The 144179-nt window shown below is 48.3% G+C and overlaps 3 protein-coding genes across 7 annotated transcripts; all 3 read right to left on the bottom strand.

Moving 5' to 3' along the window:
- Window positions 1–2400: 2400 nt before the first annotated feature.
- On the bottom strand, window positions 2401–10273 carry LOC144151209 (uncharacterized). Its single transcript, XM_077682307.1, has 7 exons — window positions 9997–10273; window positions 9768–9868; window positions 9098–9256; window positions 8815–9024; window positions 8488–8755; window positions 3053–3212; window positions 2401–2488 (listed from the first exon to the last, which is right to left on the bottom strand). Exons 1-7 carry the CDS (start codon window positions 10271–10273, stop codon window positions 2401–2403), a joined length of 1263 nt encoding a protein of 420 aa, XP_077538433.1.
- A 13034-nt stretch (window positions 10274–23307) lies between these two features.
- Window positions 23308–107518, bottom strand: LOC144180060 (serine/threonine-protein phosphatase 2B catalytic subunit 2-like). Of its 5 annotated transcripts, none has more exons than XM_077708477.1 (13): window positions 107309–107517; window positions 105952–106155; window positions 79524–79648; window positions 79136–79393; window positions 78765–78904; window positions 78096–78173; window positions 64922–65016; window positions 48081–48206; window positions 47783–47860; window positions 46987–47019; window positions 41279–41354; window positions 32310–32407; window positions 23308–26030 (listed from the first exon to the last, which is right to left on the bottom strand). In XM_077708477.1, exons 1-13 carry the CDS (start codon window positions 107355–107357, stop codon window positions 25864–25866), a joined length of 1527 nt encoding a protein of 508 aa, XP_077564603.1. In that variant the 5' UTR covers window positions 107358–107517; the 3' UTR covers window positions 23308–25863. The 5 variants fall into 5 exon arrangements, with proteins under 5 accessions (XP_077564603.1, XP_077564597.1, XP_077564607.1 ...); XM_077708471.1 differs by having other exon boundaries at window positions 41279–41363; XM_077708481.1 differs by lacking the exon at window positions 46987–47019 and having other exon boundaries at window positions 41279–41363.
- Window positions 56360–60682, bottom strand: LOC144180051 (uncharacterized). Its single transcript, XM_077708461.1, has one exon. It carries the CDS (start codon window positions 60382–60384, stop codon window positions 58456–58458), a length of 1929 nt encoding a protein of 642 aa, XP_077564587.1. The 5' UTR covers window positions 60385–60682; the 3' UTR covers window positions 56360–58455.
- Window positions 107519–144179: the final 36661 nt, after the last annotated feature.

Genomic DNA, 144179 nt, shown 5'->3' on the forward strand with positions numbered 1-144179 from the left:
CAGCAACATGCCAGGGCAGTTCAGAAGCGGGTACGGGAGTCAGAGACCGCCGAATGGAGACTGGCTATGGGCGAAAAAAGCACCCTGCAGTTGTACCGCGACAACAAGACGGCGATATGCAGGGAGGCTATGTTCCACGACAGCACGGACGGCGGGTTGCTCTTCGAGGCCCGAGCGGGCGCGCTGCGGACATTAACGTATCGGCGCCGCTACGAGTCATCCCCTGACGTTCAAGCCGCGAGGTGCAGAGTGTGTGGTGAAGCAGAGGAGTCAATTGAACACATCGTGCTTCTATGTGACTCGCTGCAGCCGAAGCACCCAGATGGCGTGAGTCTGCCAGAGGCGCTGGGGTTCGTCGCTGCAGGTGCCGCCGCCGGTCGCAACGCTGCGCTGCAGGTGACAAAGGAAAGGCTCCAGCGGTGGTTTAAGGAGACCCGCCGGCGAGACTGACATGGCGTCGGGAATGTGAGTGGTGTGCCGTTGACTGCGCTGGTTCAAGGAGACCCGTCGGCGAGACTACCTTCGAGAGTGTGCGTGTTGTGCCGTTGACTGTCGTGCAGTCGTGTTGAGTGATGGGTAGCTACAGCGTACTGGCTGCTCGTGCGCCCTTCGACTTTTGTGGTTTTCGATTTAATAGTTATTGAGAAGTGTGCGTTTGTATAGGGTTATGTAACACATGCATGTGTGTAGGTATGTATATATATATATATATATATGTATCACTATGCGCATGGACATTTTATCTATGTTGTTCCTTTACTCTCCTTATGTACCTTGTTTTATGTTGTGTTCTGTGTTCTATTTTGAGTGCTGGTACGCTTGATGTATGCATTAGGCTAGGGCATTTCATGTCCGCCCGTTCCAAAGGGAGAAGCCCCATAATCATCATCATCATCATCGGTAAGAACGGCGTCTGCTGCGCCGCAGCGCGCATGCGATCCTGGCCGCGCCGCTGCCGCGTTTAGGAGCCCGCAATTTTTTCCCACGCGCTTAAAGCCGCCTAATGTTCAACCTATGTGCTATTTCACAGTTATGGTCACCGGCCATTATACTGAGCTTGCTTCTCAGCACTATATGAGGAGGAACTGCGTATTTTTGCATCAATCTTTGCGAACCAAGCGGAGTATAACGCTTCTGGGCGGTTGAGGCCTTCACTTCAAACAAAAAACTTAAGTTTCGTAAGGTGCACCTGTATTCCACGCGATATTACAGGGTCCCGTTAGAGAAAGTAGTGGGCACTGGTCTCGGTAGTGAGGCTTCGAGGTGTGAACTATTGTAATCCTCGGTTTAGCATACAGGGCGCATAATGCGAATTCTACCTATCGATCCGTGTATTTTACAAGCAAAATGCTGCAACCACTACTAAGAAAGTAAAACAAGATCGTGGTAACCATTTTATTTGCAAAGTTTACAAAATATTTATACGTTTGCAAAATATTTACACATACAACTGAAGCAACTATATTTACTTGCACTCTTTTAACTCTCAAGATATTTACAAAACAAAGCTACTTTACAAAACACAGGGCTTTAGCCTCTTGCCTTTCTTTGCATTTTCTTCTTGGTTGAGGCCCTTCAGTAAGAAATGAATTCTTGTTATGCAAAAAAATCGCGTGACTGATTTTTTCAACGATACTGCGTGCTCTGGGCAGCCGATATGAGGCACATCATGCATGTTAGACAGAATTCCAGATACTACATTGGCATGTAGCCGCGTCGTGGCGAAAGCATGAGTCAGCCTATCCTCCAGAGTTTGGATCAGAGAGTAGAGCGATGATGAGGGGTACAGCAGTCCTTCCATGTCCCACTCCTTGCATGCCTCTGCCGGCACATCCTCTGGAACACTCTCTTTGGGCACCAGGCAGGCATCCAGGCACACCTTACAGCCTGTCGGAATGCGCTTCCTTGCCACGTAGCCCGCAATGTAATACACTAGTCGGGCGTCACTGTGCATCGAGGTGTAGTCAGCATGGTCTAGGGCCACTTCTGCTGCTCCAATGGGTGCTGCAGCGTCGTCACTGGTCTAATCTCTGTCGTCATTTTCATGCATGAGCTGCTCAACAGACAGCAGGGACTCCAGTAACCCGGGCGACACATTGCCACCTTTGGGGCTCTTTGCCAGACTGTAAAAGCTGATGCACCTGCACATAATAAAGAAGTCAGTACAATACCAAGGTTACTATGGCCGCACTTCATACCTGACTATGATGATGAACTGAGCAGGGGTTGGGTGATCATTTGCTCCACTTGCTTGGCGTACTATGCCAAAGGAGCGCTCAAGGCAGTCTGTGCTCAAGTGGGCGTTCATTAGATACCGAAACCCTACTTTTGCAGTTAGGTATTTGAGAAGGTCCTTTGTAGCATGAATGCTCACTCGCAGGCCTTCCGAAGTGCTCTTGCTCAGGAAACCAAGGCCTTTTGCATGGGCCTCCCAATCATTGAGAAAGAGCAGCATCTCATCCAGTGCAGCTTTTTTAGCATTTCCACATCTGAAACGACCAAACAACATTTAAAATGTGCTTGCCTAAATAAAAACAAATTACATACCTCAATGCTTCTGCTGGATGTCATCGCCTCAATTAATCGTGCCATCATGCCAATGAAATGTTTGGTAGGCTCAAGGTTTTTGTACTCCGCCTCAATCTGATCCTTGTACAAGCCCATGGCGTTGAAAACTTGAGGGCTGAAAATGTGGAACGCCAAATTCACACGCATTTTCGCAAACCCATTAGGGTATATATGGGCCCGCGTCAGCTTTGGTGCCACTTTCAGAGTGATAGCCTTGCTGTCAACTTTCCAAGTTGTGGCAACATGATCCCATTGAGCCTGCAAAAATACCAATTTCATCCGTAAGCTGTGTGCCTCCCGTCTTATGTACTGGAATGAAAAGATTTATTATTGAAAACTTACCCGACCAATGTGCGTCTCGAAACCACGTTTCATCATCATGTTACGCACGCATTTTACCAGGTGCGGAAAATCAGAGAGGAAGTGCAGGAACCTTTTGCTGTCGAATAAGTGGACCACCTTGCACCTAACGTCTTAAGAAGTTCCATGTACTCCCATGCTGTGCCACATTGTCCGGTTCCATGGTGCGCCGTCAGTGCAGATGTAATCAACATAAAGTCCAGCTTTCTCACACAAAAGTGTAGCCTCCAAAATAATCTTGGTCAGTATCCTGGCTTTTACGTTCCCATTGGAAGCAAAGACACCTGAAAGGAGGGATGAGGGCATGTTAACTCACTCCTCCCAGGCAGCACAGGACTGTTCGGCCTAAAACAGGCCGGTATTGTTTGGCCGGTGATTTTCTGTCCGGCCGTTTTCGGGCAGCCATGTTCGGCCCATGTCCAAATGCGGGCCTTTTGGCCGTATACGACCGTACTCCCATGGCTGTCCAACGGCCAGTGTCCGTCGGCCAGTCAACCGGCTTACGGTCATACGGCCAGATTCCAGCCGTAGGGCTCCGGCCATTCCTAAGCCACCCGTGTACGGCCGAAGTACGGCCGCCGGAGGACAGCCGAGATGCGGTCGTCGGACTCTAGCCGGACTAAAGCTACCGGAAATACGGCCGTGCTACGGGCATTGGAGTTCAGCCACAGTACGTTAACTGTACTGAGGCCGGTCACTGCATGTCGTGCAAGCAGATGACTCATTCGCGCAGTGCAGAAGCAGCACAAACCCAGCATTTTGGGTCCAATGCAGCCACATCAAAGTGAGCTCGCGCGCAACCACCAGCCGTCAAGCTTTCAGCGCAGCTTTGCTTAATTACCAGCCTCAGTTGACAGCAAAATTCATTTATTAAACAGTGCTCACAAATTGTCGTTCTTTAATTGCTGTGCCTCTTTTACTTCCGAACACAGAAAATAATCAGTTCTTTGTAGAGCTTGAATAGATGTATTGTCCAGGACCTGATATCCTCTGTGGGGCGGCTTACCTGTAATAAACGGGGAAAGAGGAGGGGAGGAGGGGGGGAGGCGGCGGAGGGCGCATACTTTAGTGGGTTGAATTTCAGAGGGATAAATTGCGCCGCTTTTAGCCAATTTCTTTTAGGGCAATATTCCGGAACACTTTCATGCTATGACTACATAAACTATTTTTATAACAGTTCCTTGACCAATTTTGATGTATATAAAACCGGCGTGAATGCCTTTACGAAGTGTTTTGGTTCTCCACAAAACACTCAGGAGCATTTAATATAACTCCTTCACAAAAAAGTATGTCCAGTTTTTGCCCATTTTTTCTTGCAAAGACATTTTCTACTCGATCAACTTTTCTGATGATCTTGCGCAGGGCTGATCCTAAGAAGGAGCGAACAGGTACTTTCATTTTCAATCTATTTTAATGTTGTTTTCATGAGTCCACACCACCTAATAGTCCAAAAGAACTTAATTTTCTTCTAATGTCATACTACGTTCAAAAAATTCTAGACGCGTTGCGAATGACGCCCTGCTTCAGGTGGCTGCTGTTGTATCCCTCTGTGTTCACGCATGGAAATGCGTAAAATTACAGTTACATAATTTGTTTCAAACCAATAACATAGCAATGGTAGCATGCATACTGCAACGAATAGGGCAATAAATATTTTATTGGTCAAGGTTGAATGCGTAGGGTTCTCAACCCGTCGGAGGCAAACTTGCGACTCTGGAAGTTTGTTTGTTTATTTATTTATTTATTTATTTATTTATTTATTTATTTATTTATTTTTATTCATTTATATATTCATTGTTTTATTTATTTATTTATTTATTTATTTATTTGATGCCTGCTTGCCTTTGCATGCATTACAGAAGGGAGATACATAACACTAAGCATTAAAGGAGCCATGAAGAGGAAACACAAGTTTGGTTCATTCAAAAGATTGTCTCGTTAGAATCATACTGACACCACTTTTAACGTAAACTTCGCTCAAATAAGCTACATAATTAGGAAAAACGGGAATGGTCATGCGACCCACCAGCTCATTTCCCGCAACAGAACCTATGATGTCACATGAGCTAAGCTCTGCGATTGGCGGATGCTGGCAGAAGCAGACGCAAATTAGGTAGAGCTTACAAACTAGACGAACGAGCGATTTGCGCCTAAATTTAGGGCACATTCTTTACAAAGCAATAAGAATGATGGGACAAACAGTGGAAGTTACGAAAGCACATGTAAACATAGAAGTACTGATGCGTTCTGCTGTTCGTACTGCGCACAGCATGCTTGGTTTAGCTGCACAGCACTACGGGGCTTGGGGTTGTCTCAGACGACACTGGCCGATTGACGCAAGCAACGGTGTCTTACGTAACCCCATTTGTCGAGCGAGCACTGTTTCAGGGAACGAATATTTTCTCCCAGAACAAAAACAAGCCAGGTTTAAATGCGGGCAAAAACAAACCAAACGCTTGCCACGGTATGGTGGCGCCATCTAGGTTACGGAACGTAAAGAAACGCGGGAACAAACCAACACCGCTGTACAGGATGGAGACAACCTTTGAACGGTCCCGTGCCGCCGCAATTGGGCCAACGGGCTCAACGCGTTATTCTTTTCGTTTCCCACGAGACCTAGCAACGCGAGACAGACAATATGATTCAAACTTCTTCAGTAAACCGCGTTGCGGCGATAATTTTAGCGCGGTTTTGACACAATGACTTGCTTCGGCGGCGAGCGAGCAACCGAAAATGGCGGCGCCAGCGTATACGTGTCTCTACCCTGTAAGGCGGATGCGTGAATGAAGTTACTCTAGGCTGCAGAGCGGTCGGTTCCTGTGATGTCATTTGGGACCACGAAAACGCACGATTGAGCGGGAAAATCAAAATTTTAATCTAAATTGTTGAATTTCTCAGTGAATAAAGCAGCGTTTGTATCCAGACAAGAGCTGGGGGCACTATAAAACACGAAATCTTTCGAATAAAACCAACTTGCATTTTCTCTTCATGGCTCCTTTAAATATGAGACAAAATAACAAAATAATTCTACAAAGCGCGCTGAAAATCGTCAATATAAACAGTTAATGCAATCATACGTGGAAGATAATTACACTGCAGTATTGATGTAAAATAAAATGAATCGCGCAAGGCGTCACCTTTAAAGGAAAGTTAATAATTTGCTTTAAGCTAGCGGTCCCACTTTGCGATATGTAGAATGGTGCTTGGACATACTTCTCCCCTTCTACTCCAGTTTTCGAATGATAGATATTACGAAAAAAGTTCAACCTGTGGTTTCGTCTGTGATCTTTCACGTCCTGCCATTTCAGTTTACTGTTACTTTCTCTCATGCTAAGTTGAGCGTGCCAATTACCTAATACGAATCGCACTGACATATTCTGTATGTTTTCGAGCGTATCAACCAGCTCTTTGGTGTAGGGATCCACGAAAACACATGCGTACTCCAAGATTGAGCGCACATGAGTGAAATACGGTTGTTCTTTTCAGTTAGATGGAGGTTCACTGAAATTTCGTCTCAGAAAGCCAAAAACATATGCAGCCGTAACTTTTATGGTGTGAACCTGCCTATTTAACCTCTAACCACTCCCTAAATAAACTCCTAGGTATTTATATTCCTCGGCCGTTGTCACAGCAGCATAATTTACGGTATACGTATTCAATTGGAATGAAGGTTTTCTTGTAAAGGTGCCGTTAACACACTGTTTAAAATCCAAAAACTTTTCTGAATCAGCACACCAGGATGTTATTAAATTCGAATAAAGCTGTGCAGGTATACGTAATCACGTTCATTCGCTATAGTCCGGTAAAATACACAGTACTTTTGAACAAAGCCATAGGGCCAATAGTAATAACAATGCAAAAACCGATTCATTCAGTTCATAGGATGAAATGTACTACGCAGAAGGTGATATGGAACACCATCATTTGCTTTTTTGGAGTCCAAGAATATACAGTCAACCACTTTAAGCTTATCTATTGCAAGAGCGAAATCGTGCGTGAACTCAACAATCTGCGTTGAGCAAGAAAATCCTGACAAAATCCGTGTTTGCTAGGATGCTGGCGATTATGTTTAACCAAATGAGTCATACTCCAAGAGTAGCTAAGCTCACCTTCAAACATAGAAACTAAATTAACAGCTAGGCTTCGTCAGTGACAAGGATCTGTGTTATCGCAAATTTAAAATAATTTTTTTTTCTAAATAGGCAGTCGTAAAATCCCATGAAGTAACATAGTGCAGGGCATGAAGTTGATCCTTCCAATGCACGAGCGAGTCTCTTCTACGTTTATCACCAACAACATAGTGCAACATCGCTTGTCGCAGTTTAATTGTAAGCAGAATAACTTGCGCTTTTGCTCGCACTTGCCTTTCATTGGTGGGGAGTCTTTAACATGGTGGCGTTTTAGCTCCTGCGTGGTGGCCGCTTGCTCGACGCCCTTGAAGGCCAGTTATTTTGGTGAACCGTCTCCATCTCGGATCGGACATCTCTGCCGGGTCGATGTCTCCAATGCTCTCCATTTCTTGAGGGGGCGAATAGCCTCGAGCTGATGCGTCGACGAAGCCGGCGGCAGAGGCGTGGTAGCGGCGATGACTGGCGAGGCTTAGCTCACCCGTCGGTGTGGCACAGTCTTTTTGTGGCAATAAATGACATTTCGATGGCCTAAAGGTTCCCTGCTAATGTCCAGTGAGTCCTTGCACCTTGCCCGTTCACCGAGAACACTCATTACTGTTTGACAAACGATGTTCGTTCATTTAAAACGTAGAATCACGGAGCGGATGAAAAACGCGTCCCCGTCGTTCGGCTCTCTAACGGCTTTTTCTCCCCCCAGGAAAAAAAAACGGTCAGTCTCCTTCCAAACACGTATGTGCATGAATTCTCGGCGCCCAGGCGCGTGCCGTTGTTCGGCTGTATGCCGTTTGCCGAAAAAATGACGTATAACCAGATACCTTACGTAGGCCGGTCTCCTCTTGAACACTGGTTGCCAAATATTCTGTGGCCATTCGCTTGCCGTAATTCGGCCGAGGACGGCTAACCGAATGAAAAACGTATATTCTGGGGCCGTACGTCGGCCGGTATCCTTCATAACACTGGTTGCCCGAAGAAAACGAATATTCTACCGCCGGACGCGCGGTTCACCGTTGAAACAACGAATGCACGGCAGCCGCGCTCCGGCCGGTCTCCTTTCGAACACCAACTGCCGCAAGAATACGCATATTCTGTGGCCGGTCGCTTGCCGTGCTTCGGCCGATTACCGCTTCCCGAAGAAAAAACGGATGCCCTAAGGCCGTACTTCGGCCGCTCTCCTTCTCAACATCGGCAGCCGTAAGAGAACTGAATAACCGGCAGCCGGTTAGCTGCCGTTGTGCGTCCGGACACGGGCGGACGGAAAAATACCGAAGCGCTGTTTGCCGAATCTTGGCCGTTCAACGCATGATCAGTGGCTGCCAGAACCTGGTTGCTGGCCGGACATGCCAGAAAGCGGCCATAGACGGGCCGGTCTTGGGGCACACTTTCTGTGCCGCCTGGGCTGCTATTTAAAAGAGGTTAGGGATTTGGTTACCTATAATCTGAGTCCATTTCTCCACGAATGGCTGAAACATGACTACTAAGCCATGATCTGCTTTAGTGTGTCTGTCACTTTCTTCAGTAAAACCACCAAGGTTCACGAAGCCTTCGATTTCCGTGGACGATTTTAGGTCAAGGTGTTTCGACAGCTTCATTTCGTCTATGACTAGACCGCCATGCCTACTCATCTCGTCCATTTCTCCGGCCGTCTGCTTGACGCAATCAAGAAGCTTATGGTTGAAGCCATATGATGCCTTGAAGTTCTGTAAATACAAGATCCAGTTTACCTGTTTTGTCAACAACTGGAAAACTTGACACGCACCTTTGTGTATTTTTGTAGGCATATGCGACTTGGGAGTGCAAGAATCTTGTGGTGCCGCAAATGCTCGTACAAGCGAGGGCTCTTCATTCTCAGAATGATACATTCCAAGAGCCATTCTTTGTCATACCTGTACCCACGCAGAGATCGTCGTTTAGACGCTTCAAAGCAGGCCCGCACGGCAATTTGCTGTTTTTTCGGAAGTAGTTTGATCTAAAAACAAAACAAGCGGTTAAAAGCACATTGAAAACTTCCCAAATAAACAAACAAAAATGAATACAACTACCTTTTCCTCCAATACTGTACTCCTTATTTGAGAATTCTTTTCTTGCAAAAGCTGGATTTCGTCCTGCAGAGTATGCAGTTTCCTGTTTTTGCGGCGTAAGGTGCGTACAGCCCGTCTTAAACGTTGCCCAGCGGTATTCACAACAGGTAGGGTTGCCACCTTTCCCCGAAAAAAAAAACCGGCCCGTCGGGGGGGGCGTGGTATATAGCTTGTTTAATTTGTGTTGAAAAAGAATCACCATGTTTTTGACATGCAGGGCCATTTACTGTAGTGTCTTCTTAGCGAGGAATAAACATAACCTTTGTACTGAAAGTGATTCAGAGCTTGGTTATTGCTTTGTATGTGCGTCACTGAAAAGTAACTACAATTGCTGACCGCAGCGGTAGCATTTCGTTGTTTTGTTCCTCCCTTAGGTCCCCCGCCATCTCAGGCAGCGCGCTCGCCCGCGTATTTTCTCTGCTCGCATGTCTTTGTGCAGCTTCTCGACACATATTTATCGTCTTAGTTGTTGAATTGACGCTTATAAAACGCCAAAACGGACATAATCACGGCACGAGGGCCACAAAACCGGCCAATGACGGCCGGTTTTAAGTATGGACCGGCAACCGGCCCGCTGTTCAAAAAACCGGTCGGACCGGTCCAAAACTGGGCAGGTGGCAACCCTAACAACAGGGCGTCGTATTTTGTTTCGTAGCCGTAGCAACCGGCTTAAGAGAACCTTCCGCATTTGTTTGCATTGCATGCATCGTGGGGACATTTGCAAGGAAGAACCTGCAAAAAGGGAAAGCACGCTAACTAGTCATGACGGTGATGCGGCAGCACTCAAGTAACTGGGAGTATGTAGATTTCCATTAGAACCATTGCATTTTCAATGTTTCATATAGCAAAGAATGGCTTACCTTGGGACACAGATCCGTTGCAAGCACTGGAGTGTAAATGCTGTCCGGACACTTTCGTGCCATCAAACTGGTTTAGCTGCTTAAACTCGCTGCTCCCCCCGATCCCAGAGCAGACACAAAGGCTGTCTGCATATGCCAAGAGGTCTTGAGCATCCTCCTGTAATGGGACGTCTCGCTGACAGTGAAGGAGGCCCGCCAGAAATATTTTACATGTGGGAGTGCTTCTTTCTCGTTCGATTTCGTAAACGACGATCTTGTGGAAGTGAACTGGTGGCATCGCATCACCCACTAATTCCGCAGTCTGGTACGAGACAGCGTTCTTGTTCTTAAATGTCTGAACTGACCACAGTTCTGATGGACGCCTAAGATCGCAGATAAAATGCCTGGTGGGAGCATCAACTGCCGTCTCCTGTTCATGAATTTGGGTTTCCATTTCTGCCGACTGGCATGCTTCAGGTCACTCTTGCGGCTCTTCTTGGTTCTAGGAGAGTCATGTGAAAAATCTGGCCGCCTTTTCCTTTCTTTAGGCAGGGTCTTTGAAATGTATTTCGGAAGGTTCGGAAATATCGTAGGTAGCGCCTCGTCTTTCAGTCGATGAACACTGCGTGGTATGTGAACTTGCGTGCCGTTCACAGTGTGCGTGAAATCCCGGACGATAAACCTGCAGGAGGTACAAGCCAATGCTTTAAATAGAAGAAAAAAAAATTCCTGGGATCTGCATCGCACTTCAATAACTCGCGCAATGCATTTTTTTTCCTATAGTAACAACATACAAATGCCTACAGACAGGGTACCGAGGACTAGTTACGTACCTTGCGTCAAAATGTCTTACACAGACGGCAGACTTTTCCTCCAGAGGCTTGTCAGCCCTGGGAATGGCATGAGCCCACTTTGAGAACTGTTCTGGGCAAGCCGGTGCGCGGAACAGGGATACTTTCTCAACACCCTTCGTGTAGCCCACGTCGCATCCCGGTACGAAACACCACCTTTGTGTCTTTTTCTTCGCAGTTGATGGCATGGCTGCCATCATGCCACACGTGTAGCTCACAAGTATCACAAATAATGTCCACCAGCGCCAAGATCACGGTTTCTCAATGCACACGTGCGATATGAACCGCGAACCCGTCGACTTGCCGCCGGCCGCCTCGTCTTACCGCGCCTTAGGGAGCCTACATGTGCCGCGCCTGTAGGCTCGACGAAGGCGCGGCGCATGTAGGCTCCCTACCGCGCCTGTCACCGAGGCGCCCAAAGCTCCCCTAGCGGCAGGCCCGCGAAATGGGGCCCCCGGCGGGCAAGGGCGCTGCTCCGCGCATTTCACACCTTCTCATTCTAGCCACCTTAGCCGAATGTTTACGTCTTGTGTCCCTATGTTCTCCGCCCGTGGTTCGAATGGCAGGCTTGACGCATCGTTACGTCCTTATCTCCCTGTACAGCGGCTGCTTCGCGGCGCTTTTTTCTTGTTGGGAGGTGTGCTTGTAATTATTTAGATTGGGTATTTTTTGAACTTGCTATTGCACGTCTTGGTAAGCCTAACGAATTGTTTTCTGCACGCTGCTTCGCCCCGCTTTTTACATGCTCCTAGAACTGGCGTGTTGTCGTTTAATATTTTGTAAGCTTCGCGTTGTCTTGCAGTTCGCGTGCTATCGGCTTTACGCGCCTGCATTCGTTGTCTACTTGTGCCTCGCTTCTTACATGCCAAGCCTTGTGTTCTAATTATGGAGTGGTGGCTCAATTATAAAACGTGGGGATCAGTATTTTCCATCTCGTCGCGCCGTGGCTAACGAGGTAGCTGTCTTTGATGACATGCCAACGCTAGCGACGTAGTGTCAGCGTGTGCACGAATCGAGTGTCGTCAGGTAGCGCACGGAACCATCGAACGCAATCCGACCTCGCATGTAGCTTCTGCAATTTTTCCCCCGGGGCAGTAGTACTATCGCCGAGAAATGTATCCTGACTATACTGCAGAAACGATCTGTGCACGCGACGCTGCAGAATCCGTGCAGGGAGCGCAGCTTCACTTCCGTGGGTGGAGCCCAACTGCCCGTCCAAAGATATCTACTCAAGATACCACTGAAACCATTCGCTGACTGGCTGGCTTCTTGTGCAAGGAGGCTCAAGCTCCAACTGTGCAAGCATGGGAGAAGTGCAGCCGATAAGATCGCTGTGTGAGCCAAGTTTGGAACTTCTGCTAATAGTCCTTTAAAAGTATGGTGTGCATAAGGTTAACAAGTGACAGTTCAGTTATTGTTCATCTATGCTCAGATTTGTTGAGTACCATTGTGCTTTCAACTTAATGAAATGATAGGCAAGGCTTAAAACTACTGCTTGGCTTTTATTTCCCTTTCCTTTGCTCCAGTACCTTTCGCCTCCTCTAACCTGGTTAGGCAACAAAACTTCCTCCTGCATCTGCTTTGAGTATGTATTTTGATAGGCTCGTTCCTTTCTTAGTCTTGTGTTTGGCTTGGTTGGAATTGAACATAACCAGCCACAATACTTTCATTCACTCTCAGCAGGATAGGCTAATGATGATGAGAGCTTATCTCGGAGGCTTGCAGTCTATGCACAAATTCCAAGTGGCTGTGACATCTATATGCCCATCCCAAGCACTCTGCGGAGTTCAACTTATTGCTTTTTAACTCCGCACTGTGTAAACTGTTTTGGAAAATTGCTCAAGTGAATTTACTTAGTGGTAAGGGGCATTATAAAATGGCCCACATTTCGTTCACAATGATGCAAGTCTCGTCAGAAGCCAGCTGCTAGAAAACACATTCACGGGTTGTGTGTTGTGTGCCCATTAGCTGTTTCTTTTTCTTCCACAAAACGGGCACTTAGACAATCCTTTAAGCCAACAGGCTTAAAAAATAGTTTATCAAGTACAACTTCGGGGTAATGGTTGGTGTCGAGCGTGACATTGCATGCCCACTCCCGAGAGTACTTCTTAAGACTTTGTGCAAGAACTGGAGCCAAGGCCACGTGCGTGGATGTGAATGTATGTCGGTGTTTGTGAAAGTTGCAGTACAGCTGGAAGGTGTATGGATCATGGGTGGCTTTAACAATAAAATGACTGCTGAACGTACTTTTGCTCTGGTATCAATGAGCAGCATGTGAGCATTGATAAGTGCTTCACTGTTGACATTTTTGTGACACAAAAGCAGGCCATGTTAAGGCCCCCTGGCAAATATTCATGAAAAACACTAGACCAAAAAGCTGCCAACACATGGAAACCATGTTGGTCACGGCACCTTTCCAGTACTTCAGTACCGTTTATCACCGCTGTGTTTTTTCCCCCCAACAAGTAAACTATCCCAGCGTTGCACCTCAAGCCAGAAATCAAACACTTGCTTGTCAATGACAAGTGATCTGCCAAACTTCCGTGTCTATGCAAAAAGTGAGTAGCTCTACTTTCTGTGCACTGTTTGTGCTGTGAAGCTCCGTTTCTAAACAAAATGCCAGGGTTCTTCTGGAAGATGCACAGCATTAAAACCTCAACAAAAAAAGGAATAAGCAAGCGATACTCTCTTGCACTACACTAGAGTCCTGCGGGAAAGCCAAACCAGCAAGTGATCTTTTTTTACAAAGCGGTGCAGACGAGCCAAGAAAAAGATTCCTTTTTGCGGACACCAAAGCTACGCTGGAAAGCCAAAATGTGTGGTGTCTGTTACTGTAGATTAGCTGCAAGACAAGCATGTTCACGCAAAGATTTATGAACCAGGCTGGCGGGGTAACAAAGTCATTGAATGAGGTTACAACAAAATGTGTTATGAAAAATGATATAATACTGTTTGCTATAAATAGCAATTAAAAATATAAAATGGTTTTGACACTAATGAAGTGGCCTGTTGGAAATCATTGGCAAAACCTAAAGAGCAACATTTCATACAGCTGCAAATGTGAAATAGCAAAGCGTGGTTGGGGCCTGAATTCAGCAGGCATGCTCCAGCTGAGAATGTATTATTGCAGAGCAAAATAATTATAATGGCCTAGGGTAAAGGTGAGCTTAGTTGAGTTACCACCAAGGTATTTGGTAGAGAGAATAGTTACAAAAATAAAGAAGCAACATGGGAAGCTTTATTTTCCCTGATTTAAGTTTATCAGCACTGAGCTTCATGTTCTGCATGTCCCATTGAAGAATGTCACACCTGCATGCACTCGGCACATCACATTTTACGGTAAACACAGTTTACTTCGAACATAGGTAAATAAGAGAATATTGCATAAGCAGTTCATTTATACGTGAAATAGAAACAGCAGGGTTTTTAAAACGAAGCCCGTAAGTGTGCTGAATGAAAGGGACCAATGATGAGTTTATGTTGTTACTAATAACAAATTTCAATGACCTTGTCTGAAACAAACCTTTCTATGGAGGGACTGTGTGTAATCATAAGATTTTCTTTTATAAAAGGTTGTAAATGCCCTGTAAATGTATGTCAAAAGGTATTTTAACGCCCTAGTCGTGGCCTGTGAGTCATCGGCGCTTTTTTCTGGTGTTTAGATGATCAAGGGCTGTTGTACGGGATCCACATTCTCTTCTCACTTTGGTCACCATCTTTCTTAGTCACTGCATTCATGTGCTTGGTCAGGGAGCTAGCAAGCGAGGACAACAGTCGGCACCAACTATCAGCCGAGTTCCTTCAGGCTGGGACAATTTCTGGAGAGGCTAAACAATGTTTTTAAAATCCCTAACTGAGAGCTTTCACTTTTTGTTTTGTTAAAGAACATTTAGGCAACCCTTCAAGAACTGTCCGAAATAACAAAAATGACTATTGTGCCCGTTAAATAGTTAATCTACGCACAGTGAACGATGGCATAAAATCTATCAATGCGAACCTACCCTTTGAACCTGCTTAATATTTAGCAGAGACTCACTCCATTTATTAGCTGTTTTATGGCACTGTGTGGGTGGGCTACTGGTTTCCACCTATGGAGCGTGTGGGCCACGCTAGTTTCCAGTCGTCCTGTCAAATGCTTTTGGAGACTAGCACTACCCTGCAGTGTACGAGCCATGGATTCCTTGGGTTGGCCATGTGAAATTCTAGTGAATCGTTATAAGCCACCAAAGAAAGTGAGCATTTGTTTATCGACCACTGTATTGTGGCCACGAAAAGTTTCGTTCATTAAAAAGACTAACAAATGACATCAATTTTATTGCAAACTTCAAACAAATAACTGGTATCACTTTCCAGCTATTTCTCCCTGCCATCAGAGCATCTTGTTTGTGCGACTAACAGATACCGACCTATTCCACTGCAAAGAAACATAACTGGGCGATTGTAGTGGGGCCTCTAGTTCCGTTTGATCATATCACTTGAGTGTTTACGTACAGTTAACATACTGATGACTGTGTTTATAATGCATGCACATACAGGGTGTCCCAGCTATCATGCACCAAGATTTAAAAAAAGAGCGATGGAGTTACTCGAAGAAAACCTAGTGCATAATGTTTGCGGTACTGTGGAGAAGTGGACAGTATTTTTTTCGTTAATTAGAGTTAATTAAGTAATTGTAATTAATTATCTAACTCAGTAATTATAGCCCTGATCCCAAAAGTGTCAATGAGGCACTTGTAGGTACCCACAAGGGGAATCTAACTGCGGTATTTTCAGCGAAGAACTATTTGCGTACTCATTTATTCTGGCTGATAAAGAAAACCCGCGAAATATGAAAAATACCACGTGACGACGCTCCCGCGCGTATCGTAAAGCAGCGCCCCCAAATAAGCTGATTGAAAACAACTACTTCGCCTGTCACCCGCCCGAAGAGACAGCGTATCACCTTGATAATGGCATGCATGGAAGGAGCAGCAACAGCAAGATTCGCGGGGCGCGTGTGCAGATAAGGCACAAACGCGGTCGCGATTTCTTCTTTCTTTCTTTTGTTTATTTCGTTATGGCTAACTCAGAGGCAGCCTGTTTGAGGGCATTGCTTTACGAAGCGCGCTCACGCGCGCGGGAGCATCGTCACGTGGTATTTTTCATATTTCGCGGGTTTTCTTTATCAGCCAGAATAAATGAGTACGCAAATAGTTCTTCACTGAAAATACCGCAGTTAGATTCGCCTCGTGGGTACCTACAAGTGCCTCATTGACACTTTGGGGATCAGGACAGTAATTACCGAGTTAGATAATTAATTACAATTATTTAATTAACTCTAATTAACGAAAAAAATACTGTCCACTTCTCCACAGCACCGCAAACATTATGCACTAGGTTTTCTACGAGTAACTCCATCGCTCTTTTTTTAAATCTTGGTGCATGATAGCTGGGACACCCTGTATAATATCAATGTAGTTTGAAATTGGGATCTTTTTCACCATTTATTTTTGTTAAATTCGCCCCATGACAGCCTTGACGTTTGCCTATCAATTACATTTGCAGCATGCTCGCTGCTTATACCTGTTTACACAAACAATCCGTAGATGCTTTCACGTGCCAGGCACATCTTAAGATTAGATTCTTTTTGACGTTGCTTATTGAGCCTGTGCAGAACCCATAGGTTTTCATATGCTGGAGTGCATGCAGGTGTATTAGACATGATGGCCGGCCAAGCGTACACCCTTCCTATTACCGTCTGTACAGCCTCTTCTCTGACCCTATTGTCTGGGTGTAATGAATTAACTTCATTTGCATGAGGGACTCAGTCAAGTCTGGCCAACATAGCGTACACCACGGTACAGTGAGACGTGAAAGTTATACCAGTGCAGTGGCTATGAGATGAAGCGTCTGGCTAGTCTACCTTTTGAAGGTCGCAGGTCCTAAACTGTCGTAGAATCATGTATTTTACTACGAAATCTTTGGTTTCTACTAGGAAACCTTTTTAAGCGCTGAATATCACGCAATTATGATGGTTGTGGCGCATGCTCACAAGACTTTTCTGCTCATAAAACGTATCGTGGGTGTAAAACAAATTTTAAGCTACAATTTCGCCCACTAGAAAATAAGAACTTCCCGATTTTCGGAAGTTTTCCTTGCTAATATTTCAGAAGAGGAGATCTACTGTAGTGGTACGTACGTGGTACATGTGTGGGGACACCAAAGATTACCTTTCCTATTCTTGGCGCAATTGTCTGTAATTGTAATGCGCACATGTGCCTAGTAAAAAACAGTTGCCGCCACTACCCTTCGTCCTCGGCACTGTACACTCCGATTATCTTTTGGCGCTGCCAAGTTGTCTTCATTTCGAGAACACACACCGCGATTTCAGCATTCTGAACTCGCCGTGGTGCAAACTGTTGATAGCAGATGCCGCCGCGCCGACATGCGTCGGAAGGTTCACAGAATTACGCTCGGACGGTGTCTTTTCTGTGTGGCACGTAGCTTGTTCGAACGGGGCCAGTCGGCTGTGCGATGTCGTCTCACGTACGCTGAAACAGTACGCAGGTACCATCGGCGTACACCAAGCATAACCAAGCGGTCACGGGTCAACATTACTCGAGAGCGGCTATTTTGCTGCGGTCTGGAAAGGCTGGCTGGGTCCCCACGCAATACATAATCGCAAGCAACTTCCTCACGTTTTCAGATAGTGCTTCTAACAATATGAACTTCGGTTTATCTACGTTGTCGGCCCGAGAAAATCGGAGCTTCGTCACGCTTTCGGATACGCGACTCCATGTACGCGATACGGCAGCTGGCAGCAGCAGCAGCATCGCCGCGGCTGCTCCCGCAAGAACAAAAATTGTTTGTTAAGCCTCGCCGCTGTGCGAGCGACCACAGCTGGATGTTCGCCTTCCTCCATCGTGCACGGCTCTGCGCCGCACGTGGCTTCCTGGCATGGATGCTTCCTGGGGCCCTATTAGAGTGAACTAGAATATTCTAGTTCACTGTAGCCCTATCATAGAGAAGTAAAAAATTCTTTCTCTATGGCCCTATTCTCGACTGCACAAATTGCCGGCAATTCTGGCAATTTGCCGGAAGTCTTTTCTGATTGGCTTTCAGTTTTGGTCACGTGCTTCCGGTTTACAAAGCGGTTGTGTGTGGTGTCGTCATTTGGACGTTTCATGACGTTTACGGGCACCAGTTCTAAAGTTTGCCTTATTTCTCTTTACTGTAAGCGCATAATTCTTGGCCGGCAATGAAAAACTAGACCAAATGCACAGGACATGACAACGTAAGCCTGTCTTTGCTATTCAACAACAATACTGCTTGTAATACACACCCTCTCTGTGATTGGCTGAGAAGGCGTGACGTAATTTAAACAGTTGGCGCGAACGTTACGTCACACATCGGCAACTTCAGCCTGCGTAAAAATGACGTAATGTTACGTAACAGCTTGAAAATGGCGGCTGTTTTTGTCGCAAAATACAAGCAAAATAGGGCAAAAACTTGCCCCGGCTTTCGGCGCCGCGAAATGTCCGCCAATTTGCAGCAGGCGCAGTTTCGCATGACGCGCGGTTTGAATCATGTTGTCTATAAAGAAATAATATTTTCGACTGTTTCCAAGTCAGCAATCACGGAGGATACAAATCACGTGCCGTAGTTTGCTTTTATGTTTGGCAATAAAATAAAAATTATTTGTTTGGCGTAATCGCAACATAAGAGGGCAGTACGAGCCTCTCCACGACAAAGAGAACCCAACCACGGCCGCTGGATGAAAGGCGCACTGACGTGCGGCCTGCCGCGTGCCTCCAAAGCGGCGTGAGTGCGCCTAGAGCCAAAGACTGCCACCGCGGCGCCACCGTTCCGGGACTGGTTGCGGCGAGCGCGGCCCGCTGGACGCCGGCTTTCGGGCCGCTTATTTCGAAGTGTGGGCTTATCATCGGTGTTCCACGCTCCACATAAGGCATTTACCAACACTAATGTTACGCCTGTTAAAAGACAAACACGATTAGCGGTGGCCGAGCTTCATTTGGTCAAGATACAAGTTAAATTCCGTTCGCAGCAGCAGCATTACGCGTTGATAGTGTGCCTTCTGTCTCGCATAGCTGTCTCGTTGTGTCTTACATCTCCCGGCATGCTCTTTGTGACCTCACGCCCGGCAGAGATTTACGTTTTTCTGCAAGCTGCGACTGCAGAGAGTATATTAAAATTACGGACAAACAGAAGCAATGTTTTTGTGACGGCGCTTGTTATTTATGAGTGCCAACACTTCTCAATGTTTAAGACATAACCAACTTTTTTGTAGGTTTTTCCTCGTGCACTAAATAAAACACCACAATTCGTTTAATCTCACGGTACACATGAATTGATTACACGTTGTTTAGTTATGAAGTAATACTACTATCACGCTATGTCGGCCTTTTTTTATTTTGACAATATATATATATACAGTTGAATGAAAAGCGATTCCAGTTTCTACCTGATATTTTTACTTGTTCCCTGTAGCCCCGAAAAACAACTAGGAGAGCATATGGAATATCCGGGTCGACAAAAAATAAGAAAAAAATTGGCGAGCTCGGCAAGCTAAATTTTTGCCCGGACACAAAAGAAAAAACGAAATTGTACAGAAATTCCGAAAATTGCCTAATAATGCGTAAGCATTAAAACACCGCTTTTCCATTTCACATTTTCTTCCTTTCTTTGCTATTTTAAACCAACAGTCTACATCTTGAATATCATAATTATTAACAGTTCTAACTGCGTGAATTACGCATTTTTTGTGCAGATACAGGGCATTACACATCTTGCATTACGTAGAGATTATGCTTGGGTACTCAAAAAAGAAAGCTGACGTGATAACGTATGTAAAACTTTTCCTACGCCACGAAAATTATTTCGAATTGAAGCGCAGTATGTTCACAGAGCAAAACTACCGCAACGTCTTTAGAGCGCGCTAATTTGACAACATACTGGTGCTGCTCCAGGAGCCCGGCCGTTAAATTCAGGGATAAATGCATATGGGTTTGAATCGGTGATGAAATAACGGAGGAACTGTACCTAGCGCTAGTTCTCATCGCAAAGTTTGAAAAATGCTTAGCAGCTAGGAGAGGGGACCGTACGCACTGTCTCTTGAACACAGCACGGTGCATTTATTTTTCTTTCTATACAACCTCTGTAATCAAGTTTTCAGTAGCGCGTTTAAAGGCATTGTCGTGCCTGCGAAAATGAAACAACCCACATCTCTATGCGCGGCAAGACATGATCGAGCCAGTATAAAAGTATCAAAAGACACGCATAGCAAAATGTCTAGTCTTTTCAAATCCTTTTTGAACCATCCTATCGCGTGCCCTCGTTTTGCGAGGTGCGCATTCCGCCCGGCCAACATGTTTTTGCAAAGAAGTGTCTTTAAGGCAAGCTTTAATCCGTCGCCGGCAAATATTCATCGCTCTCCCGTGTGTCGACACCGCGTTTCCCGAGAAAAGGTGACATTTTTGAAATTTCGGACGAATAAAGTCCCGCCAAATACCTGCCGCTTGAACTGTAACTGATCAACTTGCGGCTTTAAACTGTGCAACGCGGTTTACGTGCTGTGTGTGAGACTTTTTCAGACAAAGCTAACCGGTGATCATCCTTTTGTTGAAATTATCTTTTTTTAACAATGTTGTCGGATAAGGGGCATCTTTTTAGATTTGTTAGATTGCAAATGTATTGCCTATATCTCATTGAAGAATTATTTTAACTTCTGGCTGCTTCAGTCACGGCCGGGCGGTTGGATCGAGCGACAGAGTGGCAGACATACATACAGGGTGTTGCGACGATAACTGGAACACTTTAAAAAATTTTCCTGAGCGATCCGCCGCTCTGTTCGCGCTCAAACTTCACACAAAGGTCGCATTTTGTGGTCTATTTTGTTTGACACCGGGAACAACAACGGTACTTACCTGTTTATTCTGAAAATAAATAAAAACGATTTTCGCCTATGGGAAAATGGGCGCTGATTTGGACGTGCGAGCCAGCGCAAGTTGATGTTGGAACGGCGGAACCACCTGCAGAGTGAAACGCATGTTTGGGATTCACGTACGGAGCCAAATGGTGCAGCAGACGATCAGAAAATGCACCTAGAAATGAGCTAACAGACGATCAGAAAACCCGGTTTTCGGGTTCGCACGTCCAAATCGCCGCCATTTTCCCGTAGGCGAAAATCGTTTTTATTTATTTTCAGAATAAACAGGCAACTACCGTTATTGTTCCCGGTGTCAAACAAAATAGACCACAAAATGCGACCTTTGCGTGAAGTTTGAGCGTGAACAGAGCGGCGGATCGCTCAGGAAAAATTTTTAGTGTTCCAGTTATCGTCGCAACACACTGTACATACGGACAGACAGTTTTTGCGGTTGAGTAGTCCAGGACTGGCAACATCTTTAAAACCCGTGCGCCGGCTGTCTCTCAGCCGGCGCAAGCGTTCGCCTACGGGGACCGCCCCGCTCCGTCCCGAAACCAGTCCCCGAACGCTAGCGCCACGAGGGAGTCAAGCGGCGGCAAACGTAAACACCGCCACTCACGCCCTCGCCCGTTGAAATCCGGGCGACGCGGCAGGCCGCACCTTGCGTGCGCTCTCATCCAGCGGCCGTGACCCAACGCATGGCATTTGTCCATACACCTCCAAGTAACCTGCTGGGTCACATGATCGAACTCAAGAGAAAAATAACAAAGAAAAGTGACTCTTGTTTATTACAGCGCTGATCGAAGTCGAGCTTGACGAATGAACGAATCGGAGACATCGGCGCGCTCCGCGGTTATCAGGGGTAGCGCTTTGCTACTCTTATGTCATAAAAGCGATGGTCGCCGCCGTCTTTTAATGCACTTTATAAGCGACCCTGAATTCCGGTGACCGCCGTCCGTCCACATAGCAACAGCTGCGGGTGCGCGCGCTCCTCGTCTTCCTTGGCAACGGGGGGAGATGGGCGCGCGCTGCCTGGCCGCTGACATGGCACATATCCACGTGGGGGATTGGCCCGTAATCGGGCGTGAGAAGGTCTAATGCACCCGTTAAAAGGAGTACTGACACGAAATTTCAAAGCTGAGATCCGCTCTAGCAATCAAGTACAACGACAACACAAATAGGTGTCTGTGCATGGCACACACCCACGTGGGGGATTGGCCAGGAATTGGGCGTGAGAAGGGCTAATGCACCCGCTTAAAGGAGTACTGACACGAAATTTCAAAGCTGAGATCCGCTCTAGCAATTAAGTACAACGACAACACAAATAGGTGTCTGTGAATAAATGCATTTTTCTTTCGTTGTAGTTGTGTGTGTGTGATCTCTTTCGCGAACATTACCGAACCGCGCAAATTCAACTCCTGCATTCGCACTTTCACATTCTTCCCCTCCGGGAAATTTTTTCTGTGATCACGCCATAAACTTGTAACATACCAGCAGACGATAGCGTGGCGGCGTGGGAAGGTGATAATGCAACAAAGCTTGCATTGAAGCAGAGAGCCCAACTATGTTACTAAAAGCGATTGAAATAAATAGATACGGTAAAAAATTGTGTAATGTTCTTTAGCTCGACATCCGCCTTTCGCTCACTTTTGGATCAACGTTACTCGATCGCCTTGTGGTGTTGACGCCAATTTTGACCTGCAGAAATGTGTTTTTCTTGTCAGCCTCACCTACCGTCTTAATTTTTATAGTACATGCCAAGTGTTTTTATGTCTGTCTTGTGCAATATTTGATACCTTGATTGCGATCTTTACGAGTGAATCGTCAAATTACACTGCATGTCGTCATAGCTATAGGTGCAGCACGTCACTGATTGCTTACGTCGTGCTTGCGCAAAAAAACATGGCGAAGTTGCCGGCAATTTGTGCAGTCGAGAATAGGGCCCCTGGCCTTCCTTGGTGGTGCACGCTTATCGCTGCGGCGGCGGCCTCCTCGCCTTCCTCCGCCAGGTGGCGACACGGGTTCCGCACAAGCCAACGTTCCCTCCTCACCTCTCTCTCGCCAGAAAGGTTGCAAGTTGGGCAGTTGGAAAGACATACTGATGATCATGGGGCTTAACGCGCCAACGCTTCACAGGCGATGAGGCACGCCGTAATGGACGGTTCCGAATTTTGGCCACCAGGGGATCTATAACGGGCGCCAAAATCTAGAACACACGGGCATTTTTGCTTTCCCCTCCATCAGAAAAGTGGCCCCAGAAAAGATCATTGGATGAAACCAGCACGAACCTAAACAGACAAAATAAGTGAAACACAAGTTGTATCAATACGAGTTTTGAGAGCATGAATTATCATTAAGTGCTTGTAACCACCAGACGGGCTCACCCCTATACGCACCCCCAACCTGTCTTCTTGAGAGGCTGCTCTGTCCAGCACTGCCTGGCAAGACCAACAACGGCTGATCGAACGGGCCTGCCGGATACGTCAACCATTGGAGTCCTGGACTACTCACCCAAACATCGAGGCTGCTCTTCCACCACCACCACCAGCACACAACTCATAGTTCCAGCTTTTATTCAACACAAATCAGCCTTTTTTTCACAACAGATACAATTTTCTTGTGTGTGTGTGTACAACTATTGCACAACAGATGGGTTATTTAACGCCCGCATAAATGCGCCTCTGTCTTCCACAGTTCCACCGAAAACAACGAGGCCACTTCTTAGGGAATTAAAAGGAGAAAAAAACCTATAGAGAGAGATGTTACAGTAGAAGAGCAAATTCTCAAAAAGGCGCGCTTTTCTTGCGTCAGCAGAGAGTGTACCAAACACGTGCCAGGCCCCTCCTCCCCTCCGTGACGCCCTGGTGACAACACAGACACGGACTACCAGCACACTCGCACTGCACCCTCTCCCCCCCAGGTCAGGTGGGAGGGAGGGTGCTTTGGCCTGCACGCTGACACAGCGGCTTCCCCAGGGTTAGTTTAGGAGCGGCAGAAAACAAAAACCCTTGCACGCAGCAGTCCCGTGGTGAACTGTGTATGCTGTTACAGCCATGTTTACGAAAAACTTTCCCTTTCAGCATAACCAGTCTTCACACCAACACCTAGTGTCCCTGGAAGCAGCCAATTACAACAGCTCACGGGCCAAGACAGGGAGCCCAAGGGTGCTTTTGTGAGGGCGCCTGAAGTGACTGGCTCGGCAGCTAGGATGGCCACACATTCCATCACCTGTGCTTGCCTACACAAGTGTCTGCGATATCCACTTCAAGATGGCTAATATAAACACACAGTGTGAAGCAGTAACAGCATGCGCCAAATAGTTTGCCTTACAAGCATGCCGACGCACAAAAATCTCACTACAACTAAGTCGAGAAAATGCTCCCACTTGCCTGGGACGCCATATCTCCAGATTTTCCACACAAAATCCTACCATGTTGAAAGGTGCAGGAATTTTCAACACTTTTGCACAGCTTGCACTAATACAGCCACCACCTGCAGCCTTCAGTTGACACCACTTAAATCTGCTGCCTGCACAGTGTGACAAATGTGCAGACTGTACTCAGTTGGTGGGCTCACTGCCCACCACTCGTGCGACAGCCACCTTGCAACTTTTAGCACGCAGTTATTTGTGAGTCCCACCAGAGCCCAACGGCTGCTACCTAAGATGTCGTGGTCATGTACCCCGCTGAACTTCCAAAAACTGTCTCAAATTGTCAGTCCCACGGGCACAACAATACCGGCTGCAAGCCGACTCGGGGCCACCACAAGCCAGGCACACCATGTTGGCAACCCGCCGGCCTGTGGGACAACTGTTTGGCAGGGATGCGACGGGGGCTTCAAAGGGGGGACCTCGGCAGCACACCAGCGGAGGGGAGTCGAGACGTGGCAGAGACAAGCCGGGGCTCCCCAGGCCCTTGCAGTGCGACGTCGGAAGAAACGAGACGGCCACAACAGAAACACCAACAAAAGCCACATCGTCAGTCCTTTCGAGGATGAGGAAGGGGGGCGAGAAAAACAAAGCATTTGCACGTGCAGTATGTATAATATGTATATGAATATTATATGTAATTATATATATATATATATATATATTAGTTCCTCTTTCATAAAATTGCCACCAGCCATTGGGAATGGACGCGCGTGAGAAGTCAAACAGGGTGGCGGTGAGGGCGCTTTATATATATATACATATACACATATTCATATATATATATACACGCACATATATATATTTATATATGTATATATACACATATATATAGACACATATACAGGGATGTGTGAAACAAACAAACTGCATGCTGAAGAATGCGAGAAATACAACGAAGAAAACAATCGCGTTGAGAGAGAACACTGAAGGGCAATTTCCCGCATGAAAATTGCATTGTCGCCAACTGGCAGGCGGCCTGCTGCTTCCGTTATGTACACTCGTGTATGTATAGTAGTAATAGCAAGAGTCGTCCCCGAATATCGCCCAGCGCTTGGGGGCTGCCGGCACCCACTGGCGCTGCAGCAGCCCTCCCTGGCCGTCGGAGCAGCCGGCGGCAGCGTGCGCGAGTCGCGAGAGAAGGGCCGGCGCTCCGACGATGCCAGTCCCGCCTCACTAGTCGTCCCTCCCCTTTAAGAACTGGCGATCCCATCGCGCGCGTGCACACACACACACACATACACACACGCGCGCAGTTTGCAAGCTGAACACGGAGGGGCGGTAACAGCGAGGGGGAGGAGGCACTAGCCTGTCTCGCACACACGGTAGGAGAGGGGGGAATCATCGGGGGTGCAGTGCAGCGCGCTGTCTCCCAACGTTCCACGCGCGCGCTGCCAGTGTGTGATGCAGCCAGACAGAATGCTAACTCAAACAATCGACCGGAACAACAATGAAGGGTTCGCCCCCCCCCAGCAGGATTTGGACATGAGTGCCTTGCGGAGAGCCGTGGGGACAGGGAAACCTCTCGGGGAGGGCAGAAACCAAACAGCAGCCGCCGCCACAACTCGCCGGCTGGCAATAACTTAGCGGGAGGAGAGTGCGCACAGAAGAGGTGGCGGGGGAGGGGGCAGGCCAGGAGGAGGAGAAGGCATGTCCCCACGGCGGGAGGCGGGGGGGCCCCCGCTTCAGGAGCCAGCTGAGTTGCTGCCGCCGTGCTCCTCCTGCGGCGAGGAGGGCCCTCCGTGCGGCAGGGGCGCATCCTTGCGCGGAGGCATGCGCTCGTTGATCTTGTCCAGCCCCTTGGCCTCCTCGAAGCTGGTGATCTTGTGGTGCGGCGAGAAGCCCGCCAGTGCTGCAAGGGAGGAGGGGGATAACACCCGGAGGTGGCGTTACACACGCTAGTGCAGCCACTACAAACACACAAGTGATGTGGGTCAAAGCTGGCTAGACCTCTGGTGCTTGCAAGCTTCCTCGCCAACAGCCCAACCTCCGCACTAGCCCACTGCAGCATAAACAGGGGATTGGCCAAAAACCTACATATGGCCATCCCAACCACGATGGCATCTCTCCACTTCAAGAGCCTCCCCCACCAACCCTCACATGAGGAAGGATGTGCAGATTCAAAGCAAATCCACATTACTACATTAACTCTTTCGCTACCGCCGAAAAATTGACTAATTTTAGGGGTCCAAGAAAACATTTTTTTTCCTGCTAAAAAATTGGTTAGGCACTAATTGCAGGAACACTAAATGCAGATCATTTAACGGCCTTTCCAATAACACCAGTTTTTTGAAGGTTTTTATATATCATAAATGTAAAAAAAAATATCAAAATCAAAATTTTTGTCAAGTTGTCGAAAAAAATGATAAAAAAGGAGTTGTGCATATCAAACCACCGGTAGTAGAAGAAAATTAGAATATACATTTTGTAGGGAAACATTTCAAAAACACGCCCTAGAAAAAATGTCGACTTGCGCGGAATAGTTTGTCAGATATAAAAAAAAATGTTAGCATGCACGGTGCTCGTGTCATGCGGTGAGGCCCAACCTCCAATTCAAAATGAGCAATTTTGGGTGGTTTCCTGGAATAAATATGGCGGTTTGTCATTATCAGAGGCACCAATTTGCCCCCACATAACGCAAGAACATCTTGTCAATGGCTGAATTTGCATTTACAGCGAGCACAATATTTGGGACAAGCACGCGATGCGGAAAAAAACATGCATGAAGTTGGAAACGGAACGCCGTGGCTGATGCTTGTTGTCATTCACGGTTAGTTATCTCTCAAAACATAAAGCTGAGCTTTATTATCATCTTCTTACTCACAATTGTAGCCTTGCTCGCAAAAATGAGGTACGATGAGCTAGAATCGTGCCCTGCGATCTTTGGCCGAGTAGCAGTTGCGCGATGAAAAAGATCAGCACAACGAGCCTTCTCTATTGCAGCGCCACCTTACAGTTTTCAAATGAAACAGTAAAAAAACTTATCGGAGACTCCGTCCGAATAGACAGTTCAACTAAGCAGCAAAATTAGACACCCGGATATACCCTCGCATTGAAACGAAACTGGAAGGCGAACAGCTGGCAGTGTAAGGCCGGTTTGAAGCGCTGCCCTCGGCAGAACAGATATCTGGCGACTGGGTGTGATCTTTTGACTTGCATCTGAAGTTCTTATCGCAGAAATCAGGTTAGGGTGGGGGGAAATCGGGAGCAGCGAGCTTTGTTCGAGGATCAGTCGCGGACGCTCCAGGCGCCATGGCAGGTAGCCTTGAAGTTGGGTAACTGCGTAGTAGCACTAAATATGAATTTCGCGATGCAGAAACGAAACCGAAACTGTCGTAAACTGTTCGCGAATGGTCCTGGGGTAAGTAGAACTACCACAGAACTTAGAACAACGTGCGCAAAGGCAATAAAAGTGCCTAAAATCATAAAGTAGCTTAGCAACCAGGCACTGCTTGACATTTTCAGCCGATTTCTGGGATTATTACTGTCAGAGTGCGAACCTGACGATTGAAAATCGTTTGCTGGTTCACCATTCACGCCCTGATAGCAAAAAACAAACGCTGGTGCAGAGTAATTACGAGTGGCACGCATTCTTCGCTGGTAGCAGTGACGCGCGATGACCACGCCCCTTTTCCACACCCAGGTGATTCAAACGCGTGTCAAAAATCCCGTTTTCGTTGCAAAAATGAAAACAAAACTGAACAAAACTGATTTTGAAAGGCCGTTTTCTGATCTAACTCCAAACAGCTTTACTTGTTCGAGCAACGCCTGGAACGCTATGAAATCGCGCTTCCCAAAGTATCGATCAAATTGATCGATTTTGATAGGCGCGGTTGCAAAAGAGTTAAAATGTAATCTCTGTTTTGAAACACTCTTCGTAAAGTGGGGGAGAATTCTTAAAGGGGCCCTAAATAGGCTGTCAAATGTTACGATTTTGCGTGCGCAGTCACTGGAGTACTATCCAAGGAACGTCATCCCGCAAAAATTGTTTAAATTCGTAAAGTATTAGCCGAGTTATCGCTCATTAAAAGGGGCCGCCCATAAGGCCTGGGGCTCTCCTCCTCTAGTAGCTCCTCCGAAGCACTGTGGAAGCCGCGACGTCATCAACCCGGCGCAAGACCACCGAGAGAAACAGGGCAATCCATCACCCTCCTTGATGTACGTGCAGTCATTGGCTACGCCAAGCCCTGCGCGCGCTTTTTTTTTTTTTTAGCACTCGACGCGCATGCTCCGCCCACCAGATTCCGGTTGCACGGTGAGCGCTGTCGCTGTGGTTCACGTTCGCGGCGCCGCACTGGGCAGTGTCTCGTGCGTCATAGAGGCGCGTCAGAGGCGGAAAGAACTGCGTCAGAGCGCGCAAGTGTGGCGGCAAGGTATGGTTGGTGAGCCAGGAGAGAAAGTGAAATCTTTTTTTCGTGTTTGTGCGGCCCCTGCTTTACGCAGAGGTGTAATATTTGGTACACGTTGTCGTGAAGGGGTACTCTAGCGATTGCGCGATTGAAATGGCGACCTTCGGAAGCCTATTTAGGGCCCCTTTAAAAAATACATATACATAGAGGTCCATTCGAGGCGCTGTACCCGAAAGGATTATTTGCACCATCTGTGTTTAGAGCGTAGCTTCGACGTTGTTTCAGTTATGAGGTGGTAACGAACGGCGCCCTAAGGGAGCGCCGCGGCGACGACTAAGGCGGAGCTCCGCACGCAGCACTTGGACGACGCTGGGCACTGCCCGTGATCACGAGGCGCACACTCAAGTGCACTCACGCGGGCTGAATAAATCAGTTAAAGCCCAAACGCTGTCGCAGCTGATTCTCTGCGGCGGTCGCGACAAGGGCAAGAGCATGCGCATCCTGTAATGACAACTCCTGCCAAAGAGTTTCATTTCATTGCTTCCCAGCAAGTCATGATCGCAGGAAAGTGTGGTTTGCTGCACCGGCCTTCTGAATGAACCTGTTGCCTAGTGTCCTTAGCGCTCTTTACCATTTACCGTGTTAAATGAAACAAGAGTAGCCGTTTGCCGCTGAAAACGAAAGGATTGCAGTCTGCGGTTTCTGCATTCAGGCTTACCGGCTCTGCCAAGTAGCGACATCTGGCGAATTTGTCTCAAAGCAAATGACACAAAAGTTTGTTGCCCACAACTGTTCACTTACGCTTGAAATAGCTTGAGTCTTGGACCTTTTAGATTGAACTCTCATAATACAATAATTTTCTTTTAAAAGAGCCGTATACTTCTGCTGTAGAGCTTAAAAAATAGAAAACATGACGTTGACGCCGCCATCTAGAGGGGAACAATTAGGACCAAGTATTGCATTAACCAGAATTCACGCCACCGCTAAATATTTCGATATAAAATGAGTAAGATATATTGTAATGATTCCGCAGTTACCTATATTACCTTGCCCAACACGATTTTAAAAGCATAAAAGAGCTATACTAGTCCATAAAGGCATCTGAACCATTGGAAGCGGGGGAGGCTGGAGTAGGGGCGGAGATTTTGCTCGCTCATTCTGAAAAAAAATTGTCATTTATCGTGCTCCTCATCATTTAGCAAGAATGTAGTAAACAACATCAACTAAGATTGCTTGCATGAAGCGCAGAGCGCAGCGCATTTGCTGTGCCGTAAAGTTCCGGAAGAACGCCCACCCAAATTTAAGTACAGTGATATCAAGTGAAAAATACTAGATGGGCGAACTTTCGGGTCAAGCGCGGAAAGGACAAATAAGTGACTGCATCTACACATGAAGACATGATTCGGGTTTGTTTTGTTCACTCATCGGCGCTAAAGCCATGGATTTTGCGGGGTGGGCGCGTCTTTCACCAAATAGAATATTTCACCCGTAAAAGGTGGTGGGCGATGTTTCGGGGGAGGGCGTTCACTCGGAACTTTCCGGTAATCTAATCAAGACGCGAGCGTACATTTCGCCGGCGCAGGGGACTCGCTACTACAGTCGCTAGAAATTCTAGCCTCTGTGTCATTATGTAGCGACGGTAAAAATAAGTTACCGTTCACGGAAACTCTCGCGCATGCAAGGTCGACTTTCGCAATCACCAGTATCTCCTGCTCAAAGTCCGTAAGGACTGAAAAGGTAGCTTAAAATAAAAAAAGGGCGTCGTCGTCTCATGTGCGACCCACTCGCTGAAGTAACCATGGTAACGACGACGCTGTAAACCAACGACCGCCGCCGTCAAAAATCGCGGAGATTCCGGCGGCCAACCATGAAATGAGTGCTTCGCCTCGGACGAGGTCGGACTATGTCGTCATCGCAAGCCGCCGAGCCAACAAATAGTTCTGTCTTGTCGGGGTAATAACTTTTGTTAGCATGAGCGAATATGCTTACTATTTTTGGACTTGTTTCTACAAGAACTATAGAGGAGTTTTCTTACACAAACAAAAACATTTTGAAATCCATCTCAGGGCCCCTTTAAAGATTCGAATATGAACACCGCATCGGAATGGCGCAATCGGATGGACGGCAGCTTCATAATGCAAGGCAAGGTTCCATTTTGACCACGGGAAGCGCTTATTTTATGAAGTGCTTGTTTTTTTGGAACACCATCCCGAGCCTCAAGCTTTGCTTGAAAAGGTTGGCAGACAACCAGGCATGATGGGATGCAATTTGAGCACAGCTGCAGGCGACCGACTTTCATGGGAATTGACTGCCACAATGTCAGGGGCCCCGCCAGTGCTCTGCGATTCTCCGCCAAATGCCACGCACAGAGCTCGCAAACTGATTTACAATGTCAGTCAACAATCGCAGCTATGCTGCCGCCCCCGTGCACACACTAACAAACAGCCGGCTCCAGCTGCTTCAAATTCAAGAGCTATGAGACACCACTGCTGACCTGGGGCAGTATTCTCGAATTTTGTCCCTTTTGCGTCGCTTTCAAAAGTGTCCCTTTTGGCGAGCCCTGATTGGCTAAAAGCAAACAACCGGAAGTGACGTAACACAAGCGCAACAAACCTACTGTTAACGCCCACTGCTTAACCGGAAGTACGTCACTATGAAAGGGACTCAAAAGGGACGTTTTCAAAAGGGACAGTTACGAGAATGCCGCCCCAGAGGTCTGCAGACGTGGTCCACTTGGGTTCGAACTCGCACGACTAGTATGGCTGCATGAGTTTGGGCCCGAGTGAGCCCGCGTGAGGCCGACTCGCAAGTCTGGGTGGAGCCCAAAGCCCAGTGACGCTAAGCCTGGGCCTCAGTGAACTTAAGCTGGTGCAAATCTCGTCATGGGATAGTTCCAAAAAGTGGACACTTGCGGGGCTGGTTGGCACATAACTTTGGCTGCAAGCAGACGAGAGGGAAGAGGAGGAGAAAAGTGTGTGCCAGCTCCTCTTCCCATCTCGTCCTTATCTCGCCGTAAGCGCACAAGAAATAGTACAGTGGGGCTGGTGGATGCCAATTTGTTTAGGTTTCTACTGCAACACTATAGTGCAAAGGCTGCAGCCTCAAAGACTACGCCCGCATGCTCGCTTCTCGTCTGTTTGGCTTGTGCTTGCGTCAACTCTGAGGCAGCTGTGGAGAGCGGTTGTTCAGTGTGCTCAGTCTGCTGCCCAGTTGCGGTGATAATGGCCATCGAAGGAGGCTTATCTGGTTGCTGACGGTCAGTGCGGAAAAGGCCGAGAGCGACTGCTCGCTCACTGGTTGTTTCTGCTCAAAACGGAGCGCTTGTACCCTACACAGCAAGCCTCCTCGCCAGGGTTGTTTGTAGCTCAATGGTGAAGCACACTTACTGGAGCTCTATCTTTGCTGGTTCCCGCGAGCTTGTTTAGGAACAAGGCTGCAGCAAATGAATGTTGCGGCATCACAAGTTTAAAAGGAAGTTTTAGATAAGTGGGCATTACAGTTCACCCAAGCCTTTTGCAAATTCAGCACCGGTTTTTCTTTTTTTACCTTCCATAACAAACTTCTCGCTGGTTCTAGGTATGTGTCCGAGAAAGCATTTCACAACAGCTAATGTGGTTTCATTTTTTTGATAAACGAATTGTTCGGGGCATTACAACAAGAAACGAGTTTTTAGAAATTACCTTGGCACAACGGCTGGCCTGATTGTGCTTAAAAGCGTTGCACATTTTCCGGTCTGGTGAACATGCAGCTGACAGACGTGCACCACCACCACCAGCACTCACCGTTGCGCAGGGATGTCTTGCCCCCGGAGAGGGCTCCCAACGGCAGGGTCCCAGTGGGAGTGAGTCCTTTAAGCTGAAGAACGCTTTCGCTTTCTTCCCTGCACGTGGGGAGGGAGGGAGGGCAAGAGGTCAGCGGCACAGGCAACGCAGCACCTCACTAGCACAGAAGACGTGGCAGCGAAGGCAAGAAGCGAGGCAGGGGACTGCTTCCCTCTGCAAGACCCATGCACATACCTACCAGGATAGCATCAGAGAGAGAGAATTTGGTAGCAACAGAATAGAATAGTTCATTGTTTACACATATTTTTATTTAGTTACAACAAGGCAGGAACTGGACTGTTTTGTCCAAAAACAGTCCAAACTACTATCACGCTACATCATTGCTCACTTGCTAAACCTTCGATGTGGCTGATACCATACCACCCTTTCCTCCAAAAGCCTGGGAATACTGCCAAGCGCAATGCAACAGATCAGGAACTGAACGGTTTTGTACAAACTAGCAACAAGCTACACCACTGGTGACTTAATAAATCTTCAATGTGGCTGACATGACCCTTTCAGGAAGTCCTTGGAAACTGTCGAGTGCGAGAATGTTCGCTTCTCCGACCCTTCGCCAAAAGAATGTGACCGAGGGTTGTCAGACATGGATGCCCGGAACTTTGTGCAATTTCTCTTTACTATGCTGAAATGCCTCTTGCATGCAGTGTTGCTGGGCGGTATAGGCTACAGAAAGGTCACTGGAGGGCACTGCAGTCTCCTGTCTGCAGGCATATGCACGAGGCGACGGGCTCCGGTGCAAGCTTTTTGTCGCTGTGCGCATGCTGCCTTTCTCCCGACTTATGAAACCATACGCGTTAGTAAATGTCCAGCAAGTTCAGTTTAAACGTAGACAAGCTCCAGAGTTCATTTTTGCTGGTGCTTGTCTTGTCTGCTAGAGACGAGACGTCTGCTGCACGCCGCTCAGCCGGCCGGGTGCCTTGGCAATTTCACGGGGTGAAACTAGTTGGGCGGTCATCGGCTGCTGCCTTTTCGTCCTTCAATTTTTCACAATGCATTTTTATCTTGTTTGTTCATGTCTTCGTGCTTTGGACATACGGATTTTGTGGTCTTGTAAGAGACTACAATTTGCACAAGTAATCCCACAATGTTTACAAATCACTTCGGTGTACCTTTAAAAAGAATTTCTGTTCTGTTCTGTCCCTGCAGCCGCAGTGCCAGGGCGTCTGTAACACTGCCCCAGTGGCAAGAGAGGTGAATAGGGAGCCAGCAGAGAGATAAGTGCGCCAACTCAACGATGCAGCAGGGGGAGCAACAGATGGAACAGATGACGCCGCACAAGGGAGCAGGCAAAGAAGAGGGACAAAACGAGGCTAAGACGAGAGAGATGCGAAGACGACCACCCGGGGAGCTCGAAGCCAGGTTCTGTCCAGACGGTGCGTGGCACACTGGCGGTGCTGGAGACCTGTGGCAGAGCCCCGACCAGGGCTCTCCGGATGCCTCGCTGTCTTCGGCCCCCGGCACCCGGCCTCGGCGTCCTGGGACCAAGGCTAAACCATTTAGGTCGCGACCACCACCGTGGGGGGGCATTTGTCATGCACCTTGGCGTAATTTGCGTATAACTGGCTACGTTCTTCGCGCCCCTGTCGAACAAAGGCGTTTGGATCCACCTACTGCGCACAGAAGAGACCCTTGCGTTGTGGATCCAGACACAAAAGAAACCCGTGGACGATGAAAACAAGCAAGTCGGCAAGCAGGGGCACAGTGGGGCCTGCCACGGGATGCAGCACAGAGGCCTTGGAGGGCATTTGGTTTGAACTCTTTCTCGGGGCGGGAGGGTTTGGCACTGCATGCGTGCTCGCAAGCGATTGTGGCAAGCACGCTAGGAACAGCATGCTTGGACACAATCCGCAGCATGGGTGCCCTCTACATTCAATCAACAAGTTGGAAGCACTGATTAGGAGACTTCCTGCGTACTGACTGCACACAAAACCCATATGATCCATGTTTCGACTTTGAGGGTCAGAGGATCGACTGCTTGACTTGTGTACACTGATCTATAGCTGGGATGCGATCGAGGCCTCTCGTCCAAGATCACCAGAGAAATAAAATCGTGGCACAATGGGAACGACCTTGCCAGGCAGCAATCAAGTCAGTGCACCACCTCCGAAGCCAAAGGAGGCAAAACAAATGAAACAAAATGTGAAAACCATCCCGTTCTCCGACACAAAAGGGCACTTGAGTGTGTAGTGGAAGGTCAGACAGTCAACCAGCATTTTCGCAAAGTGCTCAACACTTTCCTACCAAATCTATAATAGTTTATCGACACTTTCGTTCAAATTTTGACATTTTCCCACACAAATTTGGCACTTTCTGAGTGCACTCTGAGAGCTGACACAATCTACTGAGTAGTAAAGACCTTTACATCCTCTTTGCTTTTGTTTTTTTGCACGACAATGATTTTTTAAAACGCTGCCAGAGCCATGTGACAGGCGCTCTGAAGATACAGCAATGGTGTCGACATGACGTGCAACCGCGCCATGGGAACGCCACATTTCTAGCGATTTAGATGAGCCTGCACGCAAACTTTAGCATCATAACAGCAGCACTGATTCCTTGATTGATTGATTGTAGAGTTTAACGCGCCGACGCAACGCAGGCGATGAGGCGCGCCGTAGTGGAGGGCTCCGGATTAATTTTGACCACCTGGGGATCTTTAACGTGCGCCGAAATCTCGTACACACGGGCGTCTTTGCTTTTCGCCTCCATCAGAAAAGCGGCCGCCACAGCCGGGAATCGAACCCGCGACCTCGTGCTCAGCAGTGCAACGCCTTAGCCACTGAGCCACCACGGCGGGTAAAGCTGTCGGAAGTGCAGAGCAATGATTCACCATAGTGGGCCATGGCACCGTTATCCACTCACTGCTACCACCCACCAAGCTCGCCTCCCTGCCTCACTCTCGATTAATTGAACAGAAGTTTGTCCAATGCAACTCAAATTTCCCACCAAAATATGCAATATTTTTTGTGACAGGGAAAAAATTTATTTGCTAGACTGCCCAAAATGCTGCTTTTCCCATGGTCAGGAAAGTGTTAAGGGGCTACGTAACACAGTTAAAAGAAAAGAAAAAAAAACACCCCCATCACAAGAATACCCCTGCAAGGAAAGCAATGGACATTCAGCAGCTTCCCAGAGAAAACTGGATGACAGCAGCTCTCAAATCCATTGCATGCAGACATTACCCGGAACAACGGAAGGAAGTGCAGAAGAAGAAAAGAGACCAGTGTTCTGGAACTCCTGTCAAACGTGGAAAAAGTGGAACATTGCTGGTGAGGGGGGGGGGGGGGGGGGGGGGGCACTGCAAGGGCTCATTGCCCTATACTATTCATCGGCCCTCTATACATGTCCATTCGAGAGAGAGAGAGAGAGAGAGAGAGAGAGAAATGACATTTATTGAAAGAGCTCCCCCGCAAGACGAATTGCTTTGCAGAGGATGGCCTCCAATGTCACCGCCAATAATCTCAGGCAAAACTCGAGAATGAAGTCCGCAACCCTATTCCAAACCCTAGCGAGGGTGGCACAAGAGCAACTTGGACACCTGGTTGCGCCCGCATCCCGTGCTTTTGTCGGATTCCCCAAGCGGGCTGCTGCAACCACATACACCCTGCATGCAGCACTCTGCTTCCGGCAGAGTGTGGACACAGTGCAAAGCACAAAACAAGAACTGGAGAACGCTACCTGTATTCCGGTTTGTACTGCATAACTTGAAAGTGTGAAAACTGTGCAAACTTTAAAACAGGACATTCAGCTTATTCTTGGTCTCCTTAGTCTCCCTTCTACATGGGCAAAAAAATGCCAGATCGAATAGAAACCTTTCTACTCGAGAAAACGGTGGTAAAACTTTTGCTTGCCATTCCTGTGCGATAATACAGGAACATCCACAGCACTGTCACTGCTGCTACTCTGACATTGCAAATTCAATACATGTAAAGCCATGTGCACCTAAATTTCATTCACCCTACAGTTCGATCAATCCAATCTCTGTGAAGCTATCAGCAATTTCTATTAATCTGCCACGAAACCCAACTCGCTTCGAAAATTTTTCCCCCTTTTATTCGTTCACAGGCAAAATTCAGTGCGAATACGCAGCCGTTAGTGTTTATGGATTTACAAGATGAGGCATTAGTCTTGATTTTGCAGAACCCTGATGCTGGTTCTCCCAAACTGGTGGTATACGAAATTACGCCAGCCAGAGCACCAAGGGTCAACAGTCACACGCCACCTCTTCCGGACTTGTGCCACCCGAGAAACAGCTTTCGAGCTCGACTGTACTGCATTATAATTACCTCTGTGTGTCACTGGTGAAAAACAGCTGTAGCACATAGTGTGTGTGCCTCCGTACTCATGTCGGAGGCATGACCGAGAACAGTGAAAATGACACAGATGCAAGGAAGGGAAGGAATAACACCAACATACGTACCATCGCAACAAGGAACAACAAAAGCAGAAGCATTATGTGCCGCCTAGTAAATCAGTGATGTGATTGGGTCGAGTCATTTTGGAGCAGCTTTTGGAGCAGCCAAAAGTAGGTTTTGGAGCAGCCAAAAGTAGGTTTTGGAGCAGCAAAATCAGCTTTTGGAGCAGCCAGAACGAGCATTAGGATTTGAGAAATATTGCTAGAAGGGGGGCAAAACAACCGAGAGGAGCCCCAAAAGCAGCACCCTGGGCACACAGAAATGTTTAAACAAGTAAAATGCCTTCGGTGCAGACGAGTTTCTGCCGCACAGATGTCTTTTAGCAGTGACTATGAAATGCGTCAAGACAAGCACCGAAAGAGATCGTGCGAGTGTGTACATGCATGCACTGCATGAGCCAACAGATGATAAGAGAACTTGAAGTTTTATTTTAAAAATGACTGTCAGGGTGGCATTCCAATCGGTAGGCTACAGAACGTTTCGTAAAACCATAATGAATGGAACACAGTGACACGCGACAGAATGTAGTGAGTGCATTTTATGCAAAAGCTTCTAGTGTCCAGCCTAAATGTCTTTCTCTCCCGGTTCCCAAGATGAAATAGCATGCTACATGTTCTCTCCGACTTCTACACTCGCTTTCCAATTTGCAGGGGACTAGGTTTGCAACAACGGCAACTCTGCTTTTTTGAGCGATAAGACTGTCTTCATGAAGCACCCACCCAGCTTGTGAAAGAGGGTCACCTATGATGATCATTGAGTAGGTGGACCAACGGCTAACTTATTTAAAACGAAGACAAAAAGTGAAAACGTCGACCACATTCTTCACGAAGAGTAGCTTTGCAAAGAAAGTTTTATCATAAAATGCTTTCCTGAAGCGGTCCTGTAGCGTTCCTCCTAAACGACATGTTGAGTCAGGCAAGATCACTTTCTTCGAAGCTCAAAACTGTTACCGGCTTACAGTCAATCCCAAATTAGGCTATCTTGAACTTTCGCCCCTTTCCCGCTAGCTACCCTTGCAATGCCCTCTCCATCTCGACCCCTCGGAGTTAGTCACGTGAACTCCTGCCAAGCTTTCATCATCATCATCACCAGTATATCTGCGCCCACTGCAGGGCAAAGGCACCTCCCATTAATCTCCAATTATCCCGGTCCTGTGCTCACTTGCCAAGCTTTATTGCAAAGCAGATAGTAAAGCGTGAACCGCATGGCGCGTTTTTACACGCAATTCGTGCGCCTCGGCGTTGCGAGCACGATATTTTCACGCCCGCATCGACGATATCGCGCCTGCGGCACCTTCTACCTCAGTAAGAAACTAACGCGCGATGCGCGCGAGCTTGCCGACTTGCCCCAATGGGGAGGGGCGCGCCTCATGGTGGAAGTTTCGAAGCGCTCGAGACAGCCAGCTGGCTCAGACAGATGTTTAGGTTTACTACCATGGCAGATATTGCACGGGCGCTTTCACTAGCGGCGCGCATGATGGTTTATAGTACCGTTTTCGCCCCCATAATAAGCTCCTTTACCGCACAAGCAACTTCGTGTGTACCTTGAGCAGCATTTTAGAGAGCTGTTAGACGCAGTCACTCGAGATCCCCACGCCACTTCGCGGCCGAAGCCGCCGCCATGTTGCCACTGCCGGCCGCGCCGCGCGCAGCGTACATACGGGTGTTCTGCGTCAGCGTCAGCGCGCCTGTGGCGTGCGCGGCGCGTTTTCGCAAGCAGAAAACACTCCAAGATTCCCTCCTCTTCAACGCTCGTGGCATAAAGAGCACGCCACATTAAGGAAGCTCGGCGAAACGAAGCTTCGGCGCAAGATTGGCGCAGATTGCTTGAAATCAGAGTCCCTGTAGCAGGATTTACCTCTCGGCGCAGTTAGGCGCAATTGGCGCAGCTATCACATCACTGGCAGTTGGAAAGGCAATCTCTTTAGCCAATAAAGGTATTGATAGCGTGTCAACACATCTGTGATAACACTTTGCGATTGCGTGCACATCAATAATCTCACACTAGGGGTGTGCAAATATTCGAAATTTCAAATACAAATCGAATATTTCACTTATTCGAAGCGTATTCGATTTGAATAATGCACATTCAAAAATTCTAGAATATTCGGCCCCGTCTAAACATTCTGGAAAAGTCGAGCAAGTAATTTGCGACATGAATATTCCTTAGCATATATATCCGTAATTATTTCTAACACACTTAATTTTTTCCCAGTAAAATACACCACAATATTGCATGGTTGTTAGAACAGAGTACCAGCCGAAACAGCGCTAGACCTTGCTTATTGTTATCGACGTAACAGCGCCACCACCGAAGCACGTTTGTGCGAACGAAGCGAAAAAAGGCGCCAACAAATGCCACCGGTGTATCTTTTCTTGCTGAACGCAGGCACCCATGTATTGCAAATTCTTACACACTACAGCAATGCCAAGGTGCACCCACCCATGCATGTACGCATGCCTTAACAAAAAAAAATTAGTGCCCATCCACTCTGAAGAAGGATGACCTGCAAAGCTTGGACGCAGTCCACAGAGTGGACAAACCAAAACACATTTGTAATTTGCGATTGCGCATTTTTCCTCGCCAATTAGCTGAATAAAACATCGAAAGACCCAAGCTTTATTCTAGCAAACATGGAGCTGTCTGTTTCCCTTCTGCGTAGTAGGCATCTTACTGTTTGTATAACACACCAACCCAATCTGCTAGACCACCGAGGACACTGGACAGGTCTTATTGGGTCGTTTAACATCCCCATTGAAACCTGCCAGTACAACGGATATGTCATCAATAAGGCCATGAAACTATTTAACGTGCTGAGAGGCTGGGTTTGTATACAGGTCTCAGTGTAGCAGGTCATCCAGGGCTGTATACCATTTTAATTCCGGCCTTAGTTAACTTGCATCGCCCGAATGATTGTGGGGTTTAATGCGCCGACACATAACACGCGATGAGGCGTGCCGTAGTGGAGAGCTCCGGATTAATTTTGACAACCTGGGAATCTTTAACGTGCGCCGAAATCTCGTACACACGGGCGTTTTTGCTTTTCGCCTCCTTGAGAAAAGCGGCTGCCGCGGCTGGGAACAAAACCCGCGACCTGATGCTCAGAAGCACAATGCCTCAGCCACTGAGCCACTGCAGCGAGTAACTCGCATCATTTAGGTGGCAATTCAAAGGCTAGTCAAAAACTGAAAACGCCAAACGTCCGCCCTCCCTAAGCGAATACTTACCCGTGCCTGTCGCAATTGTACCACGCATAGTCTTGCCTCTATGCCGCAGCTAAGCTACGCGACAGTACCCGACAAAAAAGTATGCATAGTTTGCTCGCATTTTAACTGGTGGAAATGAAGAGCAGAAGAATGTAGGCGTGTTGCCGATGGAGAAAAAGTCGGCCAGGAAGCATCATGGAAGGCCTGCACAGCCTCCTCATTGACGGGGTGGTCCTAGTGGCCGCTTTTGTCCCCATATGAAACTTCACTTGGGGTTTTGCGACCAGAAAAGCATTGAAGGACTGAAAAAAGCATTGAAAATACTGGTGCTTAACTGTAGTTCTGATGAATGCCAAGAGCACATTACAGTCACGTGCTCTCAGGCATTTGTTCAAACTAAGGCCAGTCTGTCGAATGAATGCTTTGCAACAGGATAGAGGTATTGAATAAACAAGCCTTTCATACGTGGCACAAAAGGCTTGCGGTGCTTTTTTGTGCACGTGGGCTTGCTGGTAGAGACTGACGAGCAGCCTAGTTCACAGGTGCAGAAAACACAACCTTGACACATTGGACAGCCCAGCCGCTGCTTGAACGATCGCCTTACAGGGCGAGGCTGTAATGTGCCCAAAGCCATAAGCGGGCAATCTCAGCACTTGTTGTCAGAACTGCGGTTGCGCACCACAATTTGAGATGAAAGGGTTTAGCTAACAGCGGCCACCAGCTCACGTGCGAGATGACTGAAGCGCACGCAATCGGAGAGCTTAACCACAATTGTGTCAGTGTGCCGGCAATACTTGTACCGGCTAAACAGATTGCCTTCGCAAATGCTTGCTTCTGTTCCTTTTCGCGATGGTACGTACGCCAGTTATGCACAAGCTTTCAGCAGTGGGCAGTGCCATGTCGTGTGTGCTGCTTCCCATCCTCTGTCAGGCCTCACCAACTAGCCCCAGCTTCCACGCCAGTATCACCTCATAAAATACTGCCTCCAATAATCAGCTTATTTTGGTGTGCATCAAACGGCGTTTTTTTTTTTTTTTTTTCTTCCTCAATACCTTGCCACAGGCAGCCTGAAAGAGATGGAAGTACTCCACAACAAAGGTTGGGTTCTCACTTGGCGTGCTCCAGAAATGCCCGACCACGGATTGCTCTCGCCCGCTTGTAAACTACGCAAAACTGAAAGCTAGGCTGCCTTCTGCAACACCGGCACCGCAGGGTTGAAAACGGTTCTGCTGCCACCAATTTCCCCTGAGCAGGGAGGCCCGAACACAAGGGGGGGCTGGGCCCAACTCACCTCAGCACAGAGAAGACGCGGGCCATCTTGCCAATAGCTCGGATTTTATTTCTAATAACTTCCTTTCGAGCGCTCGCTGCACCACCTGTGCCAGGGGGAAGGAGAAAGGGCGGCCGTCAGGGAAGCCCAGCCGCTGAGCCACGCAGAAGCAGACACCACATGCCGCCTAGCACCACGACGACACAGCACTACGCCCGCCAGGGAGGAACCAGCTCTGTGCACCCCGCCCCAGAGGCAGATCGGCCCCGAAGCGGCCAGTCAGACGCATGGCTCCAGCACGAGCGGCGGCACAGCTGGTTCCTCACGGGCAGGCAATGCACAGGCACGGTAAGCAGAGTGGCAGCACGCTTGTTCGCACCCAGCCTGCACTGCCGAGGATGCAGCCACAACTATGCCCGTCTTTACCTGTGGCTTGCACTCTTCCCACAGAGTTAACGATACGCCCTTCCCCAGCACTGCAACGGCTTTTTCTTTCACGCGGGTGCAATTTCTAAACAGTCAGACTAATACGGCTGCTCACAAGCGCTGAAAACCTCGCCATTCAACCGCACCCAATCCGAAACTCAGCAGAGTTGCGGGAGGCAGGAACTAGACCGGAACATTGGCGGCAGCTACCTGGTTAGTTTACCTTTTACCATTGGCCAGGCTCGGCTGTTTCAGCAACGGCACAAATGTTTTGCCTACTACGTAAACAGAGTGCATCATTTGGGTGCGATTTGATACCGCCCGCGCAACAAAGACTGGCACTGCCCGAGAAAAGTTAATGGCTTCGCACTGCAGCCGACTGTGCCAACACCCATTTATGGCCCACATGTCCACGGAGAAAATGGCTCGCCCCATGGCTCCAACAAGTTCTAGAGCAAGAGACCTCCTTTGAAGCGCCCAACTGATACAAGCAGGAGTTAAAGCACGAGCCTCGGGTAATCTCGCAGCTGACTATCACTGTGCCATGTGTCCGCTGGCAACTTGACGCCGCTCAGATGTCATTTGCAGTTAGCACCCACCGCAGGGATCTTGAGAAATGTCAAAAATTCTGCCTAGCCCCTACCCCCACAACCCCTGCATAGCAAATGGGTAGAGCAGCCTCCCAGCGGGGCGAAGCAAGCTGCCACTCGGGCCGTCGTCATGCCCCCGTGAGGACAGAGCCGGGCCTTAGTGCGCGCACACACGCAACTACACAGGGACGACACGAGACGGACACACAGCGAGACGAAGCGAAATGGTTGTGCACTTACGTGTCATGGTTATTGGGGGTTATCGCGCAATGGAGGGGGAGGGCAAAACATAAGATGAAAAGAAAAAACAAACACAAAAACCAGCGTCAGAAGAAACGAAAACCCGGCATGTTGTGAGAACGGCACACGCACAGCAAACAAAACCAGACAACTCAGAGCAGAAACAAGCTGTGCTGCTGACCGAGAGCCGCTCGTGGGAGGAAGCGGCCAGAGGGGTGCCCACCACAAGACCCCCCCTAGAAACTTGCACTTGCTCTCCAGCCCCGTGCCCATCCCCCCCTCCCCCCAGAGCAGTTGCAATCACACTGCTTCCATTTCCCTCATTTAGGTGCGCACAGCCGGCTTCCTTCAATGCAATGCTAGTAGCGTCTGCCAAGCAACGCTGTACAACAGACAGGTCAGAATAAACCCCGGGTGCACTTAAAAGGCACACCACCATACCCTGTTTTGTACCTTTTAAATGGCCTCAGAGTTCCGTGCTCGGCCACTGCCAAACCTTCCTTCAAAATGCCGTGTAATGAAAACAGCACTGATTGCTCAAACAGCACGCAGTGAATGCTGCCTGTATGAGGCTCTTTCAAGTCTGCATCCTGGTTATGTAATCACGCCTGCTTTGTGCGCTTCTGCTGCAACCGAATGCACTGACGGCTGTTCCGCTTGTGAAGATAAATCAAGCTTCGCAATAGAGAATAAACATAGAGAATAGAGAATAAATAGAGAGAAGGCCCAAATAAACATTGCCATTCATGTACCACAATAGATTCCCTACACTCCTCTCTTAACCCTTTGCCACACACTTACACACTCCTGCGCAAAAACAGCTCAAGTATACAGAAGTGGTTTTTGAAAATTGCAATCTGAAATTCCGAAAAATGTGACCCTCAAAAGGTCAAGCCTGCTAAACAGCTTCAGCCCTAAACTTTACACATCACCACCAACAGCAGCCTCTCTGATGCGTGGAATCCCATCCCAATGGAAGGCTTCTGCAAGAGGGGCAGAATCTCACAAATTTTGCACAATTCCCTGGTTTCTCAGCCCTGGATGTTGAACTAGCAGAGCCTTTGGTGCACACTTCTCACACCACTTCCCCCACGTGGCCTCTACTCTGCACCACAAGGCTGCGGTTGCCAAGAGTGCCCCTTACGTTCTGGTCAGTAGTGCAGAAAAAAAAAGGCTGCCCCAGCAAAAAAGAAGAACCCTGCAGTTTCAAAAGGCAGAAAAGGTTCTCCCCAATCACGCTTCAGCTGGCCGCAGAGGCACACCTTACGTTAAGCTTAGCTTGAGCACTCTCACAGTATTAAGGCACTGTACATCACAGCGGTAAGGCAATCAAAGAACACAGCTGTGTGAATCGTTTGCACAGCACCTCTAGACAGCACGTGTAAACTGGAGAAGCTGTGAGGGGGCTGTTGTGCAACATTTCCACAGCCGAACTTTGCCATGCGCATGCAAGAAACTGAATTACTTCCCTTACAGCCTGCTTTGGCATGCCTGATAGCCCAGACGTAGCCTCGACATGCAACAGCCCAATTCGACTTTGGATCGATGCGATTGCAGTGGTAGCAGACATCACCCCTCCAACATGTGCATTTTCTATAGGAGTTATACAGTTGCCATTTCAAACGCAACAGTTGCCACTGTAATGCCATTTTAGCTCTTTGAAAAGCGCGAGCGTGGTCTCGTTGCCCGCGTGCCCCACAGAGCCCCACAACACTTACCAGAAGTTGAGCGACACAGGATTGCACTGAAAAACTGCATGCACACATTCCGCCGACTAGATAAGCTCAACCCAGTCCCCGTCAGGTGCAGGCAAAGTGGAGCACCACCCGAGGCACACATGGGAGGCGGCTGCCCCAAGGGGGGACCCCCTCGTGCATTCGTGCATGCAGAGTTCCCCTCCCACCAGCAGTTACCAGCCACGGCGGTTTCATTTACAGGAGGGACAGCCTTGCACAGGGAAGTGCTGCTTCACTGCGGGGAGGCCGACTGCGACTACTAGCGCGCCCCTCGACTAGTTGGAAAGCCCCGAGCCAAAAACTGCATCCCTGCACGACCCACAGCCATGGGCATCGGCAGGACTTGGTCGCGAGGTGGGCAAACCCATTGTGTTGAGGGGAAGGAGTGGGGCCAATTGGCAAGCGCCCCTTCTGCACCCCCCTGCCGACGCCCATGCCCGAGCCATGGCCGGCAACATGCGAGTGCCGGCTGGACCTCTGGCCTGGCTCCCCCCTTCCCCTTGCCCAGCTGGCCCCGTCCAGAGTGGCGAGCAGAGAGCAGCAGAGACCAAGGGCCGCTGAAGTGGAAGCCAAGACAAGCAATGCCTGCAGCAGCAGAGGAAGAGCATGCCATATGCACAGCAGGGGCTGTGGCGCGATTGCAACGGTCCAAGCACCTCCAGCTGCCCAGCGAGCCCTTGCTCCGGTGTCGCTGGCCACAGGGGGCCGCCTTCAAGCGCAGGGCCAGGCTCCAAAGGGCCCTCGGTGCAGTACTACTATAGTCTAGTCCACTTATAACAATATCGATGTGCCAAGGAAATTCCATCGTTATAACCGATAATTGTTATGGGTTGCAAAATAAGATGACGGAACAGAGCTCAGAACACTTTATCTGCATGCAAGCAAGTTCATACTACTACTTATTTTCAGAAAAGAAGTCGCAGTCGGTCAGCTTGGTTTGCTGCACGCGAAGCTGGCACCAATTTTTTTCAAGAGTATATGTACACGCTTCACCTAGCTAAGCTTCGTTTTGAGTACCCGAGGACTGTTCATGCGTTGGGCCTCCTGCGAAGACACCACCTGAGTAGGCTGCACCACGGAGTTTCATACAATATTAACTCGAGGGGAAACAGGCACTAGTGTCAACGCAAATGCCGAGACGGCGCTTACACTTTGATAGGTGATAGGTAGTTCTGGAACCAGATTTCGTAGGATCGAAATAGGCCTAAGGCTGCGCAAATTGTTTTTTTTATCGACAAAAAGTCTTATTGCACGGTTCGTTGTTTACAAATTACATGGCAAACAAGAAAGTTAGTGACCAAAAACAGGTTTTGTGTGAAATAAAACGGTGCATTTAAATAAAAAGCAGATGCGGAGTTGAGGAGGTTTGGGGAGTAGGTTTGCCATTTGCCACCAACTACAGCGGGACGCGGACTTCTCCAAAAACTGCTTGTAAAAGTTTTGACACTTACAGTTTTTAATATTAAGGAAAGTTTCCTGCTCCAGAAAAAAAGAAACAAGACTACTTTTTGGAGAAGTTATTCTAGCCTGAATTAGTAACATTTATCAAGCGGTGTTCCTATCAGCTGCCGGTACTGCTGGTCTACGCTGTAGAAGCCGGGATTCGCACGAGAGGTGCGGCTGTTCCAAGCAATTTGCAACTGTCATCAGCTTTGAAAATACATTGCTCTGCCGAACGAGCAGCACTGCAACTCGTATTTCGCAGACAACTTCGCCGCACACAGCGCCGTCATTTGTGCTTTCATGCTCGCTGTGCTGGCAACGAATTGATAACCCACCCAATTTGCAACTGTGGTTGTAAAACATTCCACTCAGGGCGGCGTCAGTGCGCGCGCGGCATGCAGTTAAAGGAGAAACGTATTTTTGAATGCTTCTTCCAACACCCTGCGTAGGAAAGCAAATGCATTCATGCAAGTCCAAAACGAAAACGAAACTGCCTGCACGATTCAATCCATAGTAACTTTCACAAGCCATCAAGCGCCAATCTGAATCCAATACCCGTCACACCCATTGCGGCGGACGATCGCAGCGCCAGATTCCTCTCTAGTTGTCTAGTTGTTATTGTATGAAACTCTATGGGCTGCACAACTGGATCGTTGAAGTCATCACTGTCACCGCAGACCGCGCAACAATCACGCCTTCAGTAAGGCATTGGGACGTTTCAAAAACATAAGCCCTGACGTCCCTTCCGCGGAAAAACAGAGGCTTGAAGAGGCACCCAGTCAAATTCAAATTGGTGCGCACGTGTCACAAACCAACGCGTGAGCGGCACCAGGAGGGTGGTTCAGAAGAAAATCTGCTCTTCTCCTTCCTCGCTTGCTTGTAAGCGTGCAGTTGACTCATTTTCTAAGGGGTGGAAGGGATGCGACGGACATCACGGCGGCTGGAATTTTTGGTGCACGCAGTAACCGGATTCAACCGTTATAGCGATATCGCGGCACTGGAGCATTGTAATAGGCGGTTTATTTTATTATGGGAAGCATACAAAAGTGTACGGTGCAATATATCGACTATATTACTATAAACGGTATCATTATAAGTGGACTCGACTGCACGACCAGCCGTGTTTCACACACAACCGGCACCTCCATCTGAGCAAAGCTCTACTAGTGCGCCACTTCTGAAGCCATGCTCAGCTGCACTCTTTTGCCCCTAACAAGGTGCTTAGAAAACGGTTCCCAATCGCACGACAGAACAGGAAGGGGGCCACATTCCGAGGCACAAAGGGTTTACTCACTATCCTCCTGAGATTCGGTTCCTGAGGACAGACCTAGGGACAGTGAATAGGCGGCTAGAGGTAGAATGCACACCGACATCTTAGCAGCACAGACCCACGCCACCACACAGCGGGAGAAGAACAGAGCACAGAGAGAGAGAGAGGGAGCACGCACCCCGGTGGTGGGTTGAGCCACACAAGCCAGGCTCAAATTAAGATTCTGACCTGTGCACCTCCCACCACTCGGGTGCCTCAAGAATGCTAGCAGGCTGGAGAAGAGACACCGCCACAGGCCACCACCCACGCAAGTCTCAAAAAGCCCCACATGGCGCAACAGTCGAGGAAAAAGCAAGCCCATCTACTTCCAGGGATACAAGTATTGCAGGAAAAGAGGCGAAAATCGTAAGCAACTACCTCGCTGCCTCGCTTTTCCGGTAGGCTCCGGCAACAAGTAACGTCATGCATTCTTAGACACACGGAAAGATCTTCTTTGAGGGTCTCTGAAATAACAAGCCACTGTCCTAGGCTTAGATTTCTCAAGTGTAGCGCGGCACTGCATACAGAAAGTACTAATGGAAATGTGTGCTTTGAATAAAAACCTTAAAGAGAGAAGCCACCAATGCAGTTGTTTCCTTCGGTTTTCTGCAAGGGCGGTCGTACTTTTTTATTGGAGCAACATTGCAAAACTCGCTCTCGAGGGTGAAGAATGCTAATGCAGGCTCAAAAGCCATCATCAGAGCACCGCCATAGTTCTTTCTTTTTCGCCAAATCGAAAGCCATTGGGCGAGACAGCAGTGAAGGGGGACACAGTGCCTACCTTCGAACGTGTCGTCCCCTTCCGTCATGAGCTCATCGTCTGAGCAGATGTTCAGGACGTTGACCAACATTTCCGTCACTGTCAAATAGGGGAGAAAATCAGCCGATGTCAATTCCGCACGCACGAAAAGCCATGCAGCCACAAACAGGGCTCTGTGCCCACAAGTGGTGGGGCACCCGGTGCGCAGCCGAGCCTCGCTGCTGGCAAACAGCGGCCGTGGGCACAACTGTGCCAGGCACCCGTGCACCACCTATGGACACAGAGCACAGGCAAGGAAGGAGGCCAGGAAGGGGCTGACCCTTCTCGCCCACAAAGGGCAGGGACCAGGTGAAGACGTCCATGAAGTTGGGCAGCCAGTAAGGGTGCGGGGAGCAGTTGAACTGCCGGATGTTCATCACATTGTTCTCGTACTTCAGCACCGCCGCTGCACAGGAAAAGAAAGAGGGGAGGGACCCCGTCAGTGGCAGCAAGTACCACTCGCACAGTGCCAACAGGGGCCGGCCGCTTCTGGCACGGCCTAGGACGCAAAGCCCTCGTTACGCACATGCACCTCTCCTTTCCCCATACAGTCCTCCAAGCTGGCCTGAAACAGGGGTGAGAAAAGCGGCAGTGCCCGTCTATTCTACGCGCACGACCACGGGACAAGACTGGAACGGCGGTGCTACCGACATCAACCGATTATTTGGCCATCAACCGATTAACAACACTTCTTGTGGCAGCATCGTCTAAAGCACCTAGCAAAGTGGAATAAAAGACGGCCAGAAAACGACACGCTAAAGTGAAGGGGCAGAACACTGCTTTCACAGCCGATGTCATCACTAAGAACAGAAAATTGCCTTTCCAGCTTCCCAACAGGTCTGCACACTGCGAACCGTGTGGCAGTAACATAACCACAGGTGGGTAGAAATGCCAAGCTTGTCAATGCAATTCTACACGTAACACTGGGGGCGAATAGACATTTCCAGTGATGGAAGCGGCATTTTACTTCTCGGAGCAGCTGTTGGAGCAGGCAAAATTACAGTTTGGAGCAGCCATAAGCCACTTTGGAGCAGATGCCAAAATATGCTTCTATAGAATTATAAGGGTGGATATAATTCACAAGAAAACTGTTAAAGTTTCCAATATTTATTATGCACCATACTGCATGTAAAAACCAATGATCAAATGCCTAGGCACATCATTTCAAAAATCCAAACAATATCTCTGTTGCCTTCAACTTTCGGATAAAAATACTTGAGGTACATCATTAAACTGTCCTAGTTTTAAAGCGTACATTTCCACTTGCAGCCAAAAACTAAAACAGGGTAAACACAATTAGAGCAAAAGCCACAAAACCACAGTCATCCTTACACCACGTTTTAAAAAAATTGAACATTTTAACTTCCGGGTTTGCCTGTATATGTAGTTTGGGTACACCACAACAACGTTGGAGTTGGACTGATGCAGCATGTAATAGAAAATGATTGCAGAAAAACAGCTTGAAAAATATAAAGCCGAATAACACTAGTACACGCCACAAAGAACCGTTCATATGTTCTTTATGACAAACATGGCAATGCCCCAGGGCGGCCGTAAAGCCATAAAAAAAGCTATGGACGATCACAGATAAAGAAGGCCATGTCTACAGATGCGCAGACACATCGCAGCAAACTCAGTTTACAAGTGGGTTTGACTTGGATGTTTAAATAAAGGTGACACTAGAGACAAGTTTACTTTCAGTTTCATTTTTTGCACCAGAGTTGGAAGTGCTACCACACGCTTTCGAAATGCCCCTTTGGCGCACGTTTGGAGCAAAAATCCCTTAAAATGACCATTTGGAGCAGCATGAAGCAAAAGTTTCGTCTTGGAGCAGTTTGGAGCAATTGGAGCAGCACTTCCATCACTGCATTTCTATGCCCAACACAAGAAACCATGCAGGGTGTAAGAAAAGGGATCTTTTGCTGCCCCACGGCACCGGCCCTGAAGCCCTGGAGAAATGCTCACTAATCCACATATTTGGCCACTCAGTGTGTCAGCAAATTGCCTAATTCGATTTCCCTGACTTTTCCATGTTTTCCATGACCATTTTAAACGAAATTCCCTGACCAATACAACAGGCGCCATTCTGTGGAAATGGTCCGTCAAGCACATCAAAAATGTAGAGAAAACACATTCTATCACAGGGAAAAACACATTTGTTGCAAGTGCCCTAATTCTCAAAATGCACTTTGATTAACTTCAGTTTGTTCAGTTTGAGGTTTGCTTGCCTTCACTTACGGCTTCAGAGAGTTCATTTCATCTTGCGGGACAGAAGCTTGAAGTTGCGCTTCAGCGAGCACCTTTTGCTTTTTTTATTGATTGTCCTAGCTCAATATGCAACGTGAACCGCATGGCGCATTTTTGCACGCGATTCAAGCGAGTGGGCGTGGCGCATGCGATTTTTTCACGCCCGCGTCGACGATTCGCGTGCGCGGCAGCTTCTGCCTCGCTCAGAAAATGACGCACGTCGCACGCGGCAGTGGGAGGAGCCTGACGACTTGCGCCAATAGGGAACCGCGCGCCTCATGGCGGCAGTTTCGAACCTCTCGAGACAGCCGGCTGGCTCCGCCAGAGATATTTAGGCTTACCACCCCGGCAGGTATTGCATTTGCGCTTTCACTAGCGGCGCGGTTGATGTTTTATAGTACCATGTTCGGCCACATTATAAGCTCCTTTACCTCACAAGCAACCTCGTGTGTGCCTCCTGCGGCATTTTAGATAGCGCTTAGAAGCGGTCGCTTGAGCTCCCGTCACCACTTTGCGACTTTCACGGTCCAAGCCACTGCCGGCAGCCCCGCGCGCAGCGTGCGGGTGATTCCGCGGCAGCGTCAGCGCGCCCATAGCACGCCTGTGACATGCGCGGCGCGTTTTCGCGAGCAGAAAACGCCCCATGCGGTTCACGCTAAACCATGTCATGTTCCTTTTTGATTATGCAATTCTAGCTCCTGATGTCATAAGAAAGAAGTTCTTTCAGGAGTCGCTCCTAAAAAAGCGGTGCCTTTTAAAATTCGCTGAAAAAAAAAAAAAAGCGCGTTGTGCGTGTGATTTGGGTACCACTTACATCATCCCTCCGCGCACGTGCACCCAGCAACCTAAGCCAGCTGCGAGCTGCAGTAGTATTAACTCTATGGCGAGCTGCGTGAACCGCATGGCGAGTTTCTGCACGTGATTCGTGCGCAATATTTTCACGGCCGCGTCGACGATTTCGTGCCTGCGGTGGCTCCTTTCTTGCACAAGCAAGTGCGTTTGTGCCTTGAATAGCATTTTAAAGAGCAATTAGAAGCGGTCATTGGAGCTACTGCACTACTCCGCGGCCGGTGCTGCCGCTCGGCACGCACCCTGCGGGTGGTTTCCGCGACAGCATCAGCGCACCTCAGGCGTGCGGCGCGTTTTCGCTTGCAGAAAAACCAGAGAACGGTTCATGCGGTTCACTCTTCAGGGGTGGAAGCAGGGTCTAGCTTTTTGGAGCAGGCACAGGAGCAGCAAAAGTCTTACTTTGGAGCAGCAAAAATGCCATTTTGGAGCAAGTTTGGAGCAATTTAGGGGCTATTTCGGAGCACTTTTGGAGCACACTGACGGCCTTAAATAATGCGGCTGAGCGCACTTTTAATAGCAACTAATCCAAAAACTGCATGAAAAATAGAATTGGCCAGAATTATTTAGAAGGAGCGCAATAAATCGAATAGGAGCTGGCACCTTGATATTACCCTTTACTGAAACCTGCTTTTTGCCAATTCCTTTAAATGTAGCGTCTTTTTGGCTTTTATTTGTATAATAATCAACACTATGCTACTAACGGTGGCTGCTTTTTAAAATTTTTTGGTAAAGTAGTTTCGAGCTAAAACAATCGCGTGCAGTGAGCCGCCCCGCTGCCGTTGTCATTCGCGCGCCGGCGAGGCCGACACGAACGCTGCCTCCGTCCCCTTGACCGTGAAATCAGGCGTCGTGAACGTGCCCTACACGTGCAGCGCACGCCGATCGTGCATCGTCCCCCATCGATAGGCTCCAACACGAAGACGGGCGCCGTACAATATGATGCCGTATTCACAGCAAGCTGCCGCCGCCGCATCGACCAAGAAGGCAGGCATCATAGGCAGGCAAAGGCAGGCAGCGAACGAAGATGACGATTTCACGACGTCTCACTTCGTGGTAGACGCGAAGGCGAAAGTGGGCACGGCATCCCATCAAGACGCCCGCTTTTGCGGTCGAGTCGGGCCTCGTCGGCGCGCAAACGAGTACGGCAGCTGTGTGGCGCGCTGCACGCAACTGTTTTCGCTCCACACCACTTCTTTCATTAAGGCAGCGCGAAAAATTCGGCTTCAAATAAACTTGTCATGCAAAAGGGCCGTTATTAACAGCGGAGCTGTTACTGGCCGTTAGTTCGGGGTTCGTGCGTGCCGAGAACTCCCACCGAGGAACGCAAATGCGCACGTGTCGCGCAGCTGTCGAAATGCCCACTCGACAGCGGAAAGGAAAGTGATAGCGGCCGCCGCAACACTCTAGAGGAGCGTGCGCATGCGCTCAGTGCGCACGCACTGAGCGGTTCAGTGTCGCGCGCAGCGTCTTCGCAGTTCTCGGCATGGCCCGGCCGCGGATAGTTCGTACGGCCGAGGAAGTGGCCGCGATTCAAGAGGCACGGCGTGCTACTGAAAATAACTGTTAATGCTGTCCGTCAATGCTTGCCTGCAACAGCTTCGCGACTCACGTCTTGCGCGCGAGTGCAAGCTTCCCTACATTTTTGTTTTTAAAAAAGTTTGTGCAGGTCCCGTAAAATCGACTTCATTCACCACAGTAACTGCGCACTCGCGCAATAATAATAATAAAAAACTACAGATGCGAAGGATGTGCGAAAGGGTCATTCGTCTTACTTCGAGCAGCTGCAAATTCCTGAGGCCATGCCTCAAGTTATATCACTAGATAACTGTTCAAAGAACTTTTACTCATGCTGGTGACAGCCTTCCGGGAAAGCCCCGGCGATAACAACGTTGCGATAAACTCCACGAGGGAACCATGAGTGCACCGAACTGCGGTGGCTATGGATGCGGCGTGGATGCGGCTGCATCTATTGGGTAGCCAGCGCTCAGTGTTGCCCGGACGACAAGACTCGGCTAAATTTGGCGTTGTATGCTCTCAATGGACAATAATCGCGCAAATTGCCGTTTCTGCGCAGCTTGGCACAGCAGGGCGAATTGGCGCAATTGACGCAGCAGTTCCACCCCCGACTCTTTCGTCGCGCGCGAGCGTGTTGCGTTCGGTAACTTCCTGGGGACCTCCAACACTGGTTTCCCCTATTCTAAAACTGTGTGGGCAGGCCCCGAAGTAATTTTCCCTGACTGGTACTACTTTATTGAAAAATTCCCTGACAATTTCCTGACTTTTCCCGGTGGCTAAAAGTTCCCTGACTTTTCCCTGTTTTCCCGATCGCTAGACACCCTGCCACTATACGCCTCGAGCTTCACGATCGCTGCGCCGCCAGCCGCCGCTTCTCCGCGGCATTGACGAGATTTGCGCTGCGTGGCTGATACGGGCTCGTGCAGTGTTTTGGTTCTGTTTTGCTTCTTTTTGCCTTCCCACGCCCTAAAAAAACTTGTTATGGTGAAGTGTATAAGCAAAGAGTACCTTTAGGTCACTTAAAAAGCAGCTGCGTCTTAGTAGAGCACACGATCGCCTGCAAGAGCTACCCGTTGTCGCGGTTCCTCACACTTCGTCGCCACTCTTCCGGGCGTCGGCGACGGTAGCAGCATATCACCACTGTCACCTCCAAATACGTCAAGCACAAACGAATTCTACTGTCGCCTCGTTTAGACCTGATACTGGCGCAGCGAGAGTTTGGCTTCATTTTGCAGCGTGGACAATGAATGCGGTTTTGTTTCGAATATATACGTTCTAGCAAAATATGTTTCGGGGATATGATTACCCAATCCCGAACAATAACTTATGCCTTTTATAAGAATATAAACCATCCGGAAATGATAAGTCTATTCCAAGCCCGTGCGTCGTTAAATATTTGCCCACACACGCCTTATAGTAAGAACCAAGGCAAGTTAATGAAACTACGGAAAAATAAATGCTGTGAAAGTGCGGAAGAAACATAATAGCTCCAACGGAAACGGAAAAAAAAAAAAAAAAAAAAGAGTGCAGCTTCTGACATGCTAAAGAGACCAACTAGATGCGAAATGCACTGCTATTTCGCAAAACATAGGTGGAGGGGAGGGGAAAGGGACGGTGTGTACAAATGCGGAGCGGAATCAAGCAATGAACGTTTTAGCAGAGTCCTTCAATGCCTTTCTGGTCATGAAACTTCGCCATCACGCTATGGGAGAGCTTCGTTCGCTGCCGCACCGCAGCGCTGGTGTTGATCGGAGGGCAGCTGGGGGCGTGGTCAGAGCGCGTTTGGCAGGGAACGGACCACGGAGTAAGATAAAACAGACGCTTGCCGCCTTATCAGCAGTGCACTTTCGCTTTACGTGTCGTGGGCCGCTCAAATGGACTTATCATTTTGTGAGTGGCAAAAAAATTTGCTGCGAACGGTCATGCTGCTACTGCGTTCCTGCCTGCTGGTCTGGCTACAGAGCAGCGGCAGCCGCCCGATGCCCTCCGATCTGCGGTGGCGCCACTCGCGGTAGCCTTTGTCCCCGTACGAAACATGGCCGGGAGTTTCACGACTAGAGAAGCATTGAAGGACTCTGGTTTTAGTAATCACAGACACAAATCTTGTGTTCACTGTCCTTTTGTTTTTCGACTTCAACAAACACCTGATCAAACGGCGGACGCATTTTTGGAAGTATACAGGGTAGGTGGTTCAACAAGCGATGAAAGGGGTCGTTGGAAGAGCGTGGCAAGTGATAAGGCCCTCTGATTTCCGTTTCTGCTTTATTCAACAGGCTCCCTGTGTCATATGACGATATTTCGAAGAAGCATTTAGTTGCGGACGCGGATTATATTCTAAGCCCGTCTCCGCGCTGCTCGCAGAGGATATATGTAGCAGATGAATGTTTGCAGGCGCTCACCTCACGACAAGACGACTCTGTCGTGTGCTGATCCCCGAGTATAATTATGCATTGCCCATCGTACTTCTGTTGAATATTCCCAGAATTAACACAGACTGGCTTGTAAATGGTGGTGATCAATATCAGAGGTATAATACTGGCAAACGTAACTGGCACGCTGTCAGGTATGAGTGCTCCGCTGATTATGTAAGCGCAGAAAACTGATTTACATCGTAGTGTATAGCCGTAGCATGAACATCTGAGGAACCGGGGGTTACGGAGACACTGCCAGTAAATTCAGGGCAATGTAACTACAATCGGCTCCACCATACGGCGGTTGCGCGACGCTGGCCTGTGACGCACACCTGGCGCTTATACAGACCGAATATACCACACTAAGAGCGCGTCAGAAACATTTACACTCTTGTAAACACACCCCATTTGCGAACAGTGACTTCAAACGGTGACTTCAAAACAGTGATTTGAAACGCCCGCAAACGGTAAATCTCGGTCGTGAACGTGCCGCAAAAGCAGCGGCGACAGTCGGGAGCGGGACACGGACTCCCGCGGCTGCTTTCGAAACGGGCCGCTAGGGGGATTTCAGTGGCGCCCCTACAGGCCGCGCTCGAGGCGTATACAGGGGTGAGACAGCTGAATCAGATTTGGAAGCAGTTTTTGGAGCAGCAAAATCTCGATTTTGGAGCAGAAGAACGACATACATTATCTCACCTTAGGAGCCTAAAAAAATCAAATTTTGGCAACTCTGGGAGAAAAGTGCACTTTTTAATCGGTTTTGAATGTACATAACACTGAAACAGCCTTTCAATAAAGCTCCTTCTACCAGAGTATCACAAGGTACGAACTGCACTACCTTTTTACACGCCATTTTTAAATTCTTAGGCTCTACGCATAGATAGCGTGGACTGCCGTTGAAAATATCGAATTGAAAAACTAAGCAATCGAAAGGCGTTTCTATTATCATGTGAATGCCGAAATTATTATTTTCGTAATTCCACACTCGGCTTTACGCACAAGCGTAGATCCACGGCAAAAGTTGCGCAAAACGAGGCGACAGTCTTCGCACTCAACCAACCCTCCCATTCCAATCCCCATGGTGCCAACGTCACCCATGATCGTAATTTGAGTAACATTGGTATGTTTATCCACCTCCCTTTTGGCATTAAATTTCACTTCAGATAGGTGAACCATTATTACTAGCGTGTAATAATAGCCCGTCCCACTATCGGACACTGCTTGAACATTTTGCGGAGATGTAGCCTGCGCTGCTACTTCTGTAGTGTTGATTGTCCCATTCGCGCCGCTTGCAAGCCCACCGTCAAAGACAGGCAATAACTCAGCTTTTTATAAGACCGCGGTAAGGCCAAAATTTCACTTCAAGCAAGCACCGTGCCTCACACTCAAGGCCTGGATTCGCGGGCACCACGTTGTTTTTCATGAACTCCCATCTTTCAAGTGGCACAACTTCCAACGAACAGATCAAACGACTAAATGTAAACCCAGCCACCCCCATAACCAAAACCACGGTAGAAATCGGCGAAGAGCACGAGCAACTGCTTTGCCCAGCGGCCATGTTTCCCAGTGTTTACCACACCAAGATGGTGAAGTAATGTCGCCCAGTAATGTCGTTCCGAGATCCGGCGCACCGAAAATTGCCGTTTTTTGCATCAACTTGGTCAAGTAGTTTGTCGCGTGAGTATACAAACACATAAGTATTTTTTTCTACAGGACTTCACAATGGTTTTCGATGGAAAAACTTTAAAAGCTCACAGAACATAACATGTGCAACCCAACATCGTGACTTTAGAAAAAGCTATCTCGGGGAACATTTTGTGTTTTTTTTATTGAATGTTTAATCAATTGAACCTTTACAAACAGCATCACCTTGGAGATGCTGGAAAAGTATTCCGTCAGTAAAAATTTTTCCCCACTGAAACTGACGGGAGCGTTAAAATCCTTGGCTCTCAGACTGTTTTGGAGCAGTTTGGTGCAAAATTTGCAATTCTCAAGCTTTTGGAGCAGCCTGGCGCAGGGAAACAAGTTTGTATCGAAACTGCGCAATACACACAGCCGTCTCACCCCTGCACTAATATCCTGTCTGGATACACAGAACTGCAGGCGTGCACTCAGGATGAAAAACCGCAACCGGATAAGCGAAAATAAACGAGACTTCCTTTCACTTGCATCTCAACTTGCCTGCATTATCTCAACACATGCTCTGGTTTTTACGAGAAAGTGACGTCTCCAGGCATGTAGGACGCCAAGTGACGGAACGGCAGGAGCGCCATTTCTCACATCTCAAAAATCGTTTATTCTCACCTGACACAGGCCATAAGGTAGCAGCACCTTTAACATCTTCCTGCCCATGCCTATTCGATATACTATTGACAATTTCAAGTTCAAATTTTGACGCTTTCTCATTTGAATTTGATGCTTTCCGAGTGCGCTCCGAGATCTAGCGCAATCTACTGAGTGGTAGACACACTTACATCCTCTTTCGTTTGTTTTTCTGTGCACCGCAATTTCTTAAAGCCCCACTGGTGTCATATAATGGGCGTTCAGATGATACAGACATCGTGTCAACATCGCGTGGTACGGTGCCGTGGAAACGCCGATTCTTTAGTGATGTGGAGGATTCTACGCGCGACTTTTTGGATGACATTAGCAGCACCGACTCCATGGACAACTTTTCATCCCTGGATTTCAGCACTGAAACCACCCATAACCTCATACCCCTGTTCAACACAAGCCCCATAAATCGAAAAGGTATCGAAACTGTAAATTGTCAGACAAACAAAAAAGAGTGGAGCAGAAAACCATGGTTTCATACAACCATAACTAGAGAGGAATCTGGCGCTAGTGTCCATGCGAACTCTTGAGACTGTGCTTGCACTTCAATGGGAACGACGGGCAGTAGTGGAACTGGATTACGTAGGATCAAAACGTGGCTACGGCTACGCATATTGAGTTTCTCTACCAGAAAACATTTACTGCGCGGTTCGCTATTTATAAATTGCTGTGTGCACAGAAACTTTGGTGCCTAAAAACTGGTGTTAAGGGGGCAGACTGGTCTTAGAGCTATTTTTTTTATTTATTGACCAATTTTAATGAAACTGCACAGCAATATGGAGTTTTTTGTGCTGATTTCAAATCTGCAATTAGATTTCTTGTAAGTTGATTATATTTTGGCATAATTAGTGATTAATTGCCATTAGTTTGGGACGCAATTAAAAAATAATCATGGCACACAGAATAGCACTAACCACATGGATAGACAGAGAAATGACTAAAGAATACAATATAGGAATTACTTTTTTGATTTAGCTATTTTTCGTCTCTTTACAACACACTGAACTTCACTCCTCCTGTACTCTGCGAGAAATGGCTCACAAGTGGTGTCAATTGAACACGATGATAATTTTCCAAAACCTCCACTTCAAAATTTGTTTCCTATATTGTATGCTCCACACGTGTAGGTATCATTAGAAAAAAAAATTACAGCCCTACCTGCTCTGGGTGCCGAGATATTTGGGGACAAAACTGAACGAAGTCCTAAAATTTGAGTTTTGAGAAAAGTGCAAAAAACAAATGGCACACGTTTTAATGACAGATACTACAGCGTATGTACAGATTTACAGTGCGAGATTGCTAGTAACCACCAGGAATGTAGTCAGACTGCTTATTAGCTCTTGAATGACGCTTTTTTAGGGCCTGTTGGACTCTTTCAGCTGAGGTGTGCTTGCGAGCCGAGTCTTGTGCTCGTTGATGGTCCTTCTCGGTCATTCGTTTGGTGCTCTTCACGCTAGGGTTTAAGCTGAGGGCTTTCAGGATTCCTGATGAGGTTTTCGCGTTGCCAGCATTAAACCTCATCACTGCCTCTGCAACAGCGGCTTGAACAGTGAAGAGCGACGCATGGCGCTCCTTGGGTGCCAGTGCCCAGATAAGCGAATGAAGGCTTTCGTTGCTATTCTGGGTTTTACCCCGTGAACACCTTTCGAGCAGCTTCTTATTCGACAAGCGCTGATAAATTGGAAGCAGGGCTTTGCACACGTGTGGTGGCAAATTATACCGGTGCTTTGGCATGGGTTCTCCCTTGGCAAGTGCTGCATTTTGGCGGCACCAAGAGTCGGGGCCAGTCGGGCACAGGCTGTGATTGTGCAGTGCATCATTTGACGTAATGTGGTGGTAGGTCGCCATGACTGCCTTTTCCATTGCCTCAACATCACCTTTGTGAGACTTGAGGGCCCAGCCGTAGTAAGAGCTTAGCTTGGTGACAAGGTCACCCGTCAGCCTTCCCTTTCCTCCAAGATTTTCTGAGCCACTACCCTTGTGCTTTGCAAGCGCAGTTTTTAAATTGGTGAACACGCGCTTCTGTACATGATTCACACAATCTTCTTTTTCAATTTGAATGAACCCGTACACCTTTTTATCTTGCAAGGCGAGGAAAGTTCGACAATCGCCATCACAGAGAATGGTTGTGTATCTTAGCCCATACTTTTGAAGCGACCGTTCGAAAAGGATAAGGGCTGCTTCCACTTCCATCTCTCCAGATTTCTTTTCCGTGTTTTTCTGGCAGATGTGGGTAGCACGCCAAGCTTCATAGGCCGGATCACCTTCCTTCGGCCCTCGCTCACACCCCGCGCAAAAGTTGCTCAGCACAACATAATCGATGACAAGCCCAGTGAAAAGTTCAATAACCGCACCCACACCTATGTGGGATGAGTGTCCACGAGTCATCCACGAGCCATCATACGACACGGCAATGTTCCCGGGGTTAGAGACATCCAGTTCACGGTAAAGTTCGCGAACCGACCGTGCGCTTTCACTCGTCACTTTCTCGGCAGTGCGAGCTGCCGCTGGGGTTAGCTTTTGCTTTACGTACCCTTGCCAAGTTTTCTTATGAAGACCGCGGTGAGAAATGTTCATGGTTGAGAAGATGTCATTTAGAGCAGCTTGGCGATTTCCGGTAGTTTGCATCGCGCGAGCAGCGAGGATGTTTGCAGCGAAATGGTTCATTTTCTGGGTTCCGTCGACGCGCGGCGAGCTCCATGCTGCCGTGACATCTCCACAGTTCGCACACACCACCATTAGTTTTACCGCAAGGCCATACTCGCGGTCACATTTCTCAACGCGAACGTCTCCGCCACATATTCTGCACTTCACAGCGCTAAAAAGCTCATTCACCGACTCGAGGTTCACAATGACGAAGGCCGTCTCGTCGACAGGCTGCGCCTCTTCGTCGCTCTTATCCAGACGACCAAATTTCCTTTTCGTCGCTGGGGTTGACGCAAGCTTCTGTAGTTTTGCTTCGGCGTTATCTTGTCTTGCCTGAAGATCTGCTGGCTGCAGCATCGTCGTATCTCGGCGGACGCGGCTGCTGCGAGTCGGAACTTCCAAGGCCGGTAGGCGGGTTAGGCCTAGGTCATTATCGGCAGCTTCGGTGGGCGACGCGGTGTCCCGTTCTTCGTCACTTTTCTCTGGGGGTGCAGCGTTGCGGTTGAAGTTACTTCCCATAGATTTCTTCCTTTTTCTGCCGAATTTATGTCGCGTATTGAACTTGCGGCCCCGGTTCGGCATAGTTACACGCTCGCCGTTATCGAAGATGGCTACCCGCTTGCCCTGCACTTTGCGCGCAGCAGACGCTGCTGATCCGCATCCGCCAATCAGATGGCACTATTTTGGTCACGTGAGCTCAGCAGCCAATAACGGCACGCATTTGACCTTTTCTTGTACGCTTTTTTCTTCGCGACCAGAGAGAAAAATGAGACAGCCGTGGCGGGAAATCAAAGACGAAGAAGCGGTCTTTCAAACGAGACCAAGATGGACGCTTTCGTTAGCCGAGAACGCTAGCTACGCTTGGCAAGAAAAGTGCCGTTTCACCATCGAACTATGAGCGAACTGCGCGGTGGGGTGCACTTTAAAATGATATTTACAGTAAAATACAGCGCCTTTTGGTGAGAAAATTTGCAAACTGATAGAAAAATAGCCGCGGATGCCGAAAATGCCATTTTTAAAAAATCGACTTTTTGGCCATTTTTCGGCCTCAAAGACCCGTCTGCCCCCTTAAATGAAGTAAAACTGCGTATTTAGATAAAAAGCACATGCGGAGTCGAGGAGGCTTGCGGAGTACGTGTGCCATTTGCCGCCAACTACAGCGGGACAAACTTTTTAAAAGCTAATAATTTCGGTGCTTATATTTCTTACTTGTGCTTCTAAAGAAGAAAGGAACCATTTACATTTGCAAAAGTTAAGCCTGAATTAGAGGCATTCATCAAGTGCCAGGCACTCTTATCTGCCAGTACTGCTGGTCTACACCATAGGAGCTGGCATTCGCACGAAAAGTGTGGCTGTTCCAAGCAGTTCAAAACCTTCGTCAGCTTCTAAAATACACTGCTCTGCCGAATGAGCGGTGCAACAACTTCTAATTCGCAGGCAATTTTGCCACATACAGCACTGTCATTTGTGTTTTCGCATTCGCTGTGCCGGCAATGAATTGATAACCTATCCGATTCACAACTTTGGTTATACACTTCTACTCAGGGTGGCGTCAGCGCGCGAGTGACATTGAGTTCGAGAAGAAACGTATTTTTTTAATGCTTCTTCCCACAACTCGCATAGGCAAAGGCATTCATGCGCGACCACGATGAAAATGAAACTGGCTGCACGACCTAATCCATAGTATTTGTCGCAAAGCCATCGAGTGCATTTTACTAGCGAAAAACAGACGCAGACGAAGAAGAAGTACACAGGACACTTCTGTGTACTTCTTCGTCCGCGTCTGTCTTTCGCTAGTAAAATGCAGTCAGATAACCAACTAGCCCAACTTCCTGCCTTAACTGTAACCATAGAGTGCCAATCAAGATCCACAACTACCCATCACGTCCATTGCGGCGGACGATCGCAGCACCAGATTCCTGTCTAGCTATTGTATGAAACTCTATGCATAAAACCAACGTTTTCTGCGATGCATGTGTGGCCGCCCTGTGTTTCGAGGAACTGCTTTGCACAGCGGCACGAAACCCACTAGTGTTAACACTGTTTTTGCAAGTCAAAAAATTTTAGTCAGGCATTTAATATTTGCAGGACTTTTGCACTGATAGCTTATGTAAAGAATGTATCTCTTAAATTTTGTTTTCTCAAATAAAAATTCTTGTTTGAAACAATCTCCACTGCAAAGAAAATTTGCCCTCCTACAATTCAATACCATACCCTTGAATTGTGCACATTTTTTGCAACTGGGAAAAAATTGCTTGCTAGAGTACCCAAATTACTGCTTTTCCCCATGGGCAGGAAAGTGTTAAGGCCAACCGCACTCAAAATTTCAACCTCTTGGAAGCATTACTTCCACACAGCAAGATAGTAAATATGACAGCTGAAATAAATGTACCACAGTGCAAACGACCATCACAAATCGGAGATTTTTAACTCTTTCGTTACCACGCAAAATCGACCAATTTTGAAGGGTCTAACAAAACATTTTTTTTCTGCTATATATATTGGTTAGGCACACATTGCAGGGACACAAAATGCAGATTATTCCACGCGCTTTCCAACGATACCAGTTTTAATATTGTTTTCCTAAATAATGAATGCGAAAAAAAATATCGAATTCGAAAATTTTGTCCACGCGTTGAAGAAAAGAAAAAGTAAGTTGTGTATAATAAACGACCAGTAGTAGAAAAAATTTAGAATATATATTTTGTAGGTAGAGATTTCAAAAACCCGTCCTAGAAAAAAAATTGAGTTTCGCAGTGCAATTTGTGAGATATAAAAAAAATTGTTAGCCCGCGTGGTGCCCGTGCCATGTGGTGAAGCCCAACCACTATTTCAAATTTTGCTATTTTAGATGGTTCTCTGAAAGAAATTTGGTAGTTTGACATTATTAAAGCCCCAAATTAGCCTCCACGTGATGTAAAAACACCTTGTCGATGATTATGACCTGCACAATATTGAAGGCAAGCAAGCAATGTGAAAAAAATCGGCTTGGAGTTGAGAACCAAACTCTTTGGTGGATGCTTGTTGACGTTCTGATGATCACTTATCAGTCAGAACTTTCATTTGCGGTTTATTATCATGTTCTGACTCACTATGGTAGCCCTGCTTGCAGTAATAAGGCACGATGCGCTAGAATCATGCCCAGCGAGCTTTTACCAAGCCGCCGTCAGGCTGTGAAGCGAGTTCAGCACCTCGAGCCTACTACATTGCAGCGCCACCTAACAATTTTGAAAAGAAACAAATACAAGGCTGTTGAAGACTTCGTCAGAATAGATAGTACTACTAAGAAGCGACACTAGACCTCCGGAAATACCTCGTATGAAACCGAAACTGGCCGGTGAACAGCTGGTGGTGTTCAAGGTCAATTGGAAGCGTTCTCCTCGTCTGAACTGATACACGACGACTTGGTGTTATCGTTTGACTTTCAGCGGAAGCTCTTATCCCAAAAGCAAGGCGTAGATAAAGTGCAAGCGCGAGCGGCATGCTTGTTTTGAGGAGCAGTAGCGGGGAACGGAGGCGCCAAGGCAAATGAGCTTGTAGTTGGGTAACTGGGTAGTAGCGCCAAATATGAATTTCGCAATGCAAAAACGAACCCGAAACTGCTGGGAACTGGTTGAAAATGGCAGGCACACTTGCTAGACATGCGGGGGACCATCAGAAATAAGCTTTGGGAGAATAAAGCTGCCCTTTGACCGAACCAAAGATCATAAGTGAATAGCTGGGGCCATTTTCAAGTAATTATCACCTCTCAACACTGTCGGATTACAAAGTTGACCGCATTATTTGGTATTTGACTTGCCAGGAGCCTTTTGACAAAAAAAAAATATTATGGTAATGCCGCCTAACCACGATCTGCATCCTTTTTTCTCAAGTGCAGCAGCCACGCCCCCTTCCTCAAAAACACACGCACCTAAGCTCGCAAAAAACGCCTTCAAAAATCTCAATGTCGCCGGAGCGGGAAAATTTTAACTGATTCTAAAAGGGCAGTGCCTAGACTAAGCACAGGCCGCATTAAGTGTACGAGAAACAACTACAACATGTTGAAATAGGCAATATAAATCATCGATCACCGGTGATCGATTTGAATAGGCGTGGTAACGATAGAGTTAAACCGAAATTGAGAACAGCACGGCCATTATGGCCAGGCCGACGTGATGTTCCAGCCAGCCGGCTGGAGAAAACCTGCGCTTCTTTTGAGTGGCCGTATAAAAAAAAAGCAGGGCCGGCCAAAATGTCACGTCCACTTCAAGGCCGTTTGTGCGATCCGCCAGCAGGTGCAGCGTCGTCTGCGACATAGCTATTTTAAACATTTCTAATTAACAAATTTCACGAGGCTACCAGTCATGCCCCAGTTGGTTTGGTAGTACGTACTGTGCATTCAAAGTAAATACGGCCGAGGTAAAATTTGAGTGCAGTTGGCCTTTAAACTGTACCAGCATCCCTGCCTGAGTGATCGGTGGAAAAGTGCTCTGTTGCAGCGCTGCTCGTGCACAACCCTCGAAGGAGGGCACCCGAGTTGTGGACCAAGCGCCTCATTGAGTGCCCTGGCTCGCTGGCGACGCAGCGACCTTGGAGATGACCGGAGTGCGCAAGTCTGTCTTCTGCTGGTACAGAGCAGTGACAAGAGGTTTTGACGGAGCCTGGCCAGTGCGACCTTTGGTTGATCTGCCGTTGAACTGAACTGGTGGCGAGCAGCCATGGGCCAGGCACTGCACGTGCAGCAGCGGCTTGTCCCCCTCTGCGCAATTTACGTGCACCTCACAACAGCTTCCCCACAATGTGCGTGTCCTTTTTGAAACACAGAGATGCTTGAAATGCCCGAAACAAAGCCAACGGTATGACGACAGGGGTGCGAACAAGGAGATGGCCAAGCAGCGAGCGTGCGAGCAGAATCGAGTCCCTCGCTTTTGACACCATTCGCCAGAATCGTGTCACGTGCGCATGCTGGCCACAGCAAGCTGCGGTTGCGGTGGCGCTTCGCTCGGCCCCTCCCGATGCCCACAACCGGCATGCCTTCCTTTTGGTGCACAGAAAAGGCACAAAAGGCCATCACGCTCCACTGACGAGCCTGCCCACACGGGCGAGGTGAGAAGCGCAAAAGAGAAGCGCAGCCGCCCACCTTTGTTGTTGTAGACGTCCAGGTAGTTTGGTGCCGAGAATATGGTGATGAGCGATGGGAACCCTGTGGTCTGACTCTTCCTGTACATCCGGTACCTGGAGCACAAAGGGAGGACCAGTCATGTTTGTCACGTGCACACCTTCAGGGCACACGCAAACGGGGCCAAAAGCGGGCAGGAAGGTGGCACATTTAAATTGGTGGCCCAGAAGTGGTGGAGCGCACGAGCGGATGGCTGCGCGAGAGACGAGAGGGAAACGGGACGAGCGCTCGTCCCGTCCCGAACAGCCAGTTAGCCACAAGCGGAGGGAGCTGGGGAGGAGGAGACGGCCAGGTCCAGGGGTGATGCACGCCTGGGCCCTGCTGGGAGGACACACTTGGCCAACCTATGCCTTGGCTGCCTCAATAGGGACGGACGCGTGCCACCCTCTCCAGCGGCCCACAACTACAACTAGCCACCCAGCTTCCACTTTCCCAGACCTCTAGGAGCGCCGCAGCACTCCTCAACGCCACAGCAGCACAAGTGACTCGGGGCACACATTGTTGAGAACTGTGCAAACAGTTTGTGTGTCTCGAGTAACTGCCCATACTAGTGGAACCTTAAGGGTGGTCATGGCTGTTAAAACAACTTCCTTTAATGGTTAAGTAAACTCTGGGAAACTTGTCAGCCTTGCTGCTTTTTCCCCGCTGATTTCAAATATGGCATTATTTTTGGTGCCAGAGATAATTGGAGAGAATTAGTCATTCTTGGAGGAACAATAGACAAAACAGTGTTGGCCACAAAACTAATCTTCATATTTTCCAATAATATGAACCCTGGTGAATGAAATAAGACAAGCGGTTTTCGATGCACGCTTGGAACTAATTTTACAGCTCATTAAACTTTGGTGGCAGGGAACCATCTCGAATGCCCATTTCAAACACCAAAGGTTAATGCACATTATCGGAGCACCAATAAACTCTGGCCACTGGAGTGACGTGTGCATTCCTGGCTGTTCTCTGCCACTACGACAGTGAGCGGTTCAGTTCAGCGGTGCAGCTTATGCCCCTGTCAAACGTGCCTATTTAAGTGCACTTCCACTGAGTGCACCGGGCTAAAATGCCATTCAGGTGCAGCTAAACAGCAAATGCGAATGACACTTGCCACCGAGTGTGTTCCCGAAACACACTTTACCCGTGCCGACTCACCGAGTGAGTTGTCTCGGCCACCGGGGTCTTAAAATCAGGAAAAATAACATAAAATGATAAATTACATTAAAAGTTAATTATGGATATACTGTTGATTCATTTTTACGAAAAGAGAAGCAGCGACGAAAAAAATTACACCATCTTCCCATGGGGGAACCCTGAGTAGTACCGTATTTTCCGGTCTATAAGTCGCCCCTTTGTATAAATCTCACCCCCCTCACAATGACCGTTTTTCCGAAACAAAACGTATATAAGTCACACGGGTGTATAAGACGCACTGGTATACAAGACCCACTTGTTAATTAGGTAAACTCGTAGTGAATCAGATCGTTAGAAAGTGCGGCGAAAGTACACGGTTGCGGCGGCCGCCGCCTATGAATGCATAGCCCGGTAAGGAGGGCTAGACACGTGCATGTACCATCCAAAGTCTAGACAGAACTAACTTCTCAAAAATGGTTCACTGATAGTACACACAGATGGCATGCACTTACAGACGGCGTTTAGGCAAAACCATCGAAGTCTTCCTCTGATTCGCTAACAAATACTTCAGCAACTTCATGTGGGAGTTCCGCCGGCACATCGCTGTCGTCCTCAGACTCGCTGATTTCTTCTTTGCCAACATCGTCACCTTTCGCGGACCTTATTACTCCGGCCTTTATCAACCCGGCTACAGCTGTTTTTGTAGAAATGGAGTCCCAAGAGTCAGAGGCCCATTTGGCCACCTCTCCAAACGTCGTGTGTTTATTGCATGCTGTGGTACTCCAAACGTCGTGTCTCTCTTGCGTGCTGTCATAAATCAGTGCAATAAAGATATCATGGCGGACGGAAGTGACGCGAATGGAAGCGGCCCGAAAATCTAAACTTATCAGCAAGCTGTTAGTTTAAAAAATTAGCAGCACGTTTACCTCCTTCAGAGTAACTCTCTGTAATAATTTATAAGCTGCATTTTGTTTTTGCAACCCAGTTTGATGTTACTTTGAATTTATTCTTAACTGTAGTTATATAGTGCGCATTGCCAAAAGTGGTGCACGGTTGTCGGAAGCCATTATGATTGTTTTTGACTAGAAAAAGTTGTAAATTCTTTGGTTTAATGTCCCAAAGCGACATATGGGCTATGAGAAACGACGTAGCGGTGGGCTTCGGATTAATTTATGTTGAATTCCAATGGCGGATCCGGAGCAGTCACCGTGCTCCACCGCGGAGCACGCCGACTACGCGAAGAGCAGGTACTCCGAAGCTGCCTTTGGAACGCAGCCACTCCAGCCGGAGCAAAGTGCCGAACCGTGATGGGAACAGGAAATCCCAAGCATGCTTTGCGTTGCGCCTTCCCAAAATCGTCTGGTTCCCACGGGCGCGTTTATCTCGCGCTGCGCGGCTGGAGGAGGCGTGCACTGATCGGAAGCGCAGACGGCGGCGACATTGGCAACATCACGCGGCAAAAGTAAGCGCACTATACTCGGGGGACAACTTTCTGTGGCAATGGAGAGAAAGCTACGGGAGGGGGGGCGACGTGGCCGGCCGAACCACGACATTTCGCTGCGCAGTTGGTAGTAGTTCTACAAACATTATTCAATGCGCATAACCTATGCAATACAAAAATATATATTTCTTTTTTTCTAGCCTTGCTTTGACAATGCGAATAAATCGCCAGAATATAATCGCCAGTAAGCGTTACTTTTTTTAAATTATCGGTTTTGTTGGTTGCGGAAATTACCCCTGGTGGCACGACGGTTCTCTTCAAAAAAAAAAATGGTGTCTTCATCGACAGCAGGTACTTTTCCGTCCGATAGCCCGCCAGTTAATTCGCCTCAAAGGATTTTCAAAAAGCTTCACAACCAAAAGCTGTCAAACCAGACCAAGCAAGTTGTCTGCAACGTGTACGCCCAAGTGAGACTGAAGCAACCAGGACTCTCCGTCGTTTCCGCATTTCGTTCGGTTAGCCAGCTTACCGGCGTAAGCGAGCGTACGGTCGCACGGCTCAAGAATGAGGTTTTGCGTGGCACCCTGAAGTCCCCAAAGCGCAAAAGGCTTCGTTTGTCGACTGGGAAACCGCCTGCAGTTACAGGACAGACAAGAGTACAGCGGTACGACAGCTTCACCCTTGCTGCTCTCCGACAGAAAGTGCATCAGTACTTCATTCGCAACGAGGCGCCAACTGCAGAAGTGACCAGCGACCCCGACATGGGGCTGCCGAAGCTGAGTGTCAGAACGATGCGTCGGCTCCTGAATGACATTGGATTTGCTTTTCGGAAGCGAAAACGTAACTCTGCGCTTCTGGAAAGGGATGACATCATTGTGTGGCGGCGGAAATATCTGCGGACTCTTCAAAAAATGCGAAAGCAGAAACGGTACGTGTTTTCGATTTGGCGGACGAATAGATAAACGTCAATTCCTGCGATTAAAATTAAAATTTCGTATGTAACATTATTTGACAGTTGAAATGTAACAAGAAAAAATAACGATGGAAGTTCTCGTACAGCCAAATATTTTATTGCTGAGAGGTACTTAACACCGCTCCACATGCATACTGGCGTTCACTTTACATTTTTCATGGCGTTTTTCTATATCCCTGCCTCTTGTTCGTATTTTGCATGCTATTCTGGTTCAGCAAGTGAAGGGACAAGTATGCATCGACATGTTATAATAATGTATGGATAGCACTCAGTGAGTGGATTTCGTTAGCCATGTGGGCGGTGTACGTTCTGCGAACATTTTTTATTTTGGTGTTTTGCGGTGCCACCAAAAACTAAACATACCTGCCTGCGTAGTAGAATGATGTTGGGTGCAAGCAATAAGTGCCTTCTCTGTCTTTACTAACCCTTCTCCCCAAAGAAAAACTGACACGTATTCCCTTCATTTTCGCAGGACTATATACTACCTCGACGAGACTTGGGTCAATGCTGGGCACACCAAGGGCACGGTGTGGGAGGACACCACTGTGTCATCCCGTGAAGATGCCTTTCGCAAGGGTCTAACTACTGGGCTTCGTGCACCAAGTGGCAAAGGTGGTCGGCTCATCGTCCTTCATGCTGGAAGTGAGAAGGGCTTTGTGGACGGGGCATGTCTCATTTTCCGTGCGTCAAAGAGTGCTTCCACTGACTACCACAGTGAAATGGATGGCCCACGCTTTGAGAAGTGGTTCGCAGAACAACTTCTACCCAACATTGAGCCACACAGTGTTATTGTCATGGCCAATGCTCCGTACCACAGTGTTCGGACCGAAAAGCTGCCCTCGACGTCGTGGCGCAAGGCCGACATTCAGTCTTGGTTAACTGCAAAAACCATCCCGTGGCGTGATGACCAGTTGAAACCCGAGCTCCTTCGGCTGGTTAATGAGAACAAACACAAGTTTTTTGGATACCGGATTGAAGCCCTGGCCAGAGTTGCTGGTCATGACATTGTTCGGCTTCCTCCTTACCACTGTGAATTCAACCCTATTGAAATGGTGTGGAGCCAGGTTAAGGGGTATATTGCTCCCAACAACACTTCATTCACTCTCGCTGACGTTGAACAACTACTCAACGAAGCCATCGCCCTCGTGACTCGCGAAAACTGGGTCCGGGACTGCGCTCATGTGAGCGTCTTGAGAAAGAGGCCTGGGAGAGGGATGGTGCAATCGAAACCAGAATCGACAACGTCGTGATTCCGCTAGGTTCCGACTCCAGCAGCTCTAGTGACTGCAGTGACAGCGAAATGAGCGGCGTAGAGGAACTGTGATGAAACCGGTGTGCACTGACTTATGTGGTGCTGGTCGTCTGTGGCGAGTGACAAGGTGCTTTGTTTACGGTTGTGGTGACCGGAAGCTTGGAAGTACGCTCGGTTGGTGCTGCTTTTTTGTGGCAACTTACAGAGCCCCCTGTTTAACTTTCCGATGCCCAGTAGCTTGGAAGTACGCTTTGTAGGTTATGTGGTGCTGGCCTTGTGTGGCATGTGACGAGGTACTTTGTTTTCCTTTCTGTTGGCCAGAAGCTTGGAAGTACGCTCTGTTGGTTTATGTGGTGCAGCTTGTGTGCAACAACTTACAGGACACCTTGTTTACTTTTCTGATGCCCCGCAACTTAGGAGGTAGCTGCTCATACAGTGGTGGATTTGTGCAGCACCAGGCATCATTTGGAGTGGTTGTTGCTTGTTGTCAGTGTGCGAATTAGGCTTCAGGTTGTCGGTTGTGGGTGGCAGCTAAGACGCACTTGCTGTACCTTTGTCATGCATAAAATGAAACCTGACGACGAACGCTGGTAGCAAGCAGTGAGGAGTGGCACGTCACATATCCTGTTTCACCCAGAAGAAATGCAATGGGAAAATTTGATTACAACCCAAGAGGTTGTAAACAGCCTCTGCAAACAGCAGTTACCTGTGCATGACATGACAAGACTGGAAGAATTATTTTACAAGAACTGCGAGATGGTAGTGATATCCAGAAATGCATTGTTGAGTTGTCTATCATTTGTAATTATTTCAGTCATCTGAAAAAAATATACTACCATCAGTTGCACATTGTAAATGAGGTAATCATTTGTACTCACTTGCTCATGTTTTGTTGGTCTTTTCGACTACAGAGGGTAGATTGCTGAAGTAAAAGACCATGTCCGGCTCAAATAATTTCTTTTAAATGCGTATTTACAGGGTTAAATGGCGAGGAGTAATACGAATCGTCAATGCCTCACTTCCAAACGTCGAAACGCTGTGGGTTTCCTTGCTACCAGCCTTAGCTTTTGTAAAAATACTACCTTCCCGAGGCCCTGGGATATGAGGTCGAACACCCGAAAGGTAACGGCACGCTCTCATGAAACAGAATTTACAGAAATGTTCACTGCCATGGGGATGGGCAGTGTCACTTTGTCATGTTTGTGGTGCAATGTCTGGTACAATCTATGTTGTTTTCACATTTATCATGAAGAAATTACTGCACACCGTACTCAGTGACTGCGAATAACTGCTAACAGAGCCAGAAATGTTTGTTTCGAAATACGTGGCTGCGTGCATTTGAGTGCTCAAGTGGGCTTGAAAGATGGGGCCATGGTTTTAAAGGTTTACTCCTGTGACTGGCGTTCGTGTGCATGTTTGTGGTTGTGTGACTACTTGGAGTGGCTTCCAGATTTTGTCCAGCTGATTATGCAGGAAATAAATAAATGAAACAAAACACATTCTTTCTTCTGCTTCAATTTTTCACGTAGCACATATTATTCCTGCTGATTAATGCTCACGGTGTACCGATGTCAAACGGTTTGCAATTGGCGGCGGCAGCCCTGAGTGTCGGAGTGTTTCTGCTGGTTCTGGAATTGTGTGGGCAAATCCTGGCCACAGCCACAAAATCGTACATTTTTGCGAAATTTTGAAGCACTTTAGCGATGGCGGGGTGTCACGTCGCCGCCAAATGAAAATTGGTGAATTGGACGGGCAGGACCATCACTGGTGAACACACGTGTTGGGCTTGGGAACAAGTAAGAGCACGGTGAGGCCAACATCAAATTTACAGCCATGAATACCAGTCAGCTATTTTTTAATGTAGAGCCAGCCATGCTCCCACAACATTGATGTAAGTGACAAAGAAAGGAGGCTGTTGCAGCCAATTGGAATGTTGATGAAGAGTTAGCAGCTACACTCAGCCAACGCGAATTCTGTTGCCTGGTTTGGAAGCCAATTGAAATTCTGCTGACAGGCCCAGTTGCGATGTTCTGGATACGGTGATTTTTTCGGCAAGTGACCCAAGAAGTATGCGAGTGACCACACATTAAAAAATATAAAGGGGTGGCTTAACCACCAATCTGAGAACGGCTCGATATATTGGCGTTTGGCAAAGTTAGCTGATGCAATGTACTTTACGATGTCAGTGACCACATTACTGGCAAAATGTTCAGTGACCAATTGTTTTTAAACTTTACGACCAGCGCTAACTGTGCAGGTGTTTAGACAGCGTTACGTTTTCCATCCGTCCAAGTGCTGACACACCTTTACGCTGTAAATAGGCAACTCAGCCAGTGAAGTACGACTGCTATCCTAAGGTATGAAACCTGCGCCACGTAGTATAGCGAGACACGCCCGAAAGCCCGCTGTTCATCAAAGATATTGGAATAGGAAGGCGTGGCGATTGAGCGCAAGGTTCATGGGTCTGCAGCGCGAGCTTCCCCTATACGCTTTCCGAGTTGCGGGTCACCGAAACTTCTTGGGGCCTGCCTAACTCAGCGCGATCCAAATGGGATTCCACTTCGCGCCGTAGTGCCGTGTGCTGCCCTAACGGTATAGCGAGCCTGCGCTATGTAAGCACGCTACACGTGCGCGTTGTGCTGCCCAGTTTTCGGCTAAAGAAGAGTTTAAATATCAGTGCCTGCCCTCAAAACTGCAGCGCTGACAAAATTAACGGCGTTTCTGGGCGGCTCAGAGTTCCGAGTTCTCCAGTGAATGCGTTGGCTTTTGCTTAGAATCAAATGAAACGTAGACAAGGATACGCCAATATGCCTACATGATTGGTGATTGCGGTTCAGCGCACTCAACCAAAGAGCTCATGCGAAGAAACGAACTGTAGCAAATGCGTATGCGTCACGCCGAAACCAAAACCGAAACCAGTTTATTGAGAACTACTTTGGTGCAGTAACACAAAGCAGTTCCCCCCCCCCCCCGTAGCTTTGTCTCCATTGCCACAGAAAGTTGTCCCCGAGTATAGTGAGCTCCGGCCGACTCCGCCGATTTCGGCGGAGCAACTTTTCTTGCTCCACGGACCAATCTCGGCTGCGACGGCGCTCCCGATCTGCCATTGGAACAGGATTTGGTTGTTCTCGCTCTGCCATTAGAAGGCGTCTGCTCCAGACAGAGCAGAAAAGTTGCTCCGAAAGTGCTCCGGATCTGCCATTGGAATTCAACATTAGACTATAGAGCTGGACACGCGCGGCCGCCGCTAGTCGGATTTATTCCATACATAAGTCGCACCGATGGATAAGACGCACCAACAAAAATTTCAGAAAAAAAAAAAAATGCGACTTATACACTGGAAAATACGGTATGCGAAGCAGCCATGGGGTCGACTGAAGTTCCCATTAGTTTTCAGTTCGTCGTTTCCGTTGACGTTAAGCTTCGCGTGCCTTCGTTGTATCAGTAGCTTCTTGACGTAGTTTGAATGAAAGAAAGACATAAGGCGCGTTCGTAGCACATGCTACCGTCTCGGTTTGTAGCGCAGTGGGAAGAGTGCCAAGTACCTCCCACTGCGGCCAGAGAGCCGTGGGATCGAAACCGGGCACTACCTAACTACAGTGGAATCTCGGTCATACGAATCTCAAGGGGCGGCAAAAATATTCGTATCACCCGAAAATTCGTATCAGAAAACGAGAAAAAATGGAAATGTGCTGCGCATGCGACAGGCGGCGGCAATATGGCGTCGGCTTTTGCCGCGAAGAGGTGCAGGTAGCTTCAGCAACCGCTTCTAACCTTTTGTTAAAACGGAGCTCAATGTGTAAATTAAATTGCTCATGCGGGAAAGGAGCTGACAGTATGGGAGAAGCACTATAAAATGTCATCTACGCCAAATATCCACCGCGGAGGTGGCCCAGCCAGCTGCTGCTAGCGCTCCGAAATTGCCGCAATCACAATGAGGCGCGCGTCTCCCTATTGGCGCAAGTCGTGAGGCTCCTCCCAATGCAGTTAGCGGTAACCGAGGCAGAGGCTGGCGCCTGGGTGCCGGGCTGAATCGTCAGCGCGGGCGTCAAAAGAACGCGCGCTCACCGCCGACGCGACGCGCGCACACGAACTCAAGCCTGAACCGCATGCCATTCGGGCGCGTCGGCGTTTGCGCGCGCGTTCTTTTGACGCCCGCGCTGACGATTTCGCCCCCATGTCAGATTTTACCTCGCTCGTAAAATGACGCGCGACGCGCGCGGCAGTGGGAGGAGCCTGCCGACTTGCGCCAACGGGGAGGCACGCTCTTCATGGCGGCAGTTTGAAAGCGCTCCGGACAGCCCGCTGGCTCCGCCGGAGATGTTTAGGCTTACCACGGTGGCGGATATTTGATAGGCGCTTTCCCTAGCCGCGCGGACGATGCTTTACAGTGTCGTTTTCGGACTCATCAGCTCCCTTACTTCATAAGCAACTTCTTTTGTTCTTTAAAGAGCGGTCAGAAGCGGTCGGTCGAGCCACCCGCCCTACTTCGCGGCCGTTGACGCCGCCATGTTGCCGCGGCTTACCGCGCCGCGCGCCGCATGCGGGTGGTATTCGCGGTGGCGTCAGCGCGCCTGTGGCTTGCGCGGCGCGTTTTCGTCAACAGAAAACGCTCCATGCAGTTCACGCTTAATGATTTTGTGCCTGCGTGCGACCAAGGCCACACGGCCGCACAAACACTCCCGCCTCCCGTCCACGCCGCAGTCATCTGCTCGCGGCTCGCGTGTTCGTATCACCCGCACCGGGTGATAAATGCGAACGGATCATCCGAATTTTTTTACATTGCGTACAATGCATCTTGGCCGGGGAATTTTGAAAATTCGTATCACAACGAAATTCGTATCAACCGAATTCGTATCACCGAGATTCCACTGTATTTCTTTTGATAGTGGACTGCGCTGATGTCAGCCCAAACGCTGACGGGGCTGAAGAGACGCGCATGCGCAGTAGAGTGCGGACGGCAGACAACGACAACGAGGGAGGAAGGGACACAGCCCCGAGCATGAGATGCTTTGCATCTAATAGAAGAAAATCCCTCGCCCAACGACGTGCCAGAGCCACCTGGTGAGGTGTCGTTCCATGGCCGTTGTTACTTGCGGCATTCCGTAGGTAGTTTTTGCGGTCGCGTTCCCGTTTCAGTCTTTACGGTTACAACCCACGCTCTCTGATAATTTTCCCTCGACAGTAATGCTGCTGCGATTTGCTGTGCAGCGTACAACAGAGAAATTATCACTGCCGGTCTTCAGTTGCAGTCCCAACGACTTTTTTTGTGGACTTGCGAGAGATGCCACTTGCAGTGTTGAACAATGTAAAACACAATAAAGTGGTTGCTTTGCTTCTCACGCGACAAAGAGGTTGAATTTCAAGTACTTTTGTGAAATATTTACACCATCTATTGTCCTTGACATCATGGCCAAGGGCACTTTATTTTGTTAAGCAGCGCGCAGCCGAAGTGTCATTCAGGGAGCCCGAGTGCACTCTGCTTAAGTGCACTTAAATAGGCGCGCACGTTTGACAGGGGCATTAGTCTCGAGAGCGAGCTAGGTCGCCACAACGACCCTGATGCCCCCAAATGGCAGTCCCGCATTTTAAGTTTATGAGGTCATACTTTTCGTGTCTTGGAATCTTGTGAGCCACTCCAAGGGAGAGAATTTTGTTGATGACCATGGAGACCAATGCTGTCTTGGGGTTTTTGCGAGCCATCATGGCCGTGTATCACTGCCTACAGCTAACCACTTTACAATGAGGGCAAGACCTACGAGTTCAGGAAAAAAAAACAGTGAAAACGCGCTACGTAAGAGGAGAGACCAAGACACAAGGACCATCACTGGCCTTACAAAATTTTATTGAAAGAACACCCAGAAATACTTTTTCGCCCAAAACAACACTGACGCAGATGGGTCCCCCCCCCCTCTACCCTTCGAAAATCCAAGAGCGCCAAATAACCCCCTTTTGCACACTCACTTGCCGTCTTAAAGCTGCATTAAGAAACATTATCCCTTTATCAGCTATCTCACTGATGCATTTTTCTCCATTCTTGACCAAAAAGGTCAATCAGTTCTTGTTTGTCTTCGATGAACCTTGCCTCACAATGGCCACTTTCCAAATCAGGAGTGCACTTGCAGTCACACATGTGCCGCACGTGCTTTGTTTTCACTAGCTTTTTTTCTTGAACATCCTGAACCAACAGGCCCAGACGTCCACTTTACCTATTAGTTGAGTGCATATTTTGTTGACCACTGCAGACTGCTACGTCACCTGTTTTCTTGTTTGCGCTTTCTAACTATAACTGCGCCGGACCAGCAAGGTGGAGATTCTTTCGACCTGCCACATTTTTTCATCATTCGCAGCAGCTACCAGACGTGCTAATTGAACGAGAAGTGCTCGTCAATTAGTAATATCAACAGCCCATTCCAAGCAAGCACTTGTCAGCAGTTTTGACGGCTGCTGATCGCATTTTGTTTGCTTATGTGCAATGCACTCAGCAGAGCAGCAAACATAACTCTTGTACACGCACCTAGACAAATACAGGAGTGGCAGTAAAAAAAGCGCTGATCTCATTTTTAGTTCACTGTGCGCGTGGCGAACACAGTAGCGCACAAAACACAGTAGCCACCTCTTTCAAGGTTACCTCCGTACATAGTAGACCCCTTTCTCACTGAGAATGTTGTTCATCTCAACAATCGATTTGCTAAGCCAGTTTCACCAAAACATGAGCATGTTCAATTCTCTAAAGTAAGCTTGGTTGGTTAAAAAGTGCAGAGGACAGATGGACAAACCAGCATGTGTTAACACTTCCCCTCTGCCCAGTTTTGACCGACAGGCTCTTGCTTCAAGCAATCGCACTCACGTGCACAAGTATACAGTGCTCAAATTAAACAAAAACAGTCAATAACCTGAACTGCAATGGCGCAACACTGCTTGTTCACGCTGTTTATATTTGCTCGATTGTGGCATTGTTTAGACGTGACAAAAACGCACTTGCTCTTAACAAATTTAATTCCCTTTTCCCCATTTGTCCCAATAAAACATCCAGAGCTGTCAATATGGCACAATTAAGTTTGCTGGATGACGTTTGCAATGGGGAACGCCGGCCTAGCAGGTGGCTGAGGAGCGAGCACCATGCCTGCCACGGGACGACTGCACAGCCGATGACGGTGGCACTGCGATTGTGGAGCAGCGCGCCCCCTTTAGGAACATTGTAGTTACTCCCAAAAAAAGACAACTCCCTCGACAAGACGTCTTACAGAGGTTGCCTGCACAAACGATACCTGCCTCGCATGTGACACATCCACTTTGCAGCCTGTCACAACGAGCATGCATGCGTCTGCTACTAAAGTGCCGTGTGAAGCGCACAGCTGCAGCCGTGCTGCTTGACAGACGCTCTCCTCCTCGCCCAGACACTGCCTCGCACGCCGCAGCAATACCCCAAGCAACGCAGGGACCTCTCACTGCTCACCCCCTCGGAGGCATCTATGCTCTTCTCGCAAATAGTAGGCACTGACGCTCATCGCCGCTACTTCTGGCGGTACGGTTGTACAACAGCGCAGCAGTTATTCACACACGTTTGCCTGCGTAACAGCAGTTACTCCTTGAAGTTACTGCTGTGTCCCAACATGCCTAAACACGGAAGAGGGGCAATTCCAACATAGGCACCACCTGCCAGGGAGAATGCAAGCAAGCAGCTATGGACACGCTCTTCAAACATGGGCGGAAGCCAGGGTTGCGCAGTTTCGGGGAACGTCACTGGAGGGAGAGGAATGGGAAACTTGCTACCCGCCTGAACTTGCATTTCTCGGATTCCTTCACACTATAATGAGGCATGAAAGTGACGTTACACTCCCCTCTTGAGGCTCTTGACAGACATCAATTTTTCTTTCCGTTCATGGCACGGAAAATGTGTACTGAATTTATTAGGCATGCTATTTGCCGCTGAGAAGACAGGCTTAAATTTAAAACCTTGCCCGAGACTGGAGACCCAGTTACTGAAGAAATCCAAGGTTTGATGATACTGTCTCGCCTGGTTGGTCGAAGATTCATAGTTAAAGAAACACGGGATCACTGACCAAAGGTACATGAAAAAGATAAAAAATACATTTTGGCATCCATAAAAAGCCTCAGTGAACAAGGCTTCTGCAGGAAAGCGGAAACGTATTTGTCAGTGACCCATCCTCTGGCCAGTGACCAACGTTTAACTATGGCCCAGTTATTGAACCTCGCTAAACGAACTATGGGCATCGTCAAATATCGCCTGTGCTTTACAAACGTAAAGCACCGGTGCACCCTTCCGTGGCCCCTCACACCGGACTGGGCACACACACAGCCGTGCAACAGGAAGACTCACCCAGCATCCTGAGCCTCATGAGCCCGAATGATGGAGAGGAGGTTGTTCTGCTGGAGAAACTCGCAACATGCTGCATAGCTGCGCAAGGGGGAAAAGGGAAGGGGAAGGGGGCACACAGTGAGGCACATCCTTTCCACACCGGAGACCTGGAGCTGCACTCGGGGCACAGGGCCAAGTGGACTGGGCACTGATGCCCCTACACAGATGCGGCCGCCAGGGCTCGAGGTGGGAATTCTCAGATTGCCGAGCCAAGAAGTGCTAGCATTTGCGTTCCCAGAAAGGCACATCTGTCGACCAGTTGGTGAAGTGCAGCCATCCTTGGTGCCCTATTTGTTAATGCCATGTTTGGCTCAAAGGAGTGGCTTCATTAACGAGCTTCACATATCAGTAATGTTATTACTCTTGATGCCCACGTGCTGCCACTCCCCGTTTTCTTTGAGACATTACAATGACAGGTACCGTGGAGCCCAGTTAGAGAGGCAAACAGCTATTGCCGCCCCAACAACTTGCGTTGCAACTGCTCAACATCTGCCCCAGCTAGGAGGGAGTGCCCGTTTCTGAGCACCACAAGAATCCTTGCTCACAGGGATGCAAGTGCGCCACACTGCCCCACCACAATGCAGTGCTAAAAGCAAGGCCCCTGCGAAACAACAAAGAAAGGGCACCCACCTATAGAAATATGAGCATCCGCGGACGCTATTGTGACTAAAATGCTCCGCATTCTTCTCATTGCCGAAGTCTTCAAGTGGATCCGACCATAGCAGGTCGCACATGGGACCAAACGCAGGCGGCTCCTTGAACCTGTCCAGCTGCACACGGGAAGAGAGCGCAACATTGGGGTCAGCAGACACTGGCCCAAGAAAAAGCAAAGCACCACCCCCTTCCCCTCGTAGGATCCATGCAGCTAGCACTCCCGCTTTCTCAGTGACTACACCGGTCTGTCGCGGTTATAACTTTAGCCGGGCAAGGACACAGACTTATTTGCGTCCCCCACCGAGCCCCACAAGTAGTGCAGTCATAGGGACTCCGAGCCGGCTCACCTTCTTGATGTCGTCGAGGTTGTGGATCTCTGGAGAGAGCCCCCCGTGGACGCAGAGAAACTGCTGGTTCATGAGGGCGGCCAGGGGCAGGCAGTCAAAGGCCTCCATGCAGGCGTCGTACACGCGCTCCGAATACTTGATCTTGCACTCCGTCTTGAAGGTGAAGTACTCCGTCAGGTGCCGGCACTCGTGGTTGCCCCGTAGCAGGAACAGCGTGCTCGAGTAGCAGATCTTGAGCGCCCACAGGTACAGCACACACTGCACGCACATCCCCGTCCCACCACACGTTCCACAAAGCACCCCGGGCATGTGCATTTCAAAGTGCACCCGTGCCCTCTCGTGGCTGCATGCAAGAGCCTGCCCTGTACAGCATGCAGCCCCGACTTGCCTCGATGCTGAAGTAGCCCCGGTCTACATAGTCGCCCAGGAAAAGGTACTTGGTGGTGGCAGGGGGACCGCCCACTTCAAACAGCTTCATCAGGTCGTAGAACTGGCCGTGGATGTCGCCGCACACTGCACACACACACAAGCCGAGCTTAGCCACCCCCTCAAAATACTTTGGCCACCGTGCACAGGCATTCAAAGTTGCACAAGAGCCACTTGAGTGGGCACTAAATGGCTTTAAAAAAAAAAAATCAGAGCCCCTTCGTCTAACCACAACGATGGTTGAAACGCAAAGCTTTCTTCCGCCACAAACGGAGTCAAATCAAGGTCAAATCTCGCGAGTTTGCGGTCATCAGAGTTTGGACTCTGATGTGATGATGCCCTTGCAGTGTTCACCACATACCCACTCGGGGTATTGGCCAGGGACAAAGTGTGGACTGTGCATCTGCACTTCATGTGCCCTAGCAGTGCATTTTGGGTGGAACAATTTGCACTTTCAGGACGTGGCCTGAGAAAGCTTCATGCTTCAACGCTCTTTTACTTCACCCACGAGGTCACCATCAGTGGGGCAAAAAGCTTCGCTTCAAAATCCCACCTGCTTCAACTGTGTCGGAATGGTGCTAAGGGATAGACGTTGGATTCATAACGCAAAACACCCAGGCTTGACTCCGCCCACGGGAAGCAGTTTTTTCTTGAGGCGTTCATTGTGTAAGTTGGCTTTCCTGCAGTGTGTTTTGCCATCAGTGAGGCATAGAAATCTTCACTTTAACCATACCTGGTGAACCATCCCTGGGGAAAGTAACCATAACGCCCACCCTGCCAACCCAGAAGCATCGCTACGCAATGCCATTGGGAAAGAACCACACATGACGTAGTGCATTCAACCATTAAACAAGTTCCAGTTACCCCACCAGCTCAGTGGCTATGCAGAGCAGCAGGGAAGGTGCACCTTTCACAAGGGCAAGACGACAAGGATGCAAACTATGGGGTTATGCGAAATAATGCTACTGAGACCCCTCTTTTCTGAGACTGCTCTTTTGCCATTCCAATGGGTGTGGCCTTCACGACTGTTTGGACATGGGCTGCTGCTTCCTCAGCTGTGGGCTCCTTGCAAGCATCTCAACTAAGGTGCACATCAGGGAGGAACTCCCCCACTTAATGCCAGCCTATGCCGCCCAGCAGCCTGCCAAGACATAGGTCGGTCGGGCTGCTTGCAAACACGACATGAGACAGGCTCTTATCCCCTGGAACAGCACTCGAGACGGAGCACAGCCAACAAAGCTGCACTCCCATGGCTGGCAAGCAGAACCAACTTTTCATCCTGTCAGGCTGCCATCTCATACCGGGCTACAATGTGCTGCTCCACCCGGCTTTGCGGTTCATGACATCTGGATGTTGGTTTCTCCATTCTCGTTTTAATGAAAATCTCTGTGCTCCATAAAGCAAATACTGAAGTAAAATTTATCCCCAAGGTCATTCACAGTGCTCATGGCCATCCATCAGCAGGCCCATGGATGAAAGAATACTTAGGAGAGGCTCCTAACATCACCCCCAATGCATTGCAGAAAGTGTGGAGGAAGTTGCATCATATAATGAGGAAAACAGAAATGGCATGTGAAAACCTAGCTACTTTTCCCACACGGAACGTATGGCGAATTATGGGCAGCTTGTTGCAAATGGCTGAGGCCAACAAAATCCAACGCAAATTAAACAGGGCTTATAACTATTTTATATCCGATTTGGTGTCTTATTATTTTGTTTTTACATTATTTTTTTATTACTTCACATTATTTTCACATTGGCAAAAATTTGAGTGCCGTTGGTCTTTCTCGACCAATGCAACACAGGTAGGCTAAGCACAAAACCGGAGGAGACCTTCACCTAGCTGCCACATTCCTTTGCCTCGGAAATTCATGCTAAGCGTGCAACTTCCTTGCCCCACCCTAATCCCGCACAGACACAAATGTGGCTGTGCTTGTGAGCAGGGGGGACAATGTTGAGGCAGGTGTGTGTTGCGGAACACTCCGTTAACGCCTTTACCCGGCCGTCCTGAATGCCAGTCATGCACTACACCTGTGACAACCGACACGGGCACTGAAAAGGCGAACAACAGGCTGCCAACACAAATCTAGCTGGAGATGCACAATGCTCTCCTGCTGGCTGCAGTGCCATGAAGCCAAGACTAATAATGCACACACAAGGATCACTGGCATGCATGCAGGCCAACCAGTCGCCGACTTTTATCCCGGGAGCTTCTCGCAACGGCTCAGTAAAACTTGCCACAAAACACCATTCACCACCCCTGTGCCGCACCCCTTTTCAGCATGCACAGACAGTTCAAAGTGCTCATTTCCAGCAGGCTCAAGTAGCGGTCGGTCGCTTCTTCCCCAACAAACATGAGGTGAGCGCGTTCAGGAAATGCTGCACTCCTTCCATTGAATGAGCGCAGCGTACCATTTGAAGGTAGACTTTCAGAACCATACTTTAAGGGCCACTGAAGGCAACCAGAAAGCTGGTTTCAAATGAAAGTCTGACTATCCCATGGCCATTTCAGCGCTAATTCAGCGCAGATGGTTGCCTTAAAAGAACACTGAAGTGGATTTGTCAAACTTCCGTTTTTGTTTCTGACTGGCTCAAACACTTTTCCATCGATCATCCGGTCAGTAAAGCAGCATTTAATTTATAAAGCCAGAAAGAAGAAAAACCACCACGCGACATTTGCAGCGGCTGCAACTAACAGCAGCGACATTCGAGTGGCGATGCGACTGGATGGTTTTGAAGACTGGAATTCAAACCACTTTTGGTTTCGGTTATGGTTGGACATTCTCGATATCTCGGGAATCGGCATACGGCGCTTCTGCTATGTTATCGGCTGTAGAACGGGTCAGATAAGCCTGCCAGCACCACTCAGAATTGTAACGTTCACTGGCCAAGGCTTATGCAGAAGCTGAATGCCCTTCACGTCAACGGAGACGCTCAACTGTGACGGGCTTCGCCCCCACCTTTGGAGCTTGCCTAACTTGCCTCCGCGTCGTAAGAGGCGTACTCGCACCAGGCCAAGGGTGCCTGGTGCCCCCGCAAGCAGTTGGTGCTTGCTTAAACACCACGCAAACTAGAACTCGCCAGCGCTTCTTTCTCAGTCTACAAACTCCCTCATAGAGCAATGAAGGTTGCAGCACAAAATGGTGAATTCAGTATAGAAAAAAATCACATTCAGTACAAAAAAAATCAACACCTGAAAAAGAAGTTCCACCGGGATTTCAACTTACCAATTACGACACACTGCCACCCAGTGCTTCAAACCACTCAGACATAGCCCCAGCGCCGCGGGGATGGAAATATGAAGTATATATCTTATACCCATTTATATTTTTTTCCTTGGTTACAGCATTTCTAGCAGCAGAGATGCTATCTCTTGAATAACGCTTGTGCAGTAAGCGGACCCGAATTCCCACAAATATGTTATCCCTAGCGACTGGACACCTTAAGCAGGAAAAGTGTTTGCCAATGTGTGGTCATGCTGCTGACCGCTGTGCTAGTTGACGCAGCGCAGAAAGTGCTGCCCGTTACCAGTGATGCTACCGGCTTAGGCCCCTTTGGAGCAACTTTTGGAGCAGGCAAAAATGAGTTTCGGAGCAGCAAATCCAGCTTTCGGAGGAGGTGTTGATAAAGCAATTTTAAGACACGTATTGCATTCATGATAGATAATCGCTAAAAGCATGCCCTTCAACGATAATAAAAAATTATAAGAACCCAGAACATGGATATTTTGTCCTCATTTTCATCAGTCTCTTGAAGAATGTCGGCATTGAAGTTTGTGCAGCGACCTCCACAACAAAAATTAAAAAAAAAAAAAAACAAGCCCACATTTTTACACAATAGCAGATTTACTATGAACAAACTAAAAATTTCTCGTCACATCGAACATGCTGGGTAAAATCGAGTGCTATTGCAAGGCTATTGTGGGAGTGCTGACGAATAACATCAGTAGCACCACGGCTTTGACTGCGTAATTGAACATCATGCTCCTCCTCGTGTTGCACATGCATCACTATTTAGCAGCGTCAGTGCTGCCACCGTAAGGGTCTAAAACGACAAGCCACCAATAGCAGTGCTATTGTTTACAAAGGCAGGGGCAGCCATTTCAGGCAACCAACATGCAGCACCAGGCTGAATCTTGCCCCTTCACGACACGTTTGCCGAAACTTTTACTGGATCAACCGGAACTTTTACTGGAAAGCGTAAAACCAAGGTAATGGTTACCTTGGTTTTACGCTTTCCAGTAGAAGTTCCGGTTAATTTTAATTCCTTACTCCCTATATTAACTTCGCTGATTATTCTCCCGCCTTTAAATGGCCTTAGATTTTCTACTAGCCCACCAGTCAGCGAAGCGTCGCAAGCGCGCTTGTGTGGAGCGACTGACTTCATCGGCATGACCAGAGTCCTTCAATGCTTTTCCGGTCACGAAACTCCGACCGAAGTTTCATTCAGGGATAAAAGCTGCCGCTAGGATCGCCCCTGTTAACGTGAAGGCTTCGCCGGCGGGCGACGACGCTTGAGGGCCGGCTGTTTCTCCGTCGGCAACGCGCCTACTTTCATCTGCTCTTCATTTCCACCTGTAAAAACGCAAGCGAAGTGTGCCCGTTTTTGAGTCAGTTGTCCCGTAGCTCAGCTGTGAATTTGAGGCAAGACCACGGGTGTTACTGAGGCTTATATGTTGCAGTGTTCGTTCGTTGCGGCAGGCACCGCTACGTTCTCGCTTTGAGAAGGCGGACATCTGACGTTTTCAATTTTTGACTAGCCTTTGCAGCCACCTGCATGATTTGAGTTAACTAGCGCCAGAATTAAATGTGTATTCAGCCCTGGGCGACATGCTGCGCTGAGCAAATAGGTGTGCAAACATACAGCACGTTGGGTTAGCGGTGTGCTTGCGCTATTTTAGCGCGCTAATATGTAAAAAAAATATTCGAGATTCAGAAAGTGAGCGTGGACAGCAGCAAAAAAATAAACGCTCACAAAATGGAAGCAGCATAATGGGCGCGCGGAGGGGCCAGGGTAGGAGTAAATGCTACAGCCTTGAACGACTTTCTCGGCTGTCCTCATAGGCATAGGGTGTCAACAGATAAAAACTCGCCCGCTCAGTGCCTGTCACACCCCTCCTCTCAAACGGCAAGTTAAACATTGATTGATCGATTATGAGGTTTAACCTGTCAACGCTAAACTGGCAATGGGGCACGCGCCATAGTGTAGCACTCCATATTAATTTTAACCACTCAGGTATCTTAAACTTGCGCCGAAATCTCGAACACAGAAGCGTTTTCTCTTTTCGCATTCATCAGAAAAGCGGCTGGGAACCCGCGTCCTTGGGCATATCAGCACAACGCCTTAGCCCCTGGGCAAGCGCGGCGGTCAAGTTCAAAAAAATATATATATATATATATGCAGGCAAAGATAGCCATGCTCCGCTTTCCAAATTCAAAATGTCTGATTGGATAACCAAAATCACAGTAGCTACAGTCCCATTGTTGTTCAGCGCCTAAACGCGACGACATTTTGCAGACGGATTTTCCCGTTGTGAGCGCGACCGTAGCTTGGGCTTCATAAAATACGCCGGCAGGTTTTCAAATATCCGGGGTATGGCATCGACGCGGAGCTTGAGCTTCTCGGGCTGCAGAAGCACACATTGCCCACTTATTTTGAACTCATCGGCTCGAGTAATGTCCGTAGGGTCGAAATGTTTCTCGCACACACGAATGGCATTCGACTGGAAGCTGAAAGCGTCCGTCTCCTGTCGTGGAATGGCTCGCTTCCACCTGTCGCGTTGTTCGCGGTCGCTTGGGAGGCAAACAGCGAAGCCTTTTCCGTTGTACTCCGATAGCCAGAGCGGCAACCAGGTACACAGCCCATCAGAGGCATGGTAGTTCGCATAGTTTGCCCTTCGTGATGAGTGTAGAAAGCTATATCATACAACAAACCCCAGCAAGCTCGCGCTCCAACCACAGAACAGGGCTCCAACGCACTGCAAATGCGGCCGCCACCGTCCAAGCCGCCTTCACCGGACTCGTAGCGCCACCACGCGGGAGCTTTGGTCCCCATATGAAGCTCTCCCATAGCGTTACGGAGAAGTTTCGTGACCAGAAAAGCATTGAAGGACTCTGGCATTACTGAGCTTGACACAGTCTACAGACTAACAAAGTAAAGGCCCGTTCTTCCAGGCCTAAATCCGTGTCATGGTGTAGTTTCAACTGAGCAAACGAATTGACACGACCCGCCAGTGGCTGGCCAACTCTGTCAGAGGGTCAGCAAGCCGTGCAGTAGCGCAGTCATCAGTCAAGCTAAGCCTGCTCGAGTAGGCATCATACGAAACATCATAGGAAATTGGCAGAGAGATGCAGAGAGGACGGAACTTTCAAATAATTTTTATATTACATAAAGTCGCGAAAATGCCCAGAGTCAAAACATGACCTAGAGACTCCAGACTACAATTTGTGCGAGTAATCCCACCATGTTTACAAACCATTTTAGGGTCCCTTTAATTGCTAAGAAATCGCTAACCAAACATGTTTCTCTTCCTCATTTCCCTGGAGCAATTCCATGATGAAGCAAGCAAGGCAGCGGTGATGTAGAGCACTATAGGAGCAACCCAATGCACCCCTACCACGTGCCAAGCAGTTTCATCAGCTTGGGTCAAATAAGTCGCGCTGCACTGCATAAGTGCTCCACAAGCGCACATGTGACGCTTCACTGACTGGTACGCTAGTAGGAAAATCTAAGGCCACTTGAAGGCAGGAGAAGAGTCAGCGAATTCAATATAGGTACTAAGGAAATAAAATCAACCGCAACTTTTATCGTACAGCGTAAAAACAACGTTCGGTAAGCATTTTTTTTGGGCTGGATCATAGTGGTCAGCAGCACGACCACACATTTGTGAACGCTTTTCAGTCTAAGAAAAGCAGTCTGTAGACACAAGATATTGTGGGAATTTGGGGGACGCTTACTGCGCGAGCGCTATACAAAAAATAGTTATCTAAGCTGCTTGAAATGCTAAAACTAAATAAAAATGTAAACTGGCTATGCATTATATACTTTATATTTCCGACAATGGCAGCGTTGGCTTGTGGCCAAGTGGTCTGGAGCACTAGAGGTGTTTTTTTTGCAAGTCACAAGTTTGAATCCCCCATAGTGCGTGTCTTTTTTTTTTTTTAAGTTGATTTCTTTGTTTCTGGCTGATGTTTTTTATGCTGAATTCATCATTCTTGTGTTGTAACGTTCATTGCTCCACGAGCGAGTTCACTGACACACTAGCGAGTTCTCGTTGGCGTGCCGTTGCCATAAGCACCGACTACTTGCGGGCAGTGGGCACAGTCCCGAATCGGCCGCTCCTTGGCCTGGTGCGAACACGCTTTTTACGATACAGGCATGAGCCGGGCAAGCTCCAAGGATAGGGGACAAGCGCATCGCAATGGGGCGTCTGCAGTGACACGGAGGACGTTTATCCACTGCGTAGGCCACCGCTAGTGATTGCTACAATTCCAAGCAGTCGTGGTAGGCTTATCTGAGGCATTTTACAGCCGACAACGTGACAGAAGCGCGGTATGGCGATTACCGAGATATCCAACATAACCGAAACCGAAACTGAATTGCATTCTAATCTTGGACACCGTCCAGTCACGCAGCACCTTTTACTGATGTCGCTGCTGTTGGTGCGGCCGTCAAAAGCCCCGCATGGTAGTCTTTCTTCTTTCGGGCTTTACAAAATAAATACTGCCTTAGTCCCCGCATAAACGATGAAAAGTGTGCTTATTTGAGCCAGTCTACGCAGTGCAAGCAAAAACCGGAGCTCGACAAATTCACTTCAGTGTCCCTTTAATGGTTACGCTTGCGCAGAACAGGGGCCCAGGAAGAAGAAACAGGGACACAGGAAGGGCACACTAGCAGCTGATTTTATTTGTTCCAAGACAGGCCTAAACAACATCGCCCTTTGCAGATAAGGAAATGGTGCTGCTGTCATCCTGTCCTCAGTGTCCGGAGTACTCCACATGGTTGCTGGGTGCGCTGTAAGGGGCTTCCTGTGGGTTGTGTCAGAGCGCTCCTCCCGTGTCCCCGTTTCTTGCTGGGCCCCCATTCGGTCTGCGCAAGTGTAACCCCGAATCGGTTCCAACTCGGCCAGCTCGCAGCGATGTTACTGCTCATCAAACTGGAATACACCCCTGCACACACAACTAGCTACAGACACTGCACGCCATGGAAGATGCAAGTAAAAGCCATGTGGGCAGCCTCCGAGACCACGCTAAAGATGAGGCTCCCAGAAGGCAGCTGTCGCAGGATACTAGCTTCTCATTTCCTGCAGACTACGTGCAAAGGCAGCAGCCAGGCAAACTGCAACCAGAGTAATCTCTGCTTTGATCAGAGGTCCCCAAGGGCCCCTGCCGTGCTCCCAAAGCAGGAGAACAGCAGCTAAGCCGGTACCTAGCAGTCTCCTTTCTGCCATTTGACAACAGGGCCGTCTGCTGCAAGACATTCTGCTCGAATCGTGCCACACTAAGCTTAAATATCGATGGAAGACTCGAGCTGTTCACGTGCACTTTTCCACTGTGGTGCCCAAAGGGGGCACCTGAATGAATGCACTGCATAAAACAAGGGCTGCTCCAAAGTACCCGTTCACAGGTGCTACACAGTGGCCTTTTTGGGCAGGCAAGAGCATGCTGACCCTCGAGGCTGCAAACGGGGGCCGGCGTAAGTGAGACCGCAGCGGCACGCTAGGCCCCGGACAGAGCAAATGCGGTAAGGGTGCCCGAAATAGGCGCTCCCCCCAGTCACCGGCCCACGCGGGTATTTACAGCCGTCCGGCACGCTCATTTGGCCACCCGCCAAGCAAGGTGCCGCCGCACACAAACACCTGCCCACACCACTCCGCCCGCCATGAAGCCGGTGGGGAACCCTCCCCGGCAAACAAGGCTGCGCACAACCAAGGTAGAGCAAATATGCCACCTTCGTTGCTGGCAACCCCATCTGGCTCTCAACAGGCACTGGGAGGACACTTTCCGGTCTGTCAATACAGCCCAGAGGAAGAAGCAATAAAAGAACTTTTCGAGAAACGACAGTCATGGAGATACAGTTGGGCCTCATGCTGAGAACGTGCCTTGCAACAAAGTTTTGCTTCCATTTCACAGCGTGCACGTACGTATTCTCGCTCCTGTTGGGAACAAACACTTTCCAAGGGACCTCCTCACCAATGACCAGTGTTGAACGTGACCCCCAGAGAAGCAGCCGAGTGTCCAACACAAAACCTGGTGACAGGCTGACGACAGCTTAGCCAGGAAACCACCACGAGCGCGTTGAGCAATGCTTTGCACACCGTCACGTCCCCAGGCCTTGGAGGCCTTGCAGCACACCACTGCTGCTACTGTGAGCCCGCCAACACAACTGCTGCCACAAGGTACAGTTGGGACACAAAAGCTGCCGCTGCACACCCTGGAGGCCTGCTGTCCTGGCTTACTCGCATGCGCGCAAGTTTTCTCGCTTCGGCAGCCACGCTGCGATTGTCAGTTAGGTGCCTCGGGCCATGCCTTCGCAGCATCCCATTCGCCGGAACGACCAGTCTACAGCCAGACAGACCAAGTGAGTGGCCTTTGCAAGCATGTTCCCATGTCTTAACTAATCATCCCTGGGAAAGTGTTTTTTGCTTCAACACAGCTGGGTAAAAAAGAGCAAACGTCTAAGAGACCGCTCCGGGTAACGATAGATCAGCACACAGGGAACACATCTGCAAAAGCCAGTGGAATCGGCACGTACGCAAGGCCACACACATGCAATCAAAAGGCATGGTATTGCACAAAGGCATCGTGCGTTAGTGACAATCACAGCACAGCTGCCGAAAGCCAGGATGCGTGGTCCAGGCGCGAGGCGTGTGCTCTAAGGCCAGCCGTCAAATGCTGAATTGCTTTCTTAAACTGCACATCACCAATTGAGACTTCCACTGTATGCCAAAGCAAAGCACCACTTAAACCAAGCTGGGTTTTCTTGACAATGGCATCCCAGCAGGCCAAGTGTGTGTTTTACAGTACAAGGTGGCGCACAAAAAGATCAGGTAAGCAGTCAACACCAGCCGGTGTACGGGGGGCACGTAAAACAAATGTGCACGCACAATGCCGATACGATGTGGGATTCAACGACACTATGGCAGGGCTATCCAAGGGGAGTGGAAGCCGTCACGGTCTCGAAATTTGACTGCTGGGCTTCTGGATGACATAACGTGCATTTCAAAAAGCTACACCTCAGGGAACTGAAAGGGGCCAGGAAGACAAAATACAACTGCGCTCAATTTGAAAAAACTAGCCTTTGGTAACTCCATCAGCTTCCACTCCAGCCACGAAAGAGGTTTTAACTTAAACACAAGAAATATTGAAAAAATTTCAAATTTCACACTACAGTGACATCATATCGGCAGGAGTAATGGGCCAGCATTAAAAATATAATCATTACCTGCACGTTACCATTCAGGTTATGTAATCTAGAGGCCCTCCTAAAACATCCCAGTCATGCTACTTGGCTCAGGTCGGCAGCCGTCAATTGCACAAACAAGATCTTGTGAAATCGGCTGTAAAGGTGGTGTTGTCACCACTGATTGATATAACATCCTGATTATTTGCTTGAAGTTTGCAATAAAATCGATACTGTTATAGGGACAACACAGTTTTTTTAACGAGCCCAACTTTGTATTTTGTCGCCACTGCCCCTTTAACAACAGTCAGAAGCAAACATGGCTCTCCAGATAAGAACAGCATGGATGCTAAAGTATCATCCTGTATGCCTGCAAAGTGGCATTTTCCTTATGGCTCAAGCATTTTGCATTCAATTAGCATGTAAAGGACTGAAAGGAATGCTCCCCTCTTAACGAGTGCACACGACTAGAATTCTTGAGCAACTCGGTAATTTACCAACTTTAGGATTTGCTGCCTGCCTATTGAAAGTCTTGCAGCCACCAACGGTTGCACTGCTCCATTTCCGGCTGTGCCACAGTGGCCAGGAACAAAACAGATTGATTCCAAGTTTTTGCTTGTGTGCCACGCACAGTAGTTTTTTTTACTCACACATTCTATGGCCATGACAGTGAAAATGAATGAAACGAATGTAGCTTTAGGCATAATGTTCAACATGGAGAAGCTGACACCACATGCAGAGCATGATACTGCAGCTGCATAGTTTGCTCAGTTGCCCTCTATCTGCTTTGAAGGTACTGTATAATCACTCTCCATAAGAGACATCAAAAGACCCGTCTCATCAAAATATTTGCTTAAAGCCACAATGCAGACAAGCTGCCATTTAAGTCCATCTAAAACAAAAGCTCATTTTTAATCCTTTTGGGAAAACGTTTAGACAGGCCTTGCCAACCTGCTCGCAGCTTTGGCCACCAGCTTTTGCCATTGCAGACAAACGGACGAAGGGCCGTCAAATGAACGCGTGTCCTCTTTGACGGCAGCTTCTTTTCCCTCCGGTAACTCTAAATTTCATTCGCCACATGGGATTTTGAAGCTTGAGAACCAAAAGCCGCCCAAGCAAACGAAGGAAGCGGTCTGTAAGGTGTCCGCCCAAGTGACACTGACACAACCGGGACTCTCTATCATTTCCGCATTCGTTCAGTTACTTCATTGGTTGGTTGGACTGCGCTGGTTATGACACAAGACTGACTAAAATAGACACATACACATGATATAAAGACTACGCACTGACAACTGTAATAAATTAGAAGTGACAGCATATATACACAAGAAAAGCAACGAAAATATAATAGAAGGGAGAGGAAGAGACCTTTCTGGCGGCACGTGCTCAATTCCCAACGATTGGTCCAAAAATTTCATTTCATCTTTAGGGAGCTGACATCTCCCTCGCGCCCAGACAACAAAGTCCCCTGTGGCAGTTACCTGCTGGCCCACATATCTGTGCTTAGACTTTCGTTCAGTTAGCCAGCTTCTTGGCATACGCAAGTTCACAGTGGTACCCTGAAGGATTCATTTGGCAACTGGAAGACCGCCTCAGGTTACTGGAAAGACAACAGTGCAGCAGTATGACAGTTCTACCCTTCAACGCACTCAACGCGATCAAAATGTAATTCGAGATCGTGCTGTAGTGTGTGCATGTCACTATTTCGGTATGCCATGCCCGCGCTATGTAAGCCTGCAACACATTTTCGTGGTGCTGCCGTTTTCAGCTCCAGAAGGGTTTACATACCAATGCGTGCCCCGAAAACTGCAGCACTGACAAAATTCACATCATTTCTGGGCAATGAGTTGGACAGCATCGTCTATGGTATAATTTATTAGGTCGTTTCGAGTTCTCCACTCAAAGCGTTGGCTTGCGTTCAGAAACAAATGAAGCATAGGGAAGGAGCCGTCAATGTGCGTACAGGCTCGGTGATCGTGGTTCAGCGCACTCAACCACGGAGCTCATGTGAAGAAATGAACACTTGCAAATGCATTTCCGTCCCGCCAAAACTGATACCAAAACCAGTTTATCACGAACTATTTTGGCACAGCAACACAAAGCAGCTAGCCTCCCTCCCCCCGTACCTTTCTTGCCATTGCCACAGAAAGTTGTCCCTACGTATAGTGTTGTTTAATGCTTCGTTATGGCCTACCATTAATCTATATGCAGTATGTTTGATTTGCACATTGCAATAAATGCTTCACCCTGTTGCCTCCTGCCTTTGTCTCTTCAAATAACGGACCTTCGGCAGCTGGAGCTTGCAAGGTACGTTTGGCGAGTGTGGATGGTTGCGGTGTGAAAAATAAGTAGTGTGAATATGCCTAACCCCACAAGGGACACTGCACTGATTTGTAAACATTGTGGGATTACTTGCACAAATCGTAGTATGGAGCCGCTAGGCCATGTTTCCAACTTTATTTAGTAGCAAAAGCAATTCGAAAGTGCTGCCCTCCTCTCCATACCCCCTGCCAATTTCCCATGATGTTTCGTATGACGCTTACTCGAACAGGCTCGGCTTGACTACGCTACTGCATGGCTCGCCGACCCTCCAACAGAGTCGGCCAGCTGCTGGGGGGTCGTTACATTGATTCGCTCACTTGAAACTAAACCATGACATCATTTGTGCCTGGTTAGTTTGTTAGGTTGTAGACTGTGTCAAGCTTAGCAACGCTTATGAGTCAAAGTAGCTCCACACAAGCACACATGCGACACTTCACTGACTGATTTGGTAGTAGAAAACCTAAGGCCACTTAAAGAGTCAGTGAAGTTAATATAGGTACTAAGGGATTAAAATGAACCGAAACTATTACTGTAAAGCACAAAACCTAGGTATGGGAAGCAGTTTTCGCACTTGGTCAGCAGTCAGCAGCACGACCACACAGTTGCGATCACTTTTCCTGATGCTCAGTGCACAGCATAATTCAAGAAATAGACATCTAGGCTGCTGGGAGTGCAGAAACTAAAAAAAAAAAAAAAAAAAAACAGGCTATACGATATATACTTTTTATTTCCACCACCGACAGCACTGTGGATAACTTCATTCCAACTGGCCTGGACAAGATGTGCTCTTAATTCCGCTCTCTCCCATGAAAAAAAACATCCTTCAAACTGCACACCGAAACTTTGCCTGTTAACTCTTTCGTTACAGTGGCATAGGCCATTGGACACGGAGTTCCGGTGCCATCAAACCTTTGCGAAAACTCAAAACGGCACCTCACAGACAACTATCGCAATATGGCATATTCATTGGCAACTCCTTTTTCAGTTTCATTTGTTTACATTTTGCGAGTGGCGACCGCATTGCGAGTGAAACGTCAACCCAAGGTAGCTCTAAGTTTCGAGGAAGCGGTGTCCAGTTCATGCCGCACTCGCTTGCTCCGCAAAGGCTGTCCCCTCTTGCTGGCTGCTTCTGCCGATTTTTCAGACCCTAGCAGCAGTGATGACTCCAGCAACAACGTGGGATTGTCGGATTTTAGTTCCGATGAAGCAGATATTTGAGTACAACAGGGACACGCCCCCTTTTCGCCCCTGGATCCTGGACAACACCAACCAAGGATGGAGAAGGAATAGCAAGATCTGCTACAAAGTACCACATGACATCTGCAGTGGCCGCAACAAACACAGCTGTGACTTAAAACTACGCACAGCGTCTCTGTAATGTGAGTGCATGATACCCAAGTAGGTCAACATTATCTTTTTTTTTTTTTTGAGAACTTCAGTTATTTTTGAGATAACTGTCCACAACAGCTGTGGTTTCGATCCTCTGTAACAACATTCTTCGTGTCAGACGTAATCCTGGGTGCCGCATTCTCGATAACTCGGGAATTTTCATAACACACCTCTGCCACGTTGTCGGCTGAAAAATGGGCCGGACAAGCCTGCCAGCACAGCTTAGGGCAAAAAGTGGCATGCCGTCCACAGGGGTGACACAGCTGAATCAGATTTGGGAGCAGTTTTTTGGAGCAGCGAAATCTCAATTTTGGAGCAGAAGAACCTTGATTTGGAGCAGAAGAACGACATTTATTGCACTTTTTAATCGGTTTCGAATGTACATAACACTGAAACAGCCTTTCGATAAAGCTTTTTCTGAACACACAAGGTACGAACTGCACTACCTATTTACAAACCATTTTTAAATTCTTAGGCTCTATGCATGGATAGCGTGGAGGGCCATCGAAAATACTGAATTGAAAAACTAAGCAATCGTAAGGCTAAAACTATCATGTGATCGCCGAAATTATTATTTTTGTAATCCCAGACGCGGCTTTACGCACAAGTACAGCGACATGGCAAAAGTTGTGCAAAGCGAGGTGGCAAGTCGTCGCACCCAACCAACCCTCCCATTTCAATCCCCATGAGCCATGGTGCACGTTCACCACGATCATAATTTGAGTAACATTGGTATGTTTAGCCACCTCCCTTTTGGCATTAAATTTCACCTCAGATAGGTGAACCATTATTACTAGCGTGCAATAATAGCCCGTCCCGCTATCGGACAGTGCTTCAACATTCTGCAGAGATGTAGCCTGCGCTACTTGCTACTTCTGTAGCATTGGTTGTCCCATTCACGCCGCTCGCAAGCCCGCTGTCAAAGACAGGCAATAACTCAGCTTTTTATAAGACCACGGTAAGCCCAAAATTTCACTCCAAGCCCGCACCGCGCCTCACACTCAAGGCCGAAACACGGCGAATCCGCGGGCACCAGGTAGTTTTTGATGAAGTAGATTTCAAGTCGCACAGCTTCCCGCACCAGATCAAGCGACTGAATGTAAACCCAGCCACCCCCATAACCAAAACCACAGCAGAAATCAGCGAAGAGCACTTTGCCTGAACCCCGAGCAACTGCTTTGCCCGGCTGCCGTGTTTTCCAATCTTCACCACACCAAGATGGTGGCGCCCAGTAATATCATTCCGGAGATATGGTGCTCCGAAAAATTGCCATTTTTTCTTCAACTTGCACAAGTAGTTTGTCACCTCAGTAGACATAAGTATTTTTTCTACAGGACTTTGCAATGGTTTTCGATGGAGAAACTTTAAAAACTCACACAATATAACATGTGCAGCCCGACATTGTGACTTTCGAAAAAAATATCTAAGGGGTGCTTATGCTGCTTTTTATTACATGATCAATCAATTAAACCTTTGTAAACAGCATCACCTTTGGGGTGCTAGAAAATTATGCCGTCAGTAAGCATTTTTTTTTCCACGGAAACTGGCGGGAGCATTAAAATCCTTGGCTCTCGACAGTTTAGGAGCAGTTTGGCGCAGGAAAACAAATTTGTATCCAAACTGCGCAATATGCACAGCTGTCTCACCCCTGCATTCACTGCCAAATGATGAGCTGCGGCATATGCAGTGGCTGAACCACCTCCGTGTCATCGGAGACGGCCAACTGGGGCATTTTGCCTACACCTTCGGAGCTTGCCTGGCTTGCCTGCATTGCAAGAGCCACGTTCACATCGGGCAGACCGTCAGCTGATTCGGCACTGTGTCCGCAAGCTGGCAGTGCTTATGCCTCACTGCGCTGACAAGCGGCATACCTAGTATACCACCGGCAACGAAAACTCGCCACGCGTTAGTCTGCCTGCCTGCCTACTCGTTTGTGGAGCAACAAAGGTTGCAGAGCAAAATCAGGAATGCAGTATAGAGAAGTGGCGACGCTCCACGCATCCTGCCCGATAGCCCTTCTACCACTTTGTCACAGATCACTGTACAGCTGTACCAAGAGCCAGGAACTGGTTCAGCTTATCGTACGGGGTGACTTCGCAGACGTCCCATCTGCTGTTCCAAAAAACGCGGCGGGTTAGCGGTGCAAGAGGTGGCAGAATCGGCACCCTCCAGCACACCACAAAAAAAAAAAAAAAAAAAAAGGGGGACCGCTGCCATGTACTTCACTTGGCAGCTGCAGCGACACTCTACACATCCTTTCTGCCACTTCATTGCAGGTTGGTGTTTGGAGATTTCAGTTGTGCCTTGTTTTTTGTGCGTCGTTTGCTGCTCCCAAGTTGACCTCTCCACGGTTGTGCTTTTCCTTATAAAGTATGTTAAGGAGGTTGGCAAATTGAGGGAGGATATAATAGCTGGTATACTTAAAGGAGTCGTGAACAGAAAACACAAGTTTGGTTCATTCGAAAGATTGCCTCGTTAGAACCATACTGACACCACTTGTAACGTAAACTTTGCTCAATTAAGCTATATAATTAGGAAAAAAGGAAATGGCCATGCAACCCACTAGCTTGTTTCCCGCAACAGAACCTATGATGTCGTACCAGCCAGCAATCCGATTAGCGGAGGCCGGCGAAAGCAAACGCAAATTCGGCAAAGCTTATAACCTTCTGGAAGGAGCTATTTGCGCTTAAATTTAGGGCGCATTCTTTTATAGCAGTAAGAATGGGGGATAAACAGTGCAAGTAATGAAAGCACGTGTAAGCATGGAAATACTGATTCGTACTATTGTTGGTACTGCGCGCACTATGCTTGTTTTAGCTGCACAGCAGCCCGCCGCTTTCGAGTTGACTTACACGCACTGGCTGATTTGCGTAAGCGACGATGTCTTACGTGACCCTGTTTGTCGAGGATATTCCATGTTTCACGAAACGATTACTTTATACAGTAACAAAGATAAGTTAGGTGCAAATACGGTCAAAAAACAAAGCGATGGCAGACAACAGTCCGTGCACGAGTATGGTAGCGCCATCTGGGAAGACAAAATGGAAAACCGCGCTGCAGCCGAATCACGCAGTGCAAGCTTGTTTGTATACGGGCACTTATAACTTCATTGCTGACGTCCAGAAAACACAATTTGGCAGCAGAATCAAAATTTTACCTTGCGCCATAAAAAACCCAACCATCATCATCGTCAGAATAAAAATTTTAAGCTAAATTGATTAATTTCTCAGTGAATACGGCATCTTTTGCTGCCGGACAAGAGCTGTGGGCACTATAAAACACGAAATCTTCCGAATAAAACTTGCATTTTGTCCTCATGGCTCCTTTAAGTTCAAGGAAGAATGGAGGCAGGAACTCAAGACTTCTCCTGAATGTTTTGAAAGAGAACTAAGAAATGAAACTGGTGACTAAAGAAACAAGCAGTGATCCTTGCCTTGACAGCATTCCATTCGCAGATGGCACAATTGACGCGCTCAAGAAAAGCTAGAAGGTGAACGAGATAAGAATGACAAATAGAGTAGTGAAGTAGAGGCCCTTGGGGCACACTGCGCCCCATTGCAATGCCAGAAAGAAGACTTGGAAACACGTGTCATTCAATTAGAACAGTATTCGAGGAACAAGAACCTTGAGATTCAGGGCATTGCACAAACCGAAGAAAATGTGAGTGTCCTATTCAAAATCGGCGCTGGAATCCATGAAACGATTGATTGAAGAGTCTGACATTCAGTGGTGGCACAGAGACAATTGGCTACCCAGAGCAGAGCTTGGAGCGGCCAAAATGAAGATTTGGAGCCCACTTCCCAGCTTTTGGAGCAGGCTGTTTTGGACTTACTAATCAGAAGCCAAATGGAGAGACGAGCTAGTTGGTGAACCAGAACCACACGATTCCTCAACACGCAATTAGAGTGGAAAAAAAAGAACCACACAGACCATAAAAGCACCAGAAGAAGCTTCTAGCTAGTTTTTCCAAAAAATTATTTCAAGCCCAAAAACAAACCTTGCACCAGCAAATCATAAGCCTAATAATCTGCATGATAGGTTTAGGACTTTTTCTGCGAAGAATGCAGGTTTGACAAAGCCTGCAAGCTTGCCCCGGCCCTCCTTCAGAAAACTCTGGCCACTTCTCGCATCACCGAAGCACTGTTTGCTCATGCCTCTTGAGATGAGATCAGCATTGCTCAACATCTTAGCTGAATCGATTTTGGCCTGCGATTCTTGCTGTTTGCTAGCCTCGCTTGCAGCACTGGAATCACCCGGCTTTGATTACTTTTCGCGTGGCCCTTCCAACGCTTGGCCTTCAGGTCACGGCCTCTGACGATTCTGACACCCCTTTACAGCTCTGATGAGCTCTCACTCAGGGGCACTGCTGCTGCTGCATTTCGGCCAAATCTTTCCGAGAGCGTCATTTTAGAACGAAGGCCGTTGACACTTGAAACGGAGAGACTAGCTCGACCGAGCAGCACACGCCTATTTTCACTGAAAGTAGGGCTGTGCGAATTGCCGAACAGTAACTTTCGAATCGAATAAAATTTGGGAAAAAAAAAAAAAAAAAAAAAAAAAGCTGAATAGCGAATCTAATATCAAATATCAATTTCTTTTTTTTTTTACAGGCCTCGATTTTTCTTAGGTTTTTGTGCAAAAGCAGAAGCTACTTCGCATGTTCAGATGAACCAGAAAAACGCTCTTTTCAACTCGCATCAGCAGTAGTACTCCAGGAATCCAGAGCAGGCAAATACGCATTAAAAGAAGAAAACTCGCACTGTAGGTGCTGTAACTGCAATCGTGGGCAACAACTCTGCAGTGCCTCATATAGCTCAGAAGCGAGCACTTTGCAGGACGCGAAAACACGGCACCACCACAATCATGGACCCCAATCAGGCACTTCTTCAGAAGCACACGGGCAGTGTGAAGCGCGAATAATGCACAGGGGAAGGAAAGCTCGCATTACAGTCGCTGTGGACGAGTCTGCGCTAACCACTGTGGTCTAAAAAACAAGCAAACATGCAGCGACCATACACCAACTGCATTGAAAACAGCCAGAACCGCTTTTGATTTTAAATTAACTTATGCACTGTCAAAACGGCGGCGGTCTTTACTGGAAGCTGCCTAAACATGTGAGCCTCCGGTAGCAGAATTCAAAATGGCGGCCACAGCCAACGACGACAGCTCGAAAAAAGATCTTATCGACGCAATCGGAGATTACTCCGTGCAGCGGGATAAAATTCACGGCCTCTGCAAGGCGCACTCGTCGAAAGGGTGATTTGGATGAAACTTGCCCAGCAGACGGTGTAGCAGCAGTGCATTAGCACGAGCCGACATCTCTCGCTTTTGCAGAGCCGGGAAACGTTCGGAAACGCCACTCAAATATTCAAAAAACCAAATAGTACATATTCGATTCGTATTCAAATATTTCAGTATTCACACACCCCCAAGGGAAACCCAAAAATTCCCCAGCCTTGAATGTGAACGCATTATGGCTCCTTATCCAAGACTCCTTCCTTGTTTCTTCAGCCGTCTTTTTGGCTGCCTCCTTGGCGCACGTGCTTGCTATCACTTGGGCAGGCCAACAACAGGCGGCACCGTTCTCCGCGGCCAGGGTGCACCATACGACAGTCAAACCTACTTATGACGATTCCACATACAACAGGATTTTCTCATCCAAGAACCTTCCCCATTGAAACTGCGTCCAGATATAACGACAGTTTTTCATGGCTGCTTATCACTGTTACAATGAGCACTCAAAGCCACCTTTGTGGGAAAAACACGAAGTATGCATGCATGGGAGATACAAAATGACATCACCAGCATACCGTCAGATCTCCAGAGCGCCACACACGTGCTTATTTTGTCCGCGCTGGCTTTTAAAACATGCTCCCATGACGTGCGCGCTATTGACTGGCTTCACTGCACCGCTCGCTGGTCCACCCATGTCGCGCGCATATGGCACAAGCCAGCACGGAGCTCATAGCCTTGCTACCATACCGGAACACTTCTTTGCCAGTAGCCTCATGTAGTCTCTCGTACAAGGCTACATGAGGCTACATTGTGCTGGCAGCCTGCGGCGGCAGTGTTGCTACATTTGTGTTCTCTCTCGGACATACGCACCGTTCTTTCATACTTCAGTGTTAATTAGTCGGCTCGGCAACTACCAGCAAAGCGCAATGGCTGCAAGCAAGGGCCAAAGAAACCAAGAGTCATCAATGTCAGCACCAAGGTAGACATCATTTGCGAGAAACGCCGAAGTCACCAAGAATCGTGATGACGAAGAGATCATGGAATCGGCAAACCTCAACGGCGATGAGAAGAAATGGAAGCGTTTACATGAGGCAACGTACAATGATCTGCCAAGTGAGAGCTGAAGCTGGTTGGACTCATCGTGGGACGACGACGCCAATCCTGCCTCGCAGCCAGTAAGTACTGCCAAGGTGTTGGACCACATCGCGGCTCTCAAGGACCTTGTTATCAGAGGAGCACGCCGACCACTTGGACAGCCTAGGGAAGATTGTTGTGCGCACTACAGTGCAAAAGAAAGCAACCATCACTTCGTTTCTGCCATAAAAAGGTAGCATGTCTTTCTCCTCATTTTTAAAGGTAAGTGGAAGTAAACTAGATACTGGTTAAACGTCCTTTTTTTGCGGAATTATCGCAATCGTTCCATGTATAGCCAGCCAGAACCACACAGCCACCATGGCACCAGGGTCTGAGACATCCGGGTCCATCCCCTAATGGACTAAAATGTACCCTCGATACTGTGCTGTAAACACAGGAACTCTTTTCAAGGAGCCATTTTTGGTCTGTGGACGGTCAACAACGCACATTTTGAAACCAATCACCTGGCACGGCCAAACCTTGGGCCCAGCATTTGGAAAGGCCTCCAAATGCCATTAACTCTGAAGAATCAAAGTAACCTAGGCACCCTTTACGGCTTGTTGAAAAAGGTAAAGCCCACATTGAGCAACATTAAACTTGGTCGCAAAGGAGGCCCTCTTTCCATCTACGTGCACACGGGGCGACAATGAATGGGCGGGTGCTGCGCCCAATCCAATGAGCACTGATCGCTTGAGGGTCCAGAACGACATTTTCCCTGAAATTAAACGCCTCTCCTCCCAAGAATCCAGCTTGGAAAACAATGCTCGGCGTTCATCACCTGAGCCACGAGCTGCTGCAACCCCAAAGCAACACGTTTGCCAGCAGTATCCCAACATTCGAAGCAAGTGAGAAGGTGCGAGACAAGCCCACTTCCAGAGAAAGCATGTTTCGTTCCTTGCCGATGCTAGACTTGGCTATAGTAGGTCGGCACACACAATTGCTACCGCGATGTTTATGTAAAAGCCATGCTATACGCACAATGCCGTGCACTCCAACCAGAAATGGCTCTACGTGCGACTCTGTTCGCTCGCGCCACCTACCAGGTGGAAGCGCGGTTTGCCCGCCACCCGTAGTAGGTACGCGGGAAGCTTGCAGCAACCACCGTTATTTGTTTACAGGAAGCGTGACGCTCCCAATGTAGCAAATACCCGTGTGTTTCCGGCACAACTTGAAATGTGCAGATTATTTCGTAGCTTTGGTGCGGAGGACCCACATTTGAAATTAGCATTTGCACCGTGCCTGGGATGGACCCGTCGCAGTGGCTCAGGCGCTGTGCTCCTGAGCCTACGGCATGCGGGTTCCATCCCAGCAGCTTTTCTGATGGAGGAGAAAAACGAAGTGTCAAGAGACCCCCATGAGGCCAAATTAATCCAGAGCCCTCCTCTACAGCGTGCCTCAAAGCCGAAGCGTAGCTTCGGTGCATTAAACACCATAATCAATCAAAATTGGGTGTGGGAGATGCTCGTACCCTGCAGTGAGAAATTGGGCAGATCACATCATTTCAAGGAAGCTTCGAATTTTGCATGTAACATGCATTTCCGCTTCTTTACCTTGAAAAATAAGCCTGTTGCTGTGCAAATTAGCTTTTTTTTAACGCTGCAGTATGAATTGTCCAATTGTGCCAAGCTTTTTTTGTAATGTTGCTGCTAAATTGTTTTAGTCACGATTTTTAATTCAAGAGATCTAGTAACACCAGAGCGATAAAAAATGAATTAGAACAGGCAGCTGAGCATATCTAAGCTGGCAGTGCGTCATGCAGGTCTGACATAAAAACTATACACAAGTTTTCAGAATTGCCTATTAAAGTGTATGCCATCTTCGCCGCTTGCATTCATTCCCAGTTTTTTTTTAATAGCCACATTTGGGTATTAAGTCACCAAATCGGGCTAAATTTTGTTGTTTTAGTTTGCATTGGGTTTGATTTTTGTCTGGTCATATTTGTGCCTCCACTTTTCGTTTTGTTATGTATTAAACACTATTATAACGATTAAGTTGCTCAACTTCACTGATCGACCCGCCACGGTGGCTCAGTGGCTAAGGCGTTGCGCTGCTGAGCACGAGGTCGTGGGTTCAATTCCCGGCCGCTTTTCTGATGGAGGCAAAAAGCAAAAACGCCCGTGTGCACGAGATTTCAGCACAAGATAAAGATCCCCAGGTGGTCAAAATTAATCCGTAGCCCTCCACTATGGCGCGCCTCAACGCCTGCATTGCGTCGGCGCAATTAAACCCTACAATCAATCAATCAACTTCACTGATCATCCATTTTTGTGCCGATAGAGTTTTGAAAAGTTGGCATCTTAATTTTTTTTGTCTTCTGATTGGATTGCTTTTGTTTAAGTGTGACATTTTTCTCTTCACCTTGAGAAGACGGTGTACAAAGTAGACAGGGTCTAAAGCTAGCACAGCGACAGTACACTTCCTTTGAACCATCCTGGGCAAAGTAGTTTTCCCTAGACTGCTCTTCAAGCCTGTAGTAATAACTAAAAGAAGGTTATAATGGTGGTGAAAGACGAGTGAAAGGAAAATATAGTCTTGCACACCTCTAACAGTCAATTTAATTTCAGCCTGCACTTAACAGCAGCACTAGAATTAAAATAAACAAATGATTGATCCACCCACCGATCGACTGATCGACTGGGGTCCTCTCGTGTGTGCCATCTCACAAACGAATCCATCTGTTTAATTCTAGCGCTGCTATCAAGGACAGGCTGAAATAAATTTAGTTTGCTACAGGTTTCACATGTCCTATGCTGTATTTCCTTCATGGCTTGTCTTCCACCACCATTCTAATCTTCTTTTAGTCACCTCTACAGCCTTGAAGTCTACTGTCTCTCTCCTAGTTTGTACACCCGCCTGTCTAAACGAATACAAATACACCCCCTCCAAAAAAAGCAAACCAAAACACGTCAAAAGATCGTAAAATCTCAAATGTGTAGGACCTTGTCTCAGTAAAAAAATGAATAATTGGCAGAGTTGAGCAATTCAATCTTTATAACAGCGTAATGTACATAATTCGTAACAGAACAAAAACATAACCAGACAAAATGCGATGTCGCCTAAACGTAGCCTAATGAACTTAAGCGGAAAAAAAAGGCTTGTCCAATCTGGCGAACAGCCAAATGTGGATATCACAAAAAAAAAAAAACCTGGGAATGAATAAAAGTGGCAAAGATTGTTTATATAGTAGATAATTGTTACCATTTCTGCATAATTAAAAGTGGCAAAGATCGTTTATATAGTAGATAATTGTTACCATTTCTGCGTAATTTTAGGTCAGATCAGCAGAAAATGTTGCTAACTTAACATGCTCACACCTTAGACATGCTTAGGTGTGCTTGCTTCAAAAATTTCAAGTTTAATTTTATTCTGTTTTGTCACTCGGAAAGCTACATGGTTGCACCTCACCCTTAGGCAATAGTAGGTGATGTTTGAGGCATGCATTTTAGCGTTTTTTTTTTTTCTTCCCGAGTCCCCAAATGAATAAAGTGTGCCATGCACTGTGCTCTTTACAACACAAGGGAACATCATTTTTGCTGAGCAAAATCTGACGATTCCTACTGCAGCGCCTGGATAAACAATTCAGCTGTCGGATCTTCACCGACAAGCTTCATCCCGTGACAGCACCAAGGCACCCAGCTGGTTGAGTGGCGCGCCGACCAGACAGCACGTCTGTAGCAGGCGACAACACTTAACTGGCAAAAATGATCGAAGTCCCGGTTGGACATTTTAACCCAACTAGCAGTATATATGTACTAACAAATATCGCTTCGAGTGCCGCTCGGAAAGCATACTGAGCGGACTCTCATCGTAGCGCTAAATTGCAGCCCACACACAGTGAAATAAGCATGCATCAAGATGCGGGTGCCCTCCAGCACAACTGGAGGAGCAAGTTTTCCCTGCCCAGTGGCAGCCACAACGAAAAAAATTCAGGGACGCTTGCACTCATGCACAAGACTTGAACAGGGAACCTGTTGTAGGTGAGCATTGCTGGACACATAGTCAAGTTTCAGTATCACCGTTCATTTGCATAGCTGCGGTGCTAGTAATCGTCATATGCATCGAAGAGGTTGCCTTCTTTGCGGTGAGCGGTGGATGCAAAGTCAGCCTCAGCATTGTAGACTTCCACCAGCTCCTGTTCATCGACTCGAGGCAGCGATGGTGTGATGTGCAAGTCGTCTCGGGAAGGAGTGGCCCACTCGTACCCACGTCTCCAATTATCCCTAATGGCTCCCAGAGACTAATGTGGCGGCCACGGTGACCTCTCCCAAGCAGGCAGTCTTTTCACCTTCAACATTAGCACTGGAGTTTTTCTTTTTTTTCTAAAGCCCCTGCGCGAACTGGGAACTTGGCAGTCGCTGCGACGGGCACTCTGCACTTTCTTGGTTTTTTTTTTTTTTTTCTGCAACGGTGAACTTACAGCCAGTAACAACAGCTCCACTGTTAAAAAACCACCCTGTCCGCAGGTTAGTCGGGAGTCTGCCCAGTAGATGCTGCAAGCAAACAGTCGTGCATAGAACCATCTTCTGGTCAAGGCGCACGATGCCATGTGTATGTAAACCTCCCGCTTAAAAAAAAAAACAGAAGAAAAGGGGCCCTAATTTACTGTTGCAGTGTGTTTTTATTTCCTACCTATTCGAACACTTTTACCAATGTCGTTGCACTTCAACTATTTTCTTGATCGCTACTACCTTACAAGCCAAGCCAATTACGAAGCAAAGCAGAATTGCCAGGGTTTCCAAGGGACCCAGGGGTCCATCTTGTTGCACAAGCGCTCCTCAACAGTGGCACACTTGTGCTTCGAGAGACACCGAGGTGAACGCTGATTCCACCCACGCACCTGGCACCATGCATTTCGGGGTCAGACAGTAGCACACTAGTCGGTCCCATACCAATTGCTCACGGGTTTTCATGCCATACGTGGTCATTGGTTAGCCCTGTGTGTGCCAACTAACACTGCCGCTGCAAATGGGACAGTGCCGCCGTCAAAAAGAGCAAACAGAGGAGGCCTCGCGTGGGGAGCCACAAAACGCCAGCTTCCCGACAAGGAAGCGCCGCAGCGATAGCTTTTCCTCTTTGTCGGCTCTACTGGAAGCAACGAGGCGATGCCTTGCACAAACAGGAGCACTATACTATTTCAGAATGGACACCCAGCCCATGCTTGAGGCAGGCCCTCCTCCAAAAGAGAGAAACATTCGGATCAAACCGTTGAGAACATTCACGCACACATTCACCATGGGTCCAGTTTGACAGCCACACTAGTTTAGCCCTGCCCAACAGCCAGTTATTCTGCCACCAGTGGTCCCTGCCACACTTTGCATGCAGTTAGCCACACGGCAGTGTTGCATTAAGGTGGCCCTTCTGGAAAGGAAAGGCAGTTGTACTTGGGAGAAAAACAAAAACTTGTTACACTTGTTTCCGAAGTGGAGTGCACGCCACGACAATCGACATCTCTGCCCACCGAGCAAAGGCCTCACAACAGTGCGCAAGGCCTTGGCTGCAGCGTGCAGTGATACAAGCGGACAAGTGAATGAGTCACCCTGGGAAGATCATTCACACCCCCCATGCACGACAACGGTCCAGGGCTTGCTTTGTTGCTCCTCGCTCATTCATCACAGGATGACAACCAAACCAGCCCCCCGCTGGATCGCATTCCAGTGCAGTGCCTCTGTCAAACAAGGCCTCCGCGCATGCATGAGAGGCAACGCCAGACAGGGAATTCACCACAGATCGGCGTGCCCTTCCTCGGTGCCGGTTTGCCCCGCAGCCTGTCTTTGGCGAGCACACTGGTCAGCCCCCGTTTCCCACAAACGCAGTGCAGCCCGGCGAGCAACCTTCCCGTGCCGGGCGTGCCAGTAGCTGCTGCTGCAGGTACTGCTGCGCCCCGCAGCACCCCCCGCGAGGCGGCTCACCGGTGACGGGGGCCTCGATGTCGATCATGGTCTTCTCCTGGCGCAGCAGGGCAGCCCCCTCGTTGATGATGCGCAGGGCGGCCGCCTCCTCGATGCGCCCCTCGAGCACAAAGTGCTGCTTCAGGGCCTCGATGCGCGGCTTGCCGCTCTTCGCCTCAAACACCTCGCCCAGGGTCAGCTTGTGGCTCGGGGGAAACGGCACGCCTGCACACGGAGGAGGAGCACACGGTCACTACGCTAACAGCAGCGTGCTCGGCATCTGGTTCGGCGGCCAGGCGAGTGCCGCTCGGACCCTGGGAATAAAATCGCTTCCGCCAAGCCCGGAGGATCGGCCGGCCGGCGATAGCGCGGACCGCGACCTTGGCCGCTGTTTTCCTGGTTTCGTACTAACGACCCTCATGCCGATCGCCCACATCGACGGCGATCGCACAAAATGGCAACCCGCCGTGGTCCCTTCCCCCTTCGCTCGGCAAAACCCCGCGCACACATTCTCGACAAGCGGACCAAAAGGCGCCCCCGTGTTGTCGCCGGGAGCGGGCAAGGGGTCGCGAAAAACGCCACCGTCACGTCCAATTTCAGCCTCAACCGGGAGGAGCGGTTGCTAAAAACGCGTCGACCCAGGAGGCACTGCGCGCCGGGCCGCTAGCAAAGCTCGGGTACGGGACCCCAGAGCATGGGGACGCCCGAAAGCACCGCATTTCGAGCCCCGAAATCTGGCTCCTTGCGGCTGGCCCCCGCCGGGCGCAATGGCCCGACCAAGAGCACCGGGCCGATCGCAACGGGATGTCGACGACACCAAGTGAACGCGTTCGTGTTCGCGTAGCTGACGCCTGCAACCAGCAACGCACTCCAAAATAGGTGCGCCCTTAAAGTCACGGCCATTGGAATGACACCAGCCAAGTGACAAGCGGATAATAAAAGTGCCGACGGCCAACAGAAATTGCCGCACGGCGATCCCGAACACGAATGCAGCCGCTAGTGAGGGAGACCACGCGCTGCAAGCCGGCAAAACAAGCTACGCCGCAGTGCTCACTGCGGGCAGAGTTTCGGTTCGAAAGCAGCTTCACGGCAGCAGCGGCGTTCGATCAGCTGAGTTCGTCACCGGGAACGTTAGGCTTAAAGGGCGAAAGGCAGCCACAGTTCATAACGGTGTATCCCCGAAGGTGCTAAATGCACACAGCTCGCTTTTCTAGATTGAAATCGCCCTGCTCGTTTCTCAATTTGAGCGAAACAAGGCTAGGCGTGCGCGCACTGCATATTTAAAGGGGCTGCACCCGACAAAAATGGCGCCGGACTGTGCTAAAATTCCGGGACAGACGATGGACGCCAGGGAGTAGGGTGGATAAAAACGACTTACTTTTCACGACGCGTTCCGTCGTTGGTATTTTCGCGTTATTCGCCGACATGTTAATAATCCTAGGTGTTCACGTTACACGAAGCACATACGGATGACAAGTATATCACTGCGATAAAGAAAGATCACACAACACTACGACAGCCACAAATGGCGTAAACAACAAACTCCTGTTTGCATGCTGCATTGCGCATAATTTTGCGCGCAGACTGAGAGGACCAATCGTGGCGCTCGACGGCAGCGGAGGCGCGTCGTTCGCTGCTTCCTGCAAAGGCGGACACAGATTGGTCGAGTCTAGTGACGTCACTCAACCCGCAGTGTGTCCCTTCATTTTCAAACTGCAGAAACAAGTATTGGTGATTTGCGCCCACTTACAAGCGTCATGCGTTCCTAAACTGTGTTGTCATAGCGCTGCATGATCTCTGCACTTTTTATAAAAGCTATCCCAGTCGAATAACCTAGAACAAGCATTTAGAAGCCACGCATTTTTTGTTCCCGGCAGCGCGCGGCGACGTCTGTTTGCATAATTTGTTTATATGAGCAGACTACGCCACGGTCTCGTATAAAGTAACTCAGACGTAGGTTCTAACTTGTATAAGCATAATTACTGTAGTAACACTATTTTTTTTACAATATTAGCTCTCTTTTATTGGTAATGGGGAGTATTTTCACAACAAAGTATAGAGTAGAGGGCGCGCTAGTTCACGCGGTACTTTCAAAAACCACGGCCGCTGGATGGAGCGCCTCTCACCCGGCGGCCTTGTAAAAACAATCTCGAAGGACGAAAGCGCCCGTCAGCGGGGCACTCCGATCATCAGTCCGGGATTCACTGCATGCTCACTAAAAAGTAATACGGTAGCGGTTTTTCAAATATATTCATATGGCGTGGGGAATCCACGGTGCACATTCAGACTATCCGCGGTGAGCCCGAGGCTGTGAATCGAAGAGCCAGAGCGCTTACTGCGAAGGATGTCGATCTGTTCGTACCAGAAAGGAAGTTACGGACTCGGAGCTTTTTACTCTGACCAAGGAGTGTTCTTGCGCACAAGAAATGTTCTATTCTTTCCACTTGCTTTCTTTCAAGTTGCATACATGTCCCGTTAAACGGGGCTCAATAGTAAATGGGTCGGTTAACCAATTGGCAGGATACTGTGTTCTTTAGGGGGGGGTGGAGGGTGGAAGGGGGCCATCAATGGAGGTTTCTTGACGTTTACGCACCATATCAACCTGGTGAACTGGAATAACAGACTCACTTGTGCACTGAGCGCCACTTCACGGTCTCAGCGGACCGTGTGTGTAACCCGCGTCGCATTGGCGGATCCAGAGGGGGGGTCCGGATGTCCTGACCCCTCCCTTAATTTTTGAATTTAAACCTCCAAGAAGATGACCACTCAGGTCGCAGAAAAAGGTGAATTGATGACTTGTTGTATTCCTTGTGTTTTTGCTTTCCCGAAATTTCAGTGAATAAATAAGGCTCCTCCTCCTTCTCCTCCTCCTGCTCATCATCATAATCATCACTGATAGGAGCTGACCCCCCTCTCAGAAAAAGCCTGGATCCGCCCCTGGGCCCGCGTGACAGGTCGTGTGAGCACCAACGATCGCAATTTAGTGCAATAACATTGGAAAACATTGTTCGCGACTTTCACTTTTGTGGCATTGGAGAAAATGTCCGACGGCAAAATCGTTTCACACACTTTCAGGTGGACTCTCACGCTAGGCTAGATCGTATTTAGGTTTCTTTAGATACCCTACCGCAGTGGTTCTCAACCATGAGCGTGCCGAGGACCACTTTGGGGCTTGCAAAGATGATAAAGGACCCCCCCCGAGTGGCGCAGCCAGAAATATTTTGGGGGGGGCGGGGGGAGTGGTATATGCCACAGGTTAAAAAAACTAAAAAGAAAGAGATCATGTCCCAACCAAACATTGTCTCAGTGATTTTTATTTGTATCCTTGTCATTTTTATGTTCGTTTTTTTACGTTATAATATATCGCATCAGCGTGTAAACATGGACGAAAAAAGGCTGAAAGGGGGTTGAGATACCACGATTAGAAAATTTCAGGGGGGTGTTCCGACACAGCGCCGTCTTGCCCTATTTAAACAAGTACTTCAAGTTAAGTACAAGGAAAAATTACTGGTGACACCAATGTGATAATGAAGGCCTTCGCGAATTATTGTGGAAACCTGTTAAAAGCTCCCAAAAGAGCGGCGAGTGAGGAGTCTATTGACAAATTCATTACTTCGCTGCCCAAATTAAACCAGGAAGAGTGTGATTCTATTGACCAGGAGATGGGCATACAAGAATTGGTGTATAGCATTGAATCATTGGCGAAAGGCAAAGCCCCAGAACCGGATTGTCTCACTGAAGAATTTTACCAGCATTCTGTTCTTTGCTGGCTCCACTTTTACTTGAGGTTTATCGCGAGGCTTATAAGATTGGATATTTCCCACCTACACTGTACGAAAGCCAGACTGTTCTAGTCCCGAAAAGTAATGATCCTGACTAACTGCGTAAAATAGAACGGTATCGTCCCATTTTTTTATGTAACGTGTAGGTTATAAACTATTTGCTAAGATTTTGGCCAACCTTCTTCAAAATGTCATTGAGCTCCTAGTTGGTGACCATCAGACATGTGTTATCCGTTGGCGATCTATTCGAACTAACATTCAGATTGCAGGGTCTATTCTTGAGTGCGTTTTGGGTACTTCAGCCCAAGTAGACGTGGTACAACTAGTATTGGCAAAACTTTGGATCGTGTCAGCCACAATTTCTTTTTCGTGCTCTACAGCTTGTGAACGCAGGATCTTGGCTTACCGAAGGTATTCAAATATGTTATGCCAATGGCTCTACAAGAGTGATATTGAACAATCGACTAACCCGACCAATTCACCTTTTTCCATCCGTTCGTCAAGGGTGCCCTTTATCACCACTACTGTTTTGCTTATACCTGGAACCATTATGCATGCGCATAAGACAGGGCAATGACGTTCGAAGGTTGATGCTATCGTCGCTCGAGGTGAAAATATTAGCATATGCCGATTATGTCGCTTTCTTTTGTACTGACAAGGCAAGCGTGGAGAATGCTCTTGCCATTACTCAAGAATTTTGCCAGTTAGCAGAGTTACCAGCGCACGCAGACGGGGACACGGAAGGAAGGAACGACATGACAAGGCGCTGAACTACAACTGATTTTTTTTTTATTCAGAAATGAAAGACATATCAAACACCGCGCATCCAATAGCATGGCCAACACAACCTGACGCCAACACTTATCTTCTCGCCTTCAGCATATTACAAACGTTGCACTAGATAATCCTTTTCTTTTTGCGAGAGCGCAACAGAAGGCATGCTTGTACAGTTTTCTTTAAACCGCTCAATTTCAAGCGCTTCAACAACCTCGCGTGCGTGCTTATCTTTCTCTCTGGTGATGAGTTCGCACTCGCCGAACAACGGGACACAAGCACATTTACTACAATGGGAAGCCAAATGCCCTGCAGTCTTTCCCACGAGGTTCTATGTTCCCTGAGCCTCTCGACACATCTCGTTGACGCATCTCGTTGACGCATATACGTTCCTTCCTTCCGTGTCCCCGTCTGCGTGCTCTGGTAACCCTGTTAATATGCATCACCAACTATATATAGCCCACCAAGCCATACTCGTGAATTTTGCCAGGTTTCAGGTGCGCCTTGAACTTGTAGAAAATCTGTGGCTTTTGGTTGGGACAATGGGGAACGACACCCGGTCGTTTCGCGGGAATCAATTGGAATAGTGACCTGACGTATTCATGAGTTTCCCTCTCACAGTTTCGCAATACTGACTAGCATTGGCCGTAGCAGCTAGGCTGTGAAGGTACAGCGTCAAGTGAATGATTAGCATGGACGGCAGCTGCCCATCTTTCCTCGTGCTCGGACGTGCAACACGTTTCTTGTGATCCAACTTATGTTTCTACATGCGTTACATTGCTCTCGCCTTCGGATATATGCTTTTCACCGGATTTATGCAACCTTCACTTGGTGTTCGCGTAGTGAGACTATGCGTCGTGATAACCTTTTTCTTCCGGTTGTGCGAGGGAAACTTGGGCTTGTTCGTCTTTTTGTTCGGAAGCTTCTTTTGCGCTTATTCTACTTTCGAGGTGTTCAACATCCGGTTATAAAAGTTGAGCTGCAAACACATCCTGCACATTTTATCCCTGATATTGTTCTTGAACCGCGCTGTATTAAAACTTCAACAGGCAAGGGAAGAGCACACAAGGACGGGGCGAAGCTCCTTGTCCTTGTGTGCTTTTCCCTTGTCTGTTGAAGTTTTAATACAGCACGGTTCAAGAAGATGTACAACCAACTAGCCCCCGTTTTAGCCTTGCTCCCTGATATTGTTGTGTCTTAGATGTCCCGAGAAGCAGTTCCAAGTCCGCGGGGTTTTTTCGTAGAAGTGGTTGGCACGTTTCGCTTCTTACGGGATCGGTTTAGCCTTGAGTACATATTTAATGCTTCGCGCGAGTCTATTTCCGATGCCCTGGTTTTTGGACTTTTCATATTCCCTACCTCCAGTGTCCATGCCAGGACGTCCTCAATGGAGCGTGGAAAATGTGTGTACCACCAGGTGTTAAAAAAAAAACAATTTTCTTTAAATTACACACTCGTACGCTCCTTTGTTAGAACTTGGGTGACAGTCCGGGTTTTTTTTATTGCTTGTTCGACAGATTGCCGCCTCTGTTCTCGACGAGACACAATTGATCACTGTTTTGTAGATTGCAGAGATGCTGTCTTTTTCTGGTGCATTTTGCAGCGAACGCTCAGAAAAGATATGGATACCACGCCTTTCTCAATCCGGTTTTTGCTATTCTGCTATTCTGGTGAGCTCCCCTATGAAATAGTTGTTTTAATTGGTTTGTACAGTCTGTGGCGATATCGCTTATGTGATAGCCAACTAGATCAACAAAGGCATATTTCCGAGAAACTGTGGCATTTGTGCATAGTGTGTGTATGTGTCTTTCGTCCATGCCAACCTAATTGGTTTCCTCTTTTGAACGCTTGTGTGTGTTTGCCTGAAGTTTGATGTATTTGTGCTTTTCCTAACTTTAGTGTATTCTCTTGTTTGCTTGATATGTAGTGTACTCATGCGGTAACGTTCGAGCGCATTCTCCCATGTAACAAAGAAACAAAATGTTAGGACAGCACAGTCAGTTGGGCATCGGGCTGATAGTATGGGGAGCCGGGTTCAAGTCCTACTGGACCACGCATGTGTTTTTTTTGTTTATTTATTTACTCCCGTAACGACGGCCATTTTGTTGGCCGGACGACACTGGCGCTTTTTCGTGGAATGGGACGCTCAAGGCTTTCGTCTGAACAACGGCCAAAACAGAAAAGCGCGCTAGCCACACACCCATGCGTGTAGATGTACTTTTTGCAACGCTACAACAACATAAAGAAGTAGGCATCATTGTTCTGCACACTACCAACATGGCGAGGAAGACAATTCCAATCACTAGTGTTTTGACAGAGAGAAAAGTTTATTCGAGAAAACGGCGGTGGTTGAGCCGTCACTCGGTGGGGTGGGGTGGCCTCGGTCCAGGTACCCTTGGGCATTGGCTGCAGCCCTGGCACGGGTGATCAGACTAGCCCCAACTTCAAGCTTCCTAAGATCTGGTCAGCCTGATGGGAGGTGGTCAGCAGGCCTCCCATGCGCTGCTCAGGAGATGGGTTGGCATTAGGGCTTGTTGTTTGACATGCCTACACCATGTGGTAGGGCGATTAAGAGAAGGGCAGAAGTGGCAGTTGAGGGGGTATTGGGCAGGAAGGAGAGAGTGAAGGATGAGTGTGTCGTAATAGGCGTTTGAGACGACAGTGCTGCGGTAGACTGGGCGAACCGCTCGAACGGCGGCGGTGGCTTGAGGTTTTTGAGAAAGTTCATTTTTCGCCTCATCTGCCGTTCGCCTGACGAACCAGCTTGCGTGGGGTTATAGTGCCTTTCTGGGCACTAGAGTGGGGTTGTAATGCCACTCCAGCTCCCCAGCGGCGATGGCTGGCTGACCTTTAAAGTCGGTTTGCCACCCCATTTCGCTTAAAACACCCGAATACGACCGGCAGGTATGCGCTACGGCTGCCATCGAAAAAATTCTCTGCAACCGAAACCATGCATAGCGCCTGGGACGGCTTCCTCAACTGCGCCGAGCAGGCTGAAAAGAAGGGGCGTGTTCTTCCATCATCCCCTACGTGTGGTTCGGGCGGCCGCCGCTAGAATACAATATTGGAAACGCTATCAATCAATCAATCAATCAATCAATCAATCAATCAATCAATCAATCAATCAATCAATCAATCAATCAATCAATCAATCAATCAATCAATCAATCAATCAATCAATCAATCAAACCCTGGTCCTTTGGATCTTTCTTCAAACCCCTTTCATCTACGCATTCCCCCGCTGCGTTTCTGGCTCTCCTCCCGAATTCCTGTTTGTAAGGCGAAGCTTTAATGATGACGTCTGTAACGCGAAAACGCCGTGCAGAAAAACCAACTTTCTCTGGTGGGCGATTCCACGAGAGAACGGACATGCGTGTGCACGACCATTTTTTGTTCATCTTGTTTTTTTATTATATATGCGCGCAGTATGGAAACCCCCGAAGATCAAGTTTGTTTTCTCCTGAGGTGCGTAGTTCGGGAGAAAAAAATGTTTGAATGTGCCCGGAGCGCAGCGGTGGTTCCGGCAACTGCAGATTTTTTCAAGTTTGCGTCTCTGTGTACGTCAAGGAGTACAAGGGGTGTGTATAAAATGTTTCCGGCCACGAACTAGACCAGATTGCTAATCAGTGTAACGCAAAATCAGCGTCCAGCAGCGAACAAAAAATTTAAAGAAAAATCGTGAAATCGGCCCAGACGATAGTTTGTTACTGTTTTCGACGCTCCCTATCTACATTTTTTCTTTTCTGAAAAACAACTTGTAAGTCAGCCATTGTGTTGGCCATACGTGTCTGAACGCATCAGCAAAAGATGGTGCTTGTAGAAAATTTATAAGTACTAAAAAAAATTGAATAACTTCGGCTCTTTTTCAGAAATTGCGCAAATTCAAAACTCAATCTAAAAAAACCCATACTCGATTTTCTTCAAAATTGCGGAAACAAGACTCCTTTACTTGGACAAAAAAACTGTTGAAAAACATGTTGCATCATTTTGTTCAGAACAAAGTTATAAGGGGCCAAACTTGGGGCTCGCGCGACGCGTCTTGGCGCGCCGCGGTAAGTTCCGGCCGCTGTTGCCGGACGTTGCGCGGGTGTACACGGGCGGTAATTCACATTCCGCTGCCACATGCCGGCACGGTCAATCTCTTTCCAATATTCCCAAACCAAAAAAACTATTCTGGAGATTCTTCTTCTTTTTTTTGCCCGCCTCTGTTTTCCTAATGTGTTCTTTAACGAGCTAACTTTTTGGCCGATACCAGCTCGAAAGCGCTCCTTTGCGGCGCCAGTGTTTTTGCGGGATGCAAAACAAAAAAACAAAGGTTCCTCCGATGCGCAGGCAACCGAAACAGATGGCGCGCGGGCAGTTACAAGGGAGGGAATGGATTGACCTTCAGACCCTAATCAGTTCCTCACCACGACGGGCGCATTTCCGCGGGCTGTGCATGGTGCGCTGGCGTCGGTACAGGGTTTCCACCGCCTTCTTTGAGGCAAACATGAGAGAACGACCTTAAAAATAACTAACCAGGAAACAAACACCTGCACCACGGCTTACGAGGCCGTAGGAGGCTTTTCGGAGACGCCACGTGCGCGCGAACCTATTTTGCTGGAATGTGAATCAGGTGCGATCGGGTACCTGACTGCTTGACGTGTTACTAAATTCCGGTCTGTTGTCATATTATTGGCGTATATTTATTGTTTAGTCACATATCACAAAGGCGAAGCGTAATCAGTATTACTAGCTATTTTGCTACACTTGCGTACGAAAATTGCAGTAAGGGGAGGCGTATACTGCTCGTCCTTTTCTGTCCTTCAACTCACTGGTTGATGGGCTCTCAACGGATGCTTCCCTTTGCTTTACTCTTGCCATATTTTTGTTTGCTTTTGACTCCTCCCCTTAAAAGTTTTTTTTTCCATGGGTGGATGCTTTCGTGTGAGCCTAAGTGTTTGCACGTGCATTTGTGCGCCTGTGTGCTTGTTCGACTACGCGCGCACACTCTTCTCCTGATAGATGTGGCAGGGGAAGCCTAGTGGATGTTGTTCTGAAAAAAAAAGAAGACGTCACGTACGCTGTATGGGAATATGGTTCTCTGATAAAAAAGAGTGTACCGCCAGCTGCATTCGTGAAGGAGCTAGGCAAATGGGTCACCAAGTGGATTTCCCATGATTATATTAGGCGGACCCAGGTCATTGCCATAAACGAAGCGAAAAGATGCGAACGGCAATCAAGCATTGTACTGCACTTCGCCTTCGCTGAAAATTGGACAGTTATTCTGCCAAATGAAGTCCAGTCATACCACTGGCACAGAACACAGGTTTTACTGTTTACGTGCGTTGTAACTACAAGAAAATCAGTTCAGAGCTTCGCAGTATAGTCAGCGATCACATGCAACACGATACCGCACATGCATGCTATGCGCTCCACAAGGTGCACGAATGCCTGGAAGAAAGTGCCCCTGTGTACAGCTACGTTGTTCACGTTAGTGACAGTGCAGCCAGCCATTTCAAGAACAAATATCAGCTGTACGAACGTTCCAGAGCAAACTACACGTCTGCGAAGTGGCTGTTCTCTGCTACCGAACACGGAAAAAACTCGTGTGATGGAGTTGGTGGTATTGTAAAACATCATGCTTGGTTAAACAACCTGAGGGCAGGCAGCACCAACGTCATTCGGTCAGCAGCTGAAATGATTGCCGAGTTGCAAAGCAAGCTAAAGAAGGTGACCCTGATTCACGCATCTGCTGCAGGCATCGAAGAGTTTCGCATGGAAAAGCGCGAAGAATGTAAGCGTCTTCCACGCATCCGAGGCATCCAGTCCTGGCACGTGTGATCTGTCACAAAGGAATACCCAAACGAACAGCGTTCAACTGTCGCCACAACCGCTGAAAGCGAGCCCACTGCCATTTGCCCGTTTTCAGTTTCCTGTGCTTGACTGTATCAGCGCCCGAGGAAGCTGTGGTGCAGATATTTTAAAGATTTTACTTGAGTTGTATTCCCACACGTATGCCTTTTGCTGTGTTCCTGACTGTAAATAATTAATCACGGTATTCTGATAGCCAATTTCCAAACTTGTGTCTTTTTACTTGAATAAATATTCTTGTGAAGAAAATCTGAAATCCTTTTCGGTAATTTACTCGTGCTGTGACCGAAGCGCCATAATAATAGAAAATTTCGGCCACTCCTACCACTGCCCGGTATAACCGCCGGAAAAAGTTTTCCTGTTGTTTCGAATCCTTCTTTCCTTTCCCTATAAGAAGAGTGGCGTTCGCAAAGGAGCGCTTTCGAGCTGGTATCGGCCAAAAAGTTAGCTCGTTAAAGAACACATAAAGAAAACAGAGGCGCGCAAAAAAAAAAAAAAGGGGGGGAACCTCCAGAATAGTTTTTTTCGTTTGGGAATATTGGAAGGAGATTGACCGTGCCGGCATGTGGCAGCGGAATGTGAATTACCGCCCGTGTACACCCGCGCAACGTCCGGCAACAGCGGCCGGAACTTACCGCGGTGCGCCAAGACGCGTCGCTCGAGCCCCAAGTTTGGCCCCTTGTAACTTTGTTCTGAACAAAATGATGCAACATGTTTTTTCCACAGTTTTGTTGTCCAAGTAAAGGAGTCTTGTTTCCGCAATTTTGAAGAAAATCGAGTATGGGTTTTTTTAGATTGAGTTTTGAATTTGCGCAATTTCTGAAAAAGAGCCGAAGTTATTCAATTTTTGTTAGTACTTATAAATTTTCTACAAGCACCATCTTTTGCTGATGCGTTCAGACACGTATGGCCAACACAATGGCTGACTTACAAGTTGTTTTTCAGAAAAGAAAAAATGTAGATAGGGAGCGTCGAAAACAGTAACAAACTATCGTCTGGGCCGATTTCACGATTTTTCTTTAAATTTTTTTGTTCGCTACTGGACGCTGATTTTGCATTAGACTGATTAGCAATCTGGTCTAGTTTGTGGCCCGAAACATTTTATACACACCCCTTCTACTCCTTGACGTACACAGAGGCGCAAACTTGAAAAAAATCTGCAGTTGCCGGAACCACCACTGCGCTCCGGGCACATTCAAACATTTTTTTCTCCCGAACTACGCACCTCAGGAGAAAACAAACTTGACCTTCGGGGGTTTCCATATTGCGCGCATATACAATAAAAAAACAAGAATGAACAAAAAATGGTCGTGCACACGCATGTTCGTTCTCTCGTGGAATCGCCCTGGTCATGATGTTGATGATGATGATGATGATGAATGATCGTGGTGAAGTGAAAAAAAAAAGCGCTTCAGCGGCCGGGATAGAACCTCGGTCCCTCGCGTTATGAAGCCGGCGTCTATCCGATTGCTCCATTTCGACATGGTCGAAACTCAGTCGACAACCAAAGAATCGTCCATCGTCGGTTAGACGGAGGGGCGCATGATTTTTATTCTTCTTACCCTTGGCCTCTTCGATTTACCATAACCTCTTTTTTTCCTCCGGTTCTTTGTATATTTCCGTATTTTCGAAATTCCCGCACCTCGCCGTCTTCGTGTGACCACATTAGAGAGTTGTAGCAGAGCGGAGAAGCGGTCCCTGTACAGTACCCGGTACACCTGCGCATGCGCACAACCAGTATTGACGCCTCTGCGCACGCGCAGCGGCGCCGGTCGCCTATCGGATATGTACCGGAAGTGATTCTCCACTCTGCTGTAATAAAAGAAGGTGACCGTACCTGGCGGCCCCGCGGCGGCCGGTTTTCTGATGGAGGCGAAAAGCGAAAACGCCCGTGTGTTCGAGATTTCGGCGCACGTTATAAAGATTCCCAGGTGGTCAAAATTACGGCGCGCCTCATCGCCTGTGTAGCGTCGGCGCGTTAAACCTCATAATCAATCAATTACCTGACGGCCACCACTTGCAGCAGGTCGTTGCAAACTCATGCGCAATCGACCACCAACTCCGTTACCGCTTTCACGGGGTGCCCCCAGTAACACGCAATGCTTTCCTGACATCCTGAAGCTGTGCCTTTCAATTGTGTACGGCCCCTTTCCCCTCTGTTTCCCGGCACCACTTCAGCCGTCCTTTTAAGTTTGGGGGTTGCATCGGTTGCATCGCCTAATTGCTAAGGCTTGTCTGCACTGTTTTCTCTCTCTCTTTTTTTTTTCTTGTCTATGAGCGCCGGGGCATCTTTTCGAGTGCAGTTTCTTTGTTTCTTTCGGGGACCGCGAACACCGCTCAGTGCTTTCGCGCTAGTGAGGAACCGTTTGGCCCTCAATTCTCGGTTGCAGGCGAGTGGCGAGTGCGGAAGGGGGCGAGTGCCGTGCGGCGCACTTCTGGCGCATCGGGTCTTCGGGCATGGCACCGGAAGCATCGTATAGCGGCCGGACATGCATCGCGGGGTGGACTCGCCGCAAATACGCGAAATGTCAAAGCAGCGGCGGGGACCTGTAAACAAACTACAACACGATACAGGCTTGTTTTAAAATGGGCAGTTTGGGAAATGACCGGATACAGTCCGTCGGGTGGACATAAGTTCTCCGGACAATGCGCCGCTTTTGTGTCGCTACAGTAATAGTGTGGCGGCGGCGACCTTCTGTAAACAAACTGCGATACGTCATAGGCGTGTATTGGAATGTGGGATTCGTGGAATGTATGGTTTGTAGGGCCCTTGGAGGACACCCTGGATTCGGTGTAACGGCGCAACAAGACTTCCTTAGTTTTTTTTTTTTTCTTCTCGCAGCTTCCGGTGCGAATGTTTTTTTGGTATCGCCGTCTGGTTTGTGTGGGAGCAGGAGGGAAGCTTTGGAGAATGTACAGGCCACGTGCCTATTTATGAGCTCCGCTTTTTGGCTGCCGTGTGGTCTATGAAATGCCGGTAATATACATTCTGTCTCTTAGGTACCACCTTCCCTGGGGGCGAGGTTTGTTCAATAAAATCAAGGTGTGTTGTGTCGAATGGGAGGAGAGACCACCGCTTGATGCGGGCTCTTCTCGAGCTCTGACATGCGATGTTACCTCGTCAGCTGTAACTCAGTTGTAAGTAAATGTTTGTTGAGTAGACCGACGTCACCTATGTGCCTCTGAACGACGAGCCATCTTCACCATCCATCATCGATTGACGGCCAGGGTCGCATAGTAGCGGGAAGTTTACCCCTCCTTCACCTTCCTTTCTACCCGTCCCCGCGCTATTTTGCTTTTTTGTGTGTGCTTCTCTGGTCGCGTAGAGCGTACTTATTGTTTTATGCATTTCCTTTCCCCCTTTTCCCGCCCACTACAGAAATATATTTGAACGCAATGGGTCTGGACCACCTGTAACTTTGAAAAAAGCCGGTCGCCGGCCGACAAACGTTAGAATAAATGTTGTTATGTTTTTCGCGGTGCCTATTCAATCGATCGTATTCAACACAGACACACGGGAAAAACCTTGACCAAATGAGATTTACAACTTACGTTTCAGTAAGAGGATTTCGGTTCTTCAGAGAAGTCCTCTTCCTCAAACGTTAGTGGTAAATTTCATTTGTTAAATGTTTTTCTCGTGTGCCTGTGTCTTTACTTCTTCACTTACATTATTTTTTCACGCTCTTTGTGAGTTTTGTTTCCACACACCATATATATATATATATATATATGGTGGGGGCAGATCTGAGAGGAACAAGCAGAAAAGATGACCGCTGGGCGAATGGGACAGTGTGACGTACCAGCCTGCCTTTCTGCACGTGTCATCTGCTTTTTACTGTTTCTGCTTCCAAGACAAGGTCGAGGGCTGCAGTTTTTTGCCAAGGGATTAAGTGCGCACCTTAACAGTTTGCCCTGACACATCTGCTGTTATTTGTATCTGTAAAAACGGAACTTGTCCACTGTACTGTCCTCAAAAACTGGCCGCGGAACTCACTTCCTTCGCATTGATGATACGTTTGCTTGTGAAAGGCAGGGCAAAGAAAAGCATAGAGCAATATCCACGTTTTGGCGCTTTTTTTACTTATTCGGTTTTACTTACTTTTACCGTAATATATTAAAACAACGTGACACGCCTTTCCTATTTTGTTATTTTCCGTGTAAACACATACACACATTAAAAAAAAACTATAGTGCATTTGATGCCCCGTGCTATATCTCTGCTCCGAGGTGCAGCTTATGTTGCAGGCCGGCAGACTTATTTTAACCAGCTGGTGATAATAAACGTGGATCAAAATCTCGATACACGGACATTCTCGATTTCCATCTACTTCAGAAAAACGGTCGTGGGGAAGGGAGATCAACGCCACTTGTGGTCAGCAGAAAACTGAGCAGCTCCTGCGATCACACTTGTCAAGTATTAACAATTCGCAGGTGTCGGACCTTTTAAACAAATTATGAAATGCAAAAAGTTTGCACACATCGGGTGTGTGCTTTCGCTGTTGCGCAGTGGAGCACTGCTGCAGCCTGATTGTTCCAATAAAGTCGCAGCTAGGGAAGGGCAAAGTCGTTTTATATCCTCTACAAGCTGCCGAGAATGACATTTCGTTTGGTCAGCTTGCACTACGCTCGCGCTTCCAGCAGCAACAGACCATTGCTACATTGGTGCTCATTCATTTCCCCTGTTACATAGAGCGTGATAGTGTTCAATTGTCTGGAGGGGAAAGTACGCGAGCGGGTACGAAGTTGATGGTACGTGAAAGAAAAAAAGACCTGAATTGCATTGACTGTACAATATCAACAGCGGAGGGTCGAACCGTTTCTGCATGAACCGGTAACCGTTATTTATTTTTTCGGTTCAGTTCAGGTCCGGATTCGGGTTCAGTTCCGGCAAAAATACCGTTTTCGGTTCGGTTCGACACCCTGATATATATATATATCCTGACGTGTCCTGACGTGTCGTGTAACAATATATATATATATATATATATATATATATATATATATATATATATATATATATATATATATATATATATATATATATATATATATATATATATATATATATATATTGTTACACGACACGTCATATATATATATATATATATATATATATATATATATATATATATATATTGTTACACGACACGTCAGGACTGCTTCACTTTGTGGGCAAATCCTCCCCGCCAGCTGCCCGGCCGATGAAGAAGGGAACGAAGCGCTTTTTGGGCGGAATCGATGGTTGCTCCAAGCTCTCTGGTGAACCGCCGCCAGTCCTGCGAATAAACCCTACTTCGCCTCTTATTCGCCTGCTCATCCCCGTAACAATATTGTTACGTGACGGCAGGATAAAGATGAGACGAACCTTGCGATGGGGTGAACGATCTATTTACAGTATTTACATGGCGGCCACAATACAGCGCGCTCCAGGACCCAGCCACTTCTTCCCCGTCTTCATCGTCTGCTGATTGAAACTGGCAGTATGGGACATTGCCCACCTGTGTGTCCCGTGACTATATATATAAATATATATATCATCATCATCATCATCATAATCATCATCATCATCATCAACCCATCTACGCCCACTGCAGGGCAAAGGCCTCTCCCATTATTCTCCAATTACCTCAGTCCTGTGCCAACTGCGACCAATTTATCCCCGCAAACTTCTTGATCTCATCTGCCCATCTAACTTTCTGCCGCCCCCTGCAACGCTTGCCTTCTCTAGGGATCCACTCTGTTACCCTTAACGACAACCGGTTATCTTGCCTTCGCATTACATGCCCTGCCCACGTCCATTTCTTCTTCTAAATTTCTACTAATATGTGTTTAACACCAGTTTGCTCCCTGACCCACTCCGCTCTCTTCTTGTCCCTTAATGTTACACCTATCATTTTCCGCTCCATTGCCCGCTGAGTCGTTCTCAATTTAAGTTGAACCCTCTTAGTGAGCCTCCAAGTTTCTGCCCCGTAGGTGAGTACCGGTAAGATGCAGCTGTCATACACTTCCTTCTCCAGCAACAATGGTAGGCTGCTATTCATTATCTGAGAATGTCTGCCATATGCACCCCACCCCATTCTGATCCTTCTAATTATCTCTGCCTCATGGTTGGGATCTGGGGTCACAACTTGGCCTAAGTAGATATATTCGCTTACCACTTCTACTGCCTCGCCACCTATCTCAAACTGCTGTGCTGCCCCGAGGTTATTGATCATTACTTTAGTTTTCTGCATATTAATTTTCAGGCCCACGGTTCTACTCTGTTCGCCCAGTGCGGAAAGCATGCTTTGCAATTCGTCCCCCGAGTTGCTTAAGGTGACAGAATCTAAGGTGACAGAATCTTAAGGTGACAGAAACTAAGGTGACAGAAATTGTGTTAGCGATTACCTTTGTAAATAAAGTTGTGTACGACTGACAGTAAGCTGATCGGCCTGTAATTTTTCAAGTCCTTCATGTCGCCTTTCTTATGGATTAGGATGATGTTCGCGTTCTTCCAAGATTCCGGTACCATTGCGGTCATTAGGCATTGCGTATACAGGTTTGCCAGTTTTTCAAGTACAATTCCGCCGCCATCCTTCAAGAGGTCTGCTGTTATCTGATCCTCACCAGGTGCTTTGCCCCCTTTCATTTCTTTCAAAGCCTTCCTTACTTCTTCGGTCGTTACTGGTGGGATGTCTATCTCCTCTGAACTACTGTCTCGTTCGGCATTATCCTGTATGTCCCGGCTACTGTGCAGATCCCTATAGAACTCCTCAGCCACTCTGACTATTTTATCCCTATTTGTGATGACATTGCCTTGCTTATCCTTAAGTGCATACATCTGCTTTTTCCCCACGCCAAGACGTCTCTTCACTGCTTTCAGGCTACCTCCGTTCTTTACAGCGTATTCGATCCTCTCCATATTATACTTCCGTATGTCAGCTGTCTTACGCTTATTGATTAACTTCGAGAGCTCGGCTAGTTCTATTCTGTCAGCTGCGGTAGAGATTCTCATGGTTTGCCGTTTCCTGATTAGATCTTTCGTCTCCTGTGAAAGTTTACCAGTATCCTGTCTAGCCATAGTGCCCCCGACTTCTACTGCGCACTCCATGATAATGCGTGTAAGGTTGTCGCTGGCTTCCTGTGTCCTAAGCTCGGCTTCCTCGTTAAGTGCAGAATATCGGTTCTGCAGCAGCGCGATCCTGAATTCTACTTTACGTCTTACTTTTAGCTCATTTATCGGCTTCTTTCGTACTAGCTTGTTGCGGTCCCTCCTCAAATCTAGCCTAATTCGAGATCTTACCATACGGTGGTCACTACACCTTACCCTTCCGAGCACTTCCACATCCTGCACGACGCCAGGGTTATCACATAATATGAAGTCTATTTCATTTTTGTGCTCCCCATTCGGGCTCCTCCAGGTCCACTTCCTACTCTCCCGTTTACCGAAGAAGGTATTCATTATGCTTAGGTTATTCCGTTCTGCAAGCTCAACTAGTAGGTCCCCCCTGCTATTTCTACAGCCCAGACCATAGTTCCCAACTGCCTTGTCTCCAGCCTGATTCTTGCCTACTTTAGCATTGAGGTCCCCCATAACTACGGTATACTGTGTTTTTACTTTGGCCATTGCCGATTCCACATCTTCATAGAGGCGTTCCACTACTTCGTCGTCGTGGCTGGATGTGGGCGCGTAGCCCTGCACCACCTTGAGCTTGTACCTCTTATTGAGCCTAATTACAAGACCTGCTGCCCTTTCGTTGATGCTATAGTATTCGTCTATGTTGCCAGCTATGCGTTTATTGACTAGAAATCCAACTCCCAGTTCTCTTCTGTCCTCTAGACCATGGTAACATAGGACGTGTCCATTTTTCAGCCCCGTAAGGGCTTCGCCTGCCCTCCTAACCTCGCTAAGCCCTATTACATCCCATTTAATGCCCTCTAATTCCTCGAACAACACCTCGAGACTTGCTTCGCTAGATAAGGTCCGCGCGTTAAACGTTGCCAGGTTCAGATTCCATTGGCGGCCTGTCCGGATCCAGGGATTCTTAGCACCCTCTGCTGCGTCACAGGTCTGACCGCCGCCGTGGTCAGTTGCTTCGCAGCCGCTGGGGACTGAGGGCCGAGGGTTAATTGGCGTATTCATGGGAGGTTGTGGCCGTTACTACACCAGGGTGGCCAATCCTGCTCTGGTGAGGGAGTGCATTACCGGCAATGGTCACCGGGGTCAGGCCGCACCCCAAGCCCCTTTGTGCAATTCCATCAATACGCGGATTTTGTTTTTTTTTAATCCGGTGGGAATTGTCCGGCACCGGGATTCGAACCGCGGTCCTTCTGCACGCGAGGCGGGTGTTCTACCTCTACGCCATCGCTGCTTCTCTCTCTCTCTCTCTCTCTCTCTCTCTCTCTATATATATATATATATATATATATATATATATATATATATATATATATATATATATATATATATATATATATATATATATACCACCTTGCTTTACGGTGCGCGCGGAGGCGCCGTCACGTGGTATTTTTCATATTTCGCGGGTTTCCTTTATCAGTCAGAATAAATGTGTACGCAATTAGTTCATCGCTGAAAATAGCGCAGTTAGATGCCCCTCGTGGTTACCTACAAGTGCCTCATTGACACTTTAGTGATTAGGACAGTATTTCTCGAGTTAGATAATTAATTACAATTAGTTAATTAAGTCTCATTAAAGAAAAAATACTGTGCGCTTCTTCACAGTACTGCAAACATTATGCACCTGGTTTCTTTTGAGTTACGCCTTTACTCTTTTTTTAAATCTTGGTGCATGATAGCTGGGACACCCTGTATATATATAGCGAATCAGAATAGGAAATGAGGGACTCGTAGAAATAACACAGAAATAAGGATTGGCAGTCAAGAAGACCTCGGAAAGCAAAGGGGAGGTTGTGGTAGGCCATTGAAACAGATCAAGAATTTGGAAAGAAAGAAAGAAAGCGAAGAAAAAATGCCCGCCAGGTGGGATCCGAACCCACGACCTCCAGAATACCGGTCTGGTGCGATCGCACCAGACCGGTATTCTGGAGGTCGTGGGTTCGCACCAGACCGGTATTCTGGAGGTCGTGGGTTCGGATCCCACCTGGCGGGCATTTTTTCTTCGCTTTCTTTCTTTCTTTCCAAATTCTTGATCTGTTTCAATGGCCTACCACAACCTCCCCTTTGCTTTCCGAGGTCTTCTTGACTGCCAATCCTTATTTCTGTGTTATATATATATATATATATATATATATATATATATATATAATATATATATATATATATGTGTGTGTGTGTGTGTGTGTGTGTGTGTGTGTGTGTGTGAGTGTGTGTGTGTGCGGCAGTATAATTTATATCGCGAAATAAGGGTAGGCGGTCAAGAAAGCCAAGGTAGGCAAAGGGTGGGTCATTTATTATCATTGAAACAGATACAGTTTTTTGGAAAGAAAGAACGAAAGTGGAGAAGAACATGCCCGCCGGGTGGGATCCGAAGCCACGACCTCCAGAATACGCGTCTGGTGCGATGACCACTACGCTAACGGCGGGGCTTTGCTCCTTCCACTTTCTCTGATATTTACCTTAACGTAATTGTTTCCTGCGCTTGGGGATGGTAGCCAGCGCGAGTCCGACAACTCGGGGTGAAGGGGACGCTCGAGTCAGGGCCCGAGAGTTAAAAAAGAAGGTCCCCTTCACCCCGAGTAGTCGGACCGTACGTAGAAGGCGAAGAGAAGAAAACACTTTCAGTTGGAAGTAAAAATAAATAGCAATAAAGCGATGTGACAACGTTTAGCAAAGACCATTTCACTGGTCCTGCCGTGGATCTGCCCACCCACCACCCAGGGGTAGGATTGTAGGAAGGTATTCACATCTACATCCAGATGCGCTCCCGTCCGTACGTGCATTCGAAATTCGGCTGGTATAATCACCTTTGTGTTTTGCGGCAGTGCGTGGTAACGTTCACTTAGCTCGATCAGCCCCCTTTCCCACCCTCCCATATCCATTGCCTCCATGGCAACGACGTCTGCTGGTCACCGATTCCCCAGCCTCTCATCCCATACCTCGCCCAGGCAACAAGCACACAGGAAACAGGCATTTGCACCGATGCTAGCATCAATCCACCCGAGATCGGCACCTCCTGAAACTCCCCTGACCACTCTCAGATATGTGGCTCCAGCGCTCTTCATAATCCTGCTGCCACTCCGCTTGAATCCGCCACCATACACGCTTTAGATTTCCTCGTGTTTGATGCCAATTTCGCCATTCCACCTCGCATTCTCGCAGGCTGTTTTGAGCCCTTCAAATTATCAAGCAAGCTTCTTAAACAGATCCTCTTGTTCATCAATCTTGAACCAGGTGTCGGCCGTACTCTATTATGGAAGTAACAGTCATATCGACTGGACACCTGGTCTTTTTCGCCGAGAAACCAGGCAGTCCATGTGGCTGCGCAAAGCCCGCACACCTCCACTGATTCTCCCTAGGCACCGCCTCCTTCCACCCCCTCCCTCCAGCAATGGAAATTATTCTCTACAAAAACGACAAGACGCCGTTACAGCGGTGAGTAAAGTGAATATTTACCGGCTCCGGCTGTGAAGAAAGTTCAGTTGAAAGTTAGGGTTTGTCCCGTCTCCTTTCTTGTGTACTGTCTTTGGTTTTTTGCGCTAAACGAGTTTTAAGAGCCCAGCACCTCCCTTTCTTCCAAAGTCCCTTCCTCTTTTCCAAAGACCCGCAGAGGTTTTCATCAAAAAAATTTATAGCGGATGCTTCCAATTTGCCTGAAACATTCCGCAAATGGTACGCGTTCCTCTCGACACCAAAATCTCCTTCCCGCTTCTCCCAGACTACAGCATTATCTTTAAGAGCATGATTAGTAGCGCTAAAAATAAGACACGCGTGAAAGAGGAGACGCACAGTAGCGAGGTTCCGTGTCCTCTTTCACGTGAGCGGCCCTAACCATGTTCTTAGAGCGTAGCCAACAAGTTCTCCTCCTCCCCCATGTTGCCCCAAGCTCTCTCGATGACGCAATTTTCCCCCCGCCCTCTCTCGATCCTACTAGTCCCGCCGACCCACCCACTTTACACACGAACACACTCACCCTCGCCGCAAATTTTCCAACCAAAACTCCCACCTCCCCTCGCGGGAACCCCTGTGTAGATGCGACGCATAGGGGGTTCCGTTGTTGTTTCCGTTAGGTTGATTCTCCCATCGCGTGAAACGTGCCGTGAACCCCCTGCCGCGGCTATGACGCAACGTGCCGCGGCTATGACACAACACAATCCAACACAATCCACTTTAATCCGATCCAATCCAATACAAGCCAAGCAAAGCCAATCCAAGCCAATCCAATCCAATGCCCCTCGCGAGAGAGTGTTCGTTATCGGAGAGGAGAGGGGGTGAGCGGCGGAGAGCGCAGCTGGCGCGGCGAGGAGAATGGGGGAGGGGCGGACAACGCCGCCGACGACGACGCCGGAGGGACAAGGCGAGTGAATCAGATGTTCTGCATCTAAAAGTGCTCTAGCATGAGTGGCATAGCGTTGGTCGATACACTTGCACCAGGTCCGGCCAGTCGTTCACATCGCCTTCCTCGCCCCTTTGAGCCGCTCTTGCAAGTCTCTGCGGTACCAACCTCTGCCTATACTAAGGCGACCACTGATTGCAACGTCCCGTGCCCCCCCCCCCCTTTTTCCGTGGTCTATACAGTCTTTTTTTGGATCGGAACGAAAACGCGTGCCTCATCGGTCGCGAGCCCTTTTCGGCGATTGCGTGACGTCGAAACCGGCTTCGTCAGACCACCGCCCCCACCACCCCCAGTCGCATGCAAATCGCGTGGTTTTCACGCAGATAAGTGTCGCAGCTTGGTGTGGGCGTTCGGTATACGCACTCTCGAGTAATTGACGGTAGGCTGCAACCTGTGTTGCTGTGTCGCTGGAAAGAAAGGTATACAGCCGCGCCTGGTTACCTACCGGTAGGAAACTTGGCGATAGTGCTAAACATTTCGCAAGGAAACTTGTGTCAGCTCGACGAGCTGTGGAAAGAGTGGCACAGGAAGCCATCGTCCCGAATGAGGACTCGGGCAGAGGACGTGCCAGCAGCTCATTGCACGAAGAGAGGCAAGCGGAAGCGGTGCGGCTGCCGACAGACGTGACCGCGAGTAGGGCAGGCGGATGGCACATGAGGAGGCCCGGCGTGGGGACGACCGTGATGACGGTGCGCGTGAGTGTCCGCTTCCAACGGACGATGCACAAGCGCCGCACAGTGAGCGCGCGCTGCTTGCGTGCACACTTACCAGCACGGCTCTGGTAAATGCTGCCCATTTCTCGCATTTGTTGGGCGGCGGGCGATCAATACGCCGTGTGGCGGGCCGCCACCCCTGCGGCGCAGGGTTCCGACCGTCTCGTGTTGGTCCCGTCACGCACGTTGGCCCATTCTCGCTGCCTCGCTGCGCTAGGTCCGCTTATAATTACGCCCCCTTGGCTTTTCGCTCTTCTGCTGCAGCTTTTTTCTCCCGTAGCGGAGAACGTCAGGAGATCAGCTCTGTCATTGGTCACACGTTCACACAACTGTGGTACGGTAATTAACGGCGCAGGCAAGTGCGCAGACAAGCTCACCGGCAGTGTCAGGAGATCCCAGTGCTGGCAACACAACTAAAACACTCACGACCAGCGCAGTTGTTTAACGACGGGCGGGGTGTTACATCAATAAATGAGAGTCTTTAAAAAAATTTCCGAGGTGAACCCCTTCTATGTTCGCGCTCAAACTTTACACGAATATCGCATTTTGTGGTCTATTTCGTTTAACACCCAGAACAAGGACGGCACTTACATGCTTATTTAGACAATAAATAGAAACTATTTTCACCAAATTGGAGAATGGCCATTTTAGACCAACCTGGAATGGCGGCGCCACCTGGGAACAAAACACGCCATGCAGGAGCAAAATGCGGCGGCAGATAAAAAAAGCCGTCGCTAGCTTAGGATAACCAATAACAGCTTCATAGAATTGATACTAACCACAACAAAATATTCCCACGGTTCATCGTTACCAATACCAATAAACGTAGAATTTGCTTTTCATCTGCTTTCGAATCGTCTGTCGTCTGCTGCGCCAGGTTACTCAGCTGTCCAGAATCACACTCACGGTTTTTGTTCCCATTTGTTGGTCTCTTCTCGCTTTACTTTTATTAATGTGTGCGTGCTTCTATGTCTGAGGCTACTTGGACAAAAATAGTTCAGTCGGAGGGTTTTTTTCGTAGATGTAGAAGATTTACTTATTTATTTATTTCAAAATAACAGTAAAGGCCCTCCGGTTGAGGGTATTACATAGGGTGTACATCACATCGCAGTGGTAAAACAATACATCAAAATTTAACTAAAACAAAACACAAAAACAAAAAAGGGTAAAAGAAATGACAGTGCATCACGTAAAAAAAGAAACACTCGCAGAGAAGACACAAAAAAAAAGTTCTGGGAGCACCAGGTCGAAATTGATACTTCACACGCACATTTACTAGCGTGCGGAAAGAAAGATAAACAATAACAAGAAAAGGAAAACGTAAATTTACAAATGAGGCAGTGAAATGGTGTTAGGTCAGCATGTTTTTGTTTAGAGCATCTGTAAATTTCGAGACATTTGTTTCGATGACAATGTGTGATAGCAGATTATTCCATTCTATCGCGGTTCCAGGTATGAATGATTGAGCAAATGCGACTGAACGACACGTGATGCGTTGGACTTTGTGTGGATGATCACGACGCGGGAAGATGGCTGAAGGCTCACACATGAAATCGTTATGAAGAGACGCATGATTGTAAAGTTTGTGAAATAGGGTTCAGCGAGATACACAACGACGATGGGATAAGGCTTCAAGCTCGGCGCCGTTTTTTAAGGCTGTCTGATAGTCTGATATTCGCAAATAGTCTGATATTAGATTTAGCGCCGTCTGGTATATCATTCATATAAATTATAAAAAGTAGAGGCCCAAGTATGCTTCCCTGTGGTACACAGCTGCTACAGGGACTAGAGATGAGTTTTGATTGTTAGCTGATGTAAATTGCATCCTGTTAGAAAGAAATTCTTCTATCCATGAAACAACAGTAGGGTCAATGCTCAGTTTAGTAAGCTTGTGAATAAGCCGACGATGAGGGACACGGTCAAATGCTTTTGAAAAAACTAGGAAGATTAGGCATATACTTGGACTCTGGCATCTACAGATGAATGTATGTCGTGAATGAAGCCAAAAAGTTGTGTCACATGAATAGTTTCTGCGAAAGCCGTGCTGATGCTTAAATATAAGGTTATGTTCTACGAGGTATTTAATTACTTGTGAACGTATAATATGCACGAACAATTTACAAATGGTACTGGTTAAAGAATTGGTCAATAGTTAAGGGGTGAGGAACGATCACCTGACTTGAATAATGGTACCACCTTGGCCACCTTCCAATCTTGGGGTGTTACGCCTGTTGATAGTGACTGCGAAAATAAGGCCGATAATAGTGTAAAAATGCTTGGTGCCAAATTTTTTGCGACTTGTTTTATTTAGGCAAGTATTGCCGTTATTCTTTTCTCATTCTTTCCTATTTCACATTGTGGGATATGAGGGGTTCCTCGGGGACCTTGCCAGCCCTCTGGGGTAGGCCCCCACGCTAGCTCCCGGCGTGTCAACCACGCGGGCTCCCATGCCTACGGCAGCCCAGCGAGGTTCGCCGATACGAGAACACAATAGACAGTAGTGCCGAAGCACAGCCGTTTATTTGGAGAATCCCAAAGCATGCGAGCACAAGGCTCGACAGCGTTCACGAATCACGCCGTCCGGGTCGTTACCGCAAACGGGAGGCAGGTACTCACGGCGCGCGACAAAGTTCCCACCTGAGATACATGTATCCGCCACCGCCGCAATGTTCCGCCGAACCAGCCCCGACCGGGTCTCCGACGAGACTCTCCCGACTCCCGCGCGCACCCGTTCGCGCCGCCCGCACATATCGGTGGTGCCATCTCTCGGGGGACGTCGACGAACCAGCGGAGCGCGACCGGTTTCAGCGCACAAGTCTCTCCCGAAGCGCGCGCCGGCTCGGGATCGCCGGTCGCGGTTCTCCACGATTCCCACACTGCTCCCCCCTAAACACTGGACGCGACTTGAGCTCGAGTGACGCCACGTTACACCACACTCGTGACGACGCCTCAAGTCAGCAAAACAGCCACCGAACGCCACTCCTACGCCAGTCCACACCCAGGGTTCCCCACACGATGCCGTCGTCGCGATGCTCGCTTCACAAACCCGCAAACACATAGCACAGGTTCCGAGTCCCTCACGGCTGGGCAGCACAGCAGGTTGGCAGGCCCGGGGGTAGCCTGCAGCCGACGAACGCCGGGGTCGCGCCATGATGCGACCCCCCACTCCCAGCTCGAGGCGGCAACAGGAACGGCCGCGCCCACTGCGGCTGCCCGAAGGCTCGCGTAGGCGCCAGATACCGCCGCCTCCTGGGTTCCGTGGCCGCTTCGACCGCAGGTCCTCCCGAACGGTTGGCTGCCGAAAAGTCCGTGGCCCGGCGGGCCGGAGCAGCTACTGGCGGCAGCTCCGCGGGCCGCGCTCGGCCCCGCCGGTGATTCAGCAGGCCATCCTCGCTGTCCGTGGCAGTGGTGACTGGCGTGGCTGCCGGTGGTATCCGTTTGCAGGTCTCGCTCTCACGGACTGGGGCCAACGATTTACACACTTGAAGTGGGGAGCAGCGGAACTCCACAATCTCCTGTGACTGGCCGGAAACGTTATCGACGATCTCGCCAAATAGGGTAACAAAAATGCCCGAGGGTACTCCCACTTGCACGTTCGCTTGCTCGCGGAATCACGAGTCCGGCAACTGTGCTCCAGCAGCCAGCCCCGCCTGGAGGCAGCTCGCCTGACTATTACGGGTGGTTGGCAACGAAACACCCGTCCGAGTTATTTCGCCGTGGTGCGTTGGTCGGCAAAGCTGCGTCAGCATCAAGCAGGCGGGGCTCCTGGAACACACTCGCAGCAATACAAGCTGCCGTAGAGCCAGCGCCAACCGCAATACCAGCGGCTTACGGGCGCACATCACCGGTATAGGGAGCATTCGCAAGCGGTTCAGCCGCGATGCCGCAAGGCCTTATGGGAAGGGCGAGTCGGCGATCCGCCATAACGTTGGCGGTAGTTTTCTGGCTTTTCTGGTGTGCTTGTTGGTTAGCAGCCTGTGGGTGGCGGTTAATAGCACTTCACTACTACGTACACTGCTGCAACACGTCGATGCGATCGAGGTGGATGTGGAAACGGGTCAGCTGATGAGCTTCCTTTTGGCGTCTGACGCTGTGCACAAGACGAAAGAGATGTCGACAAAGCGTCGCGCCGAGTGCACTCGAGGTGGTTTCGAATCCCGAATGGCATCCCGAATGGCAGTGAGTTCTCCTAGCAGGCTTGGGAGTGCACGGAGTGACTCGTACGCGCAGCTTTGATTTAGGGCAGGATAGGAGGGACACGTCGAGGCCGTAGTGATGAAGCAGTCGTATGCCCTGGTGTTCACAGAAGCCTGGACAACCAGCGGTTGCGTCTCAGGCGCCCAGTCAAGGACACGAAGGACGGCATCTGGAGGCTGGTGAAGGCCGGAGGTACGGAAGTGTAGTCTTGTCAGAGGCTTGCTGTCCGTCACCTGACGGTACAGCCAGGGCGGCCTTGCGGCGGAAAAGGCTGGCATCGTATTCGGCGGCTGGCCCATGTACGCGGCCAGAGCTGCTGCCTCTGGAACCAGTCCAGGTTTCGGCAGGAGTGCGGAACGACGCTGATGAATGAGTTCATCTAGCACGTTTATCTGGGCTTCTGCTGGAGCTGTAGAATTGGTGTTAGGGGGGGGGGGGAGAGGCCAGTAATAGTGCGCATGGCGGCTCTGTTAATAGCCTCCAGCCGGTCTGAGTCCCCTCGCGTCATGTACTGGAACTGTGCCTGGTACACGAGCCTTGGTTGTAGTAAGGAGCGCACTATGAGACGGGCAATAGTCCAACAGGCCTCGCCAGACTTCTGAGATGCGGCAAACAAGGTGGGGCATTAGTCCGGCTTTATGTAGAACAGATCGGAGCCACTGAGTTGCTGAACCTGAAGTCGATATCTCCAATCCCAAAACCCGAAGGTGTCCAACAATGGGAATGGCGGACCCATTCAGCTGCACTGCGATCGGATATAATGCAAGGGAGAGACGGCCACAAGCGTTCGCGACGGGAAGCGCAGCAGTCTTTTCTTGAGACAGGATAAGGCCCGCATACTCGCACCATTTCTGGCAGTCTGTTAAGGCTTGCTGGGGGCACTCTGCTTGTCGGGACTGGTCCGGATGACCTGACCATACAGTGATGTCATCCGCGTACATGAGGAAATTCAAGTCTTGGATCGTAGAAATTCGCGATTCGTGCAAGCTAGCCTAATGAAAAGTTACTTAATGTAACGGCGCCGAGTTACTTAACGTACATGGTGACCAGAACCCTCAACAATTAAGGGCATTCTCTTTTATATAGAGTTACAATGACAAGATTGCTTCTTGCAATCTTGTCAGTCATTTGCAAAGGCGATAAGTGAAATGAACAGACTGCTGTGGGCACGGCTTGCGCAGCCGTGCAGTCGAAGCAGACGATCATTACCGAGTACAGATGAGCTAATCTTTAATTTCTTATTCATTTAGCGAATTCTAGTGCAATTAGCTCTTAGTATTAAATATTTGGCCACACAAACACAAATTGTGCATTTCTGTTTTCTTTGTTGTCTGTGTTAGCGAGGAAGCACATACAAAGGCAGACGACGAGTTCATGGCTGAAGCACAATATCAAACGTTACAGCATAACAAGACCTGTTCCGGTTAATTTAATCACATCATTTACTTGACAGATATTTCACACAGAGAGTTGTTTAAAGCAATGATGAACAATTACCAGAATTATTTTTTTATTTATTACTTGCAGCTTTCTTCGCGTTAGATGTAGCAGCAGAAGTAGGCGATATTGCTTGGGTCTTTTGCCTTTTATTCATGGTGATAAAACTTTATTGGCACGCCCTCGTCTATGACGGGACCTTCCGTTTATGCTGCATGTCTTCCTTACAGCTTTTTTCCCTTTATAGCAACAAGTGAGAAGCAACGCGTAGCCTATGCGGCTGCGCCGATGGTTCCCTGAACTATAAAAGCCTGGTTATGTACGAGTTTGCAGTAGGCAGGGTAGCTACAGAAGTAATTTCAGCCAGTTCATGGCCAATGTATTAGTATGTTTTCTTGTTTTTGTTCGCGCTGTAGCTATTTTTAAAGTTTTAGTATCTGTTGCTTGTTTTAAATGGCCACCCCCTCAACTAACACTCGCCCAATATAAACAAGCGAATGAATTAGTGCACAGTAACAATATACGGTACAATTTTGGCGCTTTTGTATGCATTATGAGGTATTGCGAAAAAAAAACATAAGACAGCCCATCCGGGATTTGAACCCAGGTTTGCGTTGGAGCCCAGTACTGTATCCGCTGCGCTACGACGGAGGGGTAACGTTCGCAGCGCCCTGAACGGTTCGACCCCTTTTATTGCCTGACATTTTGGGGCCCGTATAAACCACTCTATACTTCTAGTTCACTCTAGTCTTGGACTGCAGTTGACTGTACCGGTGCTTTTGTCGTTTGGGGGGACTAGGCTGGGTCGATGCCATAGGGACGTGTGCAACGCCATCCACTCCTTCATTTCGGAGACAGCTCGTCTGCAGTGTTAAAAACATTCCGATTAGGCTGACTTTTACTATAGTTTTCCTACTCTTCTCTCTGTTGTTTCTTTTTTCGTGTTTTTTGTTCTCTCTCTCTTTCTCATTACCTAGACCAAATTCTCTCTTCTGCTCCATTATTTTGCCTCGCATGATTGATTGTAATGAAAACATAACTCTTCTTGGCCAATCCCCTAAGTGGGTATGCGCCATTTTTCGGGCCATCACCACCACCGCATTTCGTTCCATTGCCTGCAGCGGTGTTCGTAGACCGGCCCTTCAGAATACTGCTGTTGGTCACAATTGCCAGCATCCACGACAGATGGTGCCCTCCTTCCCACCGAGGAGAGGCCTTGGCGGTTGAAGACGCCGGCTACGGCGCGACGCGTCTTCGGGTCGCCTTCAGCACGGAGCAGCCGCAGCAGGTGGGCGTCCCTACGATGCTCCAGGACGATCTCGGCGGCACGGAAGCGGCTGGAACGCAGGGGGCCACGCTAACGGCCAGGAAGACTACGACAGACTGCGGCCGCCCTCCTCTCTTCATGGCCACGTCATCCTGATGTGCTTCAGCATTGACTCCCCCGACTCGCTGGGCAGCATCCTTGACAAGGGGATGGTGGTTGCACGTCCCTCCCAGCACCCTGCGCAGCTGGGAGTCTCTACGACGCTCCAGGATAACCTCACCGGCATCGAAGCGGATGGAACACCGGGAGGCAGCGGCACGCTACCGGCGAAGAGGACTCCGACAGACTGCGGCCGCCGTGTTCACTGGACGAGCACGTCATCCTCATGTGCATCGACTCCAGCCCCCTACATGGACAGCAACCTTGACAAGTGGATGGTGGGTGCACTTCCCTCCCACGTCCATTCGCCGTCCCACGGCCAATATCAACGTATACCTCGAGTGCTTCGCAAGGGCCAAGAATGGCGTGCGTGAGGTGCTCGAGACTGCAACGAGGGCCGCTGTGCGAGTCCAGACAGCCGAAAATGTGGAAGCGCATTCTACTCCAGAGTTTACATTTTTTGCGAGACTTTTCCAAATAATTTTTTGGAGTAGCACAGTAATTTTATTTTTGGTTATAATTGCAGGTAATAAAAGCTTGTTTTTCCACCAATTTCAGTTGTCCCTTTTGGGTAGCCTTACTAGGGGGAAATGCGCAAAGTACGTTGCCAACTGTGAGCGCGAGTTGGGGATAGTGAGGAACTTAAAGGGGTCACGAAAACAAAATAACTTTTTTTTTAATTTGAAAGGCTTCAATACCTAATTCATCTCCATTCGAGCCACAAAATACGTTTTTAACTGAGAAGAAAGCGCAACAAGTAGTGAAAACGTTCAAATTTCTCGCCACAGTGATGTGTTATGTCCAGGAGTGATGTGATATAGGCAAGCTTTGAAAAAACAATTCAGGGTGTTAACTGCCCGTTGGTATTCAAATCATGCAATCAAACAGAGCTGGAGGACCCAATATAATAGTTCAATCACGTGTCTTTTCGATTAATTAGGTTGGCGGCCAGTCAATCACACAAGATTTTGTATTGTCCAGACTGGAACTGGACAGCACGCTCATGAGACGGACGAGTAATTCTGTCTAACTTGGATGTTTTTTGTTGACACCACCGCCCGCACCATATGTTAGAGCGTATCAGTGGTTCATCTACGGGGGGGGGGGTTCATCAGTGGTTCATCTACATTTCTAGCTAAATATCGAGAAAGAATATTGTTTTACTGGCACTAAAACTAAAAGAAAACGAATACAGCAGCACCAGATTTTAAGACTGGGGTTTTTAAGGGACCCCGAAACACTAATCCAGGAAATTACAGAAGGAGTGTGTTGTCATGTAGCACCAATCTAGCGACGCATTGCCGCTGTAATTACTGATCTACATTCAGTATTAGGTGCGCCAGAAGCAATTAAAGCACCTATCCCTCCTTGCCGATCGATTCCTCCTCCCTCTCTGGTATTTTTCAAAGCAGCTGGAAACCCTGGGACTAGCCATGGGACATCGCGACGCTCAGCTTCCGTTCTGCACTAGCTACATTCCTGCGCCTAGGCACGCGTGAGCCCCTGCAGACCCGCGTTTGCCTTTGCACAATTTACAATCCTCCGTATCCTTCCCCTGATGGATCCAAACCTCAAACATCGTCTGCTCGCAGTGAGCGCGGATATGGGTGTCGACCCGTACAGCGACACCCCGCCTCTGAACGTCAAGCTGGAGCCTTGAGGCAGCAGCGACTCGTCGCCTGATCCAGTCAGCCCGCAAGCAGCCCCCAATGCCAAAGTTCGCGCAGCGCCGTTACACGTGTTCGCCAAATCACGCTGAAGAGGTAAAAGGGTAAGCAGGGTATAACAGGGAATAATAAAAAAAGCGAGGGTCCTAATACACTTCCTTGGGGTGCACCTGAAGTTACTGGAAGACCGCCCGATTGTTGTGCGCCAACCGTCACGCGCTGTATGCGGTTGCTCAAGTAGCTAATGATCCAGCTGATTATCATTTCCGGGAGGCCTACTGCTCTTTATTTTAAAATTAGCTTGCCATGCGGAACCTTGTCAAATGCTTTGCTGAAATCTGGGAAAGTTGAATCGATTTGACCGTTATTATAAACTACCGAATCGAATGAATGAAATATCGTTACTAGCTGCGTTACTGTTGAATAAACTTTCCTAATAACCTAACGTTTCCTGCGCCCGTCTTGTCTCTTCTTTTCCTTGTCCCGTCCGAATGCGCAGTTTTAAGTATGAGTATGATGAACCAACTAGCCCAACAACATGCTTTAGTAACCTTTCCTGAAGCCATGCTGCCAAGGTGTTAATACTGCATGTAGTTTTAAGTAGTCTGGTATATGGTTAGCTATAATGTGCTCAATCAATTTACAACAAGACGATGTCAACGAGATAGGCCGGTAGTTTTTGGGCAGCGAGCGGTCACCTTTCTTAAATATTGGTACAACTCGGGCTGCCCTCCAGTCGTCAGGCAGCATACTAGACATTAGTGAAGCATGGAACAAAACATCAAGAAAAATGTATTCGGGATATCATCGGGGCCACACGACATTTTAGGTTTTAGGTTTAACAGCATAGGAAATGAAAGATACACCAGAGGCGGCAAAAACTACAGCATTGGTTAGACGTAAATGTGAGCTGGAAAAAACGCTACGAAAGTAGTTGCTGAAGTGTTCTGCAATTGAGGCATGATCAGTAACGCATACTCCATCAATTGATAGCTCTTACACGGACTGGTTTTTCCCCACTAATATAATTCCGAAATTTTTCAGGTTCAAGTTTAATATCGTAGGGCAAAGGTGTCCGGAAGTAACAGTCCTTCGCGCTCTTAAGTTCGCGCGAAATTCTGTCGCGCACATGGCTTACAAGACGGAGCGTGCTTTTTCTTGCATCGCTTGATTTTTCGCTTAAGGTGGATAATGCTGCGCGTCATCCAGGTGGTCTGTTTTGATGTGCGTTTAAACATATGAGGTATGAAGTTACTTATATAAAAGTGGCGCATATTCTTAAAACTACTCCAGAGTGTGCAAACGCCTTTGTCGCCAAAGGGATCCAAAGCACTTTCCAAGTACTCTGTAATTCCTGCATCATTTGCACGGGAATAATCTTTAAAACAACCCATTGGGTGTTTATCATGCTTTTTAAGCCGTACGATGGGCATTGATACGAAGAAGTGGTCAGATATGCCTGGCTCAACAGCTACTGACGTAATATCAGCGTTTGCTCTAGGAAGAAAAACTAAATCAAGGATATAACCGGAATTATCCTGGACACGTGTAGGCTGAAGCATAACCTGAGTAACGCCATGGCTAAGCCAAATAAAAGAAGTCAAATATAATATTTACTTGCTTTCTATTTTGGGAACAATCCTGAAATCGTTCCCAGTTAACGTCAGGGAGATTGAAATCACCAGCAAAAATTACCTATTTTTAGTATGCTGTGCCATGTGCGCTTGAAGTTTCCCGACAAAGTCCAGCGGCATCAAGCGGTCTGTACAGAGCATATAAAATAAACCTGTGGCCCCAACAACTAAGTCTAATACATAAGCATTCTAAGTCGGCGACATCTCCTAACGATACGGCTTCAATTGGGCTTTTGATAAGCACCGCCACACCACCGCCACTTCTAGACCTGTCTTTGCGGAACACTCTGTAGGAAGGGGGAAATACATCTTCGTCATAGAGTTCTTCGCGCAACCAGGCTTCTGTTATTATGGCAATGTGTGGATAGTTCTGAAGTAACGCTACTTCGAGGAGATCTGTCTTATTCACTATGCTTCGTGCGTTTATGTTCACCAGTGTGAGCCGTTTGTCACCTGATATGACATTTAGTGAAGGTTCAGATATTACAGGCAGTGCGGAGTGTTTAGGTGCTCGTTTCGTCACTTTCACCCGTTCGCCCCTGGTTTCATCGCAGATGTACTCATCCTTGTCTATTTCTAATCTGTCATGGACCGAATACACTTGTTTTCCATTCTTTTTGTCGGTCTTGTCACTGTCCCACAGCAGTTTGCGCTTGCGCAAGGTTTCCTGGGAAAAGTCATTCTGGATATTAATTTTTGATCCCTTTAGCTTCGTGAAGTTTAAAAAAAAAGCTTTCTTTTCATTAAAATCTTGTAGATAAATGATTACTGGCCTCTTACCGGTATGCCTGTCAAGCCTATGAATGCGCCCGATTGATTTGCACTCGACGCCCAAAGTTGATTACATCGAGAGTTGATTGATCTAAAGTTGATTACATCGAGAACAAAGACCATTCTAGTCCAGTGAGGACAGGGGCAACACTCTTTCTATCAAATAAGATAGCTTGTGCAGTGTGCAAACGAAAGAGAAGGAAACGCGCGCTTCGCTTCAAACATAGATAAGGCGGTCAGGCGCGGCCAGATGCTGGCAACAAAACACGTGAGTAAACAGAACACAAGGCATGGTTCGCGTCATTAGGGGCCCCTAAGAGTGCATTGACTTGATGCTAAAATGAAACGATAGTCCAAACAACGAAAAGTACGTCCGAAGGTGACCCGTGAAAAGGTGGTGGCTGCCGAGGTTGCTGAAGAACTACAGGAATGCCGTCAGCTTTGGTCGTGGTGGCTGCGTTGCTGATCGCGTCATTCACGCTGTCTTCGTTCTTCGCTTTTTCCGGCAGTAGTTCAAACATGGTTTGCAGATCTTGCTGTCGGCGGCTGGAACAAGTTTTGCTTCCTTGGTGACTTGCAAAGGGCTTAGTATGCAAGCACCCAGCACCTCTACGTGCACGTTACCAATTGCATCTTCACAGGGATGACCTTACGCGCACAGCACACAGCTTAATAACCTTTGTGAAGAAGAATATCTGCCACACAGAGGACGCAGTTTTCACACCAGCAGGTATTCTTGTATCCACGAAAGCTACTGCCATCCATTATATGTCAAAGTACTAAATAAAGGGTGCTTATCACTATATGCTAGTGTCACCAGATAAGGTACAGAGTACCGTCACTGAGGCACGCCAGTGAGCAACGGCGGTCATTTTGGTGTTTATCAGTGTTGCCAGGGGCCCAGTTCTCTAAAACTAGAGGTCGTCGTTTTGAAACGACGCGGTAGTGCTATGCAAATGCATGTGTTCTCGGTTTGGGGCGCCGCTGAGGGCCGGAGGAAGAGCAAAAACCCCCGAGGGGATCACTATAAAAATGGCGCAAGGCGACACGCAGCACTGTAAAAACGACACGCAGTATTGCGTCTCGCTTTGCGCCCTTTTACAGTGCTCCCTTCAAGGTTTTTTGCTCTCCCTCCGGCCCTCAAAGCGGAGCCCCAACCCGAGAACACATGCATTTGCATAGCGCTACTGCGTCGTTTCAAAACGACGATCTCTCGTTTTAGAGAACTGGGCCCAATACTGCCGCTTCTGTGGCCTCACCGCTAATGCTATGCTCAGAATACCGACGCAAAAGCCAAATCGTGATCTATGGACGTTAAAAAACGGCGTGCGACGCAGTTCGGTTGGCTGAGACGTGAAACGACGTCATTCTTTAAAGTTATTACGACAGTTGATGCAACAGTCTAAAATCGAAAAAACTTCAAAGCGGAAAAATTAGACGGGGACAAAGAGGAGGGACACACTCACGCGCTTACTCGCAACTGCCGGTTTTATTGAAAAACACAAATTTATACATGAACACAAAACAGATTAAACAAACATTGTGCCGATTAGAGCGTGTTCTTTCCCGTGAAGAATAATGGATGATTTGCTTATACACTTGCCATTATGTTCGTTGATAAAGTATGCCTCTACCAATTCTCTGACAGTTTGATCACTATGCCTGTAGAGCACCTCTGGGTCACCAAACAACGGGTGACACTTACACTTTTTGCAATGAGCAGGCAAATTGGCGCTTGTTGAATTTCTCACAGTTGACGCATGCGCATTCAAACGAATGTTTAAACAGCGTCCAGTTTGGCCCACATACACAGACTTGCATGATAACGGGATTCTGTAAACGACGCCAATCGCACAACGAACAAAAGGCTGCGTATGAGTGACGCCACACTCATTCCTCTTTTTCTTAGGCCGGTCCTTGTTGTTAACAATGCGGCAGAGACTGCCCACTTTTGTTTTTGCCGAGAACAACACCCTTACGCCGTATCGGGACCTCACGTTCTTCAAACCGTGCGCCATTTTATGGACGTACGGGACTAGAGCACATTTTCTTTCACGCCGGTCCTTCTCCTCCTCTGAAAATTTGCACTTTATCTGGCGCACAAGGCCACCACACACTGCCGACAGTACAGGCGGAGGGAAACCCGCCGCCTTGAGGCGAGTGATCTGCTCCGATAAACTCTCTCCCACCAAATGTTCACACGACTTCTTAACAGCCGACCCAAGACATGACATGGCTATTCCTCTTTTCACTATTATTGAATGGCCAGAAGAGTAGTTCAGCAACGGCTTCTCCGAACGCGGGTGGTAACGCCAACACGGGTGCCGATTTGAGAGGTCAAGTTTCAAATCCAGAAACTGTATGCAGCCTTCAACTGCTTGCTCAAATGTGAAGGTTAGGCCCATCCCACACTTGTCGAACACATTCAGAATGTCGTGTAATTCAAACTTAGGACTTAGGTTCTTCACAGCGCACAAAAACCAAATAGTCATCCACATATCTGTAGATACGGCATGCATCATCCTGAAGGCATTCTTTTATGCAAACATCCACTCTCCCAAGGAAAATACGGCTCAGTACAGGGGCTACACAAGAACCGATGCAAACGCCTGCCCTTTGGAGCACGACTTGCCCTTCGAACATTACGATCGTCGACCGCAAATACATGGTTATTAACTCCATGAAGCCACCAACAGTTACACCACTCTCAGGCTGAAATTTATGCTCATCATTGTCTTTAACAATACAAGCCTTGACACAGCTCACTAGATCTTGCTGTGGGAGCGAATAATAGAGGTTCTCAACATCCACACTAAATGCCTTGCAACCATCTAACACACCACTCTGCAAATCATCAACAATAGCATAAGAATTTCGCAGCTCAAAAGGATCATGTACATGCAGCTTGTGCAGCTCCCTCTTTAGAAAGGCCGAGACCACAACCTGCCAAGTTCCCCTTTCCGAAAGAATGGCGCGTAGAGGTTGATCAGGCTTGTGCATTTTTATCGTGAAGAACACGTCTAAGCTTAGTCTTTCAGACTTATTACCGACTGAGATAAACGGTCGAGATTCATTTCTTGGAGAAGGGTCTTTGCTCGTTCTTTAATCTTCTTCGGATCCAGCTTAACGCTTATGAAATTCTTGGCTACAGCAGCCGAAGCTTTCTCCGAAAACTGCCCTTCGGAAAGCAACACAAAAAAACCTTCCTTATCCGCTACCAATAATTTCACATCTTTTTCTTTCAAAGACTCAGCAACAGTGAGCAAACGAACCTTCCTTCTAGGCCTAGCATGCAAACTCCGGGTGATAACAGCAGCGCACTCAGCCACGCATCGAGGGCGCTCGGTATCATCAACAGGTCTACAAACACATCGTGCATGCGCTACCTTTTCCACGGCACTCAGGGTGGGCTCCACACAAAACTTTGGCCCAAGCTTGAGGACCTCACAAACCTTCTCGGGGATCCCGACGCCGGAAAGGTTCTGCACTTTGCTCCCAGTATGTCCTCTCGTGTGGAATTTGGGTAGACGGGGCCTTTGTAGGTTCCAAAGTGACTCCCTAGCAGACGTGCTGATGCGGAGCCACACCTCGTAATCGCGTCGGCAACGTCTGTCCACGCCGCAGTGAACCCTGAGGATGTCCTTGAAGAACCGGGCCTGGTTCCGCATCTCTTCACGCATGAGGCGGCACAGTCTTCTCGAGTGGGCAGCCGGGGGTAGCATCCATCCACACATGAGCAGTACTTCATCAGGGCAAGTGTCATGACGCAAATGCCACGAAGCGACTCGCGCCCGACATTCACAAAAGGCAATCCTTGCCGCCAAAATGGCTGGGTCTTGAAGATTAAGGTTAAAACGAGGAAAAGAAGCCCGTGAACTAGAAATGAACTGAAGCAATACCGCAAGTTGGGCTAGTTGGTGCATGATATCGAAAAAACTTCAAAGCACACAAATAGACGGGTTAGATGGTTGCAAGGCATTTAGTGTGGATGTTGAAAACCTCTATTATTCGCTCCCGCAGCAAGATCTAGTGAGCTATGTCAAGGCTTGTATTGTTAAAGACAATGATGAGCATAAATTTCAGCCTGAGAGTGGTGTAACTGTTGGTGGCTTCATGGAGTTAATAACCATGTATTTGCGGTCGACGATCGTAATGTTCGAAGGGCAAGTCGTGCTCCAAAGGGCAGGCGTTTGCATCGGTTCTTGTGTAGCCCCTGTACTGAGCCGTATTTTCCTTAGGAGAGTGGATGTTTGCATAAAAGAATGCCTTCAGGATGATGCATGCCGTATCTACAGATATGTGGATGACTATTTGGTTTTTGTGCGCTGTGAAGAACCTAAGTCCTAAGTTTGAATTACACGACATTCTGAATGTGCTCGACAAGTGTGGGATGGGCCTAACCTTCACATTTGAGCAAGCAGTTGAAGGCTGCATACAGTTTCTGGATTTGAAACTTGACCTCTCAAATCGGCACCCGTG

Source organism: Haemaphysalis longicornis, unplaced genomic scaffold (assembly GCF_048455015.1).
Source record: "Haemaphysalis longicornis isolate Haplotype H1 unplaced genomic scaffold, Haemaphysalis longicornis Haplotype H1 scaffold_1, whole genome shotgun sequence".
NCBI classification, from domain to species: Eukaryota; Metazoa; Arthropoda; class Arachnida; order Ixodida; family Ixodidae; genus Haemaphysalis; species Haemaphysalis longicornis.

Excerpts from the sequence above, each read along its gene's own strand:
- LOC144180051 (XM_077708461.1), bottom strand. The coding sequence starts at position 60,384 with ATGCCGAACCGGGGCCGCAAGTTCAATACGCGACATAAATTCGGCAGA.
- LOC144151209 (XM_077682307.1), bottom strand. The coding sequence starts at position 10,273 with ATGCCACCAGTTCACTTCCACAAGATCGTCGTTTACGAAATCGAACGA. Across the intron at positions 9,257-9,767 it reads GAAACAAAATACGACGCCCT|GTGGCAACCCTACCTGTTGT; the intron begins GTTGTTAGGGTT and ends TTTCGGGGAAAG. Across the intron at positions 3,213-8,487 it reads GAAATGGACTCAGATTATAG|GTGTCTTTGCTTCCAATGGG; the intron begins GTAACCAAATCC and ends CCCTCCTTTCAG.
- LOC144180060 (XM_077708471.1), bottom strand. The coding sequence starts at position 107,357 with ATGTCGGCGAATAACGCGAAAATACCAACGACGGAACGCGTCGTGAAA. Across the intron at positions 78,905-79,135 it reads ACCTCGACGACATCAAGAAG|CTGGACAGGTTCAAGGAGCC; the intron begins GTGAGCCGGCTC and ends TCCCGTGTGCAG. Across the intron at positions 48,207-64,921 it reads GGACGTCTACAACAACAAAG|CGGCGGTGCTGAAGTACGAG; the intron begins GTGGGCGGCTGC and ends TTTCCTGTGCAG.